This window comes from Spea bombifrons, chromosome 3 (assembly GCF_027358695.1).
Source record: "Spea bombifrons isolate aSpeBom1 chromosome 3, aSpeBom1.2.pri, whole genome shotgun sequence".
NCBI classification, from domain to species: domain Eukaryota; kingdom Metazoa; phylum Chordata; class Amphibia; order Anura; family Pelobatidae; genus Spea; species Spea bombifrons.
The window spans coordinates 81,808,658-81,941,603 of NC_071089.1; the positions used below are offsets into that span (position 1 = coordinate 81,808,658).

At 40.2% G+C, this 132,946-nt stretch overlaps 1 protein-coding gene, 1 non-coding gene and 3 pseudogenes across 2 annotated transcripts; all 5 read right to left on the reverse strand.

The window, feature by feature from the left end:
* Nucleotides 1–16,496: 16,496 nt before the first annotated feature.
* On the reverse strand, nucleotides 16,497–114,333 carry LOC128484491 (solute carrier family 12 member 9-like). The gene is made up of 13 exons (XM_053460899.1): nucleotides 113,943–114,333; nucleotides 109,752–109,886; nucleotides 98,971–99,108; nucleotides 97,078–97,374; nucleotides 95,342–95,449; nucleotides 94,973–95,084; nucleotides 74,422–74,579; nucleotides 66,541–66,623; nucleotides 56,722–56,846; nucleotides 29,120–29,312; nucleotides 21,490–21,664; nucleotides 19,053–19,199; nucleotides 16,497–18,120 (listed from the first exon to the last, which is right to left on the reverse strand). Exons 1-13 carry the CDS (start codon nucleotides 114,115–114,117, stop codon nucleotides 17,300–17,302), a joined length of 2,667 nt encoding a protein of 888 aa, XP_053316874.1. The 5' UTR covers nucleotides 114,118–114,333; the 3' UTR covers nucleotides 16,497–17,299.
* Nucleotides 114,334–131,886: 17,553 nt separating this feature from the next.
* On the reverse strand, nucleotides 131,887–132,007 carry LOC128487414 (uncharacterized; annotated as a pseudogene).
* A 181-nt stretch (nucleotides 132,008–132,188) lies between these two features.
* LOC128487807 (uncharacterized) lies at nucleotides 132,189–132,297 on the reverse strand (annotated as a pseudogene).
* A 189-nt stretch (nucleotides 132,298–132,486) lies between these two features.
* LOC128486883 (5S ribosomal RNA) lies at nucleotides 132,487–132,605 on the reverse strand. Its single transcript, XR_008353155.1, has one exon. It is a non-coding gene; the product is annotated as a 5S ribosomal RNA (ribosomal RNA).
* Nucleotides 132,606–132,806: 201 nt separating this feature from the next.
* LOC128487511 (uncharacterized) lies at nucleotides 132,807–132,925 on the reverse strand (annotated as a pseudogene).
* Between the last annotated feature and the right edge of the window lie 21 nt (nucleotides 132,926–132,946).

A 132,946-nucleotide genomic window follows, 5' to 3' on the forward strand; every position in this document is an offset into this window, starting at 1 on the left:
TGGGCCAGGGGGCAATTGCCCCCCAGGCTACACTAACTCTAAACTAAACAGTCGTGCAGCCACCCACTGAAGTGGCCGATTCAGCCGAACAACTGCCAGGGTCGTCTTTAATGCGGGGCAAAAGTCCGTGGGCCGGCACACCGAGATGCCATTGCAGCTGATACTGCCACAAGCCCTGTTCACAGTGGTTTAATGGGGTTGAGGGTATCTTTGACTCAATAATGGCAGGCAGACAATTACTTGCAGGTAGCTGTACCTACCGTGAGGTTACCTCTCCATAGATAGCAGAAGGTACTTCCTTGATGCTTTCATATTGTATATAGTACCGTATTTGCTCGATTATAAGACGACCCTGATTATAAGACGACCCCCCAAAATATGAATATTAACTTAGGAAAAAAAGAAAAAGCCTGAATATAAGACGACCCTAAAGGAAAAAAGTTTTACCAGTAAATGTTAATTCATGTAAACTATTTTTTTTAATAAAAGCTATGATTGAGAAAAATATTTTTTTTGTTTTTATTTCCTTGTATTTTCCAACCTGCCCCCAGTTACGCACATCTGCCCCCAGGCTTGCCACACCAATATGGCACTGTGGCCCATGATATGCCTTTTAACCCTCTATATGCCACTGTGCCCCATGGTATGCCTTTTGACCCCCTATGTGCCACTCTGCCTCCAGAAATGCCTTATACCCCTATATCCCATTCTGGCATTTAGGGGGTTAAAATGCATATTATGGGGCAGAGTGGCATATAGGGAGGTATAAGGCATTCCAGGAGGCAGAGTGGCATTAAGGGAGTTAAAAGGCATTATATAGAGCACTCTGCCTCCAGAAATGCCTTATACCCCTATATGCCACTCTGGCATTTAGGGGGTTAAAAGGCATATTATGGGGCAGAGTGGCATATAGGGAGGTATAAGGCATTTCAGGAGGCAGAGTGCTCTATTAAATGCCCCCTTAACGCCACTCTGCCTCCTGAAATGCCTTATACCTCCCTATATGCCACTCTGCCCCATAATATGCCTTTTAACCCCCTAAGTGCCAGAGTGGCATATAGGGGTGTAAGGCATTCCAGAAATGCCCTACACACACACACACACACACACACACACACACACACACACACACACACACACACACACACACACACACACTTACTTACCGGTGCTTCCAATTTCCTGCTGTATTGCCGGGGCAGCGGGTTGACGTCTCATTCCGCGGCAGCCGGGAGGAGGTGGAGTTGGCAGCGGGGGTTTGTATGCGTCCGTCGCAAATACCTTCCCCGGCTGTCAGCGATCAGGAACTCTGGAACTCTGATCTCTGACAGTCGGGGAAGGTATTTGCGACGGACGCATACAAACCCCCGCTGCCAACTTCACCTCCGGAAGCACCGGTAAGTGCGTGCGTGCGTGCGTGCGTGCGGGGGGGGGGGCGACGATAGGAGGATCCAGGTCCCCTGCAGCGGTGCGGGGGATCTGGATCTTAGTCTCCTAATCAGACCTCTATTTGAGGTCTGATTAGAAGACGACCCCGATTATAAGACGAGGGGTATTTTTCAGAGCATTTGCTCTGAAAAAAACCTCGTCTTATAATCGAGCAAATACGGTATATGCATTTCCATGAGACATTCTCTATTTATTCCCATGTGTACCTTTCTATGTATGCAATGGACTGTCTACACCGATCAGCCATAACATTATGACCACTCACAAGTGAAGTGAATAACACTGATAATCTTGTTATCATGGCACCTGTAAGGAATGTTTTTAACAAAGCTCCCACTGCCTCCCATTAAGATACAAAGTAGCACACAGAAGAAACTGTGAGCCCCCATTTAACATTTTAGGTTTTTAGCCTGCTAGCCTGCCACTAAGATGTGTGAAGGGCAACCAGACATCCACAAGGTAGGAGTGGTTTCAGTACACGGAGATGTCCTTAAGAAAGGAGGAAACCTCTTCATCCTAATGTTAGGGAGATACCGAGTAATTTGTAGTTAGTGCTGCTCTGATTGACATCACATTAGTTTTATAAAAATCTCCAATATAAAAATGTATTTCTATCAGCCTCCTCCTCCACGTCCGTGCACTGTGTAATGCCAATAATTTAAAGCTCTCTGCATCATGACCTCAGATTCTGGTCTCTTTGTTAACACCAGAAGGTGGCTGATCTCCTTAACATTATAGGCTGTGTATAAGGTTTTGGTCAAAATATGATGTTTCTCTGGATCTATTATTTAGTGAATGGGCTCTAGTGCATTTAGTATTCCTCCTTTCTGAATGCCCAGTTTATTTATTTGCTGGACACTATTTCTTCCTGTCTGGCAGCCATTCAAAGTCTAATAGCCTTCTCTCCCCATCATTCCAACAGGTCAGAGGAGGAGGTGAGGGCAGTGGAATTACAGAGGAGTGGAAGGAGCATTTGGAAATGAAAAACTGTCTTTGACAAAGCTCATTTTATTCTGCCAGCCTCCTTTCTTTTTCCATGGCTGATTGAATCAGGCTAATTAAAACAAGCAGCATTGTGTCTGGAGGCCGCTGGGACAAAGTGCCATAGACGGGTCTGATTGCCAGAGAAAACACGCGCTGTTCTGGCTGCAAACAGCAATACATTTACTGCACTTTTCACAGTGAGGGGAAGCGGATGTCTGAATAAGGGGATGCCACAGCCAAATATTGCTAGATGCCAGATTTAAGCATAACTTTCTGTTTTTTCCCCACACACTTCCCTTTGCCCCAATGTGACATATTTGTCTAATGGATACTCATATCAGTTTGTTTGACCCACCAACACTGAGGGTAAAGTATAAGCATTGCTTGGTCCTGCACCCAGTTTAGGCTACCAGGCGTTCTCCCTCTTCTGGGGGAGTGGCTAGCCCCAGGCAGCCTTGCGTGGGTGGGGACTGGGAGGGAAGGGTGAAGGGAGTAGGTGGGAAGTAGGCGGATTTGGGTTTGGCCAAACACTGTTCTGCCTGGAGAAAGAAAAAACTAATGCAGATACCTAGGAAAGCAGGGCTTCATCTGGAGACTCTAGATGAGACCCGGTTATGCGTACAGGTGGAATCGATGTACAGCAAAAGTGGCAATGGCTAATACAGCACAGGTAATTGAGTATGCATGAGGCATAAGGCTGTTGAGAACTAAATAAGTTTTTAAATTGTGCAATGGGTAAGAAAATAGGCCAACTAGGTAGGCCAAATGGCTCTTTTCTGCAATCAAAATATGTAGAGATTTCTTTGATGTTATCTCATGAATATTCTATTCCTGATGCTGGGTCATCTCAGACATGGCCTCTCATTGCACATAGTAATTTTTTTTTCTTTCTTCAATTCACAAGCAACATACTATTTTGTGAATAAATCTCTAAAGTGCCAGCAGGGTGTTGACAAATGTCGATGTAACTCAATGTTTTAAAGAATAATAATTTACCTTTAGCTTTTCACAATATTCAGGATAAATATAATATGTATACATTTGTTATAAGGGAAATCTGCTCATGTTTTAAAATGACCATAGCTATGTGCTTTTAGGGAGAATTATGAGAAACAAATGCCGCAGTTCTGAAAAGATTTTACTGGGCTTGTTAGGAGAATTTTGGCAACATCACCCAGTTAACAACAGCACAACAACCCTTTGGGGATCAAGCTACTTAGGGTCAAACGCAATAATTATTTCTCAGACTCGTGTCCTGACCTGTATTTTGAAGTCAGGAACCAATTTCAAGTATTACCAAGAACGAGAAATCACCTGAGATGTTAAACCAATTGATTCTTGAAAAGAAAAGCAATTGCAATCTCTGAAATACATGGGGATATCTCAGTTCACCTAAAGTAAAGCACCTGGCAGCTTGGTACATGATATACCTTGCATTTTAAAGTAACATTAAATACTACATTTAAAGCGATATGACCTGTTGGTGCAAACCTTTTTTACTCTACATTTGTTCAGGCTACTAAATCAAGTTTGATGCACTTAGGTAAATGGGTTGTATCTGTGTAAATATATATATATATATATATATGGCCGGTAATTTGCACTGTACATTATCAGTAAAATAATCAGTGAAAATGTGTGCAATGCTTTTGTCCTAAACTCTTAACTTGACACACCTAGGCTTGTAGGGCAATGTGATACTCATGTTTGGAGTGATAGAGCCTATTTACGGGTAAACCCTTTATGATCACTACGTCGGGTAAACATGGTTTGTCCTCACTTTTGTCTGTACAGTGGACTTTGGTGGCACTGGTGGAGAAGACCATGTTCTTCTAGGATCAGATACTGAGCTCAAATAATACTGCTTTGGAAATTCTAGAGTTGTTCTTGCAATGGAATTTAACATTTTGGGGATTCACTTATACCACCTACGAACAAATTTTGGAGCAAACATATGACTTGTTCTTAACTGTCTACTTATTGTTTCTAGCTTGTATAACTGTATGGGGAATCAGCAGAGGGAAACGTGGGTCACAGCAGTGTTGAAATGTTTCTATTAACTTTTTTTAAATAAAAAAATCTTTAGAAATGTGGAACATTTCTCAATGAATCATGTGGTCTATATACATGGTCTCACATTTTTTTCCTTGTTCATAAGGTTCCTCTTTTACACAGAAAGCAACTCTACGTGTCCTACTTTTCTGTAATACTTTGAAAACCCAATAAATACCCTTTTCTATAATGAAGGGATGTTTTTTCAGTGTGCTACATACCAATAACACATATTTCTAAAGAGGATCTGTCACCTTAAAGAACAAACACTCAATAGATTCACCAGTAATGTATATGTTGGCAGAATTTAAACAGTAAATATTATATAGCATTTGGCCCTCCCTACATCATTTTTCTTATCAATTCAGGACATAGTCGTGTTACTGATAAGTCCCAAGAAGAATAAATGCTCATTGGTGGTGGAAAGTAAAATTACTTAAAGACCAAGTAACTTCTTCCTAGAGTCTTAAAGCTGTCTTATGAACATACTTATAATAGAACCGGGCACATCAGTGTAGTCACGGGTTTGGCTCATTTCATATGATCAGAGCTGCACTATGTTTAGTGCTAATCATAAGCCATTTTATATGGTCAATGACTATCACTTAGCCTGGCTGGGCTGACGAGTGTACGTAAATTGGTACAATGTTAACGATTCCCTAATGTGTATTGATCCTGGATGACTAAACAGGAGGTTTCTCTGTAACAGGTAATCTCTATGTTTGCTAACACATTATGGTACGAAAATGGTGTAAAAGAGTATATGATTGCACATACTTTAAAATATCTTAACTATTATGTTTCAGCAAGCTGCTGAAATGAACTGCTGAGCAGGAGCCCTAATAATACGAGTATGATGTTGATTGATTAGGAAGACTGTGTGTGCTTGTAAGTCCAGTATCCAAACTCCTGTGTGTGTTTATAGACTCTCACTCTGTTGGGCCTGTTTTAAAGGAACGGTTACCCTCAAACTTGCTTTCTTTTTTTTTCAAAGCTTAAGTGACTCCTGCTTCCATCTGCCCTTTACAGTATTTCTGTGCTAAATTAGCTTGTGGAGAGTATATAGTATTTACATATCTAGTGCCTGAGGCATCCCCAGCCCCATCACTGCTTAATTTACCTGCAAATATAATACATACATGGGACAAATTGGGAAATGCTACCATATTCACGATGTATGGCATCTCTAATAAGTAAGCCGTGTTGATTGGTTGGTTCAGAATGTAGCTTAATGAAGGCAGAATTTTTATACACCTTGGAGAATGCTGGCAAGTATGTGTAGGTTCTGTCTCCTGAACAGATATTATTAAATCACTAGTCCAATTCATGTTGGGGCATCTGAAGCATTTCATATGTACCGTATTATTATTATTATTATTATTTATAGTTATAGATTTGTTATGTTCTACAGTTCAGTACCAGAGAGGCAAATTACACAGAGACAAATCAACACACGTAACGAGGACCCAACTTCGAAACATATTTAGAAATGTTTCAAAATGTCCTTTTTACTTCACATCCGAGAGACATGTATTTCATATAAAAATCCTTGTATTATTGGCATATTAATCTAACAAGAGGTTTCACGGCAACCTAAGAAATATGCGCTGTGTTTGTTATTACAAGTAATTGGAAGAGATTCTATTCTGCTTACCCAAGTATCTAGGAAAGTTCTTCCCACTTTGAAGTCTGTGCTAATTGAACATACACTTGATGGGGGCTAATGAAGCTAATGTTAGGAGAAGGGGGGCTTGTCATTTCTGTGTCTCCAGAGTCACCAGAAAATACATTGACCATTGGTAGCAGGGAAAATGAGTGACAAGGGCTTACTGAGACTTGCTTTATACAGTCATGTCGCCTCTATCTATTATTCATTAGTATGAATGGATTTTTAATTGGAAAAAAATGAATTATATAAGGAGGCTATGATTGATGGTCGACTTTTGTACAGATGAGGAAAATGAGAGTGGGGGGAGAGGACCAGGATTGTCATTCTCCTGAACACCTGGTAATGATTAATATTCTAGCCAAGTTGTGAGTAACATGATAGACGTGGTTTCCTTATATCTAGCATTGAGGCTACATTGGGTCAGAAGACTACTTATAGGCCATGTGGGTGCTGAATGTGTTTCTCTGAGAACCAGTCCATGCATCTCATGTTCTTTGAAGGAGAAAGACGTATATACAGTATATTGCTATCAGGGTATAAAATAACTTATCACTGCTTCATATAACGGACCATGGTGACAATTGTAATATCCTGAAGCACAGCACATGCAGGTTTGTTTAGACTCTAATTGGGGTCACTTTATGGTGGCTGAATTAATTGGCATGCGGACTCGCATCCATTTATTAAAGATACATATTCTAGTATTCCTTGCAGTACTTACATAGTACTGTGATATGTGTTCATCTCTGGCGGGCCTATATGGGATTCTAGACTATCCCTTTAACCAGTGACCTCTCTTCACAAATTAGTTAACCACTGCCCCGTTTAACATTATCCTTACTGAGCTAGTTGCCTGATTCATGCTGATTATTCATAGGGCAGCAGGTTCATCACTGATTTTAAGCCTACATTTCCAGAGCTAGAAGTTTAACTACTTCATCTCAATAGACACATAACTAACTTGACTTCCAGACTCCATGTCAAACCCCCATATCATTTTCTATTGAGACTGCCACTCTTCCCCTGTTTTCTACCTTACAAGGTAATAACCTTTTTGTGTCATAGGAATTAACCCACAAACTGGTGCGCAGTCTGTTGCCACATAACCAGGTGCCTTATTGTCCTAGTGGAAGATCAGGCTCCCAGGTGCACCACTTATCCTTAGGCCAGGGGTTTCTCTGTTTCGTGAATTTGTTTTATTATTTGTGTATTTGTTTTGTGTAAATATCTAAATGTTTCCAGAACCAAAGAGCACGCAAAACCACAGCTTCTAAGTCTTCATAAATGAGCTACCGGTAATTTGTTATACACAGCATATATACATACAGTACCAATTAATAAAAAATAACCTTGATGTAACTTGAGTGCTGTAGGTTCTTCTTCTTGGGAGTGACAGAGGAGAATGTGACTAGTCGTAGAGGTAGAGGGCTAGCGTTCTATGTCTTCTAACGAGTTATACCCTTTTTCTTAATTAGTTAGTTATTTATCTCATACGTATGATTTCATTCATTTCTTTTTAGTTTTATGAATTTAAAGTTGTTATTAATTATACATTTTATTTCTGAGTCTTGTTTTTTGAATCCTTTTCTTTCCTCTTTTTTTGGCAATGTCATAACTTATACACTTTACCAATTCTTCATACCAGTCATCCATAGAGGCCCCATAACAGTCCACTTAGGTTAAAACACATGTACTCATTATGTTTCATTAATATCTAAAGGAATATATTTATAGAATAAAGAATGCAAGGTATTCTTATAAGATATCTCCCATGTAACCAGCCCAAATACAGTATGGAGCATTATATCTCCTCCATGCGAGATATAAGGTTATATACTGGTGCTCAGCAGGTCTAGGGCTGCGGCTAGCCAAGATATGCCTCTGTCCCGCATGTGTCAGTGATATGGTCAAGTTTATTTACTATTATTTTTAATGTTATTGTTAACTTTCACTGTTGCTCTATTGTAATGGAACCACAGAGTCTGCTGATGCCCCATAAATAAATGTTATGCAATCTTCAGTGCTGGGTTCCACTGGCCTAACTACAGGTTACTCCGACTGGGCCCTTGCCTGTAGGGGGCCTGGTGTGGCCCCTTCCTCCTGTCTCCTCCTACTGGTTCAAAATAGTTTAGAAAGGACACTTCTGACCTGGACCGCACCGTTCCATTTTGGAAGGGCCCTTTCTAAACTATTTTGAACCTGAACGGGGAGACAGGAACATATCGGGGTCACGTGACATCACAGTGTGCATGAGCAGCCAGAGTGAACAGCTGCAGGAGCGGCGACAGGTAATATGTGTATATATATATATATATTGTATGGATGTGTAATTGTGCGTGTGTGTGAGCATGGATGACTCAATATGGAGTTCAAATTGTAAATGTATGCAGGCAGTTTGAAATGCATCAGTGTCAGCCTTGAGGTTGTGTCGCCAGGTGTTTCTTAGATGGCCTCTTTCCCGCTTGTCTGAAGAGTTCCAACTCAGTGCCTGTCTGGTAATGTTGGTTGACTGCTCGGGTAGAGTGTGTCCTATCCAGCCCCATCTTCTCATCCTGATGTCTTCCGCTGCTCTAAATTGGCAAGTTCTCTCCCAAAGATTGCTGTTGCTGACGATGTGTGGCCAGTGGATCTGGAAAATATTTCTGAGGCAGCTGTTAATGAAGGTTTTGGTTGTACTTCAGGTTTCTGCTCCATACAGTAAGAGTGACTGCACATTGGAGTTGAAGACAAATCTTTGTATATATTGATGGGAGTTACATACTGGACCACCATCAGTCTCAGTATATATTAACTGGGTTTGGGGATATGTGATTATTATTTTTTCTAACTCTCTGCAGTTCTAATATCATGAATTTCCTTGTTGCTTATCTATCTACTTTCCTTAAAATAACCTCTGTAGTGATAAAATAGGGGCGCAATTTTCTGTTCTTGCCACAGGCACAAACGGAGCTAGCTACAGTTTTGCCCCTCTTGTTCAGCGGCTTCTTTAAAGTTAGAGTTTTTTGGGACAAAGATGTAACTGATGGCCTGTTTGGGACCAAAATGGCACTGAAAAGCAGTTTGATGGCAAAGATGGCACTGAAAAGCTGTTTGGGAAAAAATATGGCACTAAAGAACTGTTTGGAGCAGAGCTGGCACTGTGGGAAGTGAGTGACATGTTACATGGTGAAGTTGGGGGCCCAAAGAGATGGAGTGGTTGCCATAGAAAATGGGTTTGTTAAGGGGAGTAGTTAGCAATATTGCTACACCCACCTGGGGGCACCAAAAAACTTTTGACCCTAGGCTCGGCCCTGACTGCATTGTCACCTACATGGCCAATAGATATACAACTACATCCATTGGATATATTTATTTATTTGGGCTGATGAAACTACTTCTCAAAGTTCCCAAGTCACTGTGTCCTCTCCACCCACCGCTAAGTTCAGTGGCCTCAGCTTGCCTAGCAACCAAGCATCTTACAAGCGCAGCGCTCTGCTGCACTTCATAACAGAACTTAGCCAGCCAATCACGGGATGGCACCGGATACAGTGGAGAAACTGGGGTTTGCGCAGGAGCCATATTGCTACACCTACAGCTAGCAGGGGTTAGTGAGAGGCTTCAGTTAAAAGGAGTGAGCTGTAAAAAGTACAGTTTACAGACCTCTACAGTGTTGACCATTGCTCCAGCGTTCAATATTCATTACGTCCTATGACGTTTTATTATTCATCTGGAAACTAAGCTACTGATGTTAAGGTGGGGAAAAGCTCTCATATGTCCCATTTAGCTTGCCGTTGCCTCTTTGGTACGTCCAGTAGCGCTGCGAACCCCCCTTCACAAAAAATACAGGCTTTTTGGATTGCCATTATTTTACTTATGCCGGCACTGGTTTCAAATCATTGGCAACCGTCTGTGCCGGTAAAATACCAGCCGGGTGGCAACCCTACTCACTGCAATGGCTGATTTAGGTCAGTGCCTGTTACTCTCTCCTATACTCATCGGTAGCATGAACAAAGTGGAAATTAGAAAAACTACTTGAACCTTTGGCTTTTTAAAGAACCAACAGTCTAAATCACACCAAGGTGTTGCTGGTCTGGTTACACTTACATTAAATGAATGGTTAGTATTATATCTCTATAATGTGAATTTCCCTTTCTTTAAAACAAATACAAGCATTCCTTTCATGTTCCGAAGGGAATACTCACTGCGATTAGCCCCAATTACATCTCTGAATTTAATATTCCCGTCTTCCGAGGGAGATATTGCTGCCTTCTGCCAGAGGACGAGTTCAGAAGAAAGTTAATATAATGTGTTTCGGCTCTGAAGAGCCTTGTAATGCAGCAGGATGTCAGTGGCAATTAAAGAGGATGATAAGGTAAGTGAAAACCCAGTTGAACAAAAAAAAAATGACTGTGACACAGTGACACTTTTAATTGAAATGATGTTCATTTCTTTTCAATAGGCACATGGTCTTTGATGGCTGATGAATTTCTGTTGCAATCCATCTATGAGGTCACCTTAACCTTTTCAGGACCAGAAAGCCATTCCAACACCATTAGAGAGAGAAACATTATATTACATGTATTTATAGTGGGCCATCAGAACTCATAGCATTATTACAATAGGGGAGAATGAAAATGGTAACATTAAAGTTGACTATATGTAAAACTGACTATGGTATTAATACACATGAAGACATTCTGGTACTGAAGTAGAGGAGTGCCCTGCACTTGTGAGTCTTACACAGAAGAAGAGGAACTGCTTACGTAGGGGTAGTTTAATTGTGGATAGTGTGATATGTAGAAGGCAGCAGTGTTGGGTGGTGCAATAGGAAGTCTTTCAGGATGCAGTTTGAGGGTATTAGGAGAGTAGACGGTATGTTTCTCTGAATAAATGGCTTCTTAGTGATAGTTTTAATTTAGAAGAAGTAGAGGAGAGTCTGACAAGGTAGGAAATTCCAGAGTATAGGCACAGCATAGGTAAAATCCTGGATACATGAGTTGGAAGAGTCGATGATGATAGAAGAGAGATTCAAGTTGTGGAAAGCGGAAAGATGGTGGTCAGTAGAGTGTTTGGAGATAACAGCAGATAAATAGGGGGGCAATGTTTTGTAAGGGGTATGTAGGTGAGAGTCAGGAGTTTACATTTTTTTTCTAGGGGTTATGAGAACCAGTTATTAGGGTAAGGAAATTAGTCTGGGAGATTATATGGCAGGAAAGGTTAAAGCCAGTTAGCAAGGGATTGCTGTAATCAAGATGAGATATCACAAGTTAATGGATTTGCATTTATGTTATCTCTTGTGTGGGAAAAAACATGAACTGGAGAGCTATTTTGCAGGTAAGAGCACCAGGATTTGGTGAGCAACTGGATATGAGGGATGAAGGAAAAAGAGAAAGGAGTGTTTAGTGCTACACAATGAAGTTGGTCTCCTGGGTGCAAATCTAAACGTCGATGAATATATCAGAAATTGTGTATGAAGGAGGCAGGGAATTACCAGAATCTCAGTCTTGCAGATATTGAGCTTTAAGTAGTAGGTTTCCATCCAGGACGCTATTACAGGCAATCAATTAGTAAAGCAATTAGTCAAGTTCTTCCACACCAAACTCATCCAACCATGCCTTTATGGACCTTGCTTTGTGCACAAAGTTGGAAGCATAGCAGTGTCCAAAATGCCTTAGTATATCCGGTCCAGGCACAAGTTAGTCCTGATATTTCAGAGAACCTGATGTATAAGCAAAATTGGTGGCATCTCCATATGTTCAAACCCACCAACACCACCTAGGGTGCAAATGAAGTTTACCATGGAAAAAGTATGTCATAGGACCTTAGGGACCCCTGCTTTTTTGTGTTACGCCTCTGCTATAACCTATAATCATTATAAAATTTATTTGCAGAAACTGATTTAGTATTATTCTCCATCACCATGGGATGAGTCATATTGAATGAATAGATTTCATGTCAGAAAGGTGCATACACTGGAAAAAGTTTGTCCTCGTGTGTTTTGGTTCATTTCAAATTATGTGACAATAGATTTAGCCCGCAGACCGTGTGAAAAGCCGTTCTGGAACAGGTAGTATGATCCATATCTAATATAACAGCAAGTACACTAAAACATAGCTGAATGCACTTCTCATTAAACAAAGATGATGAATATTGGAATCCAGACTGATCATTGGATAATTCTATTATTAGACCCACGCTTAAAAACCGACAAGTATTCCAAATGCCAACCTCTAGTATCGTAGCACTTTGCCACAGAATTAGTCTAATCACTGAAAAACATAAACGTAAATTCATGAGAGCCATCTGTTCTATTAAGACAGTGAGTAAGACCACAGACTAGACATGTACTAAGTGCCACTAATCTAAGGATGTTATGAAAGGTAAAGTTTGGTGGGGCCCAATGCTATCCCTGCAACCAGTGATTAAACCTCATTGTTCAGCCTACATATTTCCAAACAAGATCTACCAACAAAGACTTAAAAGTGTGAGGCACCAGAAAAAGAAAAGTTGTGGGATATAGAATTGGTCCTATGCAAGTACGCAGGGTCTGCCTCTTTTATTAAGTGGTGTCACTTTTAAAACTGCAATCTGTCTTGGTGAATAAGATGTTTAGTGGTGTATTGAATTATGTTTAATGGTGTATTGAAATGTCCACATAGTTTAGTCATTGTCAGTGAAATCAATATATTACTTATAATATAAATATAAAATAATAATTGAGCCCAAATAGACCTAGGCATCAAGGCAAAAAAAACATGCATTTTCAGGATTCACATGCTGTATATACCTGGAGAGCAATGTGTGCATATACAGTATATCAATTAAAGGGAGAATGCTGCTACAGTTAACATAGTTGTGTAGAAAGCACCTTGAGTGCCAGTTCAGCATACCAATATAACTAACTGACCTTTACTAGCATGTACCAGACACTATAATGTCAAACCTTCAATCCCTGCAAATAATACATGTATCTACTGTATATAACAATATGTAAGTATGAGGATCATCGGAGATGTAGTCCACAAAAGCAGACACACCTGTAGCGCAAAATGTTGCAGTATGCAATTTCTCCCGAAACTGTGTTTCTTTACATTTTAGATGTTTTGATTTTGTTACAGCTGTTATTTACTTTATTTTTTTAAACATCACATGATATAATAGTTATTCTTTAAACTTTGGAAACTAGCTCAACTTGTCCTATGGAAATATGGAAAATATTTATATGGAAATATATATATATATATATTCACACACTATACTACCGTTTGGAGTCACTTAAATGTTTTCATGGAAAACAAGGACATTTCTAGCTGTGTAACATAATTACAAAAGAGTTTTCCAAAGAACAATTAGCTTTTTAAACTAACAGAAAGTGCTATTGGAACACAGGAGTGATGCTTGCTGATAAAGGGTCTCTGTACACCTATAAAAATATTCCATTTAAAATCAAATCATTTCCAGCTACAATAGTCATTTAGAACACTAACAACGTCCTCACTGTACTTCTGATCTATTTCATGTTATCTTAATGGACAAGATTTGCTTTTCCTTAAACCCCCCCCCCATATATTTATATATATATATCCCAAAACATACCTAAAGCTATAGCAAAACTGAAAATGATCTTGGGAACGTTTCTGGAACCCTGGCATTCAAATGGTTAAAGTAACCCTACGCATATAGAATGCTTGGTTAGCGTGTGATGACTTCTTTTCATGCGGTTATATGGCTGATCCATTCACATTATACATATGCTTGAATAGCCTGTCCTTCTATGGTCTGATAGTGGCAGTCAGGTCACACTGAAACTCCCTGCTGCTTTGCATTGACAGAAGTAGCAATATATGAAATTTAGTACACCTTACTGGCCCTGTGGCTGTTGCAGTGGTGAGTTTTCTGATTTGCAATGCTTTTCCAGACCATTCTCTGCTTTAAGTGTCAGATGAATCAGTGGGAACAGCAGATCCTATTTGAAATTCTGCAGCTGAGTATCGGGCAAATCTTTCACACGACAGCTGCTTTAGGAAGTTGGAAAAAAAAGATTTAAAATAAAGCAATTATGCCTCTGGAGATAAATTAAAATAGAAAAAAAAACACTATAAAAAGGCAACCTTCGAGAATTTTCTGCCATCGTTGACACTTTTTTCAGCTACTTTAGGCAGACTAAATATGAGTCCATAATGCTAATGCACATGCGAGTGTCTCAAATGTGTGTTTTTGTTAAAAGCTTGGAGTAAGCCTCCACTTTCTGATATTTACACTCCCAGCTTTCCTGCATTAAAGCTCACAAATGCTAAACTAAATTCACTATTCCATTGAAACACTCTGTGCTTTGTTTTTCTGTCTTTGCTTTGCTTTATCCAGCACATAGGTTCTGATTTAGCAAATACAACATTTATTGTAGATCTCACTATTACAGCCATTTGTTTCTTCTTCCATTTATTCTGAGATCGGCTCCTTACAGTGCAAACATAAATATTATATTGTCTAGCTAAATCACACCTCCAATCGACCTGCCTGGTGGACTGAGGGAAGGGGAGGGAGGGCACATTTGGCCCGGGGGCCAAGTCTAGCATAGTGGTCCAGTATTATAACGTCCTAAACATGAACAAAGTCTAGCAGGCAATATGTTTAGCGGCACTATTCCACACACATCTATGTGTGGGTTCCTTGCAGGAATCACCTACTTGACTTACACTTTGGATCCAGTCAGGGCTAGATGCTGCCTCTTTTCATCATTATACATCCTGGTGGCAATGTGTGGAATTGCAATTAACCGCAAAGAAAGGCAATGGTCCAAATCAGAACTTAAGTGCAGCCCAGCAGGCAATTGCTTCCTCTTGCCAGCCCTTCACTGACTAATGTCTTAGCTACTTGGTTTTACAATGTGATAAACATGTTTTATATTAATTTAATGTGTAATAATAGAGATGCCTCACTAATCTGTAAGGGTTCTTTTATTAAATTGGCTATGCTAAAACCAAAGGTTTTCCCCGGTAGTTTTCCCCGGTAGACAAGGGGAAATGACAGGAAAAAAAACTGTAATAATCTAAGAAACTTTTGCACATAAATGAACTCCTCAGTCATCTTGTTTATTTACAGTACATGCTTATCACCAGCTTCTACTAAATACAAATCAATGGAACATTGCTAACGCTTCCATACACACAAAGCAATTCCTTAGAGGTAGGCTATTGCTTTACATGGCAATTGTAGCAGAGTCCAGTTGTGATGGATAGGCTGGGGAAGATCAAACATATAGCACATGGGATAAAAGGGTTTTGCACAAGGAACGTATTGATGAAAAAAGCTCAGTATTGGATGAGCAAAAAACTTTAATGCCAGGATCCTAACTGTAGTGTAGTTGTTGCATGGGTATAAGGTGGAGGACTAGCAGGTAAGTGGGCAGTATTTTGAATTGTATGGTGTGCAATAATGGGATCTGTCATGCATATAAGGGATGGCTTTTTACTTAAAAAAAGTAAAGTTTACATAATATATAAATACCGTATTTATATTATATTATTATTATATATTATTAGCTGAAATGTTTAAACTGTTAACATATGATTCTTCTGTATGTAGGCCTTGCATGTATGCAAGTACTACATATCAACCATTTGTTGATTTGATACATAGCCTTAAAAAATCCTGCCAGTCACTCTTCTCCAGTCATCTGTTCAGCTCTTTATCAGAGATGTTCCAGGACACATTTTGCTGCGGCATTCACTACACAGCTTCAGTCTCTACAAACTGCCCTCTTTTTGCTGATGTTCTGATTTGCCATTCCTCACATTCTACACTGCTCTGCAAAAAAACTTTTTTTTTACTCCCTTCCTATTCTATGTAAATAAAATTAAAATCTTGACTGACATCCATAGGACTTTCTCTCTTTCTTGTGTTTTAGAATTCGGAAAGGTTGTCTGTTTTTTTATATTTTGATCATCAGCGAGAAAGCTGACAGAAAAGAAATTAAAGACATGTTAGAGGAGAGAGGAAGACAAAAGAAAAGAATAGATAAAAAGAGAAAGGAGAGGAGATAAAAAAAGAAATGCAAGGAGAGAAAGAAAAGGAGAAAAGAAGAAAATGAGGAATGAGAGAAGACGGAAGAGAGACAAGAAAGAAAAGAGGAAAAGAGGAAAAGAGAGAGGGGAAAAGAAAAGAAGAAAAGAAAGACAGACAGAATAGAAGACAGGTGGGACACCTGCACATTCACTGTGAGACACAGATACCTCATACTAACACATACACAGGTTTGAGCTTTATGTCAGTGTTTACAGATTTACTATAGTTACTAAAAAATAACTATGAAAGCATCACGAAAATAATACGAGTGCACATAAACATATTCTTATACAAGAAGTTTGCTTAGTGCTTTAAATTTTAAGAAACCAGTTTTATTCCTGAGTTTTCAATGTTAAAAAAAGGTTTAGCAAAGGGCAAGAGAAATTAATGAAACTAAGAATGCTTAGTGCTAGGCCTCAAATGGGATTGTAATTGGACCGCAAGGAGGCAATAATACCATCACATTCAGAAAAAGATTTGTCTTTTCCAGGCATTACCCAAACTACCATCACATATCAATCGTGTACAAGGTTATGGGGAGATAAGTATGTCTCCTGGGTGTAGCAGGCCTCTTAATTCATAACAGTACCAGAGTCACAGGACATAAGTTACCCTAAAAAAATCCAGTTCAGAGACACTGAATAATCACGCAGTGTCAATGTAATTATTACAATCCACATCACAGGATTCATGATATTAATGCACTGTATATCATGTTTAACCACTGGAATTTTATGTGTCAGCGTTCTGTATTTCTTCCCCTTTAGCATTTATGTCTCAACGTTCATTGTCTGATGTTGCCTTCCTTAGTATTAGGCGGGACCTCCTGTAGTATGCAGTAACAGAACAATAAGCAATATGTATGCTTTTTTCTGTATATCAGTTTTCTTAAGTTGGAAAACATATTTTTGTGCACAAAGCCTGGTGTTAAAGTAATATAAAGAAAACTGGAAACAGCCTTGGAAAAAGAAATGACCAAAGTACTAGTACCCAAAGGAAACTTTATATATATATACAATATAAGGCTATCATGCCTAAACCAGACTCTCAACATCAAGGGTGCTGCCAATTCCAAAATGCTGCACACATTTCAATCCTTTTTTAAAGCTCTGTGCTTGTGACAGCAGTAATTCCATGAATAAGCAAAGTGGGTCCCAAGTTTCTGGTTATGGTCTCCAAATGGTGGAGAAACCTGTTGTAGACTGCTGTGTCTGCAGGTGGACGAGGAAGGTACAAGAACCTAACTGCTGGGGGAGATGTGACATTCTGTGACAGTATCATCTGGTTAACAGCATAAAGATAGTCATCATTGATCCTGATAGAGTTGTTGGGAAAGTTCATGTATGCCTCTTCAGATGCTTCTGAATCACCAGCAACTTGCTTGTGCCAGTGCAATGCAACCACTGAATCCCATACCACTGTCTGGATGGAAGCCTTTATGCGAAGGTCTTTGAGGAGCTGCTTTAGTTTGACCTCCTGGCCTCTTAGACCACTCTCTGCTTCCACACAAAGATAAAGACGTAGCTTGGCCTTTTTCCAGGAACGCACCATATTCAAGACACATGCCATTTGTAGGAGAAAAAGACTGCAGGTGTCCACGTAGGCTGTACTGTCTGGTCGTAGGAGGTTAAGTGGCCACACATCAATGTAAGTCTCTTTGCCACGTATACTGCACACCTGGGATCTGTCAAATTCAGAGAAATATCTTGCCAGCACCACATTTTTGGACATTTTGATGGAATCAGAAATAATGGCCACATATTCCCATGCAGAGAAGTTTTCTCTAGATGTCTTAAAACCAGCAGAGGAAAAGATAAATGAGTTGGAAACATCTTTATTTAATTCTTGTTCACTTTTAAGCAATTCTTCAGGACTTGAACGAGTAAAGAATCCCAGAACAACAGTGTTGGGCCTCATGCCTCCTACAAACCATAAAATGTTATGTTAATGTTACATAATTTAATGTTCACTAATGGCCTTTATACTCTGCCTTTATATAACTTAGCCAATGTAGCTATTGCAAATGTTAACATATTGTAGATATTAAGATATAAGGGTACACCAAACATTCAATAGAAGAATCAACAAATAGAATGAATACTACGTACAATTTAGTTTTACAAAAACCTTACCTAAAACACAACAAATATTTTCTTCGAATCATATGTGTAATGTCTAGCAATGTAGTTATACTAAAATATGCAGGCATTGTTTTTGAATACTTATGCGTTAGGCGGCCACTCAGTTTCCTGACTGACTGAGTGTTTAGGAGCAGAAATGGGACAGGCAGTCTGTCAAGGGGCAGAGGTGGTGCAGGCCAGCTGTTTCAGGGGTAGAGGTGGCACAGGCAGGCTGCTTCAGGGGCAGGGGTGGCACAGGCAGGCTGTTTCAGGGGTAGAGGTGGTGCAGGCAGGCTGTTTCAGGGGTAGAGGTGCCACAGGCCGGTTGTTTCAGGGGCAGAGGTGGCACAGGCAGGCTGCTTCAGGGGCAGCACAGGCTGGCTGTTTCAGGGGCAGAGGTGGCACAGGCAGGCTGATTCAGGGCAGAGGCTACCACATCAAAGTCTGGCTTAGCATAGCATTTAGTGATGTGGGTTATGCTACACTATCATCAATGTCTGGCTCAGTGTATAATGATGGGGGTTCCTCTGTACTACCATCATTGTCTGTACCATATCTATTCAGAAGTTATGCTGTACCATATCTGTTCAAATAAATATTCTTGCCAACACAGGATCTGCCCCGGAAGCCAAATACTCCAGGTACCCACCTGATCTGCTGTACAGAAACTGTATACATTTAACTTTTTTTGTTTAATGAATGTTCTCCCTCGGAAATTGAAGGACCCTACTCACCTAGTCCAGAGATGAAAAGAAGTTGCTGGGCCCCATGTCTCACTGAATCCGACAGTGTCAGGTTAGCAAAAGCCTTGATGTTCAGCTCATCCACTAACTCTAACCATGAGTCTGACTGGGTTTGCAGAGGATCTGAAGGGAGGGCATCTGAAACAAATGAAAAGTACCAACATAAAACTATAAATTCACCAGAATAAAAGAAATAACTTTGTATATGCAAATGGACAACTATACAGTGACAACAACTGAAAGGAAGCTCCCTCCGACCACAATAAGTTTATACTTTTGATAGCAGCTCCCACAAAGCAAATACTTTATAAACAAAAATCAGACTGTGTAATTTGGGCTTTCCTCCCTCATCATCCAGTTGTGTAGATGACACCCCGAGCTAGTGAGAACATACACTTCTCTTACTGGTAAAATACATATGCACTTCCATATACCAATGAAAAACAGCCTTGTTTTTGGCTGATGAACATAGCACATACGTCTGAACTTTATTTAATCTCTTCTTGGCAAGTAATCTCAATATTTAAACTGTATGTCACAAATACTACATCCATAGGTGAAATTTCCATGGGTCATTGACAGCTTATTGCTAGACTGATTGCATAGAATCCAAGACTAGGTGTGTGTATATACATATAAAAAAAATTGAGGCCTCTCTGTAAACATTATGTAAACCAATTGAAAGTTCCAGCTATTAGCATATTCAGCACTTCTCCATGACCTTGTTTCTTTGTATTATGACCATATTTGCTTGGAAAATAAAAGTTAACCAGTTATATTAATTTATATTATGTTGTATTGCCTTGATTCCATTTGTTGTCTGGATGGATGAATAGTACAGTAACCAAAACACTCTTTCAGTCTGCTAAACTATGGTACTATTCTGAAATCACTTTCCATGGTTTCTCCACTTGCGACTTCTGCCTGGTGTCAACCTTCATCAAGGTCTACTTGTGGCACAATATTCTTGTGTATATAAAAAGGTTAGAAGATAATGGCATGATGTTTTTTACCTAGTGGAAAAGGGCGTGTGGTAAGTGGAGACGTGTGTCTTTCACAGGACAGGCCCAGAAGCAACGTCTAGGTGTGATGCATTTAAACACAAGAAGTATAAACTCATCAGTGTCTTTAGCCCAGTAGTTAACCCTCACCAGGATTTTGTCCACTTGGCACATGAATAAGCATGGAGGGAATATAAGCCTACAAAGTGTTCAGCAACATCTCAAAACCATGTGTCCTTGTGGCCTTAGAAAGTCACCTCTGGTAATATTGTATCATTACAGTTTTATACCTGTGCTAAGGTCTGACCAATGAGAGAAATTCTAAACTATCCTCTGGAAGGAAAACAATCCAACATAATTGCTGTGCTGCCAATTTTGTTGATTTTTTTTTTTACTTATGCCATCCCCAAAGTAGGCATTTTCTGTAAGAGCATGCACGCGGGAAGAACATATTTCACTCTGATTCTACCTGTAGATTACGCAGGGTTTTGGGATTATTCCTCATTAAACAAAAGTTCTCTAATGTCTTTGCTTAAAGTGCTGCTGTCTAATGACTAGCTGAGTGTGATTGCAAAATGAAAAGCACTTTATGATATGCCACTCCGCTTTTTAAATGCTCTTTAGCAATTATACTGCTTATTAACCTTACATCCGAAAGCCTACCTCGTCACCATGGCAACCTGGGAACTCTGGGATTTTACCCATTCTGTCAGTATGAAAATGACTTCTACTATGACTTACACACATATAAGGACTAATTTATAACCCAATGGTAATGCTGACCACTGGGTAAAACACTAAAAAGAATGAATGTGTGCTGTTTGGCCAGATTTATTATACTGTTTAGGGGAAGTTGTAAGACTATATATTCTTAGCCTTTCTATGCCTACAATTGCAATGCAAGATTGCATTTTTCAACCCTAGAAGCTATTTCAATACAATGGCTGAGCATTGGACATATTTTCACATAGGGACCTCACCAGTAAAGAACATGCACTGGATACTTTTATTTCACAGCAATCACTAATAAATATCAGAACATGCAGAATTCAGACAAAAAGGAGAATTTTAACAGGCACTAATCTCTGTGTTATCAAAAGTTTAAATAGTATGTTGCCATAACATGTTTACACGTGCCACCAGTGCTTTGCTGGATAATCTGACCGTTGCACCACTGCCAGACATATAGCATATATGACATTGGTACATAGAGCATGCAAATATACTGATATATATTATATAATGTGTATGTAATATATGTGTGTATGTGTGTTTTCTCATAGTACATATTAAAGCCAAGTGGCTATTTTTGGATATTTTACAAAGTCATTTTAATTCTAAGGTCAGTGAATCTAGCACCAGTATTGGTAAAGCAATACACAAAATGTTCAACATGGTTTTCTGCATCCATTCAGAGAAAAATGTACCTAATTCATCCAGGCTTACGTGTCCCAGCACAAACAGTCCGCTCTTTTTCAAATCATTGGTGAAGGTGATAAGGCTTTTATGGCTGTGTGGGTTGGAGACTAGCAGCAGAACCTGGGGGCGCCAAAATTTGACATGATCCTTACGGACGTCTAACATGAGAAGGTACTTCCTCACCTGCATAAAATAGATAGTGTTTATTATTATGTATGGAAAGTATAAAACAATTGAAAATACTGAAATCGAAAGAGAAATACAGATGTAAGGGGGACACTTATCTGCAATGTTCAGCTCTGTGTGTGTATTACATAGTTAATTCAGTAAGATGTCTATACAGTCGCCTTAACTGACTGAGCTATGCTTTACCAAGTGTTTCTTGCAGGAAGCTTGCAGAGCTTTCCTGGAAACTTACCTATAAACTCCCACATCCTTGAATAAACCCTGTTGTGTCTGCTTTCCCTGCCCTGTGTATTATTTGTATATATCCATCCTTATGCTTGTTGGGTGGTAATTGTTTGTTTTGTTTTATAGGCTTCGGCTAAATGCCTATACAGAAAAGGACTTTCATGAAAATGTTGCTGCATTTCCATGGCCCCCGATATAGGGGTACAATGCAATCTAATTGTCAAACCAATAAGTGCTTACTGTGTACAATACCCAACTGCACTTGCCCTGCAGCAGTACAGTTTGTGTACACCTTGATGGTTACTAAGTTATTACGAAATATTACAGCAGAGCAACAACTGACGCAGCAACAAAAAAATTAACAGAGGTGTTTCTTCACTGATAAAGTAGAACATATTATACATAGATGTGAGAATCCATGTTGGTGATACTGTGTGTCATGGAAGCCTCTGTGACTTGGGATGCGTCTGGACAGACGACACTAATGGACACTAATAGTAGTGCAATATCCGGTTCCTTTGCATGAATTTATGTTTAAGTCACCGTGTACCTAATTAGGGGTACAGGGTGGCAACAGTGAGAGAGGCAATGCTCTCTAGTAGAGGACTGCATTGGGATGCGGGTACTGCGGGACCGGCAAAAAAACTTGCTGGTGTTGAGGGCGGGAGCGGGCGGTCAGACACTGTACCTGCGGGTCCCGGTAATCCTGCGCAGTCCTGCAAGGCTGCCTTCGCGCTGCTCCCTCACAGCGTCTCTTCTCTTGCTCCGCCCAGGAACCCAGCGGAGTCACGTGATGTGACATCACTTCCCTTGACTCCGCTGTGTTCCTGGGCGGAACTAGAGAAGAGACGGTGTGAGGGAGCAGCGCGCAGGCAGCCTTGTGGGACCGTGCGGGAAATCTGCAGATCAGGTAAAGGGGTGGGTGTGATTGACCCCATATGTTGCAGGAGCGGACGGGATTGGACACAAAATCAGCGGGAGCGGGATCAAAAAAACAGTCCTGCGCAGGGCTCTACTCTCTAGGTCCCAGCTTCCCCCTTCCTCCTGCCTGTCTGACTAATATTATTGGTTCTGATGGCAGGCTTGTGCAAGTTGGTGTGGTTTTCTGTTATAACTAATTTGCATATGATCTGCATATTTTGTTTTACGTATGGTGTGATGCATCATGGTCGTAACTCACCGCCAGCCAATCGAAAAGGCTCTTGGAGGCTGGTGGTGATTGTTTCCGCAATAAAGTTAGTTCCTGTTTTACCTCGATATGAGTTCTGTCTTGTTATTGGGGTAAGCCTTTTCACTAAGATCAAGTGAGTACCTGTGAGAGAGGGAAAGCTTGGTCCTCTGGCCTTAGGGCAGGGAAAGCATGAAGCTCTGAGGATGTTTTAGGTCCCCAGTCTCTGTGCACATTTTGATATTTCATTTTTTTCCATGTAGCCGAAAACGGAAAGCGAGAGCACAAGCAGACAGACACAGTATACGATTTTTGATTCACTGAAAAGCCGGGTCCCCTAAAAAGGTAGTGTTTTTCTGGTGAGGAGGGGAGTTAGGTAGCTCTTCTGAGCAGCCCCCCTGTCCTTAAAACAATCAATCACTGATGATTCTAGCCCAGTGAGCCCGAAATGGTGAGAAAAGCATCATGGTAACTGTAGTTTATAGCATCTGGATGGCCATAGGTTTGCCATTTATTGATCATGCAGCCAAAGATTAGCTATAGCTTGCCTGACCTGTATTGCATGGTAGTAGTACAGTGGACAAGTGGATTTGACCTCCTTATACAGGGCACAATGGAACCAGTGGACATAGGTAGAGCTCCGTGGGATAAGGGATAGAGTGGAAAAATTGTGACAGTCATGCGCATAGCGCCACAGTTGGGAGGTATGAGTAAATGCTGGCATCAAGAGAAAAATGTAATAAGAATGTGCTGTTTGTGCGTATCGTCCAAGAGCAGGGAATATAGTATACAATACTGAGAAGTAAAAAAAAAAAAGTAATTTTAGTACTATCAAATTGAAATGTACGATGGTAAAGGTCAAGCAGCAATTGGTATTTTAGGCTTGACAGTAAGTAGGGTACACAGAGAGGGGCCAGGCACTTCTCATGTATTGTCACACTGTGTGTATTTATGCAATTGGACATCAATCACCATGCAAGGTCCAAGAGGCTGCCGGGCTTCCACTCTCCCCGATACTGGTGAGCTCAGCAGCACGGACATAATTGCTGTTTTAGTAAGCGACAGCTTCTTTTGTACTTGATTATAGGTGCAAGCACTTTACAGCCATGATGAGCTATTAATAAAAGCAATTCTCCAGCCTTGAGGAGACAAGTGTAGGACAGAATGAAAGAGTTTAGCTTGTGGGAAGGTGGTGAAAGACTAGGATCGGCAGGTGACTGGGCACATGTGTTTATGGCAAAAGCTGGGCCAGTATGGCTGTGATAATATATTAAAAGGCACCAAGTGGTGGCAGTACAGAATAATACAGTCAAGTATATAATTTAAAAGGAGATCTTTATTACAATATTTAACAATACTGTAGCAAAATTCACAAAATCAAAATAACCAAAGCTTATGTGATCCTATAATCACACAGATCTGATGATTGTTTTTTTTTGTTTGTTTCTCGTTTAACTTTTTCATTTTGCTCCAGTATTTTTAAATGTTATACTAAAGATCTAATTGTACTCGACTGTATTCGCCTGTCTTGTGCGAGCACTTTCAGATGTAGCCAGCTATTGTTGGTGCATAGGATTTGACTTCAGACACCAACCCATCCACAGAGCTGATAACATAAGATACAAGAGTGACAATATATTAGGGTTTCAACCTTTCACTTTAATTATTTTGGTGTCAGAAGGGTAAGTGATGCTGCTAAAACTTAAAGAGATTATTGGGAGAAACATCTAAGTTTGACAGAAATGCAATGGGTTTCTCACCCCTCCGGCAACCTGAAGAACACAAAAAAGCCAAACTATCAGGATTCGGGGATGACCAGATGAGTCGGGGCTGCATTAATCCCAATGTTCTTGTAGGAGTTTGATTTTTTGCATGTTAAGCTCTCTTACACCCATTTAATGAAACGGCCCAACATGTAAAAGGAGTAAATAAATCAGAATAATTTATCATTGGGCAGAAGGAAAGATTCTAGGGCTGAAACAACTAATCGATAAAATCGATAATAATCGATTATGAAAATCGTTGTCAACGAATTTCATCATCGATTAATCGGATCGATTTTTATCGATTATAAAAAGAGGTTTTTTTCAGAGCAAATGCTCTGAAAAACTCCTCTCCTTATATAATCCGACCTCAAACAGAGATCGGATTATAACACCGGAATCCAGATCCCCCGCAACGCTGCAGGGGACCTGGATTCCCCTCACTGTCGGCCGGTCTCTCACTTCCGTCTCTCTCCCCCTCCCATCTGCCTCCTCCCCCCTCCCATACATCACTCTGCCTCTCTACCCGCACCGTTACTGACAGGCACTTTCCCTGCAGCTTCATAGAAGCCTCAGTGTAAGTGAAGGTGAGTAACGGAGTCTGTCTGTGCGATGCAGACCCTCACCGGCTGACAGAGAATCATCCTCTCTGATAGCCGGTGAGGGTCTGCATCGCACAGACAGCCTCCGTTACTGCCCTTCACTTACACTGTGGCTTCTATGAAGCTGCAATGAAAGTGCCTTCAGTAACGGAGCCGGGTAGAGAGGCAGAGCGGTGTATGGGAGGGGGGAGGAGTCAGAGGAGTGTATGGGAGCCACCCTCCAATACACCACTCTGGCTCCTCCCCCTCTCATACGCCACTCTGCCTCTCTACCCGGCTCCCTGGTGTCTTGTCAGAAACGGAGGTTCACAGGAGGCAGAGTGGAGTATGGGAGGGGGGAGGAGGCAAAGTGATGTATGGGAGGGGGAGGAGCCAATGTGATGTATGGGAGGAGGCAGAGTGGAGTATGGGAGGGGGAGGAGCCAGAGTGGTGTATGGGAGGAGGCAGAGTGTAGTATGGGAGGGGGAGGAGCCAAAGTGATGTATGGGAGGGGAGGAGGCAGAGTGGTATATGGGAGGGGGGGAGCCAAAGTGATGTATGGGCGGGGGAGGAGCCAGAGTGGTGTATGGGAGGGGGAGGAGCCAGAGTGGTGCATGGGAGGGGAGGAGCCAGAGTGGTGTATGGGAGGGGGAGGAGCCAGAGTGGTGTATGGGTGAGTTATAGTGGTGTATGGGGGGTATTATGAATTTTTAGGGCATATAGGGGGTATAAGGCATATGGATATTAGGCATATCAGGGGGCATAAACATATCTGGGGGTAAAAGGTATATCAGGGGGCTCAGTGGCATATAGGGGGTATAAGACATCGATATTAGGCATATCAGGGGGGCATAAAACAAATCTGGGGGTAAAAGGTATATCAGGGGGCTCAGTTGCATATCACTGGCATATAAGGAGTATAAGGCATATCAGGGGGCATAAAACAAATCTGGGGTAAAAGGTATATCAGGGGGCTCAGTTGCATATCACTGGCATATAAGGAGTATAAGGCATATCAGGGGCACAGTGGCATATCAGGGGGCACAGTGGAATCTGGCATATAAGAGATATAAGGCATATATGGGGGCAGAGTGGCAAGCTGGGGGTCAGATGTGCATAACTGGGGGCAGTTTGGTAAATAAAAAAATTTAAACAAGGCTTTTTTCTCAGTTTTTATTAAATATGAAAAATAGTTAACATATGAATTAATATTTACTAATAACTTTGTATTAAAACCTAGTTTGAGAAACACCGTGTTTGGGTTCTTGTAGCTTTTATTATTATGTCAGTAAAATAAGAAGGTGAATAGAGAGAGGCCATTGCAATAAAGAGATGAAAGTGTAAATTGTACGTTTTTTATTGCAATTTTTCTTCAATTTAAAATAATGTATTTTTTTATCCGATTAATCGATTAATCGAAAAAATAATCGGCCAACTAATCGATTATTAAAATAATCGTTAGTTGCAGCCCTAAAAGATTCTCAATAAAACCTACTCCCCTGATGCATGTTGTAAATAACAACGCTCACACTTTTTGCGATGATTTAATCTTCTTTGCTCTATGCTCTTTTTGTGATTTTATTCACATTTAAACAAAATAAACACACAGAGATCTGTCACTTTACTCTTTCTTTTTTCAGTTTAATTACATAAAATGAAAAAATATTTTAAAAAAGAAAGCCATGTCTACACACTAGTTAAATGAAGTATATCTTTGTAGGGTCAGGTTAAAGGTCTCTTTAAGACTTTCAGTCTTTATTGGCTCAGTTAATCCTAGCTCTATGGTGTTTAGTTATGATTTTAATGTTTGGGGAACTCCATATTTGGCTTTTTTACCTTACTGCAATATTTATAATAATTGAGCTGTATTTACCATTAACGCGCGCCCTCTTTCACTGCTGCTTATAGTATTTTCCAAGGATTGGATGCCCATTCTGTAGTAGCTAGAATCATTTTGTAATGATTCACACTGCGTAATGTTTAACAGCTGGAGTGATTTGGACTATGATTAAGACATGGCACACCACAAGTCTCACAATTTGTTCTTGGCATATGTCCATACCTGGGAACTTCTGGGCTGCGGCTACCCGGAGCCTTCTCTTGTGGGACGCGGCCAGGACCGCCCACTGATGTCAGCGAGCGTTCCCCCGGAAAAATGGGCGGGGAATGGGGCATGTCAAGACCCCGCTCCTGCGACCCGGAGGATTCAGGTCTTGACCCGGAGAACCGGTGCTTCACCTGGCAATCTCGGGGCAAACCCAGAGAGTTCCCAGGTATGCATATGACGACAAAATAGTTTTGATTCCAAGACGTCCCTATCTATTACCATCAATAAAGATTAATATGTATATCCATATCCATCAAGACATGGTTGGATGAGTTTGGTGTGGCAGGACTTGACTGGCCGCACAGAGCCCTGACCTCAACCCATCGAACACCTTTGATATGAACTGGAACGGAGATTGTGAACCAGGCCTTCTCGCCCAACATCACTGACTGGCCTCACAAATGCTCTACTGGAAAAATGGGCAAAAAATCCCATAGAAACACTCCAAAATCTTGTGAAAAGCCTTCCCGGAGTGGAAGCTGGGGGGACCCAACTAAACATTGATGTCTATGTATTTAGGATGCAATGTCATAAAAGTTCCTGTGGGCATAATGGTCAGGTGTCCCAATACTTATATTGTCCCAATACTTATATTTGTATTGTATAGTGTGTATATATATAAACTCCACAATTTTTAATAAACCTATGTTTTAGCCAAATATTTAAAATGTACCCAAATATATAAAATGTACTCAAATATATAACATTTATATTCATTTTTTTTAAATAAGAGATATTAGAACAGTGAAATATAATTTTATATGATCTACATTTTATGAATCTTTATGATTAAAAAGTTTAACTTTTTATATGTTTGCATTTTAAAGACAGTTACATCGCAGCTGCGAATTTTTCTGGTGGTTGTTGTAACAGTAAAGCATTAAAATATTATGAAATGATCACATTCAGGAAAATGGACAGTTTACGGGTCCTTCTCTGATGAATTTTAAGAGAACAAACATCATGCAAACCCGGTAATAATATTACATTGGAGTCTAATATGGATGATTTCATTGCAAAAACAGTAGAACGTGGGGGCTTTGTGTCTGTACAATGAAACCTATCTGTTAGAATTGTGAAATTATTCCATGTGGCCCTGCACACAACAAACAGCAATCTAAACTGTGACTATATGTAGTTTGAGTGCAAATTTTATTTACACATATACACAGAGGTATAGAGAAACACATCTCATTTCTATGTGTAAAAAAAATCCTACCACTTGTCACTGTTGTAAAAGGAGAAGGAATAAGAAAAACACAAAAAAGGAAATAGTTTATCTAAATGCCGCTGTTCACAATGTTTTGGATTTTCGGTGTTCTACAGAACAATTAGACCAGTAATGCTTACATCTGTTGCAATGCAAAGCCTGTGCAATGCATGGGAATCCTACATAATTTTCTGTCATGGTATTTTTTGAAATACAGTTTTATCATGCTGGTTAGAACCTGCATATATTGAAAAACAGTCCTCAGGACTCCACAATCACAAATGTAATCTCTGCAAAGAGCGTCAGAACCACTGGGATACCGACTGTTTCATATGCGTTTATGTGAGCACATCTTGGAAATAACTGCGTAAATTGTAAAACAGCTAACACGTCTTACCTGATGAAAGATAAGAGCCTGGCTGATGAAGCCCCAGCCGTGGCTTGGTGCCACGTAGTGCAGACACAAGAGAAGTACCAACATGAAGGCAATGCTGGCAGAGGCGTAGATGGGTTGGATAAGGAACATCATGATGACACATCCTAAAATTCCCAGAATACATGTATACCAAGTAAAGTAACGAAATGTTGGCCTGTAAAGTGGAGAAGACAGATAATTTTGTTTTGAGCAAGCAACTTATGGCTATAAAACACTTTTGAGAATTACAGAATAAAAACATTTCTCCCCACGTATCACCTCCACACATCATAAAAATGCTGCAAAACTCTCACTGCAAGAAAAAAGTATATATTTATATAGTCACAGGGGCGTAACTAGACGCCTCAGGGCCCGGGTGCGAGAATCTGTTAAGGGCCCCCCACCCCCTCACCCCCCCCAAAAAAACATGATTTTTACCCAACATTTTTTTTTCAACAAATTCAACAAATTCAATTTACATATTAAATCATATCTGTAAAAAAATCAAAGAAAAAGGGGGCGCATGTACAAAGGGCATAATCCAAGGGTGTCCAAGTTTTTTCTGCAGTGGGCCACTTCATCAGAATTGTATACGTGCGCGGGCCGCACTCATTTTTCACTGTGACAAAAAATATGGCCTTTAATAAAATATGCAGATTAAAATAAAGTAAAATGACACAAAACCTTTACTCTTCCTCTCACTGATTTCTGGGCCTAGAAAGTTTTTCGACTACAAATTCAGGATTCCCTCGATTTATTCTAGGGATGAACTAAAATGAAAATTCTGGACCAAAACATTCAGGGTTCACTTAGCCAAAACCGAAAATGACCCCCACCTTTAAAAATAATAATAAAAACTCACATTTTTAATAAAAGTAGGTAACACACAATTGGACAAAATTAGCAATATGACTTGGCAACCAGTAAATGCTGGCAACCCAGGCAACCAGTAAATGCTGGTACCTAGGCATGATGGGACTGTGCTCGCTGTGATTGCTGTTAGCAATCACACTCCTATCATGCCAAGTCAGCCAGTACATGCTGGTACAGGGTGGCTGTAAGTGATGTGCAGACCCCATACTGCTGGCAGCATCAATACAAAAGGGGGGCAGCTGGCCAGGTTTCAGCATGTACTGGCTGACTTGGCTTGATAGGAGTGTGATTGCTAACAGCAATCACAGTCCCATCATGCCTAGGTTCCAGCACTTACACATCCATGCTATCACACACACTCATTCATCTAATCATTCATTCACAGATTCATTCCCTCAATCACACACACTCATTCAAACACCCTCCCCACCCCCTTACCTGCACTGCAGCTCCTCGATGCCGCTCACAGACTTCAGCAGGGGGCGCGGCCTCCCTCTGCCTTCTCTGCTAAAGCACAGAGGAAGTAGGATGTCACGTGAACTCCGCTTCCTCTGTGCAGTCCAGAAGACCCTCCCACAAGTAAGTAGCAGAGCTTGAGGTGCGGCTCCCGTAAGATCGGTTGCCCTGGCTGCCGATCTTACGCGGGCCGCATGTTGGACGCCCCTGCCTTATTTTTAAAAAACAAAATCGGAGAAAAGATTTCGGGCGGCCCCTTGGCTTGGGCCCCCCTGCCCATGGGCGTAGGAACCCCTAAAAATCTGGGGGGGATAGCATTTTTACTGGTAGGGTATATTCTTGTTCAGTAAAGTGGGAATTGTTCATGGCAAATTTTATATAAATGTATGTGTGTGTATGTACAATTTCCTCACAAAAAAAGTATCATGTTCAGTTTTCACAGAGAAGCTCTTTATTAAACAAACAGGTCAAAGAAAATTAACCAAAAGTTTGGCCTATATTTCAGTTATTTCACTTAGAACAACTGGTAATAATACTTTAAGTAATGCACAATTGCCAAAATTTTAACAAAAGATCCTACAGAAATACAATGATGCAATTAACCCTTTCCGCATTTGTGGTCTGGGAGCAGACAACACTTAAATACTCTTATAGAAATATTTTATTAACTGCAGGCAGAGTAAGACCCTACAACCAACGCACTGTAGTGGTTATGGTGCAAAATAGCTGTTTTGCACACTGGGGCACAGTCATGATCCCCAAAACTGTTGCCACAAAGTTAGAAGCATAGTGTTGTCCAAAATGTCTTGGTTTATCACCTTCAGCTCATAAAACGTTCTACTGGATGAATGGGAGAAAATTCCCACAGAAACTCACAAAACAATTCCCACAGAAACTCACAAAAAAAAAACAAATCTTACAACCACAGATGGACCCCACTGGACACGGCCACAGAGACTACTATGATGTATTGAAGGAACCATCTAAGACTCCTAACATGTCATACACACAAGAACATATCCACACACTTAAACACTTGAATAACATACACACACATACACACAATGGGTTAAACATGTGTTACAGGGAATCATAATCTTCCCTTTAAGTACGACATGCCTGCTCATACACACACATATGCACTGCTCTTACGCATGCCTGCCCACAAAAACACACGTATACGCTGCAATTGCCTGCACATACACACTTGCCAGTACTCACACTTATGCACTACCCTTATACACGCCTGCCCAAACATACATAATCTGCTCACAAACACACACACACGCCTCCCCATAAATATACACTGCCCTTGCACATACTTACAAAGACGTATACACTATAAGACAAATACACTCCTTATATACACACATATACACAGCCCATACAGACGTACACATATACACTGCCCATACACACGTACACATATACACTGCCCATACACACGTACACATATACACTGCCCATACACACGTACACATATACACTGCCAATACAGACGTACACATATACACTGCCCATACACACGTACACATATACACTGCCCATACAGACGTACACATATACACTGCCAATACAGACATACACATATACACTGCCCATACAGACGTATGCACATACACGCACATATACACAGCTGCCCTATACAAATATGCCTGCCCAAGTGCCCATACACGTACCTTACCATATGTATATGCACACACAAATCTACCATCAGACCCCCCACCTTCGTTCTCCACATCAGACCCCCCCACCTTCGTTCTCCACATCAGACTCCCTCCCACCCACCTTCATTCTCCACATCAGACCCCCCCAACGCACCTTTGTTCTCCACATCAAACCCCCCCACAACCTTTGTTCTCCACATCAGACCCCCCACAACCTTTGTTCTCCACATCAGACCCCCTCCCACCCACCTTCATTCTCCACATCAGACCCCCCCTAACCCATCTTTGTTTTCCACATCAGACCCCCCCACAACCTTCGTTTTCTACATCAGACCCCCCCCACAACCTTTGTTCTCCACATCAGACCCCCCAATAATCAACCACCCACCCACCTTGGTTCTCCACAAATCTTACCTTTTCTTCCTTCTTCCTCCTTTCTGCTTTCCCTTCCTGCTTCCTGCTTTCTGCTTCCTCCTTTCTGATTTCTGTTCTAACTTTCCTTCTGTTTGCCGCTCGCAGTCTGTGCAGTGCGGCTGCGCACAGCTGTTTCTGCTGAGCGCCGGGTCTGGATATAATCGTCATATCCCGTCGCCCCGGCGCTCAGTTACAGACAGCTGGTGAGTGTGACCTTAATACAGCTGTAGGACTGGTTGGGGAGATCACGGATTTCCCTAACCAGTCCTGCAGGCTGCAGCTGCCAATCGGTCCGTCCCCCCCGGTTCCTACGCCCGTGCCCCTGCTGCCGGGGCCCGATTTCGGGCGGCCCCTTGGCTTGGGGCCCCCTGCCACCGGGGCCCGGTCGCAGTCGCGACCCCTGCGACCCCGGTAGTTCCGCCACTGTATAGTCACCTAACACAGTCTATTACAGTCTAATGCTTTCATATTTTCCTCACTATTGCTATATGAATACCCCACAATATGTATTTGCACGTTCCCTAAAAGGATGCATCATCTAGTTCCCTAAAACATAATATCACACCATTCTCAGGCTGTAATGGATCAAATTCTCATAGCCCTTGCATTAGGCAAACAATGTATGGTAAACCATATGTATAGGTACTACATGGCACCCACACCAAAAAAATATTTGCCACACTGACTGCAGATTAGGGAAAGACTGTGAGAGTCAGTGCACTTTTCCCTCCTTCTGACCCCACCGTGAAATTGAGAGGTCCTCTCCCCCGTAATCATGCCCAGATTCCCTTTGTCTCCTCATTCACTAAGCTATACCTCACTTTTCATTACTCCCTGTAGTTCAGGTATAGATCAAATAAACAACACATGAAACAGCACTTGCATGTATAGATCAACTGAATAAGACACACAAACCCTATATTTGCAGATATACATAAATAATATATGGAAACATAGCATAGCAAGTATAGATCAACACATTAACACACAAACCCAGCTTTGAATGTATAGAGCAATTCAAATTCACACGTGAACTCAGCGCTGAAGGTATAGATCAAATAAACAGAATCAGACATACAAATCCTGTATTTGCAGGTATACAATAATAATGTATGGAAACATAACATTGCAGGTATAGACCAGCAGAACACACAAACCCTGCATTGCAGGAATAGATCAACTGGAAATCGAAAAATGTAAACTCAGCACTGAAGGTATGGATGAAATAAACAACACATGAAAACAGCACTACAGGTATTAATCAACCGAATAAGACATATAAACCCTGTGTTTAAATAATGTATGGAAACATATCATAGCAGATATAGATCAGCAGAATAACACACACGCAGGTATTGATCAATTTGGAATTCACATAAAAACTCAGCATTAAAGGTATAGATAAAACCCCCTAAATTACAGGCATAGATCACAGGTTGCACACCCCAAAGCCAGCCCTGGTGTCCACACTACCCATATAGAACCTGACCAGCACTCAAATTACACACATAGCACTTGCCATATTTGTCCCCAAACAGCCCAGCATGAGGCAACTTTGTCCCCAAATAGCCAGCCCTGTGCCATCTTGGTCCCCAAGGCTCCAGTAGAACAATTGTGCCCGATCTCACAATTGCTCTGCTGGATAAATAGGCAAAAATTCCTTGCAGAAACACTCCAAAATCTTGTGGAAAGCCTACCTAGAAGAGTGGGAGCTGTTATAGATGCAAAAGCTACATATTAATGTCTATGTATTTAGAATGAGATGTCATAAAAATTCCTGTTGGGGCCACCCTGGAACATCAGGGTCTGGGCCCCGCTATGTTGACGTGGATCGATGCGTTGTATAGTAAGCCCACTGCTCGCATACGGATTAATGGGGCCTTGTCGCCCCCGGTTGCTATCGGGAATGGCACTAGACAGGGCTGTCCCTTGTCTCCGATGCTGTTCGTGCTTTCTCTTGAACCATTCATGGAAGCTATTAGGGCTAATGCTGACATACAGGGTTTTTGCTCAGGGTCGGTGGCTCTTAAGGTGGCAGCATATGCCGACGACCTCCTCTTTGTTGTTACTAATCCTAGTGTTACCCTGCCGAACATTTTGAACGAGTTTACGCTTTATGGGGCCCTGTCGAACCTGAAGATTAATTATTCCAAGTCCGAGATCCTTAACATTTCTGTCCCTCCCGCTCGGGTTCCGTCGCTTCAGGCTAGTTTCCCTTTCCGGTGGTGCCCGGAACGGATGCAATATTTGGGGGTCTGGTTGACCGCTGATCTCGCGCACCTGTACCAGGCTAACTTTGTGCCGCTGCTTTCTGCTATGACTGCGGATCTCCGCAAGTGGGCGCCCCTTTTCCTTTCCTGGATAGGTTGGGTTAACGTAATCAAAATGAATTTGCTCCCCAGGGCTCTTTACCTGTTTCAAACACTGCCGATCCGCTTGCCGCGGGTTTTCTTCACTACGCTCCGCTCAGTTGTGACCAGATTTATCTAGGGAAATAAGGGCCCCAGGCAGAAATTTTCTCAGCTCACTCGCCCCAAATCGCGGGGTGGGCTGGCTCTCCCTGATTTTCAAAAATATTACCAGGCTTCCCACTTGCTGCGAATCATTGAGTGGAATATCTCGGGGCCGCTGGAGTTGGGGGAGTTGAGGGGGAGGGTGCTTCATGCTCTCTGGGGCCCTAGGTTTGGCTGTGGGCTGGAGCGGCATCCTTTGATCTCTGCCACTCTGGCGGTCTGGAGGCGCGTGGGTCACTTCCCTCGGCTCTCCACGTCGCCCTCTCCCATGCTGCCCCTCTGGCGGAATCCGGACTTTGCGCCGGGTCAGGCCCGGGGGGGCTGGCGTTCCTGGGGGTCCCGCTGCAGGTTCGTCTGCACTGTCTTTTGGGGGAGCGGGATATTCTGCCCCTTTCGGACTTCCATGCACAGGGGTCCCCATCCTGGTTGGACCGATTCACCTACCACCAATTGTCCCATTATGTGTCCTCTCTCCCGAACCAGAGCTGCCTCTACAGGGGCCTGACGGTCTTTGAGTCGCTGTGTACTCAGCCGCGGCCGCCGGTTGGGGCCATCTCCTTGCTCTACAGCTTGCTGCTGTCGCTGTTTTCTGACGCGATGCCTTCTTTCTGTCGCTCCTGGGAAGCTTCCTGCGACATTCGACTTACGGACGCAGACTGGTCTAAGCTTTTTACCCTTACCCACCAGAGCTCTAGGGCTACCAAGACGCAAGAGACGAACTATAAAATCCTGACTCTTTGGTACCGCACGCCCGCAAGACTACATGCTATGTTCCCGACTGTTCCCGACGTGTGCTGGCGTTGTGGGGAGGCTGTGGGTTCCGCGCTTCATATTTGGTGGGCCTGCCCTGTTATTCAAGTTTTCTGGCGGGAGATCCACCGCGTCATCTCTGAGCTCTCCGATTTGCCCCCTCCCTTCCAGGCTTTTCCTATGCTCCTGCACCACACTTCGCTTTCTGTTTCCCAATTCAAAAAGTCCGTGGTTCGGCATTTGCTTGATGCTGCGAGATGTCTTATTCCTTTGCATTGGAAGTCGGATCGTCCTCCGTCTTTGCAGGAGTGGATCTCTAAGGTGGAGGAGATCAGGGTGATCGAGGACCTCTCGGCTTCGTCTCTGAAACAAAGGGACGCCTACACTGCTACTTGGTTTCACTTGGTTTTTTTGCGCTGTTCCCCTTGTTTTGATTCCTCCCCCATCCCTCCTTCCTTTCTGTACCCCTTTCCCCTTTTACTACAAAAATTTGAAAACTCAAATAAACATTGGATTTTGAAAAAAAAAATTCCTGTTGGTGTAATGGTCAGTTGTCCCAATACTTTTGTCCATATAGTGTATATAGGCAAGTGATAGGCACGGCAGGTATACTGTACTGTCACACAATGGACACCACCTACTGACCATTTATGATCACTAACTGGAAAACAAAGTTTTTGTTTCAACAAATCAATTATATAACTATCTAGATTTTCCAAAAGCTGCTACAAGAGTTGTATTATCTCTCCATCACAGTAATATAATTTTCAGAAGAGCTACATACACTGTTAGCCGTAGGAAATTACAATTCTGCAGTCTTGCTCACAGTTAAACCACTAGCCTGAGTGCAGAGCACACCACAGTTTGCTTTTCTCCCGCAATACGTAATAATACTGCAATTCACATGGTGTCTGATAATAAAAACCCTGATTTGCATATTTCAGCACCAGCCGTGCTTGCAATAACCTCATGATTATATAATTAAGACTCATCTTTAAATCAGAATTTTTTTTAGTCTGGATATAATTTAAGCCTTCTGTGTATTTTTTGTGTCTGCACTGCTGAGCCAGAAAGACAAATGTTTACTCTACGGTTGCTATTATACTGTCTTTTTTCCCTTTTATTTCACATAGTACCTGTTTATTCGATGCTGAGGAACAGGGAAAAGTTGTATAGTTTACATTTGTTCACATAAGGTAGCACTGGCAGCGAAGAGGTGGACAGATCAGCAGGATCATTTTTGTAGGGTTTGAGAACTTCCCAATCACTGGCTTGCACTTACAGATCAAAGCGATGATGTTCTAAAGCTTTTAAAGAAATTATCTCCTGTGGTTCTCACAGGTCCATAATCAAGAGTTCCATGGGGGGTGTGAGACTTCTCAGAGTGAGTATGGTCCCTTCCTGCTGGGTACACATTTGGCCACTCCAAAACCTAGCAAGTGAAAGAGAAACCAGCAAGAAGAAGCACAGGTCCTGCTCTAAACTATATCCCATGCCTGGGGTCCAAAAGACTTTTCAGTTTGAGCAGAGCCAGTCTGACAAAGAGAAAAAAAGGCCCAGGGGCCTGCTAGTAAGGGAAACCCACAATGACTGGCAATTGCACACAGTATTCTGCTTAGTTCATGAATGTGTGTGTTGTGGGAGGAAACATGAAGGGTGGATGAGGTGTACCAATGGGCAAACCAATGAAGGCTGAATCTGGATCAGGCCAAATGTCTGACTTTGCTTGTCATTTGATGTGAATGATAAGACGGGAATTGATAATTATTGGGACGAAACCAAAGACCCATTTAATCCGTAACTTAGACTGGGTGAGGGGTAAAAACAAACCTCAGAGGATGGCGTGATCTGATTTTTTTTTTTAAGTACATTGTCTTCCTGTTACCAAACCATGTGCACAATGAATGCTTGTGCAAATGTAAACCTGAAATTATTTCAAGATAATTTGGCACAGTCTCTCTCTCAATAAGAGTCCCATTGTCCCCTCATTCGGTGTTCTACAACTCTCTTTTCCTCTCCAATGTAATTTAGGTATAGATCAAAAACCCTACATTGCAGGCATAGATCACAGGATGCACAAAGGCCAGCCCTGGCACTCAGATTACACATAAAGGACTTGCCCTAGCGCCCAGATTGCACTGTTTATCTACCGTATATTCCGGCGTATAAGACGACTGGGCGTATAAGACGACCCCCAACTTTTACAGTCCAAATATAGAGTTTGGACTATACTCGCCGTATAAGACTACCCCTCTACCCAGCGTACAACAACCAGCCAATCACGGCAAGCGATGTACCTTACCGGTGATTTGCTGGTTGATTTGCTGACATATACATACATGCACTGCCCTTACACACACACACACACACATATATAATATATATATCTATATATATATACCGTATTGGCTCGAATATAGGCCGCACTTTTTTCCCCCACTTTAAGTTTTTAAAGTGGGGGTGCGGCCTATATTCGGGGTCTAGCGCCCGACGCCCGGGACATGCAGTCCCGGGCGCCGGGCAGGCAGCGGGGTTAAGATACAGATCCCCCGCAGCGGTGCAGGGGACCTGCATCCTTCTCCCCGATACGCTCAGACAGCCTCCCCTGCCAGCACTTCCCACGGGGGGGGGTGCCGGCACGGGAGGTTATCTAAGCGTTTTACCTCTGCCCACCCCCGACTTACCGGAGCAGACTCCCGGGTGTCTTGCGGGGCCGGCGGGAGACATCTACGCAATACGCGTATGCAACTTCCGGTACCGGTACCGGAAGTTGCATACGCGTATTGCGTAGATGTCCCTCGCCGGCCCCGCAAGACACCCGGGAGTCTGCTCCGGTAAGTCGAGGAGGGGGGGCAGAGGAGGACAGCGGCAGCGTATCGCGGGGAGGGAGGACAGCGGCAGCGTATCGCGGGGAGGGAGGACAGCGGCAGCGTATCGCGGGGAGGGAGGACAGCGGCAGCGTATCGCGGGGAGGGAGGACAGCGGCAGCGTATCGCGGGGAGGGAGGACAGCGGCAGCGTATCTCGGGGAGGGAGAACAGAGTGGCAGCATGTTTTTTTTGGTGCTTTTTTAAAGAAAAAAAACTTTTTCTTTAAAAAAGCACCAAACTTTTAGGGTGCGGCCTATATACGGGGGCGGCCTATATCCGAGCCAATACGGTATCTACACATATGCCTGTCCATACATACACATTTATACACTGCCCTCACCACACACCCCTGCCTTTACACACACATGTATATGTATATATATATATATATACACACACACGTATCTATATATATATATATATATATATACACACACACGTGTGTGTGTGTGTGTATATTTATGTATATATATATATATATATATATACACACACCAGTATATATATATATATATATATATACACACCAGTGTGTGTGTGTGTGTGTGTGTGTGTGTGTGTGTTTATATATATATATATATATATATATATATGTATATATATATATATATGTATATATATATATATATATATATATATTTCTCCCCCTTTCTCCCCATCTCTCACCTTATCTTCTGTCTTCTTTCTTCCATCCAGTTGTGGTAGCCCGAGGTCTGGCACTTCAGACCTCGGCTTCCCTGCTCTCTAATCACTAGGCGCCGGCTATTGATGCCGAGCGCCGGGACATGACATCATCCCTGCGCTCTGCATCAATAGCCGCCGCCTAGTGATTAGAGAGCAGGGAAGCCGAGGTCTGAAGTGCCAGACCTCGGGCTTCCCTGCTCCCTCATCACTACGCGCCGGCAATTGATGCCGGGCGCCGGGACATGACGGCATCCCTGCGTTCGGCATCAATAGCCGGCGCGTAGTGATTAGAGAGATTGGTGGCTTCGTGGGAACCTCCGGCTTGGTAAGTACCCGGCGTATAAGACGACCCCCCACTTTTAAGAAGATTTTTTGGGGTTAAAAAGTCGTCTTATACGCCGGAATATACGGCATCTTCTTTCTCTTTTTTTCTACCCCTTCTCTTTGATCTCCCTTTTTATAATCTCTCTTCTTTCTCTTTCCTTTTTCTCTCCCCCCATTTTTTAAATTCTTTTTGTTGTCTTTATTTCCCCACCCCCTTTCTCTCTCCTCTTAATCTCATCTGGTCCATGTGACATTACCTCTCCCCTTTTGTTTTACCTTTCCCCTTTATCTAGACTCATCTAGACTCTTCTTTATCTCTATATCTCTTATTTTTCTTTATTGCTCCCCTTTGTCCACACCAATCCCCCCCCTCATTACCTCGGCCCTTTATCTTTTCTTATGTATGATCTCTCTGCTTTTTCCTATCACTTACCATCTCTCCCCTTTCTCATTACTACACCCTTATCTCTATTTCTCCCTTATAGCTTTCTCTTCATCTCTCCATTTTCTTACTATCTCTCAAGCAGTGTATGAACACACCTTGTGCTCCCTTTATTTTGGGCTGGATAAAGGGAGATCCATGATCTCCCCAACTAGCCTTGCTTCTTCAGAAGAGGCGCCAGCCCCGTGCGCACATACATTTTCTTTGTGTGCTGGCTGGAAACGAGGGAACAATGCTCGTAATACATTCTGATTTCGGTTTCATAACATATAAATGTGAGGAACGTTATTTGTGTTTGTCAGTTCTAAGTAAACACTTAACTGTGAGGTTTTATGCTGGGACACCTAAAGATTTGTCCATAACTGAAATGTTTAACCGCTCACTAAAATACTAAATGGGAAATCCCAATAAACCTGTCCCAAAAATCATAACTGTGCATAAATCACAATAAATGCCTTTGCTTAAACACCAACTACTTCTCATTTTACAGGATTGTGTTTCAGTTCCAGTGTTAGTATAGTGTGTTAATGAAAACTCCTAAGAAGTAAATTGGGGATAGTCAGCAGGTTACCATCCATGTACGATTAGGATACATCTGGGCTGCAATGCGCATCACTCCTAGCCACCCATTGCTGTTCAGATCCAAGCACAAATGGTAAATGAAGACAATAATGGACATTCCAGCTGAACACTGATTGAAAAGCAACAAGTTACAAACATGAACTGTGCATCCGTCTGTCCCTGGAAAACCTTTCCGCTATCTAAGCACAATATTTTCTGTGTATTGTGTCCTTCTGTCTGTCTAAGTCATTGTCACATTTGCTTTCATTTCATTTTTCACCACCATGAAGCTGCCTGTTTCCACCTCAGATGTGGCTCCACACCAGAGTGGTGCTCTAGGCATGCATCTTAATAGGAAAGCTCTTAGCAAATTGTTATTGTTGTTATTATTAATAATCCTCTTTAGAACAATGGCACCTGGAATATTATCCTCCCCTTTTCCATTTTTCCTGTGCTCCCTTAGCGACAGCTCTTGTTCTACTGTACGACACCTCAGCTGGAGCCCGTGACATGGTGACAAGCAGGGGCTGACTATTAAGAACATAATTGCAGAGGAGGCAAGTGGCATTGTTAGCTGTGTGAAGGAGGTCTCTTTTACAGGTGGGAGTTATGGGGAGAAAAGTACAGAGGCTAATACAATACTTTAACTCTTTCAGCCAGATGCCAATCAAGTTGTAACAGCAAAGGAACCACATACAGGGATACAAAGATCTAAACAAAAGCGAGAATGCTGGAAAACAAGGTAGGCAGAGAACGAACATCCCCAAACAAAGCCCAATTCAGTAGACTGAAGAACAAGAGTAAGACACCTGGCAAACATAAGCTTTGGTGAAGGAGCAAAAGAGAGTTAGGTACATGGGAAAATGTGTCAGCAGTATGCAACTGCCTTTCACGATTTACCTTGTTTAAAGGAATAAAGGAAAACAAAGAACATTTTTCAATGGCACAGTATAGATTTCATATATCATTTAATTTAGGGATTAAATCAAATAACATTGCAGAAGACTTATAAAACAGTAGGGCCTAATGAAAAGGACCATGAGGTTGTATATAAGAAGGATTTGGGTGTAAAGGTTTGAAAAGTCATCATCTCACTATAGCAACAAATGAAATGGTTCAGTCAGCATCATCATTCCATCGGTTGTTAGGTGATACAACCACTTTTCAAACTTTGCACGAAAATCAGTTTTTATACAAATAGCTGTGATATTTTGTTGGTTATTATGCTGTTTCATTCCCCCCAACAAAGCAGTCATGTAATAGAGTAATGTCTAGACTGGGGGGCATAGTAAACCACTTGTGATCTGTTGTTACTATGTGGGCCACCTGTTGGGACAGTCCTAGAATGATGAATCCCTGAGTTTAGTACATGAACTGGTGAGAAAAGCTGTAAGAACAGTAGCTGAACAAGTCAATGGTGTAAAAAACCTTTTGTGCAAGTCACAATATTTGCGATTTAATAATATTATTAAAACATAGGCCAATATCTTCCTGAAATTATGTTAATAGAGTAGAGGTTGTAGCCGTATTAGTCCAGTGGTGTCAATATCATATAACAGATGGAATAAGTATCTTGTGATAATACCTTTTTTATTGGACTAACAGAATTTTGGAATGACAAGCTTTCGGGAGCTCTTTTCCCTTTCTCAAGAGAAATGTTTTAGACTTGAGAAAGGGAGAAGAGCTCCCAAAAGCTTGTCATTCCAAAATTCTGTTAGTCCAATAAAAAAGGTATTATCACAAGATACTTATTCTATCTGTTATTTGATATTGAAATTATGTTATAAGAGTGATTAAGAGTCATGCATCATGCTGTTATGATTAAAGTGGACTAATTTGATCCTCACTCTATAACACTAAAAATCCGATTTACATCTTTCTTTCTTGACACTATTTTTCAAGATTCTTAATGTTGTATAGATCACAAAGTTCACACCTCAGCATCCTTAACACTAATATTAATCAAGACTCAGGCTACCTACCTCTTTTGCCTCAGTTCTTAAAAACAACTTGAGTATAGTATAGGGTAGAGTACAAATTAACAATATCATTCTCAAGATTGTAAGCTTGCGAGCAGGGCCCTCTTCACCTAATGTATCGGTTTGTCTTATTATTATTATGTCAATTCTCGTCTTGTCATACCCCTTAAATATATGTATTGTATTAAGCGCTACGTAAATTGTTGGTGCTATATAAATAAAAGATAATAATAATTAAAATTTATAATAACATAAACCCCTGTTAAGACATACTGGTACAGAGGGACTGAGGCAAAATAAGAGGGACTGCTCGGGTAAGGATGATTTGATTGTAAAGAGGGTCATGTGGAGGTGTAATTGGCACAGATGTCAAAGGTTGGAGCAACAGGTGTGTTTGTATTAGGAGGGTAAATTGTTTGCTTCTCTGAATATGCGTTTTTTATTGAGCGTTAAGTGTTAGAAATTAGAATAAATGGGAGAGTCTAAGAGAACAAGCTAAGGAAACCAAGGAACTATGACATTCACCACATAGTAAGAAGGACTAAGGTCCAACAGCTTAGGTTAAGTTTTAAACCAGAGCCGAGCCAACACCTAAAGCATTACATCTATCTACAATAGCGACGTCCTTTTTTTGTTATGTATTAGTGCTTTTAGCGCTGGGATTTCTTTCTATTTAATATGTGATATATATATAGGAGATGGTATACTCAATGGCTGTTGAGTTCTATATTTGTCAATTTCTATTTGGTGACATTGGAGAAAGTGCTACACTTTGTAAATATCTTATCCATATAACTTGCTAGAGATCGCCAGCATACGCATTCTGTGTGATACACTGAAAATATTCTTTAACTGAATTACATCCATCACTCCTCCAGTTATAGCCAAACCTTTATTTATACTCGGTGGCCCAGTACTTTGAGATGCCACTGGTCCCTCATAACATGCAGTGGCCAGAGATGGGACTGGTCCACCCATATCAGCCAGGCACAATATTTAGATAGACTACTCCTAATATTTATAACTCTTTGCCAATCGTGATTGACACCTTCAATAATATAATAATAATAAGCATAATAAGCATAATAAGAAGACTCCATGTTCTCAAATCCCATATTAACGTACATTATTCTGATGTATTCTGAATGTGATGTTTCAACACAATTACGTAAATCACTCTGATAAGTTGTTTATAATTCAGGATTTTTTCCTTTTTTCCCCATGTGTTTAAAGTCCTTTTTGGACTTAAAACTACAATATGAATTGTTTTAAATCAAACATAATGTTTTACTGTGTATAAACTCTCTTAACCCCTTAAGGACAATGGGCGGTCCTTAAACACATTGAAAACAATGCATTTTGAGCCCGTACATGTACGGGCTTTGTCATTAAGGGGTTAAATATACCGGTAATAATAATCAAAAATACAAGCATGTGCTTCAAACTAAAGAAAGGTCTTTTCTATGTAATAATTATCAAAAATCAAGTCAGCCTCTGTGCTGCATATGAATTACCATGTTTAAGAACAGCCTAAACTGAAGCACTGTATGGAGTGATGTTAGGCAACGACTTACTGCGGCAGTGTGCCAGATGACCAATATGGGCCTGGTGACTAGTGAACCTAATCGATAACCCAAAACTGAACAGTCGGCATAGCTACAATAATGCTTGAGATTGCCTCTCTAGGTGTATCAATTCTATGTCTCAGGCACATACTAGTTCTAAATCAAACATTAGAGTATGCTTAATCTCCATTTGTCATGATTTCGTTACGGATAGCGTGCCATAGTGTCTCATTATATGATGGCACAGGACAGCTGTCTTTCACGTACCATTTTCACTCATTGATATTGGCTTTTATGTGGATATGTGTGGTAATACACACTTCTCCTTATGTAATGACATTCATTTCTTGTTTAATTGACTTTTCAGTTTCCTGACAGAACATCTTGCAGCTGTAGGGTTAATAATATGCTTTACAGTCTTGTTTTCCCGTGACTGCAATATATCATCACTATATACGATAAAATACGAATGCGCTCCGCTCTCATCTCCCTGCAGGTGAAAACACCCCCTCTTTCTAAATACGTACCTTCCTCACTAATATTTCCTAATCATAACATGCAGCAGGCAGGGCCCAGAGCTGGTAATTACCATTACAATCAGCAGCCCCCTCTATCATTAATACATCCAGCTGGGGAAAAGTACACATCACTTAGAAGCCAGGATTCTCTTCTGTTGCTTGTTCCTGCCCTCCATTACAGGGACAGGGGGGAGAGGGGACAGGGGGGAGAGAGGACAGGGAGTGGAATGGCGTTATAAGTGGCGGAACGCGGGCCGTCTGAATGTTTCTTCTTGCTGCCTATGGGGAGTGCTATATAAATGGAAATACATATAGTTTAAATAGTACATGATATCTGCACTCATGGTGATATTATGATGCTCCTTTGAAGAAGCCTCTACAAGCTCACAAAACAAACCTTACAGAATAATCACAAGTAAAATTACTATTTAATCTTAAAACTGAGTCCTGTCCTTTGCAGGTAGGACAAAAATCCCCAGGGAAACCTCCAGGCCAAGTATTATGGGTATAAGAAGAAAAGGGAGGAACACATCCGTAGATACTTTACAAAGGGGGAGAAGTAATTATTTGAAAAGAATGCTAGGACCTCCTTTCCACTGCACAGTTCGATCATCTAACAAACAAATATATAACAAGCACATCAGGGTGGAAACCAGACAAAAACAGGAAATTATTCCACCTGTATGCTCTTTTCATCAACTTCTCTGTCTATTTTGGCTAGCATCAATGGGTGCTTCACAATACAGACAATCTGTCAAGAAATGGCCCATTCAAGAAGGCTCAATAAAGAAGAGGATGTACCCAAAGAGCTCACAGTCACATTATACCGGTATATAAAAAGAAAAAAACATATGGGAACAAGAATGAAAAACCGAGGGATGATATTCCCAAATATGCACTATACATCATACTTTTCAACACATCTACGCGGATTTAGTTTTTGTCTTTTAGCGATTTTAACATTCCATGTTACTTTATGAAAATCTAATCTGAGATAAAACAACCATGGTCTTTTTTTCAATAGCCACTTAAAATTCCTTTCTGGTGCACTATAGTGAAAGTATTTAGGTAACTATATACTGCCATTAAAAAACACCCTTCAAGCCATATTTTTTCAAACAGTAAGAAGACAAAAGTTAGGAGACCATAGCCCAAACTCAGCCAGTCCTTCTTGCCCTTCTCTTGTTTCCTTCAAAATGTGGTGCTCTAGGTAAGTGTCAGATAGTTATATCTATTGATAGCATGGTATGTACAACTATATGTAATCTGTGTGTATTAGAGAGGGGAAATTGTAGCGTGGAATGAAATGTCCAGACATGTTAATCCAGGCTCTGTGTAAACCGTACAACATATTTGCCTAGAGGTGAAGAGTTAAAATAAGTCCCTATCATGCTTGGTAACGCATATGCCTGACTGTTAGCATCGTGACGAGGCTCTGATTAGCTCCTGAAAGGCAGCAGGGACATTAGCGATGAGCTGGGCTGGCAGGTAGGCAGAGAGAGGCGGGCAGTCTGTTTGTGGAGGGAGTAAAAGCTGTTATTTTCTCTAATTGTTGTTTTTGCAGAAAGGTAATTAAAATCCCTTTTATTTCACACGTCAAGGACCACAGCAGTGGAGGAGAATGAGGCTCAGCCAGTTGCTTTTCTTCTCAACAGGGGAGCTGGGAACATGTTTTGCCAGCCAATGTCCGCCACTCCTTGCTTCGTCTCCTTTTTTAATGTTGCAAGTTGCCGATTAAAAAAAAAACTTAATGGAACTCAAACTAGAATGTTATGTCCTGTCTACCCATTGTACAGAGCTACAGAATTGGATGGCGCTATATAAAACAATAAATAATAATAATAATGCAACACTACCTAGAACAGAGCTGGAATGGAATATATGGCCTCCTCCTCCCCAGTCGATTATTACCTTTTATTTATACTGTATAGCACCAATAATTTACACAGTGCTTCATTCAATACATAAATTCAAGGGGTATGACAAAACTAGAATTGACAGACTAAGACGAATTGATACATTATCGGTTAACAATCTCCAGCATGATTCTTAGACTGCTCTTTTTACAATGAATAAAAAATATATTTCTAATTGTATACACTAACATGAAGGATATTCTAACAACACTATTATAATATATAAATATTATTTTAATCCTTGGAATTAAATATAAGGTGCCACTAACATTGATTAATTACTGAAATAAAAATAAAAGAACCCCCCTAAAATATAAAGAGCTAAGTTATAGATGTAATTGTGCATAGCGTTAATTAAAAAAGAGATGCTACTACTCTTAAACACTCGGATCTGAGGCTACGACAAAACTACATTAATATCCTTGCCGTCATGTGTAATGCATATTTTATGATCGTTCCTGTTTAAAGGTGGACGTCTGGTTACAAGAGTATTTTCAAATAAACTCCATAGGCATTCGATAAACTGGCAGGCTCTGGTGCAATGTCACCACCAATAACCAGCGACACGTATTCTAAAAAGAAAATTACTCTGGCAATCATATTTAGAATATGTTCCCAAAATATTGCAAATATTGTTAACAATATTTCTAAAGTTGTTGAATTTTTGTTTATAATTAGGAAAGTTGTGGCAAAGAACCAAATGGTATATGTACATCCAAACATTCTGAATATAGAGCATGTGACTGATGTGTCAGGATGAACAGTTTTATCATATGGGTCATCATTTGGGATGCCATAGCAACACTGTTAAAAGTGCACACTTCAGTGAATGGGTTACAGAGGATCTGCCACCTATTCATTAAAACACACTTTCCTGTATACATGTATATGTTTTTGTTACAATACTTTTTTTTTACTATATCTCATTATCATTTTCAACTTGTCTACTTTGTTCATTTTTATCCTGCCACCAATTGGCTGCTCGAAGCAGCCAATCAGTGGAGTGACACAACAGACCACAGAGGAAGTGTTTGGTGATAGATCTGGAGATGTAGATTCTTGTTACGGTAAGTCATTTATATTCTTTTTTGTAAAGAATTTGATATTGAAGTACGCTTTACATCAGGCAGACTAAATAGACCAAATGGTTCTTACCTGCCATTAAATTCTATATTTCTAACTTGCTCCACACAGTGATTTAGGCAGCTGATTGTCAGGCCTCCATGGCGGTCTTTCTGATCCACAATATACAGGCTGGTTTAAACTTTGCCCATTCCATGAATAGTTATCTCCTTTTCCCCACCGTGGCTTATTCTCCCCACTGTGGTCTGGCTCAACACAGAGAGGGAATAGATATCTCTGGGGAAGATATCTCTTAGATATGATTTATTATATCTGTGTATCTATCTTTAGAAAACCAGCAAAACATACCTTTTATACGGTAAATGTGGCATCAGTGCCACTGCCACCTTATACACAGTTTTAAGGGAGATTTGTAAGACTTACTGAAGTAGTATTGAAATTGTTGAGTGATAATTTAGTTAGTATGTGCGTCTCTTTAACATATAGTCTGGCATGTACTTTCTGTGATTTACCTCAATGTTTCTGCCTGCTGGCAATAGTAAGATCACATGTACCATTAGTAATCATATGTAAGAGATTTTACCAGCAGCACAATTTATCCATTGTAACAGATTTCAATGCATACTGAAACAGATGGTCACAAGCCGTTGACCACAAAACCACTGCTTTATACATTACAAGTCGTCTCATAAAATGTATTATCAGCCCCATAACCTGGCTTCTAACAGTAAGCTGTGTTCCCTTTAAAAGGAAACATTTTACTTTCCTGCAATGAAGCAGACATGCAAAGTGATGTAGTCACTGTATATTGTGACAATCTCTTTTTGCTAAGGGCCACTTTTTGGATTGTAAAGCATGATCTTCTGGAGCAGTAAGGCTCAGAAACAACACAAGATGCAAAAAGTTCTTGTTCATGCTCTTGTTATCTCCTGTCTTGGCTACTGTAACTCTGTCTTAACTGGTCTCCCTCATAGTAGCTTTTCCCAACCAGACCCAGCTAGGCCAGTCTCTGGAAACCCTCCTCCAGATAACGCACACATGTCCACATAGTGATGCCACAGTTAGCTCAGGGATCTTCTGTCAGGGCCTCTCTATACCCTGGGAGCACAGGGCAAAGTCTCCCTGAGTCTGTTGGTTAAGAGAGTTTCAATGTTCATCACCTGAACCTGTTGGACTGCACTTCCAGTCTGTTCAAAACAAAGGAGGATTGGCCGTTCTGGTATATATGATTCATCCAGTGCTTGCACACAAAATGCCCTGGGGCTTTCATTAATGTGTGCATTCTAGGGAGATTCGGTTTTTAAAAAAGGGCAATAAGGTGGTTAGGCTGACATATACCCCTACTGACAACTCAATGATGTGGCTTCACATTTAATTCTTATATGTCCATTCACCATTTCCCATGGTGAAGTTTCATAACAAAATTAAATATTGCTAATGTCTAACAATAACTGATATTTTTAACAGCCAGACACAATTGATCATCCCTTCTCAGTTTGCTATAGTTTCAGATGCGTCAAGCAGTCCTAAAAAAGTCTAATCTTGCCCATCAGTTTTAAAATACCAGCAAGGCTTTATCATTAAGGAGACTGGACAGCAGTGGTCTTTCAACAGTGGTTCACCTCACGGTCCTCAGTTGATCCTTTATTATGGCTTCTCCCCAGCCACATGATTGGAATTTTGATGAGGAAGAATATTCTATAGTGTGTTTTGGGGTATTTTTTTCTAAGGATTATAAAACGACTCTCCAAAATTTGAATATTATTTTAGGAAAAAAGAAAGCCCCAATATAAGACTACCCTATAGCAAAAAAGTTTTACTAGTAAATATGTATTCAGATGTAAACTTTTTTTTCATATTTAATAAAAACTATAATTGAGAAAAATGTATTCTTGCCACTCTGCACCCCCAGACTTACTGGTGTCTAGTTGGGGCAGCCAGTCGACGTCTGTGCAATGCGCGTAGAAATCTCTGCTGCTGCCCGCAACTTCCACCAGGGCTTCTATGACGGAGCACCGGAAGGGCATGTCACGCCGGCGCTCCGTCATTGAAGCCCCGGCGGAAGTTCCGGGCCCAGCAGAGAGGAGGATCAAGGTCCCCTGCATCCGGATCTTATTGTTATAGTCAGACCTCTATTTGAGGTGGGATTATAAAATGACCTTGGATATAAGACGAGGGAGGGGTAGTTTTCAGAAATAACCTTGTCTTGTATTGTTCTGAAATAACATTGTCTTATATTCAAGAAAATATGGTATATATATATCCTAGATTGTGTAAAACATGCACATACACACACATAAATAAAGTCACCCCCCACTGTATTTCCCAATAGACCTGTTTACCAATCAATGCATATTAATACCGAACGCCCTAACATATTGATGCTATAGGCCCCAGGAGACCACAACGCTGATGGCTTTTCATTCATAATATTGTTATACTATTGATGTTCTGACTGGTTAGGGCTGCAGTGAGGATCAATAGGAATCTATACATTATGTTATTTGTTAAATTCAATTTCATGAAACCTGTGCCTTCAGATATGCAATCTCATTAACCCGTTCAAACCCACAGAGGCTGGTAATGAAAGGATTAAAAGTCACTGGTAATAAGCTAATTTATGGGGAGATTTTCAGCAGTCTCCCTCTGTAAAGATTTACAAATGGTTTAGCATATTAATCTAGAAATGGTTATCATCAAGAGAAAAGCATTCATTACTTCTGCTATTTATCACTGGAATATTGCTCAGTTTATATGAAAATCCCATTTTATTGGAACCCAGTTTAAGGCACATCATTCTTAGTAAATATGGGATATATGTAAAAGTAATTATTCATATTAATGACTCCAAACTTTAGTGACTGCAGTATTTATTTGTATTAGTTTCAAAATATTTAGCTTTATTCCACATTTAAGTAATAAATATGACAATTCTACAATAGCAAACATTTGTTATTGCCTTTAAAAAGTATTTTATTAATATAAAATGATCATACTCGGTTCAAGTGTCTATAGCTGGGTAGCACCAAATACACATATTATTAAATACTACTGTAAGTACATGTGTTAGCACTTAGAGGGTTATTCCAGCCTACGCATGTGATGGCTGCATGGTCTCCTTACACTTTCTGTTGTCTGTTTTGCAAATGCATTGGGGGGATTCTGCAGAACACCCATATGCATTTGCCCCGTTCCCTACCCCCTAGCTACTTTCCATGCAAGACATTGCATACTTATCACAAGTCAGCTCCAGCACTGGCTCTGCAAACGCAGGTGGAGATGGTCTAGTATGATCCCCATGTGTATGTGTTGAGGTTTACTCCAAAATGCACAATATTTTCTGCTTGTTATCACAAAACTAGTAACATTATTGTTTGTTGGGAGATTAAAGCAGCAAAGGAAATCTAATGCATGCTTTAAATGATGAAAAAAGCCTTGCAGAGTACTCCTTGTACAGGCGCCGCCATCGAGATGCTCGTCCCCTCTTTTGTTAATTAACATTAATGGAAAGAAAGGAATCTCTGGCAGACTGCCATGGAAATCAGAGGCACATTGGGAAAAGTTTCATAAATTTCACGTAAGTATCAATTTCAGTACTTGCTGTCAGGGGAGGAGTATATTTGTGGATGTTGTTTGAAGGGCAAATGCAATAAAAGACAGAAAATTGCACAGTCAGAAAGGGAGGCGCTGCCAAACCTAAGCAGGGGTGAAAGGAAGGGGACACCGTGCTGGCCATGAGGGGCCTTGATGTGCTATGAAATAAATGCTCTTTGTTGCAATCAGTATTGGAGGTCTGGTAAAATTTGGAATTACAATAGGAAACGACATGGTTAAAATGCACGACTTGAATGTCTTCAATCCCCTATATCAAATTACGATATTCTCTCTGCTTTCAGAAATAGACGTGTTAATGGTTTATTTTTATAATTTAACAAAAGGCAAAGCGAGTGAACAGGAGTGACCACCCATTGCCTTCAAAACAGCATCAGTTCATCTAGTTAGACTTGCACAAAGTCAGGGATTTTGTAGGCATATAGTTATACCAAACATCGAGTCTGTCAGGGATTACAGGAAGAATGTAAATCCACAGAAGAACTAGCTGTCTGGAACAACCTACCTACCGAGTTCCTTAAAAAACTGTGTAAGTGTACCTAGAAGAATTGATGCTGTTTTTAAGGCAATGGGTGGTCACAGCAAATGCTGGTTTGATTTGCATTTACTTCTGTTTACTGACTTTGTATTCTTACTTTACATCATTTTTACACCTGTCTAAAACCGTAACACAGTACTGATGTATATATATATATATATATATATATATATATGTATATATATTAGAGCTGAAACAACGAATCGATAAAATCGATAATAATCGATAACGGAAATCGTCGACGATTTCCGTTATCGATTAATCGAGTGATCGATTCGTCGTTGGAGCACTAGGCTCCTTTTACTTACCTCCGCCAGCGTTCCCCGCTTCTGCTCCACGCTCTGCAGTCTCCTCCTTCTTCAAGCTACGTGACGACGGATGTGACGCGCGTCTACTATCAAGTTTGAAGTTGGAAGTGGAACAAGTTCGTAGCGGAGGTAAGTACTCTTTATGTCTATTGTCTGTGCGAATGTTTATGTGCGAGACTGGGTGCACGGCAGAGTGTGAGTGTGTGTGGGTGCGCGGCAGAGTGTGTGTGTGTGGGTGCGCGGCAGAGTGAGTGGGGGGTGCGCTGCACAGGTGGGGGGGTGCGCTGCACAGGTGGGGGGGGTCCGCGGCACAGTGGGGGGGTCCGCGGCACAGTGGGGGTGTCCGCGCCACAGTGGGGGGGTCCGCGGCACAGGGGGTGGGGGGGCAGGGGATGCAGGGCAGGATGTGAGTGCAGGGCAGAGTGGGGGTGGGGGGGCAGGCCAGGAGACTGGATGCAGGGCAGAGTGGGGGTGGGGGGGCAGGCCAGGAGACTGGATGCAGGGCAGAGTGGGGGTGGGAGGGCAGAGTGGGGGTGGGAGGGCAGGGTGGCAGACTGGGTGCAGAGCAGAGTGGGGGTTGGGATGCAGGGCAGGGTGTGAGACTGGGTGCAGAGCAGAGTGGGGGTTGGGATGCAGGGCAGGGTGTGAGACTGGGTGCAGAGCAGAGTGGGGGTTGGGATGCAGGGCAGGGTGTGAGACTGGGTGCAGAGCAGAGTGGGGGTTGGGATGCAGGGCAGGGTGTGAGACTGGGTGCAGAGCAGAGTGGGGGTTGGGATGCAGGGCAGGGTGTGAGACTGGGTGCAGGGCAGAGTGGGGGTGGGGGCACAGTGCAAAGGGGTGGGGGCACAATGCAAACTTGTGCGCTGGGTGCAAAGCGCAAACTTGTGCTGGGTGCAAACGTGTGCTGGGTGCAAACGTGTGCTGGGTGCAAACGTGTGCGCTGGGTGCAAGCTTGTGCGCTGGGTGCAAGCTTGTGCGCTGGGTGCAAGCTTGTGCGCTGGGTGCAAACTTGTGCGCTGGGTGCAGGGGAAAGTGCTGGGGCAAGTGCAAATATGGGTGCTGGGAAAACTACACTGCAATAATATTTACACCAAACTTATTTTTGTATTCTAGCTGCAAAGAACACCGTACATTATAATAAAAATGGCTGAGGGTTCTGGCAAGGCAACCGCTGAAAAAAGTGTGCGGCCCAAGTCCTCTAAGGCATGGGAGCATTTTACTTTAAATGCTGCAAAGAAGGTTGTAACCTGTAAAATATGCAAAATGGAGCTTGTGTGGCACGGAAGCACAACCGTGATGAACGAGCACATGAAAAGGAAACATGTGGGCTTCACGGAGGAAGGTGAAACATCAGGACGGTACGTTAAACCCAAATGATAAATTGAGTTACACAGAAATAGCTTTTTCTGCATTCCACTACCAATCATATAATCTATAAATCTATTAATTAATATATTTTTTTTACTTTCAGGAAGAAACAGCGTACCATGACAGATTTTGTGCAACGAAATCCCCAGTGCACTCCACAACAAGCAAAGCTTATAACCGATTCCATTCTGAAAATGCTGGTCACTGACATGCGACCACTATCCATGGTTGAAGACCAAGGATTCCAAAGCATGGTCAGTGTACTAAACCCCGGATATACTCTTCCCTCAAGAACTCATTTCACCAAACTAGTGGAGAGGAAGTACCAAGAGGCATTTCAGAATGTGAAGGATGCCATCAGGGCTACTGACTGCAGAATTGCTTTTACAGCAGACATATGGACAAGTGTAGCTACTGAGGCTTACCTTGGCATTACATGCCACTATATAGGGGATGACTGGAAGCTGTCTTCTCTCTGTCTCACTACAATGCCTGTTGAAGACAGACATACAGCTGCAAACATCGCAGAATGGATAGAGGAGGTCGCCGCAAAGTTTGAGATTCCAGATAAAAAAATAATTGCCATTGTACATGACAGTGGTGCAAATATTGTGGCTGCTGTAAAAATCCTAGAGGACAAGCATGGGTGGGCCAGTATTCGCTGCACTGGCCACACATTACAGCTGGTGATCAATGCTTCGTTAAAGCACTCTGGAATTCAAAGAGCTGTTGGTGCTGCAAGAGGACTTGTTGAGCATTTTAAAAAAAGTGAGCTAGCCAGCACTAAGTTAAAGGAAAAACAGAAGCAGATGGGTACGCCAGAGCACAAACTTCTTCAGGATGTAAGTACTAGATGGAATAGCACTTACTATATGGTCGACAGACTTATTGAACAAAGGTGGCCCGTAACTGCCACTCTGTCTGACCCATCTGTTACTCAAAGGAGCAAACATTATTTGGAGTTAAAGCCAGAACAGTGGAATCTTCTTGAAGAACTTTCAACCGCACTTAAGCCTTTTGAATGCGCCACTGTATTCATGAGTGGCCAAGAATATGTAACTGTATCTTCCATGCCTGCACTTGTGAAGGGGCTGTTAAGGTCCAATGAGGTTGCCTGTTTTGAATCATCTCCCCTGAAGAGCTTGCAAGCCACAGTAAAAGACCAGCTTCAAAGCAGATGGAAGGGGATCCTTTTTGGAAACATCCCAAACATTGTTGTTGTTTCCTCTGCCCTGGATCCACGATTTAGGAGACTGAAGTTTTTAACACCAGAGCAAATTATAACTGTACAGGCAAAAGTGCAGACAGAGGCGCTGGCTGTAAGAAGGGTGATGGTGCAGCAGGAAACAACCTCTTCGCCTGTAGCGACAGTTGACGTGCCCTCAACATCTGCTGCTTCTCTACTTGACTCACTCCTTGAGTCTGGGGGCAGCAGTGAAGAGGAGACTAGAGAGGGGAAACTTGAGGAGGAGGATATTCATACTCAAGTACAAAATGAGGTCCAGGCTTATTTTGCAGAGAGGCCCCTTGCCAAGGAGAGAAACCCTTTGAATTGGTGGAACACCAACCAACAGAAATATCCTACCTTGGCAAAACTGGCAAAATCCTACTTGTGCATCCCAGGCACCTCCACTCCATCAGAGCGCCTCTTCTCTGCTGCAGGCAACATTGCTTGCAAAAAGAGAGCCTGCCTCAGCCCTGAGCATGTGGACATGTTGACATATTTGCATTCTAATGCAAAGTTTCTTGAACAGTAATAGTCCACCTATTTTCAGAATGTTTGGGATTATTTTGTTTCATAAATATTGTGTTTGGGTTGTTGTATTTTGAAAATATTGTTTTTTATTACATCATAACAAAATAAGAATGTTAATGTAAATTTTAAGTTGTTTTTTAACATCTAGTTCATAAAATTATTTTAAATAAACGAAAAATTTGCATATTGTTTTTTTTTATCCGATTAATCGATTAATCGAAAAAATAATCGGCCAACTAATCGATTATTAAAATAATCGTTAGTTGCAGCCCTAATATATATATATATATATATATATGTGTATATATATATATATATATATATGTGTATATATATATATATATATATATATATATATTGAATGGGGTAGACTGTAAGCTTGTAAGGCCAGGGCCCCCTTTACTTCTGTACCAGAATGTCTTAAAGGGTGTTAATGTTACTGCCAGATTCTAAATGCTAAAATGATAATGTTGCAGTCTCTTCACTTCTAACAATGCTACAGAATCTGCTGGTGCTCCATAAACAAAATTTAATATAACGGGGCGGTCAACCCCAGTGAGCCTCTCCTGTTATCTGTGCTTATGCAAACTCATACTTCCAAACAGTCTAGGTTTTTTCACAGGACAATCTCAACCTACAGGCATTGTATCACTGTCCTGGGCATACTGGGGGGATCATAGTCCGGTTGGGGAGATCCTCTGAACTCCTGTGACTGCACCAGAGAGCGGTAAAATCAATGGCGGTCTTTGTTGGTGCAGCATAGATCTTAATTGCAGCTCCGACATGGCCACTTGGACACTCAGTAACTGGGTGCCATGAAGTGGCTCTACCTGTAAGGCAAATGTGTGGACATGGCCCTTGATCCTCCCCACCTTTTGCCACACACCTCAATGAAATGTAGTGGGGTATGCATAATGAATGCTGGGTTATTTCTTAAAAGGTCACCTCAGAAACTGCACAATGAATGTTGGAGAGCCAGCTGAGCCCATTCTCCTTGGAAAAACCTACCAGGGAGTGGCTCTTTAGACACATAGTAAAGTTGATAAATAGAAATCAAACCGCCAGCAAATTGCTTCAGTGAATAAATGACTCTTGTGTAATAATTAGCATTCCGTTAGCATTGGCGGGCTTTCACGTGATGCTTTGCTTTGTCATCCAACTCCTGAAGCAGCCAGAGTATTTGAAGGAAGTAATTATATTGTATAGTTAATATGGGCAAATAGGACATCGGATTGTAAATCATGTGCATAGCTGTGTGATGTTGGCTATTAAAAACGGTGTCCTATTATTTAATTAATGCACAGGAGACACAAAATGCTTAAATACACACAAAATCATATTCTACATAAGACTAAAAACTAGAGAGCAGCATTCTTTTTGTGATTTACCTGAAATTCGGTGCAGAGGCCCATTCTAGTGCCAAACAAGCCAGTCCTACTGCTGCGTAGACCAACAAGAAGAAAATGGTAACAATGGCAGCAATGGTGTTTAGTTTCCCTGCAAACAAAACCATCTGCAAGATAAAAAAGTAAGTAGATTCGTATAGAACATTTGAGATCTGAATATCGTACAGCCTGTGATATTCTTATTACTTTGATTATAAAATTAGAAAAATGGCGGCCATTATCTTTGCCCCTTCTTATGACTCCTCCATTAACCTCGTACTAGGATATGATAGGTTCTTCTTTAGAAGGATGTAAAGGATATGCCACATAGTATAATTGTAAATTAGAACAGAGTCAATGCTGAAACCTGTCTTAAAGCAATGTATCAAAACACTGTTTCATATGTTATATGGAATCAAAGTCTGCAATAACCATTCTAAAAGGTAAGATTTAATTGCCCCTCTGCTATATAATCACTCGCAGCTTGATACAAGGCGGATAATAGAAATGTATGAAAGAACAAGCTAATCTGGACGATGATTCACCTTCAGTACTGCTGGGATGATATGTGATCCTAAGACTGATCGGCTCTATTTGCTTGTTCTCAGGATTAAGAAATAATTATTCCACATTATTTTATGATCCTTTGACACATTACCACAAACTTTAATTATCAGAAGCATGGTATGAAATTTGTAATTTATATTGCTAAAGTTTCTGTTAGAAACATATCACAATTTTCTGATCACAGGAATCTGTAACTTGGCAAAAAAGATGAAAAAAGTCCCCAAATGGCATTTTGTTACCACAACCCACATTCTATACACAACATAGCGTTAATAATAAGCACTCTCTTGACATTATTAGACCTCTCTGCATGAAGAGGTTATAGTCATGTTGGTACCAGAGAAGAACGCAGTTTGTGATACCTTCTAGTGAACCAACATTAACAAAATAAGCTGTCTAAAGATTATGTCTGAAAAGAGACCTTTGATGACTTGTAAACTTATGTGATTACATCTTATGCTATGGACTTGGTCTACAAACTTCTCAGGATGTTTTTTTTTTACTCTGAGAAAATAACGTAGAATATGAGAGTTCTTTCAAATTAAAAAACCAACAAAAACTCTTGTTGGCTAAAACTAGCTAACCGTGACTGGGATAAGTTGGATAAGTCTGTTGGAAACATGTCCACATATAAACATATAAGCTGCTTACATGAACAAATAAAGGCCAACATTAGACAAAGTGGGTTATAAACCATGATATGGTGCTTAAAATGAACTAGCAACACCTAAAACTGCAAAAAAAAAAATACTATCAAAATACATAATACAAAAAAAGTATTAAATATTATTTTGTTTTGTTTTGTCACATTCAATCCACATTAACATATATTTAATATTAATTAGTAATACATATTAATTATATTTTATATAAATGGGAGGAAGGATAGAACGCTGTATTTTATTGTTTTACATGTATAGTTCATGTAACATATGATATGGGGGGTCACATTGGCCAAGAATGCAAATTTAGTGAAAAGATAATTCCCAAATCTTGACTTAAAGCAAATGGATAGATATTTGACATAGACTGGGTTAAGTACTTAGGAACCTGTCATGTCTAACATACTATTGGATGGATTTTTTAGTTAATGTAGACAAGCTGCAAAGGCTGGAATTTAAGGACGGGGGGGGGGGTAACTGGGCTAAAATGAAAGAAAAGGTCTGGATGTTGTAGTAGAGACAGTAAAATAATCTGCAAAGGATAAAGAAGGGTGATTATGGTAAAGAAATTGTATAAAGGCTGAAGATGGAAAAAACATAAAAATGGTGAGAGATAAGTAGAAGAGAAAAGAGCTGCCAGGAATGTGGGCAAGGACAGGGCTGGAAGGGAAAAAGTAAATGAGAAATTATAAATTAAAGAATTGAGGGCAGAATGTAAATAAGGGAGGAGATGAAGCGGGGGGGTACATACTGCTGCACTTAACACTTAAACCCCCCCCACCATCCTGCTCTACAACTACTTCAACATGAATGTCTTTTATGTTCAGAACATTATAGGGAACCGGAGCACTTCAGGAGTTGTAAAACATTGACTTACATCTATTATTACACTGGAACACTGTAAGCAGCTTTTTACAAGGTAAAGATTTGCCAGAATGGTAGTTTGTCAACAGCTGTAGGTCTGGATTTAATTATCCCTAATGAATGTATCCAGTGCTACTACGGCTTTCCACATTTCTATCGAGACTGCGTCACAAAAACAAGCGATTGATTCCTGAGAAATGTGAAAATGATTTAAAGGTAAAATAAAATGTTACTAGACTGGGGCATTAAAAGGTCTATCTTATAAATGTAATTCATGTGTTTCTCAACTTGATAACAATTAGCATCAGAGAACCCAACTGTGACACGGCTAATAATAATTAATAAACCTTTTATATTAGTGCTCCATATCTCCAAAGCCAGAGTGTGCTACTTTGGGCTACATGTGGGTTTCTCTAACTTGGCATCGATGGGTTAACTCTTGGGCATGCTTGAACATTTAGCTTCAGGATCTGGAAGAGAAGCTGAGCGATGTCTATATCAGAGTTACCTAAACACTGGCTCCACAACAACCATCATTCTATTGGGATCTGAAATCGAATCCCAGACTGCTCCCCCGGCCTTGATAAACTAATTAATGTGAACAGATAGCCATGTCGCTTTGCGTTTGGAAGGATGGACTTACTTAACGTAATTCGGCACCCATGATTTATCTAAAAGGGTCATGGTTATAATAACCCATTGCTCGCAAACGGTGGTCCTCTGTCTGGGAGCTTCAAACTGGATCTTGATGATTGTTTAACTGAATAAAGAAGTGCAGAGAGCAGACACAATCCATCAAAATAAAGCCAGCTCTCTCCCCGCTCACAAGCCTATTTGTTAAAAGAAAAATCAACTATTGTGCACTGGGATTCAGGGACAAACAGGACAATTTCTGTCCCCAGGAAGGTGGTGTCTGTATGTCCTGATACACAACAATATGTTTATTAACACATGGTGAGGGGTGTGGGGCCAAATATTCTACCCCCGACACACACCAGCAAGAACCTCTTCCCCAAAAGATTCCATTAAAGATGCGGTTCCACTTAAACAAAACATTCGTTCAGCATAGAATTTTTCCTCTTAAGGATTAACAGGGTAACTGTCACGATCACAGCTTTTATCATTAGTTAATTCATTTGCTGAGACAACATATCATTTCATTCGTCAATCAGTGTAATTGTTTTGGAGATATTTAGTACAAATGTTCACATCATTCTCTATCCTCATGTTACCACTCGGCTAAATATACCCTCTTTTCATGATATATATATATATATACATATATATATATATAGACACACACACATTAGATAATTATATATATATAGTATTTAAATATGAAAACACCATTACATATGTTTAGTCTAGAACTGTTAAAATACTTTGAGAAAAGTAATAGATTTAAAAACAACAAAGAAATATTTTTTCAATTAGACATTTTTTACATGATTTAGCAATTTCTGGAACATATTTGGGTATTTAATAGTACAAGGAATGAGGTTTCTAACGCTGCATTTAATTATAATGCTATTTATTTCAGCTGAGTAGATGGAATAGCACCTTTAACCGGTAATAAGCCTTTTATTGTCATTTAAAAAGCATTCATATTGGGATAGATATCATTGCAGTCCAACAGTAAGAGGCTATTATTTCCTGGCATATTACAAAGCATTCTTTCACAGGTATGTATTGTGGCGTGATAACATATATATATATATATATATATATATATATATATATCCAACTGTCTATGCAGTCTGTCTATCTATCTATCTAGCACACAGGGTCTGCTTTAAGCTGCCAGAGAGATTTTTTTTGCACAAGAATTGGTTCAAATTTAACAAGGAAGGGTTACGAGGACTGATTGGCTTACATCCCATAGACACGGCTGTCATTCCGACATCTGATAAAACCTCATAGCTTGTGAATCCAAGCGAATACGTGGGAAAAGTATTTTCATTTCTGTAGTTTCGCTCTCTGTGGCAATACACAAACTGATGCTTGTAATATAACTTGAGATTTAGGATAATACGCTTCTAAGTGAAAGGCCCTATATCACTTTATATAATAAATGAAAAAATGATACAGAACATACATGCATCTTTTATTCATATGAATCACTTGATTGACTTTCATCTTCCGTCTACCAGCCTCAGGAGAGAAAGCAGAGGGGATCATGAGCTTTATGTACAGTAAACGTGCGGCACAGTGCTATCCATCCCAGTATAATTCTAAACAAGTTCATGTTTTGTTAATGGATGTGATAAAAGAATGCAGTACATGGGGCCTTTGATTGTTACAAATGACAAACTCCAGTTAAGAACTTTAGTGAACGAAGTCAGTATATCTTGTTTACATGGAAGAGCTCCAGTCCCCTGAGCCCATCTATTTTAAGCAATAGAAAACGTGTTGTTTCATCTTCATATTTCTTATTTATAATGATGTTTGTATTGCTAAAAATGTAATGCTATATCTTTTTGTACTTTCACAGATCTGTGTTGAGCGTTCTGGAATTCAAGGAGTTACGGGTAGGTTAATGCGAACTGTCAGTTGGTAGCAGATACTACACTGTAAACATTATATTTATCTAAATCAGAGGCTTAATGACAGCCATGTCAGTAAATTCCCCATGGATGGCGTGGAGACCAGTGCTGTCATATAGGGGCCTTGCTTATCTCTGGGTGTGACATTGGTGTGTAGGCACAGGTAAACTTAAGTCAATAACCATCAAGCGGTTAATTGGACTCGAGTTCTGTTCACATACACAACAGCAACAAATTATGGAGTAAATACCGGGAGCAAACACTAACCAGTTAAGTGCAATTAAGATCTGAACAAGAAAGGAACAAAGTAGTGTTCCATCAACAGTGGAGACAACTGTTATAATATTAGTGGGTTTCAAAAACACCCCAATAAGGGTGTTTAGGAATATGTTTTTATAGGCCAAAAACATTAAATGTGATATAAGGAGGGAAGACAGTTCAGTTTTTCTGGAGTCAGGAAACAAAACTGTTATTCAGAGGGATGACACGCAACAAACTACCAGGACGGAGGTTCAAGATGGGGAAGGTTTAGTGATTTACAATGAAAATAGTAGCTCAGTCCCTCGAATTATAAGATGTCCTTTATGAGTCAAAGACCATAAGCACAATCCCCCACCACACACACACACATCTATGCATCTTATATCTGACTTCTTCCCTATCCTTCTATCTTGCTCACTATCTTTCTAATGTCAGTTCTCTGCTGCATAGTAATTGTTTGGACACAAAGAAGATATTGCCTCTATTTGATTGAATAGTGTTGAGTCTCTCTAATGCCAAAAAATATAAACTAGGGACTTAACTAGTGGTATCACGCCATATTGTGAGGCATCACACATTAAAAGGCCTATTTTTTCCTACAGGTTCTGTACTAAAGCAGGTGTTATAAGATGCCCAAAATACTGTAAGAGTCTAAATACTTTTAAGATATACATAATAGCTTTCTCATGACCATAGAAAAATAAAAACACAAAACATGTTCATTGGTTTTACCTGTTTATGCATAAAACCAGCAAAACGAGATGCACATGTAAACTAACAGGAAACTAAGTAGCAATAAAATTAAGCCTTAAGTCTGACCGAAAAGTCCCTGTTATCACCTTTTGTTTTCTTACTGTAAATCTGTCAATCTTTTGTATGAAGATTCTCAATGTCTTTAAGTAAAGAGTTAATAACTCTAAGTACCCTTTCACCCTTAATCCCTCAATATATCATTGACCTTTCATCAGCCCCCTCCCCATATTTTGTCTTCCATTGTGTCTTGTTGCCTTACTTTCTGCTTGCTTAGAACAGTTTGCCCTTGACAGATAATCTCTTTAACGCTCCATCAAGAAAAGCCTGGCAGCTTTACATGCACACAAAATGGAAAATCAGGAATAAATAACAATGCTGGTTCACACAGTACAGGCAAGAGGCAAGTTACGGCTAAATGGCCAATTACCTCCTAGCAAGGGGATGCCATATATTTGTGAAGAGGTACAAGTGAATGAGGGTGCTACAAGTTCACACAGTGTCCCTTACTAGCATGAGTGTTCTTGGGTTTTTGGACAAAACTACAAATATAGTCCCGCTGAGTACATGCAGTTATTATATGCATGCATCACCGATGGATCGGGAAAATGTTTCTATTGGGACATTAGATGTAATGTAAGGAAGTTTTATAGGATAGATATCTTTAATATAATACAAGACCAAGGACTGGATAAAAATTTAAGGCGTTTATGGCAGGAAATATGAGGAGACTAGATGGGACTAACAGTCCTTATCTTCCATTAAATTCTATATTTCTATGTTTAAAATAAAGATGTAATTAAATGTGGTTCTATTTGCGTTACTTAATTGTAGGCAGGGTGGTGCTACCATGCAAGCAGATTAAACAGCTGCTTAGTGCCCACTCGGTTGCTAGTTCCCCCTTAGGTGATGTATGGAGGGTGGGAGAGACATACTTCTCAGAAAATCATTTTGCTACAACATACCTTTAAATACATTCCTTATAATTATAACATATCATTTTTTGCTGCTTTTTTCTGGTCACCCACTAAGTATGAGTATGAGTAACAGCTTTGGTCATAGTTTGTAGCTCACTAAAACTGTTGGTACCAGCAGATAAGGTGGATGAGACATCCTTCATGGTTTATGTTGTTGAGCTTATAGCCAGGGTATTGTGACCTCTGGTTTATGTAATCGTGTGAAATATTGTTATTTCAGTACATCTTTACTTTCTGTAATGGTGGCGGACAATATACAAAATCACTCTTCATTTTGTTCTATTTGTGTTAAAGGAACCTTATAAATGAACAGAGTTGTAAATCCACAAAACATGGGATTATATGTGTGAAGGTGCCATGTGAAGAAAACATAGTTTTATTTAATTATGTCAGCTGGGTCCATTTATAGACGGTGGTTAAGTTATTATTAAATATTCTCCATTATTTCTCAGTGCAATCGTGATTATCTCCAAGTGTCCATTAGTGTATGCAAACAAGCAATTGAATGTGCAAATTAGCTACTTATGTATGTATGCACAGGTAATTCCATGCTAACGAGCAGTGGCATGGCGTGATTCGGTATGCACTAAACAGCGAGGGGGAGAGAATAATCAGCCTATGTTTAAATCAGACTGAGACAATCAGACTTGGCAAAGGCCTTCTACACGTTGATTTGGAGATGTATTATAATGCAATTTGCAATGAAATCATGGAGGAGGAAAGGGTGGCAGCTGCAATGGGGAACAGGTGGCTATAAGGGCCCTCAGACCCTTCAGGGGTCAAAACCCTGCTGGATAACGTGCCAGATGTCATGTATGTACATGCTGCAGTCATGAGAACATCATTCTTCTCTACTGAATCTCACATTCCTTGTCATAGTATTGTCCTGTTGCGGTGTTTTGGTCTGGTGTAGAGGAGTGCATTGGGAGGCGGGTCCCGCGGGTCCCACAGGTCCCGCCAAAAAACTTGCGGGCACAGGCGGTCAGGCACTGTACCTGCGGGTCCCGGTAATCCCGTGCAGTCCCGTAAGGATGCCTTCTCACTGCTCCATTACAGTGTCTCCTATCTTGCTCCGCCCATGAACAAGACCGAGCCACGTGATGTGAGTCACTTCCCGTGACTCCGCCTTGTTCCTGGGCGGAGCAAGAGGGGAGACGCTGTGAGGGAACAACCCGAGGGCAGCCTTGCGGGACTGCGCGGGAAATCAGGCAAGGAGGCGGGCGGGATTGGCCACAAATGTGGCGGGAGCGGGCAGGATTGGCCACAAATGTGGCGGGAGCGAAACACCCACATTGCGGGAGTGGACGGGAGCGGGATTCAAAACAGCGGGAGCGGGATTAAAAAAGCAGTCCTGCGCAGGGCTCTAGTCTGGTGCACCTCTCATAAGCTCTCCAACATGTGCCTGGCACGGATGTGGCATTAACATTGTCTGTTTAAACCAACGCTACTGTCACAACTACTGCACAGTTGACGCTACCATCATGCCAACACAACACCATGGCTGGGTGGTAAAGTGACGTGATTTAAGCAATGAGTCTCAACCACTCCACAAATAGGTGAATATTATTAAATGTGAATATTGCACCTCACAATATTTTCACTTTATCTAAATGTTTCTCTTCTTTTAGTGCATTTGACAATGCTTTACCATGTCTGATATCTTTTCACATTCTTCTTGTACTAGAATTTTCATAACATATATTTACAAATCTTGTTGCCAGATACACTCCAGTATAGCAATCTACACCCTCCCAATCACTCTACCATATTACGGTACATGTATTTGTGTTTTCTTTATCTTTCTAAATCCCCCATCTCCTCCTTGCCCATAAATGTCCTCCGCGGGCAGTGTGACCACTGAATTGTCAGGACACCCTGTCTGCCTCAGTGTCGCTGATCTCGTTAATCGTTGCCTGTCTCGCGGTACATGATAAGCAGAGCCTGTGACGGAGCTCTCCTGTGCTCACACTGACCCACAGCCAGTAATGGGAGGGAGAGAGACGGGTTATGTGGCTGTAATTATTATTTAACAGGTTCATTTATCAATAAAATTTCTTTTAATTATGCATTTCCATTGATTTCAGATACAAAACAGGGAGAGAGCATCATATCATTGGGTTTGGTACATTGAAAACATTTTTTTAGAATCTTATTTACTGAGGGAGTAGGAGCTGAGAATAACATTTTTCTGCTACATAAGTACACAGTACTACATGATCCGGGCTTAAGGTGAGACACAAATATTATTTTATATGGTCCCTGGGCTTATAAACATCACCGCATGTATTATATGACATAATTTTCTTACTTGAATGTGGCATGCTAGTAGGACGGATCTGGCCGAGCTTATTCTCATTTCTTAAATACATATTAAAATGGGGCACTTTACTTAACATCTAATCTTTTTATACAATAAAGAATATTATGTATTTTTAATAACATAACATATTTAAACTAACATTTCAATACTATAAAACCATATTTGGTGCTGTACACCAGAAACAAGAAGGTGTAGTTTAAACATGGACCACTCTACTTTGACCACGTCCACACATCAGGTTAGTCAGGACTACTCAAGTCTGGAAAATGTGTTAAACAAGTATGACCAGAACAATTCCCTTTAAAAATGTAGCACTTTTATATATTTACGTGAGAGACAGCCATGTTGTTTTTTTTATATGCCAGGGCAAGTCAACACGATTTATAGTTTTTCATAAATTCTCCATAGTCTATCAGTGGCTTCTGTTTTTGTTCTAAGAGTGACCTCCAAACTGCTATCGTTTCATCAACGGCCAGGAACCATTAAATACACTGCTGCTGTGTTCTGTGGTTTCAGGGAAAAAACCTGAAATGTACTTTCAGTAAAATATTTAAGGCTCACTGCCTTCTCCTATAGAATAGAGTTGTGTTATGTCCAATTCCCTTCCCTTTTCACTGGCTACACTGTCAATGGCTTCAATAGTGCCTGTAATGCACACACATACAATAAACAAGCAATGACTCCACTCTGAGTGCAATTATGTCATTTAGATATTATTATATGTAATTTTAAGAGAAAAGCAGCCATTATATGGCAAAAAGACATATGACCAGAATAAATGATAAACAGTATGATTATGTCAATGGGACAAGTGATGTATGTTGATTGCTGACATGTTTCAGTAAATATTTTGCTGCAAATAATCAGAATGCATTTACCTGAACCAGGAACCAGGATATAATGACAGACACCCAGGGGTTTCCTCCTCGAGATGTCTTCTTGGCTGGAGATAGAAGTATTCCTGATAGAGACAAAAAAAGGGCTTATAAGCAGGGTCTATGTATTTCTGTACATTTAGGTTTATTATGTGCAAATGTAAGTGTATGATACAAAGAAACATTAAAAAGCAGTAGGTGTGAGTAAATCCAGTAACAGAAAAGAATGCTAGCTCTGTGGGTCCTGTTTGTAAATAGTTTGTGTACCTTGAGATGTCTGCTTTGTGTATTGTGGCTCCATCACCCCAATCCCTCCGGCTAAATCTCACCTCAACACAAATAGTATAACACCTGCGTACCCTGGGCGACAGTTACTGTGCATCACATCAGATCTTATAAGGTCCATATAGATAAGTGTGTGTGCCACACAGCAAAATGAGAAGAAAAATTTTACTTTTGTTCATTAGAAGAGGCCACATTTGCTTGCCCACAGTCAAAAAATTCTTGTTTTATTATTACTTTCTATACCAAGCGCCAACAAATTACACAGCGCTGTCTAATTAATTGGGGCAGTTAATGCATACAGAACAAATATACATTAATACATACAGACATATCAGGAGTGGAAAACCCTAGCCTTGTGGTACTTTTATACAAAGTTCCAGGAATGGTGTATAAAAGTAACTTTTTCTTCTCTATTATTCATATTATTCACTTTTGAACATAGAACTTTAAATCAGAATATCAAAACGCTAACTACTGTTTCTGTCTAAACGACCGTGAAAGACAGAAACTTTGACAAAGGCGAAATTTGCAGAACAAAGCATTTCTCTTTTACACTGGTATAAGTCAATATTGGCTTTGATTAGCACATACTGAGCTGTTAATGTCTGAGCAGAGTAACAAGAACACAGAATAATAGGACCAAGGAGCTATTAAAAGCAGAAATTGCTAGTTATGCCCGGCTATGGAATAGAGCAAAACAGCAATCTTCCTAATTGTAATGATGCACTGTATGTTTGATGTGTAATTTACAAGGTCTTGTGGTGATAAATCTGCATTTGGTTAAATGCAGAGAGGGAAAAAGCCGCACGCACGCACCGCACTGCATTAATTTCCCATCCCTGGCTCTTCCTGATATGAGCACAATGAGATGTTATGGAAATGGTTAAAGGAATGAGAACGAGGGAAGCATTTGTGCATTAAGTGCATAAAGTGGCCAATATTTTATACACTTATACACTAGCGGGGACAGAAACAGCAGTTTTAAAAGCTTCCTTATTTCCTTTAGTATTGTTGTGTGCCGTTAAGGGGTGTGTTGATCTAACACCCGCTTTAACAATTTAAATAATACAATGCTGAGTAAGAACACTGCTGTAAAATGCCTAGGGATACCTTAATATTCTTTCTGGACTGCACCTCCCATCATCCTAAGCGTGGCACAGTTAACAGGACCTGTAGTCAAAGTGCTGGAATCCCACTACTTTGCCTTGGGATGAAAAGCTACAACTAACCCTGATTATTATATGGGGTCAGGTTCAAAAAGTAAAGTTCAAGGAAGGCCCCCTACTCTGTCTGTCTATAGAATAACAAGCGGATAAAGGAATACATGTATAACATATGGTAGAATGGCTTGCTGCAATCATTTTATATACCCCCCCCCAAAATGAGTTTCTTTTTTTACCATTACTTTGTCATGGTTTAGAGTTACAAAGCTGGATATATATGTGCAAGCTCCAATGTAGGCTACATGAAATAAGATATGTATTTTAGCAAAATTATATTAAAATCAGTTTACAGGGTAATGCGTTGGTTTGTTTAATTAGTGGTCTAGGGAAATATGCTTTTAGGAGTGGCAAATAATAACAGATTTTTTCTGAATTTTCTCCTGAAACATCTAGAGTTAGTGGTAGGCACGGAACACACTTGCAGCAGTGTCTGGGACTAATGGGAGTTGAAGCTAGTTTAGCTGTTTCAGGTATACTAAACTTGCATGAGACGGGACCTTATTTTCTCTCCCTATAAATTACTGTAGGTCTCGTTCTGCAGCCATTCATAGACCTGATTCAATGTTCTGCTCGTCTGGTTTTTATATCCATGCTTTTTAACCTAAATGATAGTATAATGTGCAAAACCATTGTATTATACTTTTCAAGACATATTTCCTCAGAAATAAAGAAACAAAATCAGCGGAGTTAATGATCCGCTCAAACAGGAATCCTCCAGCCCTGTTTGTAGGAATTTTCAATCGGCACGTCTGTCTTCCATCTGATGCTCTTCTCCAAGGACTCTGATGGGTTCTTGCTTAATACATATGTATTTGAAGCACTTATTTCACTGGAACGTACATTAATATGTAGAATCCTCATCATGTAAAATAGGATCCCGGTTGTGCTGATGAAATGAACATCAGTTTTTTTTTCCTTCTTAAAAAAAAAAAATATACGAGACCCCGGAGTGATGTTTGCGTTAGAGATTTGTTTCTGGTTGTTAAAAAGACTTACTACAAGCTGTTGAGAAAGCAGCAAAGAGTATTGGATCTTTTGTATATTAAATTATTGGTGGATTTTAAGAAAAGCTCATTTCAATACTAAGGCTTACAATGACCCATCTTTGATGGATAGAAATTTATCAAAAGGGGTTTGTAATTTTGGCCTTTCCCCCCATTTTAGATTAATCATATCTTAACCTTAACCAAACAAGGCTAACATTTGGATACAATGAAGAAGGTGTTGATATAGCTATTGGAAGCATTAACTGTTTTCACAATGGTGTAAAAAGAACTATAGAGTCTTAGAAAGAGCCTTATTGTTACAATTTACTCCTCCATTCTTTCTCAATATCGCTTACTGCTGAGGAGAAGAGAGACAGAAGACGGACACCAGAGTGCAGAGTTGGCTTCCATGAGCCGGCAAAGAAAAGCATTGATATTCCTATCGCTCCAGTGATAGCTGGGAAGCCCTGCCAAAAAATAGAGAGGATTTGACAAGGATGTCCAGCACAGAGAGAGAGCTGCACTTGGTACAGATAAGGGGAAAACTTTAATTGGAAAGTGTCATGAAAGAAAAGACCTGAAGAGTAAACTGTAAACCTAACCCAACCTGCATTTTATTTATACAGCAACATGGTCCCTTTAGAGTCCGTATTGCCGCAGGGAGGGTTGTTACATATCCCTTGTAATGGGATGTTTGTTACATACTACCTCACAGATTGGATATTTACACCAACAGTCAATGGTCTATCAGTTATCAAAACATTCATATCATACTGAATATCCACCAATTGTTCTGGTTTGGGCTCTCCCAGAAACTCTATACACTAGCTGCAGATAAAGGGATGTCATAATGATTTTCATATTAAAGTCTCCTAGTGGCATAGCATATTATAGTACTGTATTATAAGATTTTACCAGAAATGCTTTTACAATACAAAAATCTCCTATAAACTGCAAAAAAAGTTATTTCTTTTATTGGGCCAACATAGAAACAATGTAAAGCTACATAAACTTTGTGTTGGCTTATCATAGCAACAGCCCTCCATAGAACAATACAAATGACGAGTCCTACTCAGATTTAACGGCAGTGCTCCGAAACCAGTGGTATTTCTCAGCCCAAAGGGCACAACATATTTGCGGCTCCAGGATCCTTCCCACAGATGGTGTAGTGAGGGAGCGGACTGCATGTGGACACTTCACACATCATAGCAGAAACACGACTAGTATTCTCACAAAGGCAAAAATATCCCAACTCCCACATGGGTTCCCCACATAAACCCAGATATACTAATGCCTGGGAATAATTTAGTTTACATTCACACAGTGTGATGTTACTCTGCAACAGAGTAATGCTTAAATAATACCGATTGTGTCTTAAATCTTTATGGTTTTAAACATAACCTAAAACAGAACAGCATGGTTTTGTTGTGATTTGCCCACAATGAAAAGTTTATGGAACTGAAACATGTTTAAAGCAGAATGTTTTATCAAAATGTCTCCCCCAGATCCAAGACAACAAAGTCAGTATATAAAGAGCTTGCCATTCCATGCCCGACACAGTAATACTCCATCATGCTAAACTTTGCAGGTGCTGAAGAGGTCGGCAGATAAAGGGGAGATATAATGCCAGGTCACAGGGTAAGGCAAGCTCTTAATTTACTGGGCAATGCCCAACCGCCCCTCTAGAGAAAAGATTTTATCCTCCTGATGAATATCCAGTATAAGAGGGAAACGAGCAATCGAGAGCCCTGGAGTGGGACACGTAAACCTTAATCAGACGGACTGACTAAAAAACACTAACGTCACTGATTATACTGACGGCTCTAATGGTCACTGGATTAAATTTTTCAATGAACTATCAATGTAGGTTAACACCAGAGTTAAAAATGTGAGACGAATAGTTCTCTGGATGTAATCTGGATGTGACAGATGAAATGCAAAACTTCGTTTCAAAGGGAAGTATATTGGGGATTTGTGTTTTGTTATAGTCCCCAGTTTGTTGTTTAAAGAAAATGTATTATTAAGAGACAGTTATGCAGAATCACTTGTGTTAAGATATAACCAGAAAACAAATTCTGCTTTGATAAAATGGTAAGATGCAGGTGTGAGCCATCTAAAAGTTGTATAAAGAGGTTCTCCACTAGGTACAATTAAACAAAGAGTAGAGCATGCAAGGTCGGGTTGCCGAAAGCTTTTACTGTGTCAATGCCACAAAAAAGGCTACAATACAAAAAAAGGTTACAATATGCCTGACGACACCTTGACACGACTCACAGCTTCTGGCACACTGTCATTTGGAGTGATGAGACCAAAATAGAGCTTCATGGTCACAACCATACGCGCTATGTTTGGAGAGTCAACAAGGCCTACAGAGAAAAAAATACCATTCCCACTGTAAAGCATGGTGGTGGCTCACTGATGTTTTGGGAGTATGTGAGCTCTAAAGGCATTGGGAATCTTGTGACAATTGAGGGCAAGATGAATGCGGTATGTTATCAGAAAATACTGGCAGACAATTTGCATTCTTCCGCACGAAAGCTACACATGGGACGCTCTTGGACTTTCCAGCATGACAATGTCCCTAAGCACAAGGGCCAGTTGACCCTCCAGTGGTTACAGCAGAAAAAGTTGAAGGTTTTGGAGTGGTCATCACAGTCTCCTGACCTTAATGTCATCGAGACACTTTGGGGAGATCTCAAACGACTTTGCATGACCGGGAGGCATTTTGCCATGATGAATAGGCAGCTACACCACCTGCAACAATTTGGGGCCTCATAGACAACCATTACAAAAGACTGCATACAGGGGGAAATACACTGTATTAAGAACTAAGGGTATGCAAACTTTTGAACAGGGGTCATTTCATTTGTTTCTTTGTTGCCATGTTTTGTTTTATGATTGTGCCATTCTGTTATATCCCACAGTTGAATATGAATTCCATAAGAAACAAAAGAAACTCATCTTTTCTTTAAAAATGGTGCATATATATAACCAATCCTCCAAGTGTATGCAAACTTTTGAGCACAACTATAGCTATAAATGTTTATCAATCAGACCCATTGTGCTTTTAAAACACTGTAACACTTCCAAATAAGAGTATTCTAGTTTCCACCTGCGTGCGACATTTACAATGAAGAAGTGAACTATAAGCTATTATATACATTTGTACAGAGAAAACTTATTGATGTGAGGCCATTCATTGTGTGTTCTATTGTGATTGCAGTAGCCTCTCTTTGTATAGCATTTATTTCTCTGACCACGTGTCTCAGTTGAAGGGATTATCTTTCCATCACTTGCTCTACTTTGTTACATTGTTTATTTATACATTTGCCTATGTCCTTTCTGCCAAACAAAACAGAAGACATGAACTTCATGGAGTTTCAGTGAATAAGAAAGCCAAAGATAACTGCCATGCCACACGAGGACAAAGACAATTACTATGGATGTGTTGCAGGTGCTCTAAGAAGCAGGTCTGAGACAATACAATGCTATTACAAAAACCAACTATGTCCGACGCAACACCAAAAGAGAGTTCCACAAGTGAAATGTAACAGCAGTGAGTGTGAGAGCTAAAGAGGATCATGGCCATATATTTCTGTGGACCACTTACTTTTTATAGAGACGGATTATAGTGTACTGAGTGGCATTGGAAACACATAGGCGACCTTATTTCTAGCATTTATCAGGGATGACTGACAACTATGACATCACAAAACAAACCAGAAACAGAAAAGCAAGATGACTCTCTCCACTAGCATTTTATTGCTAGACATTATAAGACTAAACATACCTTAACTGTATCTTGGAAAGATAACTCCTTTTTAATGTACAAAATGCCAAAATGTACAGAATTCACATAATAATAAAGTGGAACACAACCAGAATTCGCCCTGCTTAAAGAGTGCAATCAAAGTTATTGTTGCCTAGTTATTTTAGTATTTAATAAAAAAAAGCAGAGGCACAAAACATTTTAAAGGGAGTCACTTAAGCAGATTTGCAACTGGGGTGAGATTTGCAGACGTTACTATTCACATAATCCACTGTACGTCTTTCTTTTGTCCAGATCTACTCTATTAAGACCCAAAATATGGTGGTTTCGTAGTATTACATAGTGTCAACCAAAGTGCACAAAACAGCTTCGATACATAATGCATAACACATAAAAAAAGAATAGGTTTTTGCCCATATATTCACTTGTAGGATTTAGTTTGGTTGCTCCTCTAAATTTGAAATACATTTCCATCCATGTTAAATAAGTTTAGACATTGTGATCTCTTAATTCGGGCTTTGTGAGGATAAAATATACATGTATACGGAAAGAAAGGAGCTCTTGGAGGTAATCTTCATGAGAGTACTCTAATCAGAACAAGAGGTTTCAAGATGCCGAGACGCAGAGCTGTGTTATTATCAACTGGCGCTCTGGCTGGGGTGGGGGCTCATTTTCTCCTGAGTAATGAGAACTTTTCTGGGCAGAGCGAGCCCCCCTCGGAGAGGCTGTCAGGCTTAGGAGAGTCAAACTTTTATGGAAGATCTCCGTCGCAGTTTCCATGCAGCAGTGCTATACATTCTATAATGCATATGTATTGTACGGCCTACGTGCCAGTCGCTGGGGTAATACGTACAATCTAAATCAAAACATTGTCATCATTTTATTTTATGTACAATAGCTAGAAGCGTCTCATACCCGCTGAACTGTAACATATGATCAGCTATTATGCGTTTCATGGTATTACTAAGCAGGGTTGAGCAGTGAGTGGCATTTATCCACCTAGATATTATTAATGTATAGCTATTTTTGTGATTATTATGGAGTCGTTTCCCTGCTAGTGCCAAACCGGGTACTTATTACAATAGTGGAGTTAATCAGATGGTTTATTTGTCCCGTTAAAAATAATGTGACTTTTGAATCTTTGCGACGTGATACAGACAAAGTTAAAAAGCATTATGTTTACAATACTTTGGGGGGGGGGAATCAAGCCTGTTTTGTTTTAATAATGGTTTAGTTGCAGTAAAATGACATTTAATATCCCTTCATACATACTTCTAGCACCCTAACCTGCATGCCCCCGAATCCCTCCTTCCTCTTTGCCTGTTCATTATACATTCATTAACCCCTTAATGACAAAGCCCGTACATGTACGGGCTCAAAATGCATTGTTTTCAATGGGTTTAGGGACCGCCCATTGTCCTTAAGGGGTTAAGAAATAACAGCTTTTGCATTTTTAAGAGAATGAAAGGAGCTCAGATAGTTATTTTGTATTGATGAGAAATTGTTAATTAATGAAAACGACCAATACAAATGAAACTAGGACCGACATCTAGATTATTATTTAAATGTCCCTCTGAAACAAAGACGTTGCTGATTTCTGTGGCTCACAAACAGCACTTACCAAAGAGATCATCCTTTGCCAAAGCGTACAAGATGCGGGAGGCTCCGATCAGGTTGCTCATGGAGGCTGACAGGGTAGAGCAGTAAATCCCTATGGTGACAAAGGGGTGCCAGATATTGATGTCCCGCAAAAAACCATAGTTGTATAGTAAGAGATTCCTGTGGAACGGGAAAGAGAGCAAATTGTATTTGAAAATTGTGGATCTCAACGATTTGATAAGCAGTTTACCGAGAGTACATTTTTATTGATGTCATTACAAGAATGGGTTTGTTGCAAATATTTTCTGTATAGCCCAGAATATGAACCTGATTCAAATCGCAACGGAAAGCTACATTTAAAAATAAGTTGTATGGCTAGCCTGTTCACACTATGATCTGCTGAGGTTGCTGTAGAGGGATTCAGAAGAGTAGGGCTACTAGATAAAAGAGAAGGGCTAGGGCACATAAGTATTAGAATACATTTAAAAAGTTGCTAAACTTAACTTATTAAGATACCATTTATTCAATGACAGCCATACTGCAATGCAGCAGTGCTAACTTTAGTGAATGACTTCCCTAGCTGGGTTTAAAAGAGCGATAGCTGGATTACAGACAGCTGGTGGAACTACAAATTCTCTGCCAGAGGTATGCTGTGGAAGCCATCACAAGAAATGTAAATTGAAGTTTCATGTCATACCAACAGCCCTCCATAGAACCATACAGACAAATGAGCTGGCAATGACGACTCCTACTCAAATTTAACGTCAGTGCCCCGAAAACCGTGGTATATCTCAGCCCAAAGGGCACAGCAGATTTGTGGCTCCAGGATCCTTCTCACAGATGGTATAGCGAGGGAGCGGACTGCATGTAGACACTTCACACGTCATAGCAGAAACAAAGGCACAAATATCCCAACTCCCACATGGGTTCCCCACATAGACCCAGATATACTAATGCCTGGGAATAGTTTAGTCAAATAATCTTTAATTACATAAAACTGGGTTTGACTGCTTAAAGTTCTTGCTTCGTTTTAATTATACAACCAGTAGCAGCAGGAAAGTGACGTTAACTCTTACCCTGTCATTGATCTCCATTTTGAAGTTTTTTGGAGTGTCAAATGAGGGGCATAAGGCATTTCTGGAGGAAGAGTGCTCTGTGAAATGCCTTTTAACCCCCTTAATGCCACTCTGCCTCCAGAAATGCCTTTTTAACCCTCTATACGCCACTCTGCCTCCTGAATGCCTTAAACCTCCCTATATGCCACTCTTCCCCATAATATGCCTTTTAACCCTCTAAATGCATGAGTGGCATATAGGGGTATAAGGCATTTCTGGAGGCAGAGTGGCACATAGGGGGTCAAAAGGCATATCATGGGGCACAGTTGCATATAGGGTTACAAGGCATATCATGGGGCACAGTGGCATTTAGAGGGTTAAAAGGCATATCATGGGGCACAGTGGCATATAGGGGGAATAAGGCATTTCTGGGGCAGATGTGCATAACTGGGGGGCAGTTTGAAAAATAGAAGGAAATAAAACCAAAATATTTTTCTCAATCATAGCTTTTATTAAAAAAAAATAGTTTAGATGAATTAACATTTACTGGTAAAACTTTTTTCCTATAGGGTCGTCTTATATTCAGGCTTATTCTTTTTTTCCTAAATTAATATTCAAATTTGGGGGGTCGTCTTATAATCGGGGTCATCTTATAATCGAGCAAATATGGTATGTATTCACCCCCTTTACTATGAAGCCCTAAATACGATCTGGTGCAACCAATTACCCTCTGAAGTCACATAATTAGTTAGATAAAGTCCACCTGTGCAATCTAAGTGTCACATGATCTCAGTATATATAGACCTGTTTTGAAAGGCCCCAGAGTCTGCAACACCACTGAGCAAAGGGTAAGCGACACCATGAAGACCAAGGAACTCTACAAACAGGTCAGGGACGAAGTTGTGGAGATGTACAGATCAGGGTTGGGTTCTAAAAAAATATCCCAAATTTTGAACATCCCACGGAGCACATTAAATACATTATTAAGAAATGGAAAGAATACAGCACCACAACAAACCTGCCAAGAGGGGTCCGCTCACCAAAACTCATGGACCAGGCAAGGAGGACATTAATCAGAGAGGTGACAAAGATGCCAAAGATAACTTTGAAGGAGCTGCAAAGCTCCACTGCAGAGATTGGAGCAGGGGTTCTCAAACTGCGGCCCTCCAGCTGCTGCAGGACTACATCTCCCATAATGCTCCTTCAGCTAAGGGGCTGGCTGAGGAGTATGGGAGATGTAGTCCTGCAGCAGCTGGAGGGCCGCAGTTTGAGAACCCCTGGATTGGAGTATCTCTCCATAGGACCACTTTAAGCCATACACTCCGCAGAGTTCGGCTTGACGGAAGAGCGGCCAGCAAAAAAATGTTGTTTAAAGAAAAAAGGCATGTGGGAGACTCAACAAACATATGGAAGAAAGTAAACTGGTCAGATGAAACTAAAATTGACTGGGAGATTCACCTTCTAGCAGGGCAATGGTCCTAACTATAGTGCTAAAGCAACACTCAAGTGGTTTAAGGGGAAACATTTAAAGGTCTTGGAATGGCCTAGTTAAAGCCCAGACTTCAATCGAGAATCTATGGTATGACTTAAGATTGCAGTACACCAACTTGAAGGAGTGGGAGCGGTTTTGCCTTGAATAACGGCCAGTGGCTAGATGTGCCAAGCTTATAGAGACGTACCCCAAGAGACTTGCAGCAGTAATTGCTGCAAGAGGCGTCTCTACTAAGTATTGGTTTGGGGAGAGGGGAATAGTTCTGTTTTTTTGTGTTATTTCTTGTTTGTTTCGCAATAAAAAAATATTTTGCATTGTCAAAGCGTTAGGCATGTTGTGTAAATCAAATGATACAAACCCCCAACAAATCCATTTTAATTCCAGTGAATACTTTTTTCAAGGAACTGTATCCTCTGGAGCTCCCTGTATCATCCCACACCATCCATTGATAAGAAAAGGAATTAGAGCCTCCTTAATTATGTTGTGATTCTAATCTTTTGATTATCAAAGCATATGTACAACAAGTTCCTTATAATTAAAACTTTAAAATGCTATTGATCACATTATTCTCATATCGAATGGTCCTTATTCTGTTGACTCCTTTTTACAGGATGTTATCTAGCTAATAAAAAGACATAAAGCAGAGTGCATATAACTTTAAACTACTTTATTACAAACTGAGTATGTGATACAACTAAATAAAATAGAACCTCTTTAAAATTAACGATGTGTCCCTTTCCACTGCTTAAAGTTTCTTATTCTACTATGTAAACATCAAAAGCAATATCTAAAAGCATGTTTGAAACATTCTCAGTCAGGTAAAAGGGATGTAAAAAAATAAAAACTCATGAATAATATGTTTTACTAGTTAAAGACACCTGAAGATTTGATGCATGTTATACATGTGTAAATAAATAAAGATGAATAAAAGATAAATGAAGTTTTATACAACTTTTGGTCTAAATTAAGTCTGCACATTGCATTATCTTATAATCAAGATTTTACTGCAGGTACATAATATTGACATATTCTTTTTATTTGCATGTGCTAAAAAAATATTTCATAAAATATGCATTTTATTATTGTTTTGTTTAGCATGTCATATGATTATATTTGTTTTTTTTCAGTGCTTCGCTGTGAAGGGAAAAATAGGTGGTTGGTGCCAACGTGCCCAAGTGAGGGCCACAATGGAATCCGAACCTTCAAAGGCCTGCGCTAGGGCTAGGTGTTCTTGGTATCTCTCCAGACAGAAGGCCCACTGAAGTCTTCAAAAGGGTACCCGACCTCCCCCATTGAAATCTGAACATCAGGCTGAATCGAATTGTGTTAAAAACAAAACAAAAAAATGCCATTAAGGCCTCAGCCATAAGCGTGGCATCATACAAATTATCTGCATTGTTGGTCAGCCTAAAAGTGACATAAAAAAATATATTGCTGGAAAATCAATGAGAATGCTTTCAGCGCATGTGCACTGGGGTCTCGACAGACCCCCACCCTCAGTATCCCCCGAGCCAGTGCTGGAGCTGGCTGTACTTAAGTATTTCACGTGCATGAAGATGTGCTATTGGAAAGCATATAGTTAGGGATGGGGAAAGGGGCACAATCATGTAGGGTATTCTGCCAATGCAATTCAATTAAATAATAGTCAAGCTATCTATATGCTATCATCTGCATTAAAGAGCTTGTTAACTGTCAATGTGCATTAAAAAAAGATCATTAATTCCTGCTATGTTGATTTTGCATCTAAGCATTAAATAAGCTATTCCCTCTAATACACCTTCAGGCATTACTTATACTGTGGGGAGGTCAGAGATTCCGTTTCCTCTATTAGGAGTAATCTGACCCAAGGCAAAACAAGCTTTCATTTCATTCTGCGAATAAAATATCATAGAAGAAAAAAAATGCCAATAAATAAATAAATAAAAACACTAGGATTAATCTACCATTAAATTTGATCCAAGGTCTAGCAGGTAAAAGGTTAAAATGAAGAAAATGTGAACCTTTTACTCGTAACAAAAATACCAATATGAATGACATACACAGGGGTCCCTGCATGCTGGTGAATTATTGCTGTGCATTAAGATATTAGGACATGACAGCTATAATTGTAGCCCATTTCAGTCCCTTTCTTGCTAATCAAAAGAGCAGAAATAAATGTTATTTATGAGTGCACTTTCCCGCAATGGAAATCAGTGGGGGTGCAAAGCTGCCCCCATTGCCCCCTCCACTCCGCTCCTGCGAGTCATATGACAGAGATGAGAATCATATCGTCACCCCCCCCTCAGGAGTCAGGAATAATAGTGCAGACCACTTTAATGACAAACACAGTAACCAACGTTGGAACAGCTCTAAATAATACAGGCCTACGGGACCTGCACAAAGCCTTGGAGCTAAATTGACCTCGAAGGCAGACAATTATCCACTCGCTCAAGGCCCATGCGCGACACCTGCTAGCGAATGGTAGTAACAGGTCCAAGAATGATCATCCCTTCTGAGGGGTGGAGGGATTAGATACAGCTTTTACCGTAAGAGATAAAATTGATGACAAGCCATTTGTGAATTTCAGATTGTTTTTGGTGTGAAAAATACCTTTTTTTTAATGAAATGTGCACATTATATATCATTAATTCAATTTCTAAGCACAATAATGATGATGATAAAGATCGACTGACGCAAGGTGGGATTCTTCACATGCTCTCACACAGTTGATTTAATAAATGCTTATTTACTTTCTTTTAAATTTACTATTCACGTAATATTAATTCAGTAATACATTGTACTCATTATATTTCTTTTATGATGATGGACATAGCTGGTGCTTGGATTTTATGAAAACCTACAGCTGCCCCTGCAGGAGTGTTTACTCACGAAAACTGCTTTATATACAGTGCTGCAAGTATCTTCCAGATTTCTTCTATTTTTGCTTATTTGTCACATTTAACTGGTTTTGATCATCCAACTAATTTTAATATAAGACAAAGAGAAAGTGAGTAAACACAAAAATGCAGCTTTTATTGAAGACAAAGAGTTCATTAAAACCTGTATCACTCATGTGAAAAAGTAATTGCCTCCCTGAATCTAATAACTGCTCGTGCCACCCTTGGGGGCAATGACTGCAATCAAATGAGTGTTTACCATCACTGTGAAGGAACTTTGGTCACTCTTCTTGGCAGAATAGTTTTAATTCAGCCATGTTGGAGGATTTCTGAGCATGAACTGTCTTTTCAAAGTCATGCCACAGCATCTCAATCAGATTTAAGTCAGGAATTTAACTAGGCCACTCCAAAACCTTCATTTTGTTTCTTTTGAGTCATTCAGAGGTGGACTTGCTTGTGTACTTCGGATCATCGTCCTGCCCAACCCAGCTACTTATGAGCTTTAGGCCAAGAAGCGATAGCCAAGCATTCTCCTTCTCTATGTCTGACGGTTGCTTTGATTTTCATGTTGAGGAATGCGGTGATGTAACGAGAACAAGGTCTTCCAGCCATACCAGGGAAGGATCAACCCTGTCCCAAGTTTTCTCCATTTGTTTGCTGGAGTACTAGAGCCTTAGCAAAATCTTTGTAATACTTTCCAGACTGATAGATGTCAATGATTTTGTTTATCATCTGTTCTTGAGTTTCTATAGAGCGCATAATTATGTGTTGCTTCTTGAGACCTTTTAGCCTACTTCACTTTGCAAGACACTTCCAATTTAATTGATGTTTAGATTCAGCAGGACCGGCAGTAATCATGCCTGGGTGTGTCTAGTTAACAATTATTAAATTAATTAAATTTGGTTAATTGGTTGATTTAACTGTGGGGGATTTTTCCTCCACATAGGGCCAGGTATGGTTGGATAGCTTTTTCCATTCTATACATGAAATCATTTAAAAACTGCATGTTTTCTTGGGTTATTTTTGTCTAATATTAAAATTAGTTTGAAAAATATGCAAAAATAAAAGAAACCGGGAAGGGGGCAAATACTTTTTCAACGTAACACTTTAAGGAGGTTCACAAACGTTTGCACAGTACTGAATATTTTGTACAGTGCTGAATATGTAAAAGCAATTCTGACTGCCTCCCTCTATAACATAAAGAACCAAGTTCAGTTACAAGTACATGGATGCATTATCTTTTGCAATCTATCCATTATGTTGTGGAACTGGTTATCATAGTCAGCAATATATTTATCTTCGGCACTGCCTGAGGCCAGACCCAGCATAGCATCTCTGGCCAGCTCCTTCATGGCTTACTGTGGAGCTCCGAGATATGATGTCCTATTAAGAGCACGCGCCACCTGGGAAGAGCATACTATGGAGGCTGTACAGGCTCAGTACAGTCCTCTATTGGACTTGTAACCTGCACGCTGAGCAGCACAATAGCTGATCTGCCCCTTGTTTGGTGGTAGAAGGGTTGTCCCCCAGGACCTGCCACTCCAAGGCCTAAGCTGCTTAGGTCAGAATATACCTTAGGTTATAGTTGTTGGAAGGTGAGGGATTTGTAAATCCACTATGAGGCATTGATTTGACCAAAACCAAAGATTTGTACCCATAATGCAATCTATGAGGCCTAGCATCAAAGGGTTTTTTAGATGGCTTTTAACGCAGGAAGCTTTTACAACTTATTCATATGGTCTATACTATTTCATCGCTTGTGTTTTAGATTAGCCTTCAGCAGCCTTACAGTAATGAGCACATTACATGTTGATTCCTCCTCAATCACCAAGCTAATTTTCATGTCATTTGCTATGGCAGAATACATGTGACAGAAAATACAGATGCAATCCTACCAGTAATCAACCACAGTGAAAACATGAAAACTCATGAAAAATCTCATTCTTGTTGTTTCTGTGTCATCACCTTTGCATCTAATCAGATTTTAAGCACCTTATTTCAGCTTTAACAATTGCTTTTTTAATAGGCCCAAAATAAAAAAAAATCTACAAATAGGCAATTACTTTTTCTGAAAAAACCTTTACCCTGTAAGAAAATAAAAGAATAGAAAAGATCTGATGGCCACACAGTTGTGTGCTGGATATAAGATCTTCCTTTCTTCTTTGTAATTTTGCCGGATTCTCATACACCTTTCTGCATATTGCCTACTCCTAAAATGAAAGCTTCATGGTTTATTCATTTGACTGATTTTTAACTCTGATTTCCCAAAGGAGAGCATTTTGCATGAGAAGTTTTAAGTCTTCATCCTGTAGGACTCCTATGCGCTGTTTATGGATTAGTATACGGAATCCATATAACTGCTACCCGTTAAGGAACATGTACTATTCAATAGTGTTTTGCACCTTTCATACTTAGCTTAAAAATGGAAAGAAACTTCAATATATTGTCGCAGTTTCCTCTGAGAATGCATTCCTTTTGCATTTTTTTACTCTATTTATAATTCTGTAGTTATTCATTTAATTCCAAGGGACTCATCTCCTTCTTTCTCTTTATCTCCCTCTCCTGGCTCCCTTTGGCACTTGGTGTAAGAACTCACACCAGGTGATGTTACTGCTTCTCCCGGCAGCGGCTTGTCTGATGGTAAAGTCACTTTATCGACTGGGAGCTGTTAAACAGCCTGTGATTATCTGGAGGAAAGTCAGTCAGCCTCGAATGGATGTGACAAGAATGACTGCATTTTAGGTGTTCCTTGCTGAATCTTGGCTTCGCTTCTTACACTCAAAATAAATACCAGTCTGCAAGGGGCTTCTACCTTAGGGGCATGTTTAAGTTCTATTTTTTGGCTGTTCTTATCCTAGCTGCATATTAAAAACTGCAAATGTGTACTGCTGAAGAGCAATGTATACTCTGATACATCAAATGACCATACCTTGCTCTACTTTTAAATATCTTGGGATATCATCTCCTTATCATTATAATTATTATGCTTAGAACTTTAATTTGGTGTTCAGTTGATATATAATGTGCATATTTTATAGTACCCTGACATGTAAGATAATTAAAGGTCCACAGCATAAAATATAGATATAAAGCAGAATAACTACACCAAGTACAGCATTTATTAAAGTACTTGGAACATACCGTAGTAGCCAGGGGTCGCTAAAGGGACTTTTTAAGAAAGAAGCATGGCCTTTCATTATCTCACATTCTGGAGTCCTTGAAGAATTGTTTTTTCTTTTTCTCTCCAAAGCCTTTACAAAAACACTAGAAGAACTTAATCTAATCTGTAGCTTCATATGGTATATATCATATACAAAATGCGGAACGTGTTCACTTTTGGCAAGTGCTATTTGCTATTAGCATATTTTAAGGAATTTAAATGAGAATCTATAACAGGGCTTGACAATTAGTAGAGCAGTAAAAGCCAGAGAGATAAATCTGTGAGCTTACTTGGTATTTTTGTAGAAGCAAGAAAGAAGTGTACTCATACAGATCAATATAAGACAGGGCAAAAAGTTAGTCAGACCTAAAAAAGACCCATAGCTACCTAACTCCTGGGATTCATCAAGACTTGCTTGATCATATTTGTATCAATGGCACTTGAGAGTAAGGCACCTCAGATGTTAGTCAGTGACTTCTTACCAACAGCATAGAGGTCCCCTGCTGACAAGATCACAGGCAGGCCTTTCGTTTACATAACAGAATTAGTTAATAAAGGGAAACCTGCAGACTAGGCTATCTGTGCTAATCTGGACTAATACATTACTGTCGGATTCCCATGGAACATTTGGAGTTAAAGGACCCTTCTTATACAGACAAGCTTAGAAGAACACACGTCTACGCTGGAGTGCATTTGATGAGAGGGTCATAGCATTATTCCCAAAAGCACACAAACACCAGCTGCATATACAAAAGGTGCCCCTAATACATCTTGATGAAATGTGTCCTTTCCCCCACATTTATATCTAGATTTTGTTGACAATGTTTTGCCTTGTGTCAAGCCCTTAATAGATTTACACCAACATCTGCAGATTCAACTCATTTATCACATTTAAAATAGTGAAATGTCTCTCTGTTCTCTTCCTCCGTGGAAATTCTGATGTCGTGTTATTCTACTGTTAACAATATTGCCTTTTTTATTTGGCATGTAAATGGTTACAAGCCAGAAGATTAACTACGGCGAGCAGTCATACATACTTGTATCATTCTTGTTTGAAAATGTATTTCTAACCAAAAGAGCGAATCTTGGAATATCTGCCTCGTTACCCAGCTCTGCCCAAAGAGCCCACTTCCCCCTAATTAATTCTCTGCTCAGCCAGCCAGCAGATGCTGCGTTTGACAGCGTTGTTGGATTTCAATCTACGGAATAATAACCAAAACAAGCAAAAAGATAGCGGAGTCTGTGGGAGAGTATTTAGTAGGTGAATGCACACGTGCACTCATACGGAGGCTAAAATTACTTATTCTAAATTGCCAGTGAATTCAATTTAAGAAAAAGCTGATTTTTTTCCTCGTGATATTGACTCTCTCTGGCCCATCACTGCGTGAAGCACACTGAATAAACTGACATTGCAGAATTAATATTTCTGGCCCATTTGTACGTGCACTTGGCATGCAAGCAAAGGCAAGAACCGACAACAAACCAATATGATTTTAAGGGAAATGAAAGGGTCTGCTTTTATTTCCCAGTTCTTTACGAGATGAAAAAGTCAGAATTGCACGAACATCAGTTTTGTGGTTAGTGTTAATATTTTCCATTTAACATCACAATCTCTCCATGGTCACAGGAGGGTAGCATTGTTATTGTGACCTTCTGATGATAAAATATGAATGTCAAAAAAATTGGGCCTCTAGAGGTTCTAGAGGAAGTGGAACAGTCTGTATTTTGTCAGGTTTAGATGGATTCTTGCTTACGACAATAGCCAACTGAGTTATGTCAACTAAACAAATCAGACAATCAGATTGAGCCTCCATGGTTATGCAAATCAACTGACCTACCAAATAGTGTCGTAAAATCTGCTTTCATTGACAGTAATAGTCACTTACCTAGTACTATCTGCCTGAAAAACTTACAAAATATTGATTTTCTCAGTATGTAATTTGTCCTTCATCTGAATTCACAAAACTTTAAAAAAGTTGGATGATCCTTTATAGCCTAAGAATATAATTTGTGGCTCAGAATAACTATGACATATTTGACAATATATAAATAATGATTTCCAGGCTTGTCATGTGATAGGAGGATGCAATAATGGGTACTATTAAGAATGTCTACGGTGCTGAAGATGAAAGGTTTAGTCATCATATACAGCAAACAGTGTGATGGTTTAAAAAACAAGCTCTTAGACTACAAGGCTATAAAACTTGCTAAAAATGTTGAAAATGTAACAGCTATCAATTAAAGGTCGCTACGTATGCTGCAAAAAAAGAAGTGTCTCCCGAAGAAGGTATGACAATGATCCCTGAGATTAGGTAATTATGCTTCTTTTCTTGGTTCATGTTATCCCTTCAATAAGACCGTAGATCAGACACAGAGACTACTGGCAAATATTCATTTCTGAATAATGCCACTTTATTAGGTACACATTACTAGTACTGGGTTGGACCCCCTTTTGCCTTCAGAACTGCCTTCATTCTTCGTGGCATACTTTCTATAAGGTGCTAGAAACATTCCTCAGAGATTTTGGTCGATATGGACATGGTGGCATCACACAGTTGCTGCAGTTTTGTCGGCTGCACATCCATGATGCGAATCTCCCGTTCCACCACATCCCAAAGGTGCTCTATTGATTGAGAACTGGTGACTGTGGCCATATTCAAGAAACCAGTTTCAGATGATGTGAGATGACATGGTGCATTATCCTGCTGGAAGTAGCCATCAGAAGATGGGTACACTGTTGTCATAAAAGGATGGACATGGTCAGCAACAATATTCAGGTAGGCTGTCGTGTTTAAACGATGCTCAATTGGTACTAAGGGGCCCAAGAAAATGTCCTCCACACATTACACCACCAGCCTGAACCGTTGATATGCCAAAGTCTGACCCTGCCATCTGAATGTTGTAGCTGGAATCGAGACTCATCAGACCAGGCAACATTCTTCCAGTCTTCCAATTTTGGTGAGCCTGTTCCAATTGTAGCCTCAGTTTCCAGTTCTTAGCTGACAGGAGTGGCACCTGGGGAGGTCTTCAGCTGCTGTAGCCCATCTGCTTCAAGGTTTGACGTCTTGTGCGTTCAGAGATGGTATTCTGCATACCTTGGTTGTAATGAGTGGTTATTCGAGTTATTGTTGCCTTTCTGGCATCTCGAACCACTCTGCCCATTCTCCTCTGACATCAACAAGGCATTTTTGTCCATACAACTGCCACTCACTGGATATTTTCTCTTTTTCGGACCGTTCTCTGTAAACCCTAGATATGGTTGTGTGTGAAAATCCCAGTAGATCAGCAGTTTCTGAAATACCCAGACCAGCCTGTCTGGCACCAACAACCATGCCATGTTCGGAGTCACCTAAATCCCCTTTCTTCCCCATTCTGATGCTTAGTTTGGACTTCAGCAAGTTGTCTTGACCACGTCTACATGCCTAAATGCATTGAGTTGCTGCCATGCGATTGGCTGATTAGTTATTTGTGTTAATAAACAATTGAACAGGTGTACCTAATAAAATGGCCAGTGAGTGTAAATACAAGGAAGGTGTGAAATTGCTATTTTGCACATCTATCAACCACCTGCAAGAAGACATGAACAAGATTATAAATATATTTGTGGTGTACAACTCCCAATACATTTTTTTCTATCAGCAAAATATTGTTGTCTTGTTAGAAAAGGGTATCCTTTTCAACTGGGGATAATTGCGAATATATCCTAAAATCGCAAGGTTCATGAAGATATTGGTAGGTCAAAAAATAGGCCTTCTCTGGGCCTTCTCCAATATAGAAAGTTCACATTTTTGCATTGGCACACTGTAATTTATATATACACTTAGCAATTTAGTCTCTCATATCAGCAATGACAATTATCATTTATATAAAATGTGTATTGTATTAAATAATACTATACAAGATAAATTCAGTTTCTTTATGATCAATGTGGCACTGCTTTGGCTCTTTTACACTCTTTATGCATGTCCGAGGATTCTAAATGCTGAAATTACTGTTTAAATATCTTTTAAGCGCCCAAAACCTGAACTTAAACTTTTAAGCAGAACAATTGCTGTTGCAGCTTTAACATAAGTAAGCATTAGCATTAGCAAAATCACTTATTAAAATTATCTGTAGTTTGTGCTTTTCTTTAGAAAAAGTGTAATTGTTTTGAAGATAATTAGTTTAAAAGTTTTTCGAGCTAAAACTGAAGGCAGCCTGTGCCAGAGCCAGCATTATCTAATTAACCTTCTCACCGACACCTTCAAAAGCTGCCTGAGCCAATCAACAGCTCCCAGCATTGAAACAATTGAGTAGTAATAACTTAATGTGAACAATCACAAAGATCCTAAGAACATGAAGTTATGATACGTCTATCCATGATATACGTAAACTGTAAGGTGGGTTTTAATAGGGCCATCTTTAGGGTGAAGCTAAAGGGACAGCTGCCCTGGTGCCAGGCTTACCATATGCAGCAGTTGTCCTCTGGGCCCTTCAATAGGCATGATGTCATTTCATAGAGCTCCCAGTAGGCCGACAAACTAAAAACACCCTACTCTAAGCCCTATTGATGCAAAGGTATACTGACCACTGTAAGCAAACCAACATATACTATACCGCAGACACCCCTGAGTCTGTGTGTTGAGACACATACCACTGTCAAACTAATGCACACAGGCAATCGAAACATGCACATTATACACGCATACACGTACCACACAGACCCTTTACCTGACTACCTGAGCACTCAACCCATTAAAAAAGACACCATTAATGTGTCACGGGACAGTCACCCGACATGACCCCCCCCAAGAAAACCAGCCTGCTGGGTACTGATAGGAAAGTGATTCCATATTGTGGATCCGTTGCTAATATAAGATGCAGCCAGGACTGGGATTGTTTAGAAAGGAGAAAAACATTTCACATCTCTGCACATTTTCACAGCTTTTAATTCCAGTATAGGCTTGTCAATTTAAAATAAAGAACACTGATTATGATGAGACGAGCCAGCTTTTTGTCCTCATCAACCTCACAGCCTCAAGCCATGAAAAGCCCCAGTGATTTCCATCCACTACCATCTGCTTGTGCTGATCCGGGGAGAGTAGGACAGCCAGTGAGATAGAGACTGATGTTCTACAAGACAAGTCACGGGCTGCTGGTGAGACCCATTAACCCCTCTCAATCCAGTGAGGTTCTATGGAGTCTAGCAAAACATAAATACACACAGCAGACACAATGACACAAGTACAAAAATGCAAAGTGTAACTTGATTTGCAGTGTCACCCATTGTAGAAGTTATCAAATTTGAGGCAACCAAAGCAATAAGTTGAAGATAATAACCTCTACCATGAAGCAACGAGAAGAGTTGGGTTTGTGGTTCTAAACAAAGTATAAACTGCATATACAACAAAGTATTTACTCTTCTAGTGTATAACTCTCAAAAGAAACTTTTTTGAGTTTTTTGGAACCTACTATTTAAACTATACTTTCTGCACTGCCCTATGGTGACTGTAGAAATTAATGATGACCTTCTCTGTAAATATTCTCATATGACCTTGTAAAGCTAACAGAAGATACTGCACGAGCTGTGATTAACTTTACAGAAAAGGTTGCATTGCCATTCCTTCCTGCAGAAACCTTGAAAGAAGCAGACCCCATTAAACAAGATGTCTTTTGTATTAATAGGAGCTAGCGATGGGCATTCTGAATATTTAATCACAGCTCTAAAAGCTTGCTTAAAATTGCTGTGAGTGCCCATTCCGATGGACAATACATCTTCCTAAAACAAGGTGTCAGAATCCCTCGCTGCCGCAATGTGTGAACGGGGAGCGGCGAGGGATAAGGTGCTATCCAACCTCTCCCATATGCTGTCCCCACAAATGACTTGGTAATGCAACCACTCCTTTATCATTTATTTATTACAAAGATAACTTCTAGTTACGCTCAGCAACAGCCATTTCCCTTCTCCCTATTTATTAATCTCCTTGGCCCCAGAGCACTCCCTGCTGTTTTATGGGAGTTTTCCATGGCTAATAATGATTGTTTTGTTAAACACCAGTTAGCTGACTTCAGTATGCAGACTCTGCTGGGCTTCGCATGGTGTACTGTTTATCAGAGCTACTGTTATTCTATATATTAAAGAGCATGCTATTAGATTGCATGCTCTTAAAGGCAGGATCTTTGTTTTATTCCCTGTATCTATACTTCTAGGGTTGCAGATATAATACCAATACATCAAAGTAGATACATGACAGCGATCTGCTGACCTTAGTGGCCCACATCAGACAATATATGGGTCCAACTAATGTGCTACATTGTGACAATAGTGTTAATAGCATGCAGCTACATCATGTGTCATACAAGGGACTCGTAGTATATTGTCTAAAGCAGGCATGTCCAAAGTCCGGCCCACGGGCCAATTGCGGCCCGTGTTCCAGACTGATAAGGCTCCACAGATAAGTTGCCCAATTAAATTTACATTTAATTTTAATGGTTCAAAGAATGTCAGGCAAAATGGTTGGCCCTCGCACATGTTCACTTCATCAAATCTGGCACTGGTGCCTGGTGTAAAGAATGAAAATTCTAATTTTCATTTACACTCGTAAAAATCACAACTTGCACACACTCGACCGCAAGATAATCGAGTCGATGTGGGTTGGAAAGCAGATTTGCTAACCTGCAGCTTACTTGTTAACCAAGTTCTAAATCACAAATTTCCCTTTAAATCTACCAATATTTATTTAAAAAAAATAAAAGGTATTTGATCTTTCATTGTTTAATCGTCCACACAACTCTTTTGCGCCAAACAGACAGTTACTTGAAAATCCTTTCTGCCCCACATGATTAATTTTTTATAACTTTTCCCTGGTTTAAGGGCCTTCTGGTTATTCTTAACAATATGCACAGTTCCAAAATAGGCAATTAACTTTCACATTACGACCAGGATTTCTTGGTCCAGGAAACCAGGATTAACATTTCAGCACTAGATGATATGCTATTGATCTCTAGAAGTTGAGACAAGAACTATATTTTCACATGCAGGATCTTGGGCATGCTATCAAATATTAGCTTTGGGGCTGTTAACATGTTACCTCACTGGGACACTTTGCTAGTCCTAGAAATCAATAGATTTTAACTCCTTGAGAATCCTGCTTTGTGTCTGGGGAATACACAATTAAATTGTGTTACTTCAAATCTCCTTAGGATGGGTCCGACCTTAACATGCATGACTCCCTTCAAACATTATAGCTCACAGTATTATGGTAATGAGCATTACATATTTTATTAAATCTGCTACTATTAACTCATGTAAGTTACCATGTTAGCCAAAAAATGAAGAGTATATAAAGTCAAGTCTACAAGTTAATTAGTATTCCTGCGCCAGGAGGCGCTAATGATGACCTTGCTTCCTTACATATAAATCTCCATTCTAGAATGTGGGCTGATTATCCTCCCCGTAATGAGACTGGACAGAGAGATGTTGTACCCTCATACCAACAGATATTAAAAGAGATGAAGTTGGGGCAGACTTGAAGAGTGACTTGCAATAAAATCTAAACAGTAAAGAGACTCTCGTAAAAGAGAACTAAAAAGCCTGTTTAAGTTGTCAGGCGTTTTACAGCTGTGGAAGATGAGGTATATTATAAAACCAGGAGAGCTCTTTTTGTTCTGTTCTGTCAGTATATGACATGCACCAACTGATCAATGTGACACAGCAATCTACTGTTTTAAAACACGTTCAGTGCCAGAAGAGTGAGGAAGCCATAGCAAAGTAATACATTAGTCCCTGGAAGCTAAAGTAGTTTGGCGAATCACATGTGTGTCAGTGTGTAAGTGTTTATGTCAGAGTGTGTATGTGTAAGTGCGTGTGAGTTTATAAATGTGTGATAGTGCGTATGTTAGGTGACGGGTGTTATATACCCAAATATCAATTTGCCCCAGAATGGGTAGTTTTATGCATAGTGAAAAAAATATACAGAAATGCGAGTGCACAGCCTAAAAAGCAAACAAGGCATACACATTCAGATTCATGTGGTGCTGCTAGAATAATGATAAATAAGTACACAAAACAAAGCAAGAATCCAGTGCATACCCAGCGAAAACACATATCTAACACATAAATATTGGAGATACCTTTACACTATATGGCCATATATTGCTTAGCCCGCCACTACGTCAAAGTACCCCAAGTTTGTCGAGTCCTCTCTAATATTTCATGGCTATATTGCGGATCAGTCAGACTGATTTGCATTTTAACCCAAAAGAGACTCTCACACAATTTAACGTAATCGCTGGACACCACAGAACGTTTTAAATTGCATGAGTTTCTTTTTGGTTTAGATAGCAACCCAGGATGTAGCATTAATAAAGGGGCTGCTTCGATGGACAAGCAGCATTATTAATACACACAAGTGCCCAAAATGCATGCTGTAGTATGTATTGGGCAGGTGACTTTAGTGAAATAGGAGGAATAGGGGTTTGTAAGCAGGAATCATGGAAGGCTGTTAAAGGAAAGCCTTTGTTGCCTTCGGTCTCTGGGTGATGTAACTCAAGGATGTGTTACCCTCTACCCTTTTCTTTGTTCCAGATCAAAATGCTCAACATCGATGTAGGTCCCTCGGGTCCTATATCAATAAATGTGTTGGGTGGCACTGGCACAAGTAGCTTAGCGCAAGACTCATGTGTGCTGGGTCCCTGGTGATCGGCATGTGGAGTGTCCGCTGAGCAGGTGATGTTATACTGGTAGCTATGCCTTTGTCAGGACTCTCGGCAGTCCCACTCCATCCAGTTAACAAGTTCAAGCTAACACGTTTCATAAATTGCTTTCATGAGTTTAATACGGTATGTTAACCTCGTAGTGTTCTGAAAAACAACGTGGCCTTTTATCTCCATGCCATGGGGTCTTTATTGTAATATAGGTATTGAGCATATTGACATCGCACACACAATACAGATGCTTAAAGAAGGGTAGGGAAGTGAAAATGAAGAAATATGGATGGTGCTATCAGGCAAAACTTACTCTTGGCTAAATCATATTACCGGTATATTGGGCTACATTTTTATATTCTATAATTATAAATTGTCTGTATCTTGTATGAAATATTTTTGGGCTGTTCAGCAGTTTTTAAGATACTTTAATAATACATTCAACCTCCCTGCCATGAATCCGTTATTCTTTCAGCATGTATGTCACCCACCTAATTAATCCCTATTTCTCTGAAGTGTTTCTGTACAAGCTATAGAACTTATGTTGGAGATTTAAAAATACATAAATAAGCAATCCATCAGAACTGAAAGTCAGGCCCACACGGCTAAATTGTACAGCATAGGAAGAGATTGAAGTACAAGAGCCTTGTGAGCTAAATTATTATTAAAATATTAATCTAAAATCCATTGTGTTTAAAAATCATGTCATGCCTAATACTAGCTATATGTCCCTTTTTAATTCCTGGTTTAAGTATGATCCATTATGGGGTATACCAACTTGGCTTCAATGCAGAATAATGGTAGAAAGCCTCTGCCGTTACATACACAAAGTGGTGGCTGTGTTAGGCCAAATGTGATGTGAGAGGTAGGGTGACCATAGGGCACATATTTATTTTAAATGTTGGTGACCAGTGCATTTTATACTCTGTATAGTATGTATAAACTCACAGAATTAAATCAGTTACTCCGTTATACACCCCACGTGCTTCAGAATGGCACTTTATATGCGCTTGCAAGCAACATGAGGAATACATGGGTCCTATGACATAGTAGGCAAACGTCTGGTGCACCACTGCCCGATAGCACCTCTCACTGGGCAGCCTTCGGTGATATATCAGTCGATTTTCTATCCCCCTCCAGTCCTAGTAGTGACCGTAGAGGAGGGCCATTGAAAATGTGTGTATTTGTAACAAAACTTCTCAGGATCCTAAACTGTACAACAACCAGGACCTGTCCATGTAAACCAAGGGAGGCAGTCACTACAGACCCCTAAAGACCTTTGGAACAGAGCAAGCACTAGGTCATAAATGGCTTATTCACATTCCAGTCCTTTATATGGCCAGTGACGGTTTTTTTGTTACCATTCATTGTCAAAAGGTGTGCTCAGTAAATCAACCCTTAATACAAACTCAATTGGGTTAAAATCAATTATATATGAAATTAACTCTCTTTAATAAGTGAACTGGTAGAAAACACTAGTTAGAGCTATCCTGTAGTCATATTCCTTCTTTTCATAAAATGCATTATAGTGAAACACTGGTTAAACCAATTCCATTCATCTATTCACTCCTTTTATAATTTCTGCTATCATGAAACAGTTTAAGGAAAAAACTTATTTAAATTCTCTCCCATTTTAAAATTGCAGCTAGCGCAAAACACAGCATATACCGTACTAATTCTATATTTAACCACGCGTTTTAAAAGACAGCCTTGTTAAAGCAGAGTTTTAATCCCCTGTACTGTTATGTAAATGAATATGTAGTCACATTCTATATCATTTTGAAGATGTAGCAGGTAAATGATTTTATCTGTATTTTCTTTCCAATCTGTTCATGGCAGGTGCATTCAATGATTTACTTCTCTGATTTTACACTACATATAATTTAGGAAAGTTAGTAAGAGCTGCTCTCCTGTACACTCATTATTAAACTTCTCACATTCAATACCACAGAGGAACCCCTGAATTTAATTGTTCAAACGCACAAGTTCTAAACATGCATTATATTTATTACCACAATACATAATAATCTGCAGACGGAGACTGCATGGCCCTGTGTGAGCGAAAGAGGGTGAATTTCGTTTTGGGTGTAGTTAGCTGGGTTTTATTTACACTTTACGTGACGTATTTTTGTAGGGAAGACGCATTTTTATACAAGCAATATAATCTATATTTTCTGATGTTTCTATACAGGTAATTGTGTTTTTTTGGAGTGTGGATACACTCATCTCCAACAAAGATTCGGAACTCCTGTAATGGAGGGACTGCCAGGTAAGAAAAGCACACAGAAAAACATGGGTCCCAAACACTCCAAAAGAGTCTTGGAAGGCATTCTCAACATCTCTGTCACTGCCATGTGGAAGGCTAACATCTACTCGATTCATATTATCCTCACGGACTATAGAAAGACTAATGGGAATTACCATATCTAATGCAATCAGCAGATGAGTCAGGCGCTAAACGATGGTGGCGTTTTAATTGCCATGCCTGCCCATGAGCACCGCACCGACAAACAAGTCAAATTACAGGCCAGGAGATAGGCTGCTCTGGCAGGATTCTCTGATAGGAATTGACAGCTTTCAAATCACTAAGTGATAAAATCATGACTTATCCGAGGTGTCAGATCTCCAGGAAAGGAGATTCCTGTGGCCATAGAGAGAAATAAGGCCCTGATCACAGAAATTAATAAAGGCCTGGGCTTACTCCAGGAAAAGTAACATATAAGGCAGTAAGGTGGTATTTTGTGTTGTATTATATGAATATAAACAGTAAGTTAGTAGTTAACTAATTTTAGGAAAAGGCTGGCCTTCCCCATTGCATATAATGTGGTGGTCTTTTGAATAACTTATAGCCTGATCATTTCTGTTGGAAGATATTCCGGAAATGTGTGCATTCTTAATGTGAGACCTTAATTCTTATAAGTGTTTTACAAATCTCATGTTGCTTTATTAACTTAACTATGGGAGTTCTCTGTATTTATCCCACTACAGTGACACATTTCAAACCTAAAGTAGTCTACTCAGTAAAGAGAAAATTTGCTGAAAATGTCAATTCCCTTATTTCACTATGCATTATTAAGGGCAAACCCAGTGAGCTGCTCTTGGAAGACTGTATTTTAGTACCGGTATTGGAATGAGGGGCAACAAAACAAGCAAGGCTGGTCTCAGTTCTCAGGCTGCCCTAGTTGTTTTGCCATTTGGATTGTTCAGTGTAGAATCGTCCTGTATGATGCAGGACTGGGAGACACAATAGACTTCCCATCCAATGTCAGTAATGTTTACAGGTGTTTGCAACTCTGTCATCATACCTGTCACAGGTACAGCTGATCATCAGTGCCAGCAAATTGTAGATAATGTAAGTGAAGATCACTGCCGTTATTGTTCCTCTGGGGATTGAGTAGCTTGGATTCTTTAAATCTCCTGGGGAAAAAAAATAAAAAATATATATTTTGCTTGTTTTATTTTCAGTTAAGTTATCCTTTCTAACACCATCTATGGCATATTTCAATGCCAACTCTACACGTGTTATATGTTTTCTACATATTATGCACCTTTCAGCTGCCCCTTGGACCCTGTCAACAACCCCTTGAGTACCTTTTTTGTGAAGGGGAAAAAACAATCATTATTAAGACTAAAGCAAGGAAAACAAAAAATAAAGTATTTAGCTCTGGTCATACCTGACATGTTGGATCCAGCCATGATTCCTGTGCAGCCATTAAACATTATTGCAAATACAGTGGTGAAACTCATCATTCTTCCTGTAGTGTAATCCGTGGTGTAGCCAGCTGCGAGGAAGACACAGTGACACAATGAAGAGGACAACAAAAAAAGCAACCAAGTCTGCAATGGCTAAATGTGGAGTCACAATCAGCGTAAAGTTATCTAAGACACGACTAAGGACTGATTAAGGCTTGGATCTATACATCAGGAAAACAGGTAGACTAGATGGGTTCTAATGGTTCTTATCTCTTCCAAATCATATGTCTTCATTACAATAATCATTTTGCAAACATGTTTGGAATTATCTAAGAGCTGCAGAGTACATGGATAAAGCCTTTCACTATGCAACTAAATGTGAATCCCCCTTCGGCATGACGTTGCCAATGTGAGGAGAGATACGGCTGCACAGAAAATCTGAAGAAGAGCACCTTTCGAAGCATTTTGTTCCTGCATGAGAAATCTTTACTCCACAGGTCAAGGAGGCTTACAGGCTAAGTAATATCATGCTCTTTTCTTACAAAAAGATGATTACTGAAGCTTTCCAATTCTCACCAGAATTCCTCTGTCGACTTTCCTAATTTCATTTTCTCCTGACCTTTACACCACGATAATATAAGATTCATCAGGGAAATGAAATTTAGTTGTGTGTTCCTCAAATGCCGTGCAGAAGCTCTGGGTGGTTCGCAGTGTGGTACCAAACACTTAATCAGGTGTAGGCATTTAGCAGAAGGCAAACCACGGTGACAGGACTCCCTTAAAGGGACGTTTGCAAGAATTGCAATGTGCTGGAAAGATTTTGGGCCACTACCCATGGTTTTTGTATAGCCATTGTGCACATAATGTGTTATGGTGCCCTCCTCACCTGTTGTCTCTGTTAGTCAGTTTGTTATGTTACATACTACTTGTTATGTCCTATCCACCCATTATGATGGCACTTTATAAAACAATAAATAATAATACATTTCTATGTGGGCTATGTAATTTTAGCAACCTTTTATGGATTTTCTATTTACCCTGTAAATGTGTTTTGGACAGGTGTACATTGAGTATCTTCTCTGCAATTTGGGTTTTGGGGCGGCTGCCTTACTAACTTTTGGCTAGATTTCTCTCTGGGGTGAGTGTTGACAACCATGGCCTCCAAACTTTTGCTTTAATAAAGAAAGAAACTGTGAGCCCGGGACAAGGTATTGAAGCCTATAAGTCTCTTCGGATAACCCTTTAAAATTCACAGTATTTGGATAACAGTGTAGCTACTTAAGTTTTCTAGTTCTACTTCAAAGATGACCCTAGTACTCATGGGGTTCAAACAGAATATCCTGCCCCCATATATAACTCCTCCATCATGTCTATTCACTTAGTGAATGGGAAATTTTATCTAAAAATTAAGTTAGCATAAATAGCCATCTTAGACTGTCACCTACCATCTGCATTTGCACTGCAGTGTTTTAGATACACAGGAATAAAATGAGCTAAATAAAGTGATATTTCAATACACTGCTTCAACCTATTTTTACTTTAATATACTGAAATCAACAGTCACATTACTGGTCACCAGTTGATAAATCCCTTTAAAAAAACTTTATCCCAAAAGGGAACTTTGCGGGGTTTGGTTTAAAGGAGATCAGTCCTATGGAAGAGGTTTGCTAATGTTGCTCAATATCATTTAGGATAATATAATGACACTGTTACTCACGGTTGAGGTTATTTTTAAGAGTTGAGAGCTTGAAGCCTGTGAAGGTCCCATTTATGAAACTGCTGTTGTTGCCAACGGTAAACAGGGGAATAATTCGCTCTGTCACAGCAAAAAAGCTGATGAAGACACTGATCAGAACCACCATGACCACAATGAAGATGAGAAAGGTAGCCTTCGCATAAATACTGGCACCAACCAAGCAGACGACCAGGCAGATGAATAGCAGGACAGTGCCATAAAGTAGCTCGTACCAATAAGACCGAGGTAGTACATGAAGGCCATTCTTAATGCTTTCAGCTGCCAAAAATAATGAGATGTATTAGTTATTCATTCTTCTTCCCTTGACTCATCAACTCAACTTTACATTGAATAAGACTTACATGCCCAATCAATGCGCTACTACTGTCACTATTCCAAATCCCTTTTCTAGTAAAATCATTAGCAGTCTAGTAAAATCATTAACAGTACAAGAAAAGCTTTTTCTTGTGTTTTTCGTTAATAATGTATTATCCTTTTACTGTCTCAAGTCACCACGCTTATAGTGGGCTGTATATTAATTGATAAAGCTGTGCCCAGTGTGTCCTGGGTCTCTATGGTTGTCCTGGCTGTAGACCTTTACAACTCATATTCTTATACTCAAGAGGTCTCATGAGTAAAGAAGGGCAAGGAGAAGATCTTTCTCTAATTCCTTTATCCATAACATTCTTCCAAACCCTTTCATCCACTTAAATTACACCAAGGTCTGTTTACCATTTATGCAACATCTTTATTTATTTTTTTTTATTTAACTTCTGATAGCTTCTTATAGTATGTATTCTGATTCCTATGTACTGTATTCATAAATGTCAATATGTTTGTGGTCCACTTAAAAAAATCAAGCTTTAATAATTCTTGTTGGAAACAAGTGGACTATTTTTACTTAGTGAATTACGTTAACCTCACTGCACTAACCCTGTCCAGCAAAAATAGCACAACTCAAGATCAGGCAACCTGCAAAAAAAATGCTCAATCCCTGATTAAAACACTTGCAAGTTCGGAGTCATTGTAGCCATTTGCAGAGATACACCCAACCTACAAGATGAAAGGTATTGTAAATGTATGCTTGAAGGTAAACAAAATAAAAAAAATAATTGTATATGAATAAATGTGACCAAGGGGATTCCATTATGCATTCAACTGCAAAAGAATACAGAACACAAGTTGTTAAAAAAAAGAGAATTGCCTGAAAATCGCTAATTTAGACTGTCACTTCGCTCATCTTCGCACTGTATTCATGATTGCAAGCCGTCTCGAGATTGGCGTGAAATGAGTGGAAAATTAATAGTAAACAACATTTTTAAGAAGGGACAGTGAGGCGTGATTTCCGAGAGCAGATCAGAGCACTCAGTACTCGTGTCTCCGGGGAAGAGAGGCAGAGAGTGTGTTTATCTCATGCGTCTTCATCAAGGCAGAGGAATCACTGATGAGCACAAGCAGTGGTACCAACTTTTTAAATTTCACTTCAGGGAGACTTTTCTATTCATGTAAATTGAGAATCATCGGGAGCCCAAGAATAGGAGTTTTCAATGACAGAGTGAGAGACATACCTCGGATTATACTGAGCTCTATCAGTCACATTTCATCCCTCAAAAAAGGGAGATCTTTGTGATTGAGCATTTGGAAGCAGGATCCCCTGGCGTTCTTTGAGGTGGCCACCATTTGCCAGATCTCTCTATTTTGCTTACACTGAGACAGTGGCTACAACCCATTTGAATGTAACATCTGATCCCTCTGACATGCAAACGGTTAATAGGTATTTCTTGCTGTATCCTTCTGACAGCGTTAAACGATACCTGGCGTGTGTATTTAACCTTCAAAGATTTTAATATAAATGAAGATAGATATTACTCTTACATGATAAGATTCCAAACATGTCCACAATGGCTTCCACCAGACCAAGGATGTACAGAGCACTGCCACACACGTTAGCCAAGAAAAACATGATGCCAATGCTGCCACCAAATTCAGGTCCCAAGGCCCGACTGATCATATCTGAGAAACTGAGTCAAAGGAAACGCGTATTTGGATGAATTGAATTGAAACGGCACTGAAATAGTTATCCAGAGAAGCATTTGACTTCCGTCTTTCTAACCAGTGAATCTGGTTCTACACATCTAGACACTGCTGACCTGTCTTATGCCGTGGTTGCCTGTAAGGTTAAAGAGAATTTAATGAGGCGATGTCAATGCATCTGATTTATGTGGTAAATAACTTTTAATATTTAATGTGCAGGAAATAAAGAATGTACTGATCTGCAGCGTCCCCTGCGTCTTTACATGTCCTCGCTATGTATTCATTTCAAGAACCATGATTAAAAAACTCCCCAAACATATGTTTTTTTCACAAAGCGTAAAAGCTTTTCATCATACATAACACACACAAGTAATTTAGACTCACCTGTGTAAGAAAAACTGAATTACATAACTAGGGGGTAATTTAAGCCTTTTGGAATACACTGCAAAGTTACCCTTTATGGACATCAAACCCATAATTGTCCATCATGTCCAATGAAACAACAATTTAAAAAATTATTGAAATAAAAAATACCAGATTTTGACATATTCAATCAGTTTTTCAACCAACTCTGCCCTTACATTATGTGGTGTATTAAATATACAGGAAAGCCAATCATGGATCAGCACAAGCCGAGTCAAACTGGGGCTCAATACGCCTTGCCTCCTGGTTCTACTGGTGCCATCGCGTACCTGGTGACCCAACAACAGAGCTGGCACATGCATTGTGTTTGAACCAATGCCAGCTTACCCTGTGTTTGGGGTTTATGTGTGTGTGTATATATATATATATATATATAAATATATATATATATATATATATATATATATATACAGTATACACATATATTAATGAAGCAAGTACTTCATTCAAAAAAGTACATTGAAACTATAAATCCGCACAGCTGCTTTCAGGAGATTGTTTTAGACAAGTACCAGTGAATTCAGACACAGATATAAATATCCCCACATCTGCAGGATCACATACTACAACTTAGAGCACAATTAGAATCAATGCTATCATAATGGAATTGCTTTGAGAAAAAAAAGCTAGAAATGTACAATGGGGAAATTAATTAGCTAAGCCGAAGAAATGAAAAGCGAAGATATCTATGCAATGGAACTGCATACAGAGATAGGATTAACAAGATTGGTCAAGATGATTGGAGAGAACAACTGTGGGCTGATTAATAAATGATATCTGGCTAATGTACAGCTCCATTCCAAAGGTCTTTTACCCATCATTTTCACGGACAAATAAAATGGTAATGGAGGCGTGTAGGTGGGAGCAATGAGCGGAACAGGCTCTCCTTTTTCAGGAACACTACACTTATCTCTGAAGATTACTTGTGAAATTCGGATTTTCTGGTGCTGTTTTGGAAAAAAATAAAAACACGGAGCAGGAGGGGGAAAAATGACTGATGTCTGTGTTGATGGAAAATTCCCATTACGCTGTAAACAATAATATCTAAATGTTACTTTATTTTCAACTCATGGTATGCGTCACAGATCGCCCTACATATACGCCATTAAGTCTTTTGAGCCTAACAGTGGCCACGTTTGCCCACACGCCATGCAACACACACATTGTGAAAGATATACTATACACGGATTGCTTTTCAGTTAAAAATAGCTATGAAAACATAATGGCATACAGATAATTACACATATGGCCCTTTGGATGTGTGAGTGCATTGTGGGCCCATGAAATGCACACACAACCACTGCCACAGAAGAAAAGCCCAGGGTACCTTTCAATCTGTAGGTGATCATTGTTGGCCTTATTAACATAAACCTACCCAGAATCCCTTGCAATGATGGTAGCACTACAAGATTTCTTTGGGAAAAACAGGTATTCTGGCTTGCCTGGTGGATCTTAGATGAGTGTTTAATAATGCATCTGCTACCTCCTTAGTGTTATGTGGAGGGGTATCCATCACCTTTACCCCACCACAACTTGTGTCGTGTCATTACCATACCTGGCAACTCTCTGGGTTTGACATGGAGACTGCCGGGTGAAGCACCACTTCTCCTGGTCAAGACTCGAATCCTCTGGGACATGTCCCACTCCCCGCCCATTTTCCCTTTAAAAGGGGGTGCCACTGCCCCCGACATCAGTGGGAACTCCCACTGATGTAATGGGACCGCCTGCTGGACAGTGGGCAGTCCTGGCTGCGTCCCGTAAGGGAAATCTCCGGATAGCCGGAGACCAGAGGTTCCGAGGTATGGCCATTACTATTTATAAAACACACATGGTTTACCACCAAGAGGGCCCTTCTTGAAAGAGGTTACCATGTGAGCTAAGTAAATAATACAAGGCAAAGATCTGATGCTGGAAGACAAAATATGGCAACTGGATCAACTGACATTATCCGGAGAGGTCGGCATTGCCTAGTCATAGTTCTTTACTGGATGTCTTTTCAGCATTACCCTGACTAAAGACCCATATAACCCACTGAAAAGTTGTGGGCACTCAGATAATGCTACAGGGAGCAGTAATTCCTTCTGAAAGTAGGAGGTGAAAATCCCTGCTCACGGTCCCATTGTGCGGAACTCTGTGCCGTTTTAACTCTGCGGGTCTCCTTTGTTCTGTTCCCTCTGGGGTGCGTCTTAAAAGGCAGAATGGAAAATGAGCATCATGGAAATAAATCCTCTGCACAATGCTCAGCTCTGAATATGATATGAAGGGCCTTATTGTCTTGGCTCATATGGGGCTTTCTAACAGGTGAGCACGTGGAAACAAAATTGGGGATCTAGCTTATGCAAAAAGTAAACCTGCTTTAACCCCTCGGTGGTCAAAAGCAATTGCAATGCACCGTTCTGCAATCCACTGGAGCTATCTGATAACAAAGGGTTTAACAAAATGCAGCGAACATAGATAATTCAGCCGAATTTAATAGCCTGATTTGCTAACACTATAATTCAAAAGCCATTTGTGACTGCTTTCTTTCAACTCTAATAATTTTTTTGCAATTTTAGCTGGTGTACCTGATCTCGCTGTGAGCAGCCGAATTGAAAGTGAATACACTCTATTAGCATGATAAAAAGCCCAGACACCGTTCACTACTCTGCCAGTTTACTTTTCAATGGCGTAACTTCTATCAGCATTGTCTGTGGACAAATTGCAATCATTCCATCAAAGGATAATGTGAGATAGTGGTTCAGATCGCTAACCTCTGCTAATGGGAATGGAGCGACACTGTGGAAAGCAGGAAATATTCTGGTTCATAATGCCGGATTACACATTCCATTCATAACAGCAGATTTTTGCTCATATGAAACTCAGAACCATGGTATGTGCTTGGCAGACAGAATCGCGTTGCTTCGTCCTGACTGATGTCTATAAACTCTGTCTTTTTCCAATTTTGGCATATATGTCCTATACTAAAATGCAAATTCCTAACTTCATAAATGTGTAAAGGTCTATTCTATTCTAACAACCTGGATACTTTAGATCATATTCCTGCATTAAAAACTTATTTAGGGTAAAAAAAAAACAGCTTCCGCTGAATTATTGGGCGTAAACGAGCACTATTTTCTATTCCGGCTTTAGGGCTCAGACAGTTGGAGATGCCAGATTAACCCATCTAGGCTTCCCATTTTGTTGATATTACTTGCCCCTTGGCCTTGTTTTACACTCGGAGTTTCCTTAAATTATCTCTCCACTTCTGCTGGAAAACTATTGTACTTATCCACTACCCTGTGAGTGAATACATACATTCTCACATTGCAGCTATGATTGTCACTGTATTTAATCAAATATCCCTTAAGGCACTAGCTTTTTTTAATACAAGATGCTTCTCAGCTTACCCTGAAAATGTTTACACTCCTTGGTGCTCATTGGGTTATTATAGAATCTACCTGCCAACCTCTTTAAAAAAGGTGTGTAAGTGTACTTAGAAGAACTGATGCTCTTTTGAAGACAAGGGGTAGTCACACCAAATATATATACAGAATTTAGTGATTTGGTCTACTTGTCCATAACCTTCACTAACCATTAAATAGCTTTACCCATCTGTGTGCCAAATCAGTCATCAATTCCATGATGTACATACAAATGCACAGGAAAGGTATATGTTTGCAAGTCTAAGAGATTAATAACGCACATACACAGCAAACAAGTACATATATCTTTAGGGTAGGTTAGCAGATTCATAAACCAGACTAATGGGGGAGCACCCACGACATCCATCCCGCTCAATGGTAAACAACAGCATTCTTTTTAATACCGTTTCAATTATTTTCCTCAAGGTATTTCTTCCGCCTGCTGGCATAGTCAAGAAGAACTGAAAGAACCCATAGGTCTCTCAGAGGGAGCATCTATGAACCTGAGGTGGGGAAATGTGGAGACAACCTTCAAGGCTAGATTAGCACCCTTCCTAACAAGGCTGTCCTTTGCTGGTGTTCAATCCCTCGCAAGTAACATTTTTTTGTTAAGAGGGAAAGCATGGACCATCAGAGATTCCAAATCCTCAGGGACCTGTAAGTCTGCCCCTCTACCATCACCCCATCCCAGCGCAGGAAGGATACCACTGCATGTGAAAGCTATGACTGTTCTCCAGGACTTTTTGGGATCTAGATTAACAGATGAGGGGTATTTGGCGGTGACATTTTGTAATCCTCAGACACATAGTCATCATTTCACAGAAAGGCTGAGTGGATCGCTCAACTTTCAAATAATTAGAATGTAGTATGTAATAATACTAAGTAAAAGGAAAATAGTTGTTTAACCCCTTCAGTCCTCTATAGACATACCTGTACATCTTAAAAATGCATCTAGTAAAGCCCTTTAGGACACACAGGTACATCCTGACTTTCCTGCAGGCGATCGGGCATCCCCTTCCGGGTCGCATCCCTGCTGACGTCACCCGGAAGGTCACTGAGAGCAGGATATCCCCTGCAGGGTCTATCTAGACCTTGCTGGGATATCTGATTGCTCCTCCTATGCACCGATCGCGAACAGTGTAATCCCCAGTGCAAGTCTACGGAGACTTGCATTGAGATCACAGTGTGATCGGTGCAGGGGGATCGCGGGGAGGAACCATGTTTCTCACTCTTCTAACAAAGAGTAAAAAATAAACAAAAAAGTGTTAGTGATTTTTTTTTTAACAATCAAAAAATCACTAAAATAATATAATAAAAAAAAATAAAAAATCCTTACATCCGATTGCCCTAGCACAACACCTAAAAGGTATAACCCCCTGCCCCTGTTCACAACGCTCAAACCCATTATGCCATAAGTATGAAAAATACTAACCTATAGTGTACTATATGTAAGGGATAATATGGCTCTCTAGACAAAAAAGGTTATTTCCATAACCAAGAGATGCAGCTAAACAATTTTGGCCCGGTTTCTCTGCTGTAACACATACCCTGCGCAAAAAAATCTAAGCAACACAGAAGTGTTGGTGAAAAAAAGTGCAGGAAATAATTTCTGCGGCCACCTTTGACAGTGATTGGTGGCCAAATAGATGCATGAAGAATGCCCAAATATCCCTGATAAGTCTGGGTTGTCTGCTTTACAGAAATATATACTTTTGTGGGTATTTTTGGTTTATTTGTTTACAATTAGAGTTGCAATCCTTTCATACCTAATGTAAAAATTCTGCGGCTTTGTAAAAAAAATAATGTACACCTTATAGTATGTTCCCCTTAAGTGCTGGGAAATCCTATATAAATGAGGTATTTCTGAAATCAGGACACCTGAATTGATAAATTTGTAGGGGATTTTCCATCACTTTACCTAATTTTGTGAGGAGACGGGAAAATATATAAAATTTTCATACTTTTCGCTAGTTTTTACTAAATTTCTCATCCTAAATTTTCAATTAATTATATAACTATAGTATTAAGAGAAAGCCCTCTCTCTCCTTGAAAAAACAATATATATAGTTTACATGGGTACACTATTCGCAGGAAAGGGGAATAATCGCTGAACAGACATACTCCAAAAATGGCAAAATTGCTCCGGGACCAAAAACCCCTGGCAGGTACCAAAAACCCCTGGGACTGAAGGGGTTAAGCATGTCCTTCATATACACTGTTTTCTCTAAGATTCCTTGTGACTAGCATTTTATCCCTCTTAATTTCAATATTTCTGCAAATTTACCACATGCCCATCCCTTGCAAACATCAGCTTCCCGGTATAACCTCTTACACTTTCACTTCCCTATTCTCGGGAAATTCTTTCATGCTACGCTTCTGAACCTTGTTAATGCCTCCAGAATCAAAAAGTCCCACCCTCATCTTATATATATAGCAGCTAGTAGTTCACAGTGCATATACGGCATAGCCCATGATAACAAAAAAATACATTATTAAATAAGCACGTCACTAAAATGTTATAAAGTAATGATGACCCCCAGAATCTAAATACCATGCAATTGGTGGTCCACATGTTCCTTTTAGTTCAGTACTTTTCTGTAATTAATAGGTCTTAAAAAGGTAGTGGGAGGGGCTACCAGAACACTGGGGGATCTCGCCAGTGCCTGTCTTCTTTGTTCTTGTTTTACTATATATTCACTTATATTCTTAAATCTTGTATTGCGTGTATATTATGAACACATCTGTATCACATCTTTATATTTTTTGCTGCTATTGTTGAGGACGAGTTTTGCTCCCCATTGCTTAATGCATATATTTGTACTTGATATACTAACATAGTGAGTGCCTTTTGGTCATTTACATTGATTATTGCTGTCACTTTGGTTCTGTGCCAACAACCAGGAAAAGGCAGCGGTTATCTAGGAAGCTCACAGAAGGAACACAAAGTATATTGTTCTTATAGAATGGTTGTAGCGTTGCTGCAACACACTATTCCGCTAGTTTAAATGTCACCTTAAAAAAAAAACAGGTTTTCCACTTACTCTGTCATGTCTCAAGACTTTGGGCCCATCGAGATTCTTTAGGAAGTCCCATGAGTGCTTTTGACAGTGATTATTGGGATCTGCTTCCCATTCTGTTTAAAGTTATAATCTTGAACATCCTTCACATATAAAAACCTCAGGTGATCAAAACGTATTCACTTATTGCACTTATTCATCCAATAACAGTTTCCGGCATTCGTGCCGGAAACTGTTACAGCTCCCTCATCGGAGTGATCGGGTAGCCCAGCAGGGTCTAGACAGACCCTGCAGGGATACCCTGTCCTCCTGTGAACCTGGAAGTTGAGGTCAGTAGTGACGTGACCTGGAAGGGAAAGCCCGATCGCGTGGTCAGGCATTTCTATCTGTAACAGTTTTCCGGCTTCGTGCCGGAAGCTGTTACAGGAGATTGGGCAGCAGAAAGCCATCGACCCTGGATGTGTCCCAGACGCTGCACGAAGGGCTGGATGTACCGGTACGTCCATAGGGGTTTCTTAATGGGCGTTTTTTGGACGTCCCGGTACGTCCATAGGGGATTGAAGGGGTTAAGGAGACATTTGTTGTTAAGGATAGCCCCACCATAGAGGTGAAATGACCTCTACCTCTGATGGGAGACCCCGAGGATTAGGGTGTCTCTGGGCGAAACCTGGAGAGTTCCCAGCTACGAAAATTGGCCCTGCAGCATTCTTGCAAAAAATGCAAATGAATGAACAGAGGTCTGTGTCGGCAGACTTTAACACCAGCTCTCCATCACACAATGTGCAAGCTGGTGATGCTGGGTATAACAACACATCCCAGCGCTCAGCATCACCAGCCTGCACACTGACCTAGGGCAACACAAACCCTTGGGCCAGTCCTGCTTGTTTAGACATGTTTCATTTCTCTGACCCTGGTCTTGGTCCACATATCCACATGATCATCTGATTAAATGACTGTACATGTCCGCAAAAGAAACGGCCTGTGATCGTACAATGCAAAAAGTACCAACCTGTGCATACAAGACAACTGTCCTCGAGTTTTTCACTGAGTGTATTCGACTTATATAACTCAAATGAGAAACAGCACATACAGATATATAAGTGTGCAACTAAAAAGTAAAGATGCAAAAGGTTAGTGTGTGTGTGTGTGGGGGGGGTTACTGGCACAAAATCTTAATGTTTTAATTGATATAAGCATTTCCTTTAAGATTTAATCATGAAACACTGATAACCATTAATAAGTGTAGTTTGATCTAAGAAGCCAGTTTACACACTTGGAAAGTCTTGTGTTGCTTGTCTGTTTTTAGATACTCCTCCAATGTTATAAAGCCATATAATGCAGGGAATTTGAGACTATGGGGTCTGTTCACTAAAGGAAGAATTAATAGGAAAGCCGAGTTTCAGCTCCATGGAGTCACATTACATTATGAACAGCCAGACCAAATGAGTGCTGGGCTGGCCCTGAATAATGTATAGTAAAATCAGTGAAAGTTTTTGAAAGTCTAACTTGTAAGTGATACAAAAATTCTCAGGACAACTCTCCCAAAAGCAAAAAAAAAAAAAAAAAAAAAAAAAAAAAAAAAAAAAGAAGCTTTTCTCAAGTAAAGGAACAGCTCGCCATCCAGTGGCTTTTATGAGGAACTGAGAACCGCCACACATAACACGGAACAACCTTACCATTTACAAATGAAATGCCATTTTCTAATTACTGTAAAGGTTAAGGTGCTACAAATGACGAGTGTGCGCACAGCCATGAGATGGCATACAGACAGTAAATAGTTTTATACTGTAGAAATCTGATACAAGATCAACTGCAAAACTTTTAATAAAACCACTAACATAAGAAAATATCAAGTCAAAGAAAGATTTTAGTAATATCTCTCTCTCACTTATAACGTGTAGGAAGCTATTTGCCATTAACCCAAAAACAAAAATAATGATGAAGCTTCCATGGAACCAGTGAAAAGGAATTAGACTTTTTGCTAGTAGATTGACTTCATAAGTAAGGGGGCTTTCTACCCCAGTTAGGGACCTAACCAGTTAGCACATAGGCAGCGTAACTAATATTGAAAACTAATATCATGTTTTAGAGAAGGAAATTAGGGCTCAAGAATTTAACCATGTACATCCTGGATACAAGTTCCCCCGATGCCTATTTTTTAGTTAATTTGTTTCTTTAATTAATTGCAATGAACCTCCTACACGCTATAAGTGAGAGGTACATATTGCTAAAAATCTTTCTTTGACTTGATATTTTCTTTTTTTAGTGGTTATATTAACAGTTAAGTTTCATAGAATGTCTTGTTTCTTTGAAGTAAATACTAGTGGATGTCATTCCAATTCCATTACATAGGGAGTAATATTATAAGCTTTATTGTTTGTAACAAGTTAAATTATACTCTTATTCTGAACTTGAAACGTTGCTTTTTATCTTAAAACACAAACACGCGGTGCCACAAATACTGACATAAATTAACCAAACGCTGATCAGATTAGCTAAGGATGTGAGCTTTTCATTTTGATCTTGAGTCATCCCTCATTTTTTATTGAATGGCCGACTGTGAATATTATCTTTCTGCACCCACTGCTAATACCACCCCTAAAAATACAACTTTGCCCCCCTGATATGCCACTCTGCTCCTAGATATGCCACCCCCCCAGACTTACGAATGCACCCCCAGACCCCCTGGTGTCTAGCGAGGTCGGCTGGTGGACGTCTGCACTTCCACCGGGGCTTCTATGATGGAGACGCACCAGCGGAAGTACCTTCAGCGGAGGTTATCTACTAGCTGTCAGAGAGGAGGATCCAGGTTCCCTGCAGGGGATCTGGATCCTAAACCTGCTGCTTGCCCACAGCAGGACTAAGTGAAAAAGAAAACCACCCGCCCATCGCCCGGAACTGCATGTCCCGGGCGTCGTGCGATACTAATTGCGCATCCCTGTGCTAAACCCCGTATATAGAATATAGGCCGCATCCCCGCTTTAAAGACTTAAAGTGGGGGAAAAAAGTGCAGCCTATATTCACACAAATACGGTATATATATATATATATATATATATGTGTGTACTGTATATATATTTTTTTTTAATTACAGCAGGGCTGCAAAATTTTAAGTAATTAAAATAATTGTCAACATTATATTTAGCTTCTGCTGTAACATAATCTGTTATTCCCTCTTATTAATATTCTTAACAATATGCCTCAGTACTTCCCTGTTCACTTAAGTTGGTTAAAATCTGAAATTCCCCAAATCAGAAGTATAAGTAACTCTTTTCATATGAAACATGGCATATATTCCATGCCGACAAAAGCTATGCTTCGTGAAGCTGTCATTGACATTAATCAATAGAGCATAACTTTTAAACAAGAACTCAAGTCCATCAAGTTCAAACTATCATTTATTACTGTTGTGCTAAAAACTTACATGAAAGCAATGTTCAATTGTGCCAATTGGGACATTTGTGACAAAATAGCATAACATTTGTAACTAGTGAATTCCACATGTCATTGGAACACAGGAGTGATGGTTGCTGATAAAGGGCCTCTGTACCCCAATGAAGATATTCCATTAAAAATCAGCCGTTTCAAGCTACAAAAGCAAATGTATGACGTTTTAACTGACGTTTTTTAGTTGCCCTGGCCAAATGCAGCTGGCCATTTCTGAGCGGCCCTTAGATCCTGCAAGCCCGACAGATCTTTAATAAACATCAATGGCATGAATCTAAGATCCCCAGCAATCTGATGTACTCCCCATCCCCTTGTGCACATTTATGAAGGATACAGTAGGCTCCCCCGGCATCCAAGGCTCCGTTTGTAGAAATGGCACAGACTGACAGCACAGTCATGCTGATTATGGCATACGCCAACACAAGCATGCCCACAGTTTCATATAAGCCAGACTGGCCAACCACAAACCCTGCAGAGAAAAAAAAACATGGTTACTTACCTTCAACAAAAGTTATATACAATAATACATTCAGGTACTTGAAAGCAGTGCTGCACAATAGGCAAGAAATTATATAATATATATATATATTACTAACCATTAACATGTTTACTTAGATAAATATATAATAAACAGGCCGTACGATAAATGTGGTTGTAGAGTTGTAGAAATACAAAGTATAATAATAACAATTTGTGATTGTTATAGCGCTTTTCACCCTGTGATGCTCTAAGCTAAGCACTAAGGTAAAATACTAACAGTTACAATAGAGGTAGAAGGGACAGATCCACTATTGCGCTATACTAAAGTGCTTCCTCTTTTCAGGATATTTGCTTACAAATCGGATTATGGTTTTACTTTCAGTTTACAAAAAAATCAAACTGGGTAAAATGAATGTTTGTTCAACGGCACACTGCATTTCGAGCGACAGGGTTATGGTAACATAATTATACACAAACATTTAGCCTGATGTTTTTTTATCTGCCTTTGGTTTTAATAGAGTTGTGCTGTGGGTGAAAGCGGAATCAGACAGAAGAATGTATGTTAACTACATTAAATATAGGAAACAAAACAGCTAACAGCACAACCTTTGTAACAATTTTTTTTAAAAATATTGAAAAAATTGGACCCTAGGCAAGCACTTCCTTGGGGCCCCCTCTACGCTCCTTAGCATGCAATCACTCCCTCCGCTTCCACACCATAAAAAAAAAAATATTTGCCACACTGACTGCAGATTAGGGGAAGACTGTGAGAGTCAGTGCAGTCTTCCCTCCTTCTAACCCTACTGTGACTTTGAGAGGTCCTCTCCCTGTAATCATCCCCAGAGTTCCTTTTGTCCCTCATTTACTAAGCCACACCTAGATCACACACATAGGACTTGCCATCTTTGCCCCCAAACAGCCCAGCCTGAGCCATCTTTGTTCCCAAACAGCCCAGCCTGAGCCATCCTTGTCCCCAAACAGCCACTGTGAGCCATTCTTGTCCCATAAACTCCCTACCTGTGCCATCTTGATCCCCAAGCCTCAAACATCCTGCTGGTGCCATCTTTGCCTTTCCCCAAATCACTTATACATCAATGATACACACAAACACTCTTTCATTCACAGGTGTTTCAGCTGGAGGACATGTTGAAGGCAGCAATGTATGTACTTTTAGTACTGCAGCACCCCCACCCACCCCCTCCACAGTTGGCATCTTCACTGCATTAAAAAGAGCACCTTGCCATTAAGACACAGAGTACCTCCATATCCTTCTAATAGCAGCACCTTCTAATGCAGTCTATGGAGGCTGTGCTATCTCAGCAGTGTAAATGGGCTTGTTAGGGAGATCAAAGATCTCCAGTGTAACCGGCCCATTGAGCATCAAGACACCGTGGAGTCTGTGATCTGCTCTCCCCCACCAGTTTTGCAGCAGAGGGACTGCCACCCCCTGGATTTGTCACCCTAGGTCTAGTCGGCTTGGGCCAGGATATGTCACTCGGTGGAGGTTATATATTAGAAGTGCTTCTGGTACAAACGTTTTAAAATGGTCATATTGCCATAGTAACTGAATTGCTATACTTTACCTTGATAAATGTTGTCACTGACAAAACATTTAAGGTTTTATTGTCTACTTTAAATAACTTTCAATTTTAAAGTAATTTTTGGTGATTTTATATAATTTTGTTCATGCAATGCAAACATATACTTGAAAGGACTTAGAATACTTAGAAAGGAACACTCCAATCAAAAGAAATGTGAAGGAACCACTCCAATAAGGAGAAACGTAAAGGATCTACTCCAACCAAGAGAAACGTAAAAAAAACTCCCATTCCTACAAAAGGAAACCTAAAGGAACCGCATCAAGCAGAAGAAACGTAAAGGAACCCCCCACAAGCAGAAGAAACGTAAAGGAACCACTCCAAGCAGAAGAAACGTAAAGGAACCCCCCCCCCAAGCAGAAGAAACGTAAAGAAACCACTCCAAGCAGAAGAAACCTAAAGGAACCCCTCCAACCAGAAGAAACGTAAAGGAAACACTCCAAGCAGAAGAAATGTAAAGGAACCATTTCAACCAGGAAAAATGTAAAATAACCACTCCAACCAGGAGGAATGTAAAGGAACCCCTCCAACCAGGAGAAACTTATAAAAAACAAACAAAACCCCATTCCAACCAGAAGTGTAAAGAAACCCCTCCAACCAGAAGAAACGTAAAGGAGCCACTCTAACCAGAAGAAAGGTAAGGGAACCACTCCAACCAGGCGATACATAAAGGAACCACTCCAACAAGGAGAAAAGTAAAGGAACCTCTCCAACTGGGAGAAACGTAAAGGAACTTCTCCAACCAGAAGAAACGTAAAGGAACCCCTCCAAGCAGAAGAAGCGTAAAGGTAACACTCCAGCCAACATGTACACATATATGCTTATATTATGGTTCCATGATATTGAATAATCAATGACTTGTTTTCTGTTTTTTTATGTCAATACATAGAGGGATTCATCCTCTCCATATAAGTTGGGTTGTTCCCAGTCCCCAGTTCCTTTGGATAAAGGAGATGGCAGCACTTTCCACACATGCATACATGAGTCTGAACAGACCTCTGCCCTCAGCGCATGCACAGAGCCAGCACTGAACGCATCCCCTGCAAAGAAAATAGATGGGGGTGGGATAAAGGGGCAAATGCAGAACACACCCATGCATGTGGAAAAGCGACACCACACAAATTTAAAGGGAGCGTGCAGCTATTATAAGCATTAATGTGCATATGGTGGCTGGAGTCTCTTTAATTCCAGGAACGCAGGTTTCAGGGTTTTTTGAATCCTTGATGTCATTGCCTTGTGACTTCAGAGATTCTCTTTCCTTCCTTGGATACATCCCTAGGTTTCTTTATATCTCTGGACCTGAATGTTCCCCATGTGACTGCAGATGTGTTTGAAACTCTGAATGCATTCTGTATCTTTCTCTTAAACTCCAGAGGCCCTTAACTTACATAAGCAAACTTTGTGTTTATGTCAACAGGCTCTGGCTTCCAGTCAAGCCAGCATGAAACAACTTTGAATTGTGTTTTAAGATTGTAAGCTTGCGAGCAGGGCTCTCTCCACCTAATGTATCGGTTTGTCTTAGTCTGTCAATTCTCGTCTTGTCATACCCCTTGAATATACGTATTGTATTAAGCGCTACGTAGATTGTTGGCGCTATATAAATACAAGATAATAATAATAATAACTACAAATCCCAGTAATGTCAGCTGTAATGGTAAATAAAATCATGCTTGTGCATTGTTCTGTATGTAAGGTCGTTTGAGCAGGGCCCTCCTTATCCATTGTTTCTGTAAGTCAAATTGTTATGCTATATCCTACTTACTAAGTCCTGTTACCTTTTTTACAGCACTGTGGAATATGACAGTGCTACAGAAAACAATAAATAATAATAATGCAAGCTACACGGGAATTTACTCTTTGCTCTGATTTCAAGTTAAGAGATAGGAAGAGACTAAATGGAAGTTATATGGGAACCCACTCCTGGTATGTAACATGCAATGGATGATATGATCAGCTGCTGTTAACTACAACTCCCAATATCCTCACCCGATAAAATACACGCTAAAAACATTTCAACTACAGTTAACTTTCCTTTCCATTGTAATTCACAGCAGCCGTGATGACAGGGTAGTTTGGTCTGATGAACATTCTGGTTCTATTTCCCTGCGGAATTCATTGTCCCAGAAATAAAAGTGCTTATGTCAGGTGCGTTGCGTACTCCTGACACCCCAGGCTTGTAAAGCCCTGAAATCTGATGGGCAGCAGAGGGCCCCAAATGGCTAGTGTAGGTAGATTGAATTCCCCCCATAAACTTGTATGACAGCTCAAGGCTTAGCTGATCCTCAGATGAATGGTTGATTTAATGGGATTTGTATCCCTTGGGTGGACATCACAGGGGTGGATTTTTAACAGAGAGTAATATAGGTGGACAGAGTCCAGATGCTAAGCTGTGGTGAATTGGAAGATCGGGGTGAAAAAAGAGATAGCTGGCAGCAGAGTTCACTCACCAACTCTGAGGAAAACCACAACACTGAACATCGCCAGTAAGGTGGGCACCACCACCCCCAGGAAGGTAGAGAGCTTTTTGGGGGCTGGTTTTCTGCTTTTCGGTCCATCTCCGTGAGACTCCTCGGTAGATATGCTGGAGAGCCGGTAGGTGAGCAGCGGGCTCCGCTCATTCATTGTGCCGCCTTGGAAGTCCGTATGTCAATCAAGTCTTCTCCGAGGTTCCCTCCGTCCCACGAGAGCCCCGAAACTTTCAGGAGCCTGACGTAAAATGAGCCTCAACTTCTATAAGCCGTATCCTCCTCCGCCCCTTGATCGGTCTCCTCACTGCCCAACCATTCTGTCAGGACTCAGGACAATCCCAAGACAGGAAGACAGACACCTCAGGTTATATTATTCGTAGAACTACCCGCCCTAAAAATAGTACCACCCCCCGCACGTCTATTGCCACCCATGAGAGGAGACACATCACTAACAGGAGGAACTACGGTACCCACGCGTGACAGATACTAGTGATGGGAAGTTCGGATCATTAAAGTGAATCGGATCATTTCGATTCGTTCACTGAAATGATCCGATTCATGATCCGGATCTTCGGATCACTCAGTGTGTCTGCACGGAGTTACTGTTTTCCAGTAACTCCGTGCAGGCACACTAACGATTGGCCCCGCCCCTTTTATTATGAATCCTCCCCCCCTGCCTCCAGTGATGTCAATGAAGGCAGAGAGTCGTTCAAAGATTCGGATCTTACAGGGATCCGAATCTTACAGTGATCCGGATCACTGTAAGATCCGGATCACTGTAAGATCCGGATCATTGTAAGATCCGGATCATTGTAAGATCCGGATCTTTGAACGACTCTCTGCCTTCATTGGCATTCTAATCATTCAGAGAATGTCACCATACTGTTATAAATAATACATTAATAATCACTGCCCCCAGGATTTACATTCCCCTTTACCTGCAACTGCACCTTAAGCTAACTTTATTAAATTAATTAAATTAACCCTCACCATTAAATTAACCCTAAACACCCCATCAACCATGACTGCCCTAAAATTAACCCTTAACACACCATCAACCATGACTGCCCCTAAAATTAACCCTTAACACCCCATTAAGCATAACTGCCCCAAATTAACCCTAAACACCCCATTAAGCATAACTGCCCCTAAATTAACCCTAAACACCCCGTTAAGCATAACTGCCCCCAAATTAACCCTAAACACCCCATTAAGCATAACTGCCCCCAAATTAACCCTAAACACCCCATTAAGCATAACTGCCCCCAAATTAACCCTAAACACCCCATTAAGCATAACTGCCCCCAAATTAACCCTAAACACCCCATTAAGCATAACTGCCCCCAAATTAACACTAAAGACCCCATTAAGCATAACTGCCCCTAAATTATCCTTAAACACCCCATTAAGCATAACTGCCCCCAAATTAACACTAAAGACCCCATCAACCATACCAATTTATTAGGTAATTTATCTGGAGTACATGCAATTAATTTAGGGGTAGTTATGGTTAATGGAGTATTTAGGGTTAATTTCAGGGGCCGTTATGGTTAATGGGGTCTTTAGGGTTAATTTCAGGGGCCGTTATGGTTAATGGGATCTTTACGGTTAATTTCAGGGGCAGTTATGGTTGATGGGGTATAAGGGTTAATTTTATGCTGATGACTGAGGGTTAATTTAATTAATTTAATAAAGTTAACTGTAGGTGCAGTTATAGGTAAAGGGGGGCAAACTCAGGGGAATCTAAATCCTGGGGGCAGTGTGAACATTATTAATGTATTTATTTATAAAAGTATGGTATCAGTAATATTCTCTGAATGATTCGAATCTCTGTAAGATTCGGATCCTTGTAAGATCCGGATCCCTGTAAGATTCGAATCATTCGACTCTTCGGTTCATTCGACTCTTCGGTTCATTCGACTCTTCGGTTCATTCGACTCTTCGGTTCATTCGACTCTTCGGATCATTCGACTCTTTGAACGACTCTCTGACTCTATGAGTCATCGTTCCTATGAGAATTAATGAGCTGTAACCTGACCCCAGAGTGCTCTGCAGATGACTCACAGCTCTAGGATCAGGTTACAGCTGCATGATGATTCACAGACTGAACCGCTACAAACGAATCGTTCAGTCTAGTGAACCGACTCATCCGGATCACTAAAAAGAACCGGATCAAATGAACGATTCGTTCATGATCCGGACATCACTAACAGATACACGGACCGCGTGATACCGTAGACGGTGTGAATGTTACGCTGATCTACAGATCTGGTTCGCAGCACAAGACGCGGGAGGAATGTCTGACGCATAACACGCGTTTACTGCCCGAGTAACGGAGAACGATCTGTCATTTAAAAAACGGGCTTGGATTCTACAGCTCCCATTTTCAATAAATCAGACGGGAGCCGGGCGGACTCCTTCAGCCAGATCTGACTTCTGCGGGTCTCTAGGAGAAAGTTAAAGCGATAATACCCGGGCTGCTGGGAACACACCCGGGAATCTCAATATGTGCAAAGTTGGGGTTACAGAGAAATTAAGCAAACGTTTAGCTGGCCTTAGCACCTGTCACACAAAGCATTATTGCCTATATACCTACACAGGTTTCACTAACGGCTTTTTGCCCAAGGCAAGAATGGAAAATTGTGCACCTCATAAACTATATTTTTACGGAGGTTATTTTATATACAATTCCCTTACACCCACCTGCCCATACATAAATATATATATGTACACTGCCCTTACTCACAACTGCACATACAGACTGGCTTTACACACACATACACAGCCCTTACACACAACTGCGCATACACACACATACACTGCCCTTACACACGCCTGCACATACACACTGCCTTTACACACACCTGCCATACGCACATACACTTACAATGCCCTTACACACGCCTGCCCATACACACATTCCTCATTATCTACCCTCTTTTTTTCATATCAGATACCCCTATTCTCCCCATCTCTTACCTTTCTCCTCTTCCTTTCTACTTTCTCCTCTTCCTTTCTACTTTCTCCTCCTTCTTTTCCTCTCCTTCTTTGTTCTTGTTGTAGGATCATGCTATCTGTTTTTGTCACTTCAGACCTCTCCTTTGCCGCTCCCTGGCAGTGCGTACAACAATTCATGCTGAGCGCCAGGATATGACATCATGTCCCGGCACTCAGTATCAATTGCCGGCGCACAGTGATAGGGAGCACAGAAGCTGAGGTCTGAAGTGACAGACCTTGCACCCCCTTAATATTGGGTCCGTTTGTCGTACATACATGGAGATTGCTAAAGAAATGAAATAATGGCAAAAAAATAATCAAGAGCATACCAATCCTTTCACACCTCTGGTGCACTCATTTTTGATGGCTACAACTCCGACCACCTTCATTGTTTTAAAACGTATGTAAGAAAAGCCTCTGTTTTGCTTGTTTTCTTCCATTGCTTCAGGTGATCAGGGGAGTATCCTGATGTGCCAGAGATGTATGAGATAGATGGCTGGGATTCATGGGTTAAAATATTGCAGAAACCGGCATTGTTACTGCTGTATGGTGGTAGCGAAAGCAAATGTTCCTGTATGGTGTTAGTGTGCGTGAGTGTATGGTGTTAGTGTGCGGTGTTAGCACGACAGTATGTGTCAGCATATGGTGTTAGAGTGTGTGAATGTTTATGAAAGTATTTTTTAACTTTTTGTTTAACTTATTGACAAGATGAAATGTAAAACTAGAACAAGAAATGTTTTTCATTGTGGCTCATTGCGTTATTTGCACGTAACTCTTTGTGCATCACAGCTGTGAGTGTCCCAGACCTGCGTCTCCGCTGTTTTAACTGTGATACTGTGGCATTGGTGTTTTTTCTTTATGCTTTTAGAATCAGTGGAAATAAACATATTTTACAGATGAACTCATTTTCATGGTGTTTTTTATTGCATAGCTGTCCGTAATTGTTTTTTTTTTTCACACTCTACGCTATCACGTGTTTTTCTCTCTCTTCTTTTACGCATGGGTCCCAATTTCTGCTGTTTCTATCAGACGCTGTTTCTCCATGGGGCACACCAGACAAATACATGCTGCTTCCTTTTGTTGCTATAACATTGAATAATCCTATTCAAAGGCATAGAAATGTATCGATCTGTCCCAGTTTGGCTCTGATCCTCGCTGTATAGCAAGCCTTTAAAAGATTCTTGATGGAAGATGTTTTTAGTACTCAAGTGAAAGAGCATCTCTGGAAAAATGAAACAAAAAACGTCAAATTTCTGCCTCCAGTGCCTCAATTTCTTGCTAGGATTATTTATTTCTCTCTATTTGGTTGATTCATGTTTACTTAAAAGTGAAATCACTATTTCTCGCCTCTCCAGGAGTATCCGTACCATTTTCTTTTTTTGTATGAGTTTTACCAATCACACAGTTTCATGAAGAGCTTGTCAGTACATTAGTATGATGGGAGTTATATTCTAGAACTACTGTGCCCCTTAGAGATACTCCACTCAGGCCACCAAGTGAATATCCACAAGATGAGGCAGAGATGAAGCATAACTGTTCTTATGGTTAATATTATTATTGTGCATTGCCTAAAACATTCCCAAATGCAATTTCAACTCAACCCACTTCTTTATTCATTATGAAGGGTCAATAATGGCAGGTTTCTCAAGCAAGAAGGGCTGAGTTGGCCCTGTATAAAGCATATTTGACTTGGGTGAGGAGACTGGAGAAATGTCACTAACTTAACTCTACATTATGCTAAGACAGCAAAGGTCTTCTTGCAGCTGAAGCTCACTGAGGTTGACCCTTCATAATGAATAGTGAATGTATAGTGAAGTCAAGGAGTCGACCCACAACACTCTTTCAAACCCTCCTACCATCATAACGTTATTGAATGGACCCCAATGAGGGTATTAGGTATTTTTAATTTATACAAACTATGGATTATGTGTAGATGTGCTGTAGTTTGAGGCATAATAGCGTAATGCTTTTACATAAGTGGGCGCTACAGGGTTTCTACTTTTCCCTGTAACGTAAGGGAATTTCTGGATCATTGCCAGGTGCATCTCGTCTCTCTCATGACACCCAGGCAGCCACAGTATGATTGACCATATACTACAACACCAGGCATGTTAAAGGTGTGCGTTTAATGTTAGTTTGTCCTCTGCAGGGTTAAGGACAGAGCTCCCCCTTCATAAAATGTATGAAGGAGCCATGATACATTTAAATCAGCTCTAATCAGCACTTCTGTAACTACAGACTCTGGTCTATGACAATTAGCACAAAAGTGTCATGTTGTCCTTTACGAGTGTCAATATACCATAGTGTGTAAAGCCGCATTCCAGTGTGTTAATCCCGGCTGAATTCTGCCATGCTGAGCTGTAATGTGTAAATGTATCATTATGATGGATAGAAACGGATAATGTTATTCTACTTCAGTTTGTGCAACAATCTTAAGTGACTTCCAAATTTCAAGCATTGCTTATTGTGCAACAATGTAATATCAATGAGGTTATTTGGTACACTGATTTGTTTTCCACTTTTTAAGAACAAATAACATCCTGCAGTCTATGGTACTCTATTTTAGTATGTAATTACTTTATTCAAAATAATCTAAACAATGTAAGGTATATATATATATATATATATATATATATATATAAAATCATAATACGATAAAAAAAAATAAGAATCTATCCTCTCCGTTTACATTTTCTTACACGGGTGAGTTGACTAGTGTGAATTTCCAGCCCTGGCCATCGCCTAACTCGGAGTTGACACCATTTCACCCATGAAGTTAAAGTGCTACGTGGGGATGATAAATACGTATAACACAGAGTTCTCTCAGTGGATAAGGACTTCCAGAACAAAATGGACAAAAAAAGGAAACATAAAAAAAAAGCTTAAAAGTCCAATAATGTTGGTCTTCAACATGCATCAGACCCCTATGTGTGTCTAACTCACAGCTCTGAAAATGACTTGTACATTATGTTCCTCCTTTTATTAGACTCAGCTTAGATCTGAGCAGGGATTTTTTATGGTTTCTACATCAAAAAGGACTTTACTGAGTTCCTTCTTTCTTTTCCTCTTTCCAGGCTGTCGTAATCTTGTTAATTCTTCTGAAATAATCAGTGAAGACGCATCTGGCAGACGTAGCAAACCCATACTGCATAATTGTGAGAAAAACTGATTAGGTGAAATCCGTAAACATTTCCCTTACTAGAGTCATGCGGTGGATACAAGAATACGAAGTCTTCAAACCTATAACTTTATTTCAAAGAATTGCTGCTACTTTATGTGTTTAAATGATCCCAGTCTAAAATATAAATTATGGTAAAATGATTATTTCTAAACTAATGAACACAATAATCATGATCACAAGTCTGTTAAAGAAATACATACATTATAGTAATTTATATTTAAGAGGCTTTTTAAACAAGAAAAACACATTCTATGGTATGTCTGATAGAAACTAGTCCTGATTCCTCACAGACAATCTTAAAATTCCTCAGGATGGTGTGAAAAGCAGAACACTAGAGCAAAATGAATGTGATATAATTAATAAATATTAAGAAGCTCTGCTCAGATCTTGCAGCCAATACTGCAAAGATCAATATAAATATTTCTGTATAACACTTAAGAAAGCAATATGCAAAATATAAGTTGGATGCCCTTGCTTTTCTTTTTTGCCCTATGTGTTTTGCCCTATGTGTTTTGCCTGTGTGTCACCTCCATTCCATACAGGTACACATAAGGAAAAGGGGTTTGGAAAAGTTTGGTGACACGTGGTACTTCTTCACATTAAAAGCCGTACATTTCTTCAATCAAGATTCTTTATGACATGGAGGAGAAAGACTCCACTGCTATGGAGCAATTCTAGGGGTTACTAGGCAAGATGCTCATTATATTTCCTGGGGATGTACAGTGTGTTGTGTCCAAAGCAAGAATATCTGAACATTCATGGGGCCCTGAGAGAACATAAAATGAGGAATTATATGCTTTCACAAATGTCAAACATCTCTTAAAGGGAAATGGCTCTGAACATGGCAACCTATATGCTAAATAACTTGGAAAATACACCACACACACATCCATAATGTGTTAAACATGTTTTAATTTCTCTTTAATAAATGTGTAATGAAGATGTGCTGTGACATTTAGCCTTTATTGGTGTTTGTGGGATTCTGATATGTTACCAGAGTTGTTCTAGCTAACGTTGAGGCCTTTTAGTACCTACACTACACATTCTTCATAAATGCGCCCCTACATTTGCTTTTTGGTTTATCCTACCTGTGCCCTTCTTATACCCCACAAGAAGGTCCTCTCGCCATATGGTTGACACACATTTAATGCAGGTGTACTACAGTACTGTGTTTGAGATGACTTATAGGGGTGGCAGAGTATTCCCCACCACCAATGTAAGTATTACATATCAGGATTACATGAATACTTTTATACCATTTTTTTGTGTCATCTCAGAAGTTCTCTTTTACTTTTAGTTACTCCAAATAAAGCTTAAATATAATATAATTATATAATACAGTTAAAGTAGTCAGTCTTTTCACAGTAGCGTAAATAAGAGCCTTAACCCATGAGAAACTATGTTAACGATAGTTATGCACGAATTGCAAGCAGCTTAATTAGCATTCTGTAGACTTGACAAATTCTGCTCCATGTTCAGCCATTTCTTTTGAACTTGGTAGAGAACTAACAGATAACCAAGCACAAATTTGATCTATACTTTGTTTAATGAGCTTCTTGTGAGGCCTAGGTCTTGGGGTAACAGCAGTATAATTTGGAGAACAAGAAATGGCCCATTGTGACTTCAAATACTTTAACATGTTTACAAATCATAACATGTGAATTCATAGTGCATTTGTATGCCACGAATACCGCAAAATAATATATACAGCCCAATAATAAAAACAACACAAGTGTACTTATTGTTTCTATTTTGTATACTTTATAACATGTATCTGTAATATGGTATGTAAGCCATATTAAACATATTTTACATCTCTATATTCTTTGATCTGTGCATTTGCTTGCAATTCAAATCTAGTCTGCTTTCCTTCAATGCCTAATAACATGACATTAGTTAACTAATTTCAGGGCTGCAGTATTCTTGTGTGATTTCTTAAGGTCAAAGTCTCCCTTCTATTATAGTCATCTTGGCTTGTTTGTTTCAGGAGCACAAAGGTCTTCCAGTTACTAAGTAATCTTTTCAGCTAAAGGAAATTCTTTCTCTGAGTGCACATGAGGTGTCACCCAGCTGGCTGAATATGCCTTAAAACTTTCATAGGCTGGTTAAAAATGTTTACGGCTGACAGCAACAACATGAGAGCAAAATCCTTTCCAGGTTCATCAAATATCTGTCAGGGTGTTAAACCAAATTTATCACTATGTCAGCCCCTAAATCAGGATTGAGTTCAGGGGGTTAACACATCTTTTCTCGTCTTACTTCTTAACAGCATGTGGGAGACATAAGCAAATATTTGAAATAAAATAGAATATTACCTACAGACAATCCAACCATCATATGAATATGATAGCTGTGAGGTCCCTTTCATTTCCCATGGTACCTCTGTTGCAAATACACGATTCTCCAGAACCTCCCCTTTTACTTCTGGTGAACACATCACCCTGCATGTGAAATACTCAGCTCCACCATCACTCAGCTCCACCAAACACAGCGAATGCAAAGTGCATTTCATTTTCGTGACATCCATTGTCACATTTGCCAGCAGATGGTGCTGTATCAGCATTTACATGTCTTTCGGTATACTGGTATCATGTACAGTGTCCCTGTGGAACTTCTTCACTTCATTGTAACTGTAGTTGATCGACTATTTCGTCTTTCATGAATGTTATGCTTTCTCTTCTACTCTTATTGTGTATAAATGACCACATATATTGATCTGCAGACTTTAGGTCAGATCAACAAAATATATTTATGCACTGTGTAACGGGTTCACCAAGAGAGCTGTAGTAACTCCTAGAGATCACCCAGATGTATCCTCCTGTAGTCCCCGGTATCACTTCCAGCACCAGCCAGCATGCGCACCTTGGAACCCTGCTATGTGTACCCAATAAGTAGACACAACTACCTTGAACTGAGTACAGCAGGAATGAACAGTTTATTGTTGTAAAACATAGACTCATTTATCCACAGAACTGCATTAACATAAATTAACAGATACATGTATTCAACCCAACCTTTAATTCCCCTGGCAGCAATCCTATTGATGGGATATATTAAACAATGGAGTTCCTACCTATGCTACCTGGAGCCATCTCTGTCATAGAGATGGACCTCGGGGCCCTGTATGACAGGTCATTCTGACACACATTGCTTCACGTAACTCACATCCCCTATCTTTATTGATTTGTTGTGCCTTGTTGATCTGTGGGTCACCTCACGGGTTGGATTTAGGGTGAACACCATTTACAGACAGTTATATCGATGCACAGAGGATAGTTTAGGGTGTCCAGATGCTAAGGTGTAGTATATTGGGAAACTGACACTGAACATTAAAAGTAAGGTGGGCTACACCACCCCAAGCTGGTCTGTTAGCTACTATTACTGCGGTCATATACGTTTTCCCTATAATGGGTAACTAACATTTGTCTCCCATCAGGAAAGCCATCTCCTTAGCGAAAAAATTGAGTTAACTGCAACGAGAAAATCATCTTCCTCTCTTCTTATAAGAGTAACATTAATAAAATGTAAGGAAGCTCACTGGAAGAGAATCAATTAGCTTAAAAAAGGAGCACCCTGTATCTGATAGGCATGTCTTGAAGAATTTAGACTGTCCTAACTTGGTCATTGCATGACCATACATGAAATGCACATTGAGCAGCTATAAAGAAATACTTTGGGCATGGCACAGGTATGAGGTATGCAGGTCCTTGGCAATAGCAGAAAAATACCAGTAAACCAAACATTACATAACCTTGCATTAGCCTCAAAAGATAACGATCAACTCACATAGACTCGCAAATAGGAAACTCAAGTGCATGTAGGCTTAAAAAAGAAGGATTCTCACAAATCACACCAACAACACATAATATGATGACACTGCTAGGTTTGGCAGAATTGTTGCAGGGCTATTGTCCAAATGCTCCTAGTTAATTGCCTGGGGTTGCTTACAGTTCAAAAATATACATGTTGTGGCTTATTCTTGGATTCTTTGTTCAATACAAAAGTTACAAACACAGCATATGAAGTGTTAAAAAAAAATCATTGGCCAATCATGGGTTAAAACATTTTATGATGTCATAATGCATGATTGTCTTTATGATCGCCATTTTCACCCTCAGTTGGGTAACATAAAGAAGTTTGGGTGAAGCCTTCTGTTCTCATTGGCATGACTGAAAAGTTTAGTTAATGCTGGCAACTGTTTCTGTTACCCAAATTTTTCTACCTTGTTGTTATCAACAAAGCCGTGGCTAACACAGTATATAAGACTGCCTTTATGATGTCATAGTGTTATAAATACTATATACAGTATAATGGCTGCAACCAAACTCCTTTATTAGTGGCTACAAATGAGGGGTAACATCACAACACATCATTAAATTTACTATATTTTGTGATATTAAGTCATATTTTGATCTGTGGCTAAATCTCAGAGTCTTTAGGGATAAATAATTGAAGATGAATGTATGTTTCCTTCTGTAACATTCCCATATACCAGGCTGTAAACAATTATATTGATCCTACTTCTTTTATTGTTTAGCGACCAGCTTTGGAGCCCATTATGGAGGAAGGAAATCTATCAGTTGTGGAGTTTGTGCAGGCCCTGAAAGAATTGGATCTCCTGTGTGAGACAATGTACAGGACAGGAGAAGCCATACAGGAGAACCTGCAGAAACTGGTGAGTGTTGCCTTTATGTATTATGGTATTATTATTGTTTATTCTTTGATATAGCGCCATCATTATCCATAGGGCTGTACAATGGGTAGACAGGACATAAGAAGTTATATTAAGCATAACAATTTGATCTACAGAAACAGCAGCTGATGAGGGCCTTGCTCAAAGCAGCTTACAGTCTAGAGGGGTATAGTATACAATCCAACATTTTGATTTAACACGTTGTCATTCTTTTTCCCCTGTAGTTTACTGATATTGATGAAGGAGAGATTGCAGCGAGCGGCACAACCAGCGATGCAGCTGCACAGACAGACACTGATAAAAGCATTGATCAGGTTAACAGTTTCTCTAAGTGAAACTTTTATTCATACACACATTTTACATACTTTGTATCTACTTATTTCATCAAACGTACTGAAAACTTTAGAGTATAATTACCGTATATATAGGCCAAGGACTTAATCCTATATCTCAGTAAGGTTTCCACAGGAGAAATCCATGCGCGTGTCCTTTTGAGTCTGTTTTATGCTCATACAGCTACAATACATGAGTACTTGGTGAGGTTTTTGGAACTGTTATTAGTAATTGAGTGGAATATTAAAATTCATTTCATTGCAAGCAGCAGAATGTGCTTTGTCCAAATCTGGAGAGTCTGAGAAGGTGGTGGACACGTGCAGAGCTGCCTTCTAGATGGAGCAGCCACCAGATAACAGCTTGGTGTTTAAATGCACTGATAATATAACGTAAATAATATTTAGCACATATTAGTTATTGGTTATTAGTTATTAATATTCTTATGTTACTGTTTTCTTTAGCATTCTTCAGAAAGCTTTGAGACGCCTTGTGACTCCTGGGACGAGGAAACAACTATTTCAGGACGTATAAATACAACCTTTGATTTTGAGGTAGAGCAACAAGTGATAATTTGTTCAAATTCAAATAATTCTCATGCAATTTAAACATTAATCATAATATTTTGAGAACACAACAGCCTTATTCTAATATATCCAGAGAGTTTTGTGGTACATGATCACTCTTTCTGCTCAATAATCAGGCTACGGATATCATGATATTAAATGTTTGCATCTTGCATTTGAGTGCACTGCTTTGTGACTTCAGTGACCATATTTTAGTATTACCCAAAAATAATAATATAAGCGACTCATCCCAGAAAGAGAATAACAATGGGAGTGTGATAAGGGCCTGATAGAGCTTGGGGAGCAAAAATACTCACTCTCTGCTGTGCGCTTACCAAATTTCATAAAACGTAAACATTAGTCCGATATGATTCAAACTCCATCATAGTGAGATTAGAAACTTTAAATATAACGTATGCTTCTTCATTTCAGATTTCTCCAGATCCTGAAAATAAACCAGAGGTGGAAGCACCGTGTGAAGACCAACCAAAGAGGAAGACCAAAAAATCAAAACGCCGTTTCTGGCGATCCCTCTTCTGCTGTTGGAAACCCAGCATATGATCCAGCGTTGGCGTCATTCACAGAACTTTCAAACAGCATCCGTCTCAGCAAAGCCATAGAAACCACCCAAAACTGCCATCTTTGTGGTTTCATGTAAAACATCTGAACTATCAATGCTATTAAAACAAAATCAATGAAATGTCGTTAGATTTTGTACTTAATATTGTTAAGTAAACCCACTCCGTAATTAATAATTAAGTCCAGCAGTATTAAACAGCAAGAAATACACTGTATATGTATATCTCGGAGACGAGAGAGAGGAGGTGTGACAGAAATATTTGAATAGAACAAGTTAATAACATACAGCAGGGAACTTTATTTCACATAAGTAGAATAATTCATTACATAAAACATACAGCAGGGAACTTTATTTCACATAGGTAGAATAATTCATTACATAAAACTAGAGAGCTTTAGATGTAATGTAAGAAAGTTCAACTGCTGAGAGGGTGGTAGATAAATGAAACAGCCTCCCATCAGAAGCGGCTAAGCCTAATACATTGAAGAAATGTAAATATGAATTTGATAGGTATAAAGTGATCCTGAATCGCAAGACAAGACCAAGGATGATTAGTGTCTGATTCTTTATATCAGGTTTCAGGATTGTTTAATCTTTGATGTCAGCTACTCATTGGTTTAATCTTCCCCTTTATCAGAAATGAAGGGAAAGATTTAACCAATGACTGAATGACTGATATTAAGATATCTTCTTTCCCTCCTTGAATACATTCCTCTGTTTCTTTTTGGACCTGAATGTTCCCCATGTAACCGCAGGTGTGACACTGGATATATTCTGTTTCCTTCCCTTATACCGCAACAGGCTCTGGCTTAATGTCAAGGCAACATGAGATTAATTAAATTTAGGTGTTTGAGGGCATGCTTGTCGTTCAAAGTGTCAGTAATGTCAGTTTTACTGGTGTAGAAAAAGCCGGTGTAGTAAACAGGCATTTAACATTTCCTCTGATTTCAAGTTAAGCGAAGACGCTAAAATGGAAGTAATTTACGTTCTCTGCGGGATTTAAAAGCAGGTTGAATGCCCGCTATTCCTGCTTAACTCACATGGAAACCCACTCCTGGTATGTAACATGCAATGGATGATATGATCAGCTGCTGTGAACTACAACTCCCATTATCCTCACCCGATAAAATACACACTAAAAACATTTCAATTACAGTTAACTTTCCTTTCCATTGTAATTCACAGCAGCCGTGATAAGAGGATTGTTTGTTCTGCTGAACATTCTGGTTCTATTTCCCTGCGGAATTCATTGTCCCAGAAATAAAAGTGCTTATGTCAGGTGCGTTGTGTACTCCTGACACCCCAGGCTTGTAAAGCCCTGAAATCTGATTGGCCAGCAGAGGGTCCCAAATGGCTAGTGTAGGTATGGGATTTGTTTCCCTTGGGTGGACATCACAGGGGTGGATTTACGATGAGCACTTTTAACAGAGAGTAATATAGATGGACAGAGTCCAAAAGCTAAGCTGTGGTGAGTTCACTCACCAACTCTGAGGAAAACCACAAAACGTATTAAACAGATTCTTGAAAATCCTAAAAGTTCATAAAATAGAGCAGCAGCCCACTTGCCAAGGTTTCCTCTTCTTGGCTTGATTAATAGTAGAAATTCACAAAGGGGGTAGTGGTTGCGCTTCAACAATAAGAAATAGAAAAAAGAAAAGTAGCACAATGGTGTAGTATGTTTATATTCCAGGTATATATAAAAATAAGATACAAATGTGGTACTCACAATTTTTTGGAGCTATTCTAGCTCCAAAATGCATGTATGGACGATACAATCCTCGCCTAAGGATGAAATAGCAGCAATGGTGTGGTACTCAGGTGTTGGTTAAAATCGTGGTTAAGAGCACTTTAAAGGTTGCTCTTTCCTACAGGCGTAGGTGGTATGATCCCCACCAAGGATATTGGAGCAGCAAGTGTCCTTCTTGATAAAAAAAGAAAATGATCCCAGGAGCAATGTAAAAAGGCTATTTATTTATACTTTACAGAATAAAAAGTATAAAATAATATAAAATAGCACACTACCTTTACAAAGGCTTTTTCAAAGTGTTAAAGCTGATTTTTTTGTGAATTTTTTAAACTTTATTTGAGGACTTGCATGTTCTTTCCTGGAATTCACAAAAATGTAATTTGTAAAGACATTTTTGAAAATATGTGAATTGTTTTAGCATGATAAATAAATACATTAAAGGGTAATTATAATTAAATCTGTTCCCCATATAAATACTTATATAAATATAGCACAAAGATGGATACTTTTGAAGCATTAGCATCTGTTCATACAGCATGCAATATACAGTACCTAAACACTTTCCAAATCAAGATGTTTTGTGTGTTAATTGATCCAAACAAAATGTAAAATTGAATGCACATTTTATTCCAGTATTTATCAACCTGATGTATTTGCTTCATTTTCGTTCTTTATCCTATAATCTTTGTTTTGTAAAATGACTAAATATGTACTTACATACAAGTCTAATGCCTCTTTATAGTTATTCTATACTGTAGTAACTGTGTCTCAACCCACACCAATAAAATACATCTACAGATTTTTCTTATGCTTTTTCTTGAACAAGAATGACAAATTATATGACTCTATGGCATTTTATAACATAACTAGAGGGCTGTGTCTTCCTTCTACTCGGTGCATGCCATATCTAGGAATTTTGACTCCATTTTCCTCCTTTTGTAGAGTATAGATATGGGAAATGGCACACCAAACAATAATACATATAGAATAACTGAAGTATAAATTGGTGCAACAGTCAAACCTGGGCCTACCAGGCATAGGTACATGCAGATATAGTTAGATAGAGGAGCAAATAAAAAAATAAATTAGTAAACAATTTATTTAGCACAGTAGTGCTAGAAAAAGGATGTACATTTGTCATGTCTCATGACTCATGGTTTATTTTGTATTTAGATTTATATGCTGTTTGCTACTGGCTATCATGTTATTTGTCCCTGCTGGGCTCCCTTAGTCAGGTTGTATTCAGCTAACCCCTCCCCTTTCCTGTTCATTCTGGTGCTGTTCATTATACTGTCTGGTACCAGCCATGTTCTGTGATTTGTTAGCAAGAACTACTGTCTTTTCACCTGCACATCTGTACATATTTACAAGGATTGTCAGCCTGAAGATTAAAACTTTACTGAGATCCTCTTCTACATGTCAGTTTTGCTGAAGTTGACACTGTCTGCTGAACTTTCATTGTGTGAGTACTGGTCAATACAGACTTAGCAGTTGGTCTCAGGAACCCATATCTCACAGCTTTGTTAGTGTGGCAGAATAGTGAAAAGACAGCAACACAGCTTAGCTGCCCTTGTGCTGGACCTGTGTAGGTTAGTAATACCTCTGCCTCCTAATCCTAGTAGCTCACTATCATCACAGGAAAAGCAACATGCCTCAAATGAGGAAATCATAGATGTCAATCCAGCTTGAAGAAAACGCAGCATAAAGCCTACCTGGAAGATCATTGAAACACTTAAAGACATAAACTGTGAAATATTGCAACAAATGGAATGGCTTTGGGAACAGGTGATGAGTTCTCTCACCACCATCTCACAGCCCGCTTCTGATGTGTCATTACTAGAGGAAGCTCTAGGACAGCTCTCTACAGCACATTCACAATATCTTGCTCACAGCAAACTTTATGTCTCTAATTTACAGAAGATGAATTCAGAAGATGCTTTAAAAGAAATAGAACTTTTTTGGCAGAGGCTACCAAGATACAGGCGGCCTTTGCGCAAAGGAAGGCTAAAATAGAAATGGTAGCTCTAGAGAAACAATGTGAGCATGCCACAGCCATGGCAACACTAAGAGTTCTAGAACAAGCTGCGAACGGGAGTGAGGGAGACAGCGCCAGCTTAAGTGACTTGGATACCGAGGATCCCCTTAAGCGCACCAAAGACTATGTACTAAACCAAAATAGTGAACCCCCCATTGCCTCAAATGTTACTGAAAGTAAAGATATTCCTCCAAAGCAACAGGGCACAGACTCTTTGGCAGACCCCTGCACCCAAGGTCTGTACAACGCACTAACCACTAACTGCCCTCACCTTTCCTCACACACCATAGTGAACCAGCAAGCTCAACACATAAAACCCCAGATGCGAATCTACTCTCCTGCAGTGCACCAAATCCCTGGCAACCATACTGCTCCAAACGTATCCCTGACCAGGTCTACAGACTATAAACCGCCACCAGGGATAAATACCTATGCGACCCCATACTACCCTAAGTTGCTCAACCAGAATACCACGGACAACATGATCAACACCTTTCAACCTGCTATTCCCTGCCCAAACTTAGAGATGTCAGAGTTAGCGAAGTATATGGTTTGCCATGAACTCACCAAAACCAGCCTTTCCAGGTTTGATGACCAGCCTGAAAATTACAGAAGCTGGAAAAGCACCTTCAGAACTACAATTAGTAGCCTTGGCATTACTCCTGCTGAGGAGCTTCACCTGCTGATCAGGTAGCTTGGCCCACAGTCTACAGAACGTGTCAAGAGACTCAGGGCTGTCCACATTGATAACCCTGCAGCAGGCCTCATCGCTGCTTGGCAAAGACTAGAACAAAGCTTTGGTAGCCCTGAAGCCATAGAGGATGCTTTGTTTAAACGACTGCAGAATTTTCCAAAAATATCCGGTAAGGACAATCAGAAATTCCTGGAACTCAGTGACCTTCTCTTAGAGCTCCAGCTGGCCAAAGCAGACGTTTACCTCCCTGGCCTCAGCTATCTGGACACTGCTTGTGGAGTATACCCAATAGTTTCCAAGCTGCCATATAATATTCAGGAAAAATGGGTAGCGCTCGGGTCAAAGTATAAAAAAGAGAATAAAGTCTCCTTTCCCCCATTCTCCTACTTCTGTGAGTTTGTCAAGAATATTGCAGAAACTAAGAATGACCCTAGTTTAACCTACAATGAGCTCAATGCCCTTGGCACCCCCCCTCAGGCCTACGACAGACCGCACTCTAATCTTAGAAAGTACAGGGGTCCAGTATCGGTGAAAAAGACTAATGTCCTTCCCCCTCCTACATCAACTCCCGACAAAAACAGTCAGGGTAAAAAGATTGAGAATCCTAACCGCCTATGTCCTATTCATAAGAAACCTCAACCACTCCCAAAAGTGCATTGGCTTTAGAAGGAAACCTATCCAAGAGCGCAAGGAGCTCCTAAAGACATATGGGGTGTGTTTCAGGTGTTGTGCTTCTACTGAACATTTTGCCAAAAACTGCAAAACCCCCATCAAGTGCACAGAGTGCAATTGTGAGGATCACGTGCAGGCGCTACATCCATCTCAGTACATTCCTGCAACTTCTGCAGAATCCCTTCCTGTGTCAAGGTACGGCAGGGAGACTACAGACCAAGTAGCAGCCTAAGTGTCTTCTTCCTGCACAGAAATCTGCGGACAAGACCTTTGTGACAAGTCCTGTGCTAGAATAAAGTTAAAGTACATCCAAAGGGTCGTCCTGAAAGGCCTCTTAAAGGGCGTGCCATCCTACAAAATCCCTTAGTCAGGTTGTATTCAGCTAGCCCCTCCCCTTTCCTGTTCATTCTGGTGCTGTTCATTATACTGTCTGGTACCAGACATGGTATTCCCAGGCAGTCACCCATCCAGGTACTAACCAAGCCCAACCCTGCTTAGCTTCCGAGATCAGATGAGATCGGGCGCTTTCAGGGAGGTATGGCCGCAGGCGTGAAAGATTTTTATTTTACTTCTCTTATTCTGTTGCTGCTGCTGCTTGTCGTCAGACAGAAATAATTATAAGCTCTGGGACAGGACAGAGAAGGTGAGAAGGTTCAAATAAGGGTTTAAAGCTTTGATGATGAGCAAGAAACATGGCAAAAAGCTCTCCCCGGACTGTGAGAAAAGAAAAAGCCTACAACACCGGGTATTCCCAGGCGGTCTCCCATCCAAGTACTAACCAGACCCAACCCCCCTTAGCTTCCGAGATCAGGCACTTTCAGGGTAGTATGGCTGCAGGCGTGAAAGATTTTTATTTTACTTCTCTTATTCTGTTGCTGCTGCTGCTGCTGCTTGTCGTCAGACAGAAAGAATTATAAGCCCTGGGAAAGGACAGAGAAGGTGAGAAGGTTCAAATAAGGGTTTAAAGCTTTGATGATGAGCAAGAAACACATGGCAAAAAGCTCTCCCTAGACTGTGAGAAAAGAAAAAGCCTACAACACCTGGTATTCCCAGGCAGTCACCCATCCAGGTACTAACCAAGGCCAAACCTGCTTAACTTCCGAGATCAGATGAGATCAGGCGCTTTCAGGGCGGTATGGCCGCAGGAGTGAAAGCTTTTTATTTTACTTCTCTTATTCTGTTGCTGCTGCTGCTGCTGCTGCTGCTGCTGCTTGTCGTCAGACAGAAATAATTATAAGCTCTGGGACAGGACAGAGAAGATGAGAAGGTTCAAATAAGGGTTTAATGCTTTGATGATGAGCAAGAAACACATGGCAAAAAGCTCTCCCCGGACTGTGAGAAAAGAAAAAGCCTACAACACCTGGCATTCCCAGGCGGTCCCCCATCCAGGTACTAACCAGGCCCAACCCTACTTAGCTTACAAGATCAGACAAGATCAGGCACTTTCAGGGTGGTATGGCCGCAGGTGTGAAAGCTTTTTATTTTACT

Excerpts from the sequence above, each read along its gene's own strand:
- LOC128484491 (XM_053460899.1), bottom strand. The coding sequence starts at position 114,117 with ATGAATGAGCGGAGCCCGCTGCTCACCTACCGGCTCTCCAGCATATCT. Across the intron at positions 97,375-98,970 it reads CATGTTTGGAATCTTATCAT|CTGAAAGCATTAAGAATGGC; the intron begins GTAAGAGTAATA and ends TATTTTTGGCAG. Across the intron at positions 95,450-97,077 it reads TCTTAAAAATAACCTCAACC|CTGGCTACACCACGGATTAC; the intron begins GTGAGTAACAGT and ends TCTTCCTCGCAG.